The sequence below is a fragment of the Barbus barbus genome (genome assembly GCF_936440315.1).
Source record: "Barbus barbus genome assembly, chromosome: 33".
NCBI lineage: Eukaryota > Metazoa > Chordata > Actinopteri > Cypriniformes > Cyprinidae > Barbus > Barbus barbus.
In genome coordinates, this window is record NC_136761.1 from 17697884 (window position 1) to 17842062 (window position 144179).

Here is a 144179-nt window from a genome sequence, read left to right on the forward strand (position 1 = left end):
GCTCTATATTTTTACATGGCAGGCTCATAGAGTGACCTGTGTCTTGTGATACATTTGGATGAATTACTTTAAAAAATGCATCCTTATGCGTCACAATATTTGGTGGACAAACCACTTAAATTGACCTGAAAAGCCTTATAATATAGGTTATTTAATGTCAATATGTCATAGTGTGACAACGCTATAAAATTATGTAAATAATCTATAGATTTATTTTTAATAAATGTTAGGACAGAGTAAGTTGTCACAATATTTTCTGAATAAAATAGCAGTTTGATGTTGATGTTGATTGAAATGTTGATGATGATTGAAAGATCTTTTATTTTTGTTGTTTAATGAATTGTTTTACAATTGAATAGACTATATTTCAATGGCAAGCTCAATTGTGACATCTTACCCCCACACATGGTGAAAACATGCCCTGTGCTACGGTTTTAAGGATGATCTTAATAAATGTTTGAAATGTAGAATATTGGGTGGACAAATTAACAGTGTAATGGTTTTGTAAATGACACTGGTTTACAGTTCAAATTCAGTTTAAAAAAAATTATGGAATTCAATAGGCTGTTTAATGGCAGGCTCCATATAGCAATGTGACAACATGCCCCCATTACGCACTGAAAACATGACATTCCACATGCAGTGCACCTCACACTTACTGTAGGCTAAAACTACAACAGAACTGAAAACAGACACTTTCAGTCTCATAGTGTCCAAGTGTGGAGTCCATAGTATTGGTGGAGCACTGGCTAGTGCGTATGACACCCTGAGAGACGGTACAGATACTGCTAAGGTCAACAGCAGCTTGATGCGCTCTGTCCTCGAGAGTTCCCAGAGCACAAAGTGGATCCAGCCACGTCCAAACTGACCGCTGTGATCTCTGGCCAAGCGGCAGCTCCCTCTGCCTGATCAGACGCCGCACCTCTTGTTGGACAGCCAACTGGCCACTTTCCCTGCAATCCAAGGCCAGGGCTCCTCCTGCTTCCGTATGCTCTCTCTCTTTTTGCCTTTTGATGGCCGCTGACCAGCCGGCCATGTCTGTGCCCTGTCAGAGGCAGCCATGGAGACTAGGATTAAAGAGATTTTCCAAACGAGAACGGCTGAACATAATCACTTATAATCTCAAATTCTGGGCCTCTTGATAATGAAATTGGGACACTTGTTGGCTGCCACGGCCATCCCTTCAGTGTCTAATTTAGAAAGTCGAAGTGATTCTACAACTGGCAAGAAACCCCAGAGCCAGGTCGCAGAGCCAGAATGGAAGGCTGACTGCAAGCCACGTGACCGTTTAGCTGGAAAAATGCCTAATAGCAACCTTCAATTTAGCCGATAAAGGTATAATTATTGATCCGCACAGCTGTTAGGGGTGTGGATAAAATGGAAACCAGAGGAAACCGGAGAACTGCCGCTCAACGTAATGGAGTGAGGGACAAAGTGGGCATATTAAATCAGATCAGGCCAAAAAAATAAATAAAAAATTCAGTGGCGCCCCATCAGAGGCTGCGTCTCAAGCTGTCCATCTTTTACAAGCTAGAAACTGTACTCTGTTTAATGCTGTTAGTCCTCCAGCGTGCATGCTAAGTCTTCATTTACAACAACTCCCAGGGCTAAAGCGGTTACCACATATGCCAATCAATGTGAGTCACTGACTACATGCAAGCGCTCAGAGGTACATGTGACCTTCGTTCTTTCCAGTGACCTCTGTTTGACTCATCGTGAAAGGAACAGAGTCCTTTCACGATGAGTCAAACAGAGGTCACTGGAAAGAACTAAGGTCACATGTACCTCTGAGCGCTAAAGGGTGAGAGTGGGAGGACTAAACCGGGTAAAGACTTTCCAGATTGTCAAAGGTATCGATATCTGTATGACAGCCCTGGGTTGGGCCCTGGGTTGCTGCTGTACTAGGAAAGGAAAAAAAAGAGGCAAAAAATTCATGAAGAAAGGCTATGTAAGAAGTAGAGGTATGAAAATTAAATGTCATTTCTTGACAGAAGTGTTAGAGAATGGTGGTGCTGGTGAAGTGTGACACTGGATTGTTGGCTGACAAGGCAAGAGGGGGGAATTGTCAACATTACCTTCTTCCCAGCATGCACAGCAGAGTGTGTGTGTGTGTGTGTGGGGGGGGGGGGGGGACGCACCCACCACATAGTCACATGCTCCAAGAGAGAAAAGAGTCTCTCTTGCACTCCCGCTATCTCTTATTCTCTCTATATATCTCTCGCGTCTGTGTGCGTGCCGACAACTTCGGTCAGACTGCAAGATAAACAGAATCAGATGAAGAATAGTTTCCATAATGTTTATATTTAGTTGAACACACAGAAAAAAATGCAAGTTTTCCATCTACGTTATATTTGCAAGCCCACTAGTAAGAAGCCATAAAAAGCACAACGAGATAAGAGGCGTCTCAGTCTCAGCCTGGATTGCATCGGTTAGAATCAGGTTGAATAATGCGGTGGTGTCTCTCAGAGGTGTTGCTACATGCTAGATACTAAAATTCAGAGATTCCCTGTCTGTCTTGACCTGCTGTGTCTCCATGCAGAATTGATATGACTTTTACCATGTCTCCTCGCTGCACAGCAGCCGTGCGATAGCCTGACTTTCCTGTACACTGTGGTTTAATTAAGCCGTACTCCACTGCGCTCTTGAACCTTCTCCGCTTTAGACAGGATGACAGGGATGATCTAAAGCGAGTCTGTTAATTAAAGACACGCTCCCTGAGTTCGGTGTGGGAAGTAGTATGTGTGTAGGACTAATACTAGGCTGTGTTGGCTTTTGCATTCCTTTTCTTTTCTTATAATCAGCATTGTTATCAAAAGGGAAAGTCTGTGGGAGTTTTCTGCCTGCTAGGGGACAGAGTGGGATTCGAGAGATACGACAAGCATGAGCGACGCTCCTGAAACGGGACAGCTCTCTTCTTCCTTTCAAAGATATGCTAATAGTGCCCAGGCAGCACCTTGATGTCGTGCCTCGCCATCACTTCCTCTGATGCGTCGCATGCCAATCAGAGACGAGCTTGGCTTTGATCAGTGGGCCACATTAACTGCCCCGGCTCGCCAGAATGGCTCCACTCAATTACAACTAGAGAAGCAGCTACTCCATTACATCCCCTATTCATGAATCATTAATCTGCAGTTATGGTCAATATGGGTTATCATAAAGCGCCAGGGGGGAAATGCATTCAATTGCTTCAAAAAATAATCTTTGGGTCTCAAATCTGGACAGTGAATGACCCTAGAATTCAAGAGAAAAACAAAGAAAAGTGTCTTGTTTTCTGCTTTTTTTCTTTTCTTTTTACCTGAATAACCCAAATGACAAAATAAACTTTTTTTAAAACATTATTTTGGTCACTCAACTCATCTGAAATTATTATTATTATTATTGCTGTTATTGTTTAACCTAAGGTATAGGCTACCATAAGAGCATAATAATAGCAACAACAGCATAAGCAACAACAACAAAAACAACAATAATAATAATAATTATTATTATATTGTTTAACCTAAGCTAAACTTATAATACAATAAAATCATAGTAACAGTAGCAACAACAGCATTAGCAACAATAATAATTATTATTGCACTGTTTAACCTAAACCTTCTAAAAAACATAATAATAATAATAGCAACAACAGCATCAACAACAACAGCAGTTATTATTATTACAGTTATTATTTTGATTATAGCCTATTGTTTAACCTAAGCGAACATTATAAAACAATAAAAGCATAATAATGGTAGCAACAAAAGCATCAACACAATTATTATTATTACAGTTGTTGTTCTACTACTACTACTACTATTATTAGTATTATTATAACATACATTTTAGTTAGTTATTTAGTTTTAAATCCAAAACAACCATGTAAACTACTATTAATAATAAAGTATTAGAAGTAGTAATAAAGTATCTAAACCACACACACTGCACTGGCAAAAACAGTTTATTGTTGTCTATTGGTTGACCATTGTCCATTTACTTATAGATACCTGAGAAAATGTAAAAGGCTACTTAAAACCCCAAATGGTATCTCATATGATACACTGAAGAAGGTCTCCGCTGAAACAATGTGTATTACGCCCCTGTTGTTGGACACAGACATTATGAGAGGTCACATCTCTGTTCTCATTCTCTGGAAGGTTTTGTTTGGCCTATACTCCTGCTCCTGCTGGTTTTGAGTGGGGATTATTTTTATTTGAATTCTCTGAATGACACAAAAATGTCTTTCAAATTCTTAGAATCCAGCTGTGAGGACAGGAACGAGACTGTGGAGTGTTTCTTCAGGCGGCCACTATGCTGCTCATGACCTTGGGTTCCTAGAATCAAATAAAAACTATTTAAGACTGCTTAATTACTTTAAATACACTACACAGAGATAAGTGCTATAATCATTCCCAGATCAATGCTTACACTATTCGTGTGCTTTAATTTACAAAAGTCAGTCTCGCTGTGCCGATATAGGCTGTTTTTTTCTGGGCGAATGACAAAGGGCAGGCAAGAAGCTTCCTGGAAGTAAGAGAGCAGTGACAGGAGGCATGTCAATGTCGTGAAGAGTGTACTTGACAAGGAAGACGAGACGAGCAGGAGGCAGATAGACAGCGAGGCACTGGAGCAGAGACTCTCCAGTCTGAGCCCCCTTAAAAATATGCTAAAGCCCTGTTCCTCACTGGCTGCACATGTGTCTGCTTTAGCACTTTCTTCACACATAATGCACCAGAAAGACAGAAAATACACACAATGAAGAAGAGACAGAAAAGCCAAGGCAATAAAAATAGAGACGAGGGCTCATCGTCTACGGGTAATATTAGGGAAAATTAAATTGATGAGTTAATCTCTGGCTCATTATTGCAGTGATGAATCAGATTGCAGGCTTCCCTCAAAGGCAGCTTAATGACTTGGTGACACACATCAGAATGACTTGTCTTCCATCACTGCGTCTTGCTCCGCTCTGTGATGTGCTTAAACAGAATTGATAATTACTAAGTGCTTTTATCAAAGTAATGAATGATATCAATGAGAGGCCATTTATTCTGTATTTTGCATGTTCCGTCTCATGATGTCTGAGTCAATGTGCTGTCAAAGTCAATGTGAATTGCTGACTGTAATCCATTTTATGGCTGCATATTTAAAAAATAAAATTGGATATTGATTGACAAATAAATGTGATTCGGGAACTGACCGGATGGCAAAAAGTAGACGTTACATATCAGAACGCTGCAAGAGCTAATGAGTTTGCTGAAGCAAGGCTTCTCAAACTGTGGCCCAAGTGAAAAAAAAAAAAAAAATCTTTTAAATGTTTAAAAATAAACATTTAATATTATCATTAAGTGATAATATTACTAACATTATAATATAACTAAAAATATTAATGTTTCATTTCAGTTATAAAATAATGGTCAGAAATCATGTGATCATTTTAGTCTATTGACAGTTGTAATTAACAGAAAGAAATGAAAACACTGAAAAATATTGTTTATACATTGGTATAATCATATTCAGGGACGTGCACAGACATTTTGAGGGGTAGGGGCTCAAGTGGAAAAAAGGGCACTTCTCATATTCATTTACTTTATAAAAAAACGCTAAATATATTAGGGGTGTGCGATATTGACAAAAAAATATATCAATATTTTCTGGGATTTTATCAATAACGATAATTAGACAATATTTTGCTGAGTGTGTCATTGTACTGATATCTTAAGGACTACCGTGGACAGCTGATTCCTAAAGTTTTTGATATTCTGCATATTCTGTGGTGATCAGTTCACAGCAGTGGTAGAAATGAATCTTTTCCAATAAGTTTAAATGGATTTTTTACCTTTTATGGGCATTTTTACCTTTATAAAGCCCTGCATGAGTGTGCATCATATTTTCAGTCAAATTCTTAAATTGAATCAGTCAATTAGAATAAGTCATTGAAGCTGTTACCAAGCAAATGAATCTTTGCAATGCAGATAAAACGCAGAAGCTGCATTAGAAGTGGCATTTAACATGCATTTACACACAGGACATGAATGCATTTAACCTGCAGTTACAAATGCATTAATACTGTTTTGAGATTTTAAACATAAAACATTGAATACTGATAAAAAAAAAATGAAAATAGATAAAGAAGAATAGAAGATAAATAGAAGAAAAAGGGCAGGTGCTCCAGCCCCTTTTTATGTCTATGTGTGCACGTGCCTGATCATATTCAATTAACCGAGACTTGTCATAGCACTTGCATATTATTGCCCTTTTGTTGGTTTTGATTACTTATATTGTAACCAAGTTTTGGTTTAGTTTTGTCTCTATCAGCCCTCCTAGTTTTGCCAATGATTATCAGTTAATTAGTCCCGCACCTGTTTCTGTTCCCCTGTGATTACGTTGAACCTTTATAACCTGAGTTCTCCCTTGTCCCCATGTCCGCTATTGTTGTATGTTACTCATTACGTTTTCTACAAGTAAAGTTCATTGTTTGATATATCTGCCTGCCTGCCTTGTCCTGCCTTGCCTTCGGAGGAGCACACACGTAATAGTTATTTTAGTATTATTCATACAATAGTATAATAATCAGATAATAATAAAATAATCAGATTTCATATTAAATTTAGTTTGTGTTTTTAAATAAAAAATTCAGTTTTTACTCATTTTAATATTACAACTTGTGTATTTCAGTTAGTTTTATTTCATTTTAATTTAGTTTAAGTTTGAATTATTTTGTCATTTTTATATTTAGTTTTATTAGTCTATTTATTTAATTTCAGTTAGTCACCATGCAGGGCAACATTTCTTATTTTCATTATTTACACTTATTTTCACATCTTTCAGCTAACATTTACATTTTATTTTATTGCAGCTTTTTATTTTATTTATTTTGATGAGCCTATTTATTGCATTTCTGTTCAAAGGCAACATTTCTCATTTTTATTTGTTTTTCAACTAATATTTCTTATTTATTTTATTTCAGTTAACAAAAACAATTTTTAATGGTTTTAGTTTACAACAACACTGATTCGTGGTGCTTGTGTAAGTGCAGCTTTTGTCTAACTTTAAGCCCTTAAAGTAAACAACATGTATTTTACAGAAACTACAGCTTCTCCTGAGATGCACAATCATACACTTCAGAACGTTTACTAAACTATCCCTCCGGCTGCTGGATCCAACACACCATCATCATGCACTCATTCAGTCTGAAGCAAGATGGCAGCATCACTGTAATTACAGTTGATATCCTTGGACCATGTCCCACAAAACACAACCCTCCCCTCCACCCATCCGTCTTCAATCCCCTCTCGTTCTCCTCCCCTCATTTGTGTCGCTGACGTTGTTAATGCCTTGCCGCTAATGGGAATGGCGTCTATTCCGGCCAGCCTTAAAACTTCTGTCTGCCTCCTGTATCCTCTTACTTATCCAATAATGAGACCACATAAGGCGGTGTCTCTATTCATAATGGAGTCAACGGAACTGTCTTGTGCTGTGTACACATCATAGGAGACAGTGGTAATATTAAGAGATAGATCTAATTGAGAGATGATTAGGGCCTTGTATCTGACGGACTTCAGAAGCCATGAAGCTATGTCTCTCTCAATAACACGGCAGTTAAGGAGTCTACAAGGACATCTGAGGCTCCAGACAAGTTATGTATACTCCAAATGCACACCCAGATACGGTTATTTAAAGCAGCAGTTTTAGGGTGGTTAATAGTTTTGGTGTTTTTTTTTTTCTGAGTGCTTTGTCTCAGATAGTAGTTGGCTCCATCCTGCCATTAGCTTTCTTTCAGAGTCAATCACGTAGAGTCATTTGGCTGTAGACATTTGAGTGGCTTATTTGAGAATGCCTCTAATTTCAGGAACAGATACATCAGCTTGAGCTGCAGGGTAATTATTGCACTTTGAGCTTCTGAGGGTGCCGGGATAACTGAGCTCATGTGATAATTGGTACTGTACATCCTTCTTAGTCGCTATATGATGCTCAACATGCGAAAAGGTCAATGACATAGAAGTGTGTTCATGATAACAACAACAACAACACATTTGGAAAAGGAAGGAAAAATTAAACCGCATGAAGCAGTAATTATAATGTACTCACTGGAAAATGTTGTTTTTTTTATTGTTCTGAAAAATATATATTATAAACCCTTTCAATCATTTTCAAGAAAATTTCATTTAATGACTTACAGTATGTAGTGTAACCAATGAAAATATTTTTTGATCACATTTGAATATTAAAAGGGATAATAATCCAAAAATTAAACTTTTGCCATCATTTAATCACCCTCAGGTCATTCCATTCCAAACCTGTTTAAAAAAAAAGTAGTTTTGAAAAATGCTGGTGACTAAACTGTTTCGGTTCCCATTGATTTCCATTGTATTTTTTTGTCCATACAATAGAAGTCAATGGGAACTAGAAATGTTTGGTTATTCTTCACAATATCTCCTTTTTTATTCAGCAAAAGTAACAAATGCATACAGGTTTGTGAAACAAATTACAGGAGGTTGAATAAATTATGACAGAACCTAAATTTTGTGTGGACCATCCCTATCTATCTCAAAGGTAAGTTCATAGTAATAAAATAATATAAATATATAATAATATAAATTATAATAAAATAATGATAATAATTATTGATAATAATAATAACATAACTATTCAATTAAGTATATGTATGAACTGCATTTTAATGTATTTTTGAATAAATTCATAGGTAGACAAAACTGAGTGTCATATCTCTGACCCAAAAACATCAACAGCAAAAACCTTGTGCAACGCACACATACATACAGACTTTGATCTACCGTTTAGGCTCTACTGACTGAGTCAAATCACTGAATACATTTCCTGTCACCTAGAGGCCCAGATTTGCATTATACATGACAAACACTAGGCCCCAAATATCTGCTGTATCTCTGCTATTAATCAAAAGGCACAAGGGTTCCATGAAAGGTTTATTTGCATTCAACTAAAGTTCCCTCAGCATAGCCTGTGCACCAGGTCCTTCACCGAATTAGTCTGTGATATCATGTGAAGAAGGGAGGCAGGAGTTGTTAAGTGGACTGACTCATCTCTTTATAAAGGAGATGTTAAGGGTCTTTTTAAAGAGGTGGAGGAAGGCCAGCGCCTGACCGTGGGGACACAAACCATCTCTCGGCATTGGAGCATTCGAAATTGACCTGCAGCACACCTCCGCAAGAGCAGAGCGGGCATTTAGCAAACAGGCGATCAATTACAGCTTTTTAATTGGACGGCCTTTTAATGAGGCTGCCGAATGCGGGGAGCTACACCTCTGTCAACGAGTCTCACATAAGAGTGGCCACCATCCAAACTGTGGCGACTTACTGGACTTACAGAACCACCATTACGCAAAAAGACACAGTGGCTCTTAAAGGAGCCGTTGTCCTTATGGATGAATCCTCTATCAGGCTATATTCACATCCTCTTAGGGAGCTTAAATTGCTTCAGTACGTTTATGGCAAAAGCACTATGATGGAGACTACTGTGGAAAATCCAATAGGCCATAAATTTTACATTTATTGCTGCTCTGAACTTTGCTAAGTTCAAAGATTGAGCTCAAGGTCTCTCAAGATGTCAGGATTCTAACCCTTCTTCTGTGATATTTTGATCACTCACTAATGTTAACCTGAAGAAAATGCATCTCTTAAAGCCCTCCGTCTATGTCTTCAACAGTATAAGGAGGACACAAAGACATTTCTCTATGTATACTTTCTATGCATAGCATTCATCTTATCTTTATATCTTAACTACTATTTAATTACATTTAAATTAATAATTTAATAAAATGCACTTATTGCGTTTATACATGTTTTTACATTGTACTTATATTTTTTATAAATTCCTGCATGTAAATACATCTGTAATGAATTTCTGTAATTATATTCTTTAATTACACTGTTGAACCATCCCTTACTCCTTAACCCACTCTTAAACCTGCCCATACCACCAAACCTGTCCCTAACCTCACCCGTATCCCACCTCAATAGCAGCAAAAGTCTTTTGCAATACAATGTGAACACAATAAGTACATTATACTTATTTTTTGATGTAAGTACATAGTAGTTAAGGCCACCTAATATAAAGTGGGACCATATATGTATATATGTATGTATGTGTGTGTGTGTGTGTGTGTGTGTATTGCTAGGAAACACGTGCTAGGAAAAGTGTGTCCAGCTGAATTCAATAAGTATTTTGGTAGACGGGTATAAAAAGTTTAGTTTACTGCGGCAGCGGTCGTGTGAAGGCCTCCTCTTTTGAAGACCAAATTCCGACTCTACCGTGCGACTCCACCGGGCAGGGACACCAGCAAAGGATATATGTATCGCTTTTTATTTCTCCTCTTTCCTACTTCTTGTTTCACTTTTATTTCAGTTTTTATTACCATTTCTTACTATGTGTAAGTAAGTTGTTGTTTTTAGCATGTGTGTTTGGCAGTGTTATTTTTTAGGATTACTGATAAACTACTGTCGTTTGATTTTGTATTCGTTATCTGTTTTAATTTTTGTAAAATTATGTCTGAATTTATTATGTCTCTATAGGTCTTTTATTAAGTTTTAGTTTTATTTAATTTGAGTTATTTTACATACACATATCTGTAGGTTTTTTTTGGGGGGGGGTGGCTTAGTGTTATGATAGATTCATTATTATACTCTTATACCTTTTGTTCTTTAATATTTGGAATTGTTTTTACCTTTTTATTTATTTATTTTTTTCATTTAAATGTTAAGTTTTGAAATTTTGTTGTATGCATTTGTCATTTTTATTTAATTTCTTTATTTTGCAAATGTGTATATGTAGTATTTATAAAGTTTTATCTATTAGTTTTGGATCTGTTTTAGTTGTTTTACTACTACAATTGATTGCTTCTGTTGTCCTCATTTGTAAGTCGCTTTGGATAAAAGCATCTGCTAAATGACTAAATATAATGTAAATGTAAATGTAAATAATTTAAAATAATTTATTTATTTTTTACTTACAGGGTTAGTTTACCCAAAATCAAAGCTCTGTCATAATTTACTCACCCTTGTGTCATTCCAAATCTGTATGACTTTCTTTCTTCTGCAGAAAACAAAAGAAAATATTTTAGTAAAAAATGACAAATAAGAATGAGTGAATTTTCAGTAAAAAAGAAGAAGAGGAAAAAAACAACAGCAACAGCAACATCATTAAAGTATTATTATTATTATTAATAATATTATTATTAAATGTTTTATTCCTGTTGCTGTTGTTCTTCCTCTTCTTCTTCTTCAATAGCACTGAATAATAATAATAATAATAATAATAGATTAGTATTAGTTTGTGTAACAAGCCTATTTTATTGACAAATGCAGCTACTATTATTTACTACTACTACCATTATTATTACTGTTGTTGTAATTAAAATAAAATAAAATAAAACAAGCATGTATTTCACTTAAGAGAGGTATTTACCAAAAATAGCATGCTAGTTGGTGATTCAGTCAAGGTTATCATAAAACAATATCAGGAGTTAAAGATAAAAGATAAAGATAGCAACCTAACATTACAAACTGCTTTTCATTGAACATCATAACTATTACTAAATCAAACTGTTAAACGAAACAAAATTCTGAAACAACGTGACAGTTTCTTATTTTTAGTCACTACAAGTTTCTTTCCATCCATCTATGGGGCTCAGTTGTTTTAACAGAACTGCAGAGACAGGCATACCTTAGTTGGTTGGGCATAACATTTGCTGTATGATTCCTGGATTGCACTGCAGATATTTCTTTCCAGGTCAATACACAAAAAGATCTTAAAGTTAAAAAACCTCCGCATTCACGTTTTCCATTTAAGTTCAGCCTATTGGTTTTATAGCTCCTTTAAAACAGTTTTCCTGAAAAACTGCTCATTTTGTGAGGTTAATTACATCTGAGGCCATAAAAGTACGCACCGTAATTCAAAGTCACAGGACAGTGTCTGTCTCCTCACTCATTAAAAAACAAAAAAAAACAAACGCTGGTCTCCATCACACCAAATGGTAATGGATACAGACGGCCATATTTGCATAGTTTGACACAGAGACTCAAACAAAGCAGATGAACAAAGAGAAAAAATGTAAATGTGCCGCACTTAAACCAACTCTTCAGGCCGCCAAAGTTTAAGCTCTGGCCTCATCTACACTTGACCAAAAGAGCTTGAGCATTTATTTATTTAAAATCAGCATGAATAAATGGTGCTCTTGCTTCATGTCTGTTGAGCCAAAGAGTTAAAACCATGGAATTTGCTTGAAACCATCTACACACCGGATGTTTTATGGAAGGTTTAACAGTAAAATGTAAAAGGCTCATTAGGTGCTTCTTGGTGCCATTCGGCTCTTATGGGGCATATGCAATTCATCTTCAGCCATGCGCCGTTTCAAATAAGACAGAGGGAATTATGCCAGGGACTCAGTCAGCGGTGTTATTAGGCTGGTTCCAGAAAACTTTCTTTAAGTAGCAGAAGAGTCGAATACTAAAGAAGTCTCGCTAGCGCGCTCTCATGCCTCCAGCCTCAGGGCATACCGGGATGCCGAGGGTGACTGCAGGTAAACTGATAGGGCACATCATTACCATCCCCACACACACCCCTGTGGAAACCCAACCAATGCAGGAGAAAAGGAGAGCTTCAGCTCCCCATCTGCAATTCAGATGACCCTACCGCTGCCTGGTTTGTGGGCGCTGAGGGTTTGTGTTCGCGGTGGCACGTCTGTATTCCTCGCCCGCGTGCAGCGAAGGTGAGTGACAGCAGGTGGGGATGTGGACCAATTAAACGCAGGCTGTTTGGTTTGATGAATGTCCCAGTCTGGTGGGCTTGGCGAGAAGTACAGGTGAGCAGAGGCAATGTGCTGCCCACAGCTGTCGCAGTGAATAAGAGCAAACATACTGAGGAGAGATCAGCCGTGCCGCAACACTCTGGAGAGGCGGTCTGCCTCTGTCCCATCTCAAAAAATCTCCGGCACTCTCACCTGTCTCTCCCTCTCTCCGTTCCTTCAGCAGCCTTATAAACATTGACAGTTATGCTCCCGTGATAATGAGTACGGTGGAACCGACTGGTTGGGAGCTGCGCATTCTTCCTTCGACATCGTATGGCAACCAGAGGAAATGAAACCACTGCCAAGTGCAAGAAAATAAACTTCTGCTTTGATGCTTTTTCATCTAGTGTGAATTACATACTAGTCACCACCCTCTTTAGCCTGTGACTCATCCAGAAAAGGAGATGAACACACTACATATGCAGTCGTTAAGCTCAGATCATAAATGCGGGTTTGCGTTTTTCCCCTTTCGCCAGGTTCGACTGCTACGGATCTCTTCGCTGCCTAAACTAAAATTCCAGAAAACAGATTTCCTGCAAATGCAGATTTTTTGATACCATCATTCACTTACAGTTTTGTGCCATTGCTTCCTCCACAATTCACACTTGAGAAATTGCTTGTTTTTCCCCTCCTTTTTTAGTATAATTATTTTTTAGCACATGGACGCTTAGTCATGTATCTGCTGCATTAAATGTGAAATAATCTGGTTGCATAAACTGATGATATTGATTTATCCAATGCAGAATGAGGGCCTAATTATATCTACAACATCCTGAGATATTTTTTGGCAAAAACATCAATGTGATCTTTACAAGAAAACCCCTATTTTTTTAATAATAAATTATGCTTTTGAATGCTTTAATGTAATGCAGTCATTCTATGGTGCGCTATGTAGATCAATAATCATTATGAGGTGAGAAGATGAGATTTACGTGCTAATTTTGCACTTCCCACTAACAACAAATGTTGAAAATAACACCATGTGGTGCATTTGTGGTCATGCACTACCCCCCCCCCCCCCCCCCAACACACACACAAAATGATTTTTTACAAACAAACCATTATTTTTAAGCTCTGCATTTTCTGAGCAAAAAAAAAAAAAAGAAAAAAACTAGCTTTGTACATGTTTGGAATGGAATACTAACATGCTACTAAATACTGTGTAGTATTTACAGTGTATTATGGTATTATTTTTAAATAGTATGCTCAATGCACCACCCTCTATTGTAAAACAGCTTTTAATAATAATAATAATCAATATTTTATTTTACAGAACAACAGTAAAATTACAATACTAGTACTTAGGGCTATAATTTCTTTGATTTTAAACTTTAAACAATATAGCTTTCTTTTGTTTTTATTTTAGTTTTTGTTGACAACAGATTTATGAACGTGGTGCATTACAAATTTGGAAAGACGGTTGGCTCATTTTGCAATTTCAAATGCATGTTATAAGCAACAAGTGGCCGAGCCACTCCAAGACACTGAAAACACTGGATCATGAACTGCTTGAATGAAAAAGAAACAGTGCCACGCTTCACACTGAAACACACAGATAATCAGACTATATATCTATGCAATTAAATTGCAGCCTTTATGATTTGATAAACTGCACCATCTACAATTGCATATATTCGCCAATGCGATTCTTACTTACATTTGGCACTCGAGAGTATTAATTTCAGATCTTGGCTGAGATACTAATAATGTCCTGCACACAGTTGCTAGATGACGCTGAAAATGTATTAAAAAAAACAGCATTTCTGACTCACATGGGTCATACTCCTCAGGTTGAAAAATATGGAAATCTGGCAAACATAGCAAAAATCACAGAAATATAACACCTCACTATGCACAGTTTACATACTATATAGGCTACTGTAGAAATAGCAAGTACACTGTATGCTATTCCAAATACAGGCAGGTGTTGATCCCCAATGCAGCAAATCAAATTGGATTTCAAGGATGTCCCTCATTCTCCCTCACCTGCTACTCGACCCTGAGGTGAAGGTCATTGGCCAGCCATCGTCTGACAAGCCAAATCCCCTTTTCTGAGCGTTTGTGTCTACACACTAATCAGCATCCATCAGCGAATGCAGGGAGCAAAGACCGGCTGGCCTAATTTATGTGAACAGCAACAACAAAGCTTAACACAATCCCAAGGTGTCATCAAAGTGATCCATCTCTCTGGCTAAACACCTGCTGTCTGAATGAAGTCTCTCAGGTCCCATGGCACGGCTTTCGAAAGCAGGAAGCCGTGTCAGCGGGAGTGAAGGCGCTCAATTCGCATCACCTACACTGCATCTGTCAGGAGTCTCTGTACCAGTCATGACCATCCCTCACTAGGCTCTTAGTGCTCTAAACATTATTTAATAGAGGAAATATTAGTTTCATATTTCAAAGAATCGAAGTTTGTGTGTACCCGGCCAGGCGTGGGCAGGAAAGAGCATTTTAATATGAGGTCTTGTTTATCTATCTGTGCTTGCTTTCCTCCCATCTACTCTGACCCGGGTTTGCAGAATACAGTTGTGTTGGTAGGAATACGAGGCACTGATTGCTAATTACAGTATTTGCTCGGTTTGTATGGTAACATGTAGAGGGGACTTTGCTGGCCTTGATTACCCTGGGGAAGTGTTACATGTGTACTGCCCCCTGGTGGTTTAATTCAAAATCCATGGGCAATGCATTCCTATTTAACACTGCTGATTGTTGCAACAAGGGGGGCATAAACTGGTGACTTATAAAACGTAATTGTTAATTGATTTCTGAATATGACTTATAAAAAGAGAAATAATCTAAAAAGAGAAAAGATTGATTTCATCATGGCTTTTGTGAGATTACCTCTTGAACACCATGTGCATGGTGACAGTAATATAGCTTTCGAGAGGAGATGACAAAAGCTTTATTATGATATAGACAGCTAACAAAAGATGTCGGGGTTCAAAATATATTCACCAGTCATAAAAAGCCCATATTTGTTTCAGCGCACACAGCATGGTATTTGTTGCTCTGTCCTGCTGCTCAAATGCTGTTGACAGCAAGCAAGCTTTAATCCAAGAGAGTAAATCCCCTTCTATTCCCCATTCATGCTCCTTCACACATGGGTGACTGGCAGCTGCTTTTGTAAATAATTATAAAGTTCCTGGCAGAAAGCGATCATGTTTTGGAGGCATATCTGTTTGGCCATGGCCATGTATTAGACCCTCCCCTTTAGACCCTTCATCAACAGGTCTCTAAGAGCACTGCGGCTTTCAATGTGTAATAAATGCTTGTGAGACGGCTTTTGAATAATGACAAAAAAGGCTCACTGTAGAACTGCCCTCGATAAAGATAATAAATGATTTTACAACAATATTTACAACAACGATTTCTTGACATAGCATTAAACGACGTGCATGGAAAAAATGTTGACATGCACACAGACAAAATTTCCTAAAAGCAATAGCTGATATGTCATAATGCTGTGCATCAGTGGGCTAAATGGATTTAATAAATGATTGAAGAATTAATGTAGCTGCATGACCTGCTCTGCATAACATAATATTTGCGGGATGCCATTAATGTCACTTTTTTGTTTTAAAAACATGGAGAATAGAATCAGACATTATACACTGCAAGAAGAAGAAAAAAAAATTCTTGCATGGAGTCACAGATCAAAGTTGTCACACCTGTTATGGTTGTGGTATGCTAGTCACAACAACTGTCACTCTCCCGTGAGACATCCATGGGTGTCAAGATATCATGACAAGTACTTGTCAACAAAATCTAAAATCTCTCTTTCCATCGCCCTCCCTCTCCATCCAGAAAAATAATATATATTTAACGGCATAGCTCACCAAAAATTGAATACTGTGTCACCATTTACTCAGCCTCATGTTCCAAACCTGAGCGAGTTTCACAAGTTTAACACAAAAAGAGATGTTTAACAGAAAGGTCATGCTGTTCTTTTCAATACACTATGGACGTTAATGGTGATCCAGAGCCGTTGAGTTCAAAACATAACAAAATGCAGAATAAAAGCAGTCAATATCACAAAAATCAACCCATGCAAAAGTACTATGTGAGAAAATGCCCAAAATAAGTTATATTCAGTCTGACAGCTCTAACACAGCTATCAAATCTCATTCAAGTAAATTCAAATATGACATTCATTTTTCTAATGCCATGCTTGACGTCAATGATGCAAAACATCATTGGTTCTCATGTGTCTTGTAACCAATGCGATGTGCCAAATTTAAATATGCACATATACAAATCACACAAATGAGATTTGAGAGCTATAGCAATGGGGGAAGTGAATAATGACTTTGTGTCAGTCTGTTTGTCACGCAAAGCTTAGTATTTTTTGGAGCTTAACAGGTCCCCTGGTCACCATTAGCTTTCATTGTATGGCTTTTCTCAATTCCTTTCGTGTTCAGCAGAAGAAAGAAGTTTGTACAAGTCAAGTAAATAATGACAAAATTGTAATTTCTGTGTGAAGAATCGCTTGAAATCTCACTCTTTGAATGTATTTTGAAATTTAGGCCGCATATTTCTGTTTAAACATTTCACACCTCACCTTCTCTGCAAAGAACAAACTCTGCCAGCTTCCAGCAGCTACATAGGAACCCCATTCACATTCCGGCGAGACGAAGCACATGCTTCCTCTCATCGGAACCACAGCACGCACCTGTGTGTCTTGTTGTGCACAACCACGAGAGAGAGAGAGAGAGAGAGAGAGAGAGAGAGAGCAGCTATCTTCAGGCAGTCTCAATTCACCTGACGCCTCGACAGAATAAAAATTACCACTTGGCCAAGGAGCCGGAGCCGAACTGTAATGAACTGTACTCGTGCCATATGTACCAGTTATGAAGTCAAGATTAGCCGGACGAAAACAGGGGCCGCAGTGATTTGCGGCAGAATTAATAAGCAGGGCCCTAATAGCCCAGCAGTAGCAACATCTGAGCCATGACTGGCTCTGACAGGCCTCCCCGTGTCGCTTCATAGATGTGTAGCCCTGTTTCGCTGCAGAGCAGGTCTCATTTAGAGCGCATTTCAATAAGCCAGCTTTAAAAAGACGTGACATCCCGGCATTTCAATTCACATCTGTGGATGACGCTATTTGGTATTTGGGTGTGTTTCATTCTCACCCTTGGAAAATAACGGAGCTATCTCTGCAAATACAAGCAGAAGCATTTTCACATGGGAAATTAGATGTACATTACTGCAGAAATGTGTCAAATCCAAATATGGTTAAATTGGAACATTTACATGTTCTCATCCAGGATACAAGCAGATGGACGATAATTTGTGTGGGTAAAAATATACTGACCTTTAGGAATGCATAGTATGCCTTTCTGACCAACGCTAAATCTAATGATGTCTCAGTTAAAATGCTGTCTTGAGGTTTAGTGCTGATCTTGAAGTATTTGAATATTTTTGGACTATTTGATTGTGGTTTTATTCATGTTCATAAGCACTGGATGAGACATTATAATAACTGGCAGGCTGTAGCTTTTCTGCACAACACATAGATCATATCTGTCTGAGTCATGATGTGTTATTAAACTTTGCAAAGAGTAACTTTTAGTACAAACACAGAACTTGACAACTTGAACGTTTGACACCGTAGCATCCCACCGTCTACTCCATTGTGCCAAATCAACATGCTGAGGGATTTCTGCTACACTAGTGTGCTGTTCCTGTGTTACTTTAATAAATCGTTCATAAATCTGCAGGGTCTTTAGCTTTATTTAACAGAAGCTGATCAAAAAAAAAAAACATTCCGTTGACTTAAACTCTGTTTACAAACTTCTTAAAAGTGTGTCCCTACCACAAACTTAATTTAAAGTGCTTGTCTTATCTGGGTTGTAAGTCTCCTTCAAAAAGTCTTTCAAGCTATTATGTAACATTTGTCTCATTCTGCTCCTGACTTCCATATGTTGTGAATCAGCCTAATGCGAAGTAGATTTTTACTATACACACATACACTATCATTTAAAGGTTTAAGGTCAGTAAGAGTTTTTTATAACTTTTATTCAAATGATTTGCATTTCATATAAATACTGTTCTTTTGAACTTTCTGTTTTATTCTGTTCATCAAAGAATCTGAAAATCAGCTTCCACATACATATCAAGCAGCACAACCTTTTTCAACATTGATAATAATAATAAATGTTCAAAAATATTCTTCTAAATACATTAAAAAGTCTTACCGACCGTAAACAGTAACACTTTGACTTACATGAATGCATAAAATACATAAACAGTAAAAAGGGTGGCTTTGGGTGTACATTTTCAGCTTTTCATGCACATTAGGGATCAAAGAAACAAAATCTATTTTAAAGACCAAAAATAAGAATTTGTCTTCATATATTTGATACTGATGATTAGAGAGAGACTTAAGAAAACAACAACATTTAATATAATATAATATCAATATAATGAGCTGCCTTTGCTCACTGATTGCGTTTGTTGGGAGACTGTTGTGGATTTTTCCTTGTTCAAAATAAATCGTTTTAAGGAGGTTTTGAATTCAGATAGACCTTTATTAACAAGTTAACAAAAGGCCGAGTGGTGTTCGAACATCTACTCGGCCTTATGCTCTGAAGGCCCCTCAGGGCAGACAGGGAAAGGATCACAGGACGGGGACCTCCAGAGCAGAACAGACAGAACGGAGGCCATGGCGGAGCAGGGAGCTCAGGAGGCCATGGCAGGTGGTGCTTGTGGCTGTGGCCTCGTCCCTCTGCCAGGCCACTCCAAACAAACAGTACAGGACAGCCCACAGGAACAGGAAGCCCTCCTGGGCTAGCTTGGAAGCTGAGGCTTCTTCTGGGCATGACAAGGAGTCAGGGGCCCTCACAGGGTCCCTCAGAAACCACTTCAACGACAAGGAGAGGCCTGCCCCCGACTAGTCTCCACGGACAAGACAAGACATTATGATTAAAACTGTTCCTGTGAGCACAACAAGACTTAAAACGCCACTCCTGGCTGGAACTAGGGAACTGGAGTCAGCGGCAGGCCAGCGTGCTTGAGTCAGCGGCGGGCTTGGGAGAGCCGCGGACGGCAGCGTTGATCTCCTGCGAACGGCGGGCTTGGGAGAGCTGCGGACGGCGGCGTGATTGAGGGAGCGGCAACACGTGAACTTGACGAACAGAACAAACAGGAACAAAACAAAAGACAGAAAACAAAACGGTGAAAAGGGGCGCCGCTTACTGTTGTGGTCTGGTCTTCTGTCACGGTGCACACACGAGGAGGATACAGGAACACGCAGACGAGGATGTAAACTCAAATAACAGTCTTTACTTCTAACAAGGCAGGGCAAGACAAGGCAAGGCAGACACCGACAGGAACACCGGGGAGTAACGAATAGACCAGACGACACGAAACTGAACATGCAGGAACTAAAATACACAGACAAATTACACAAACACAGTTGGACAAGAATTAACTAATAATCACATTAAACAAGGACAGGAAACAAACCAAATATGGACACAAGAGGCGGAAACACATGACACACACGACAGACGACTGACAAAGGGGTTAACATATGCTGAGCTTCAGGGATTTCACACACCACAAACTCATATGTGATGTTATTATTCATACTGTATGTTAATTGACACAAAAGTGGTTTTGCTAATTAAGTCTCTCTGCTTGTGAATTATTTATGGCTTGTCTTTATCACTTCCCAAGGTGTAACTCCCTAGGTCATCCCTAGGTTATGCCTTGGTGCTTTGCAACCTCTGGCCATGTACACACCACATTTATTCGCTATTTTAACTATTTTTCATCCCTATTATTTCACTAAGAGACATCAAACTGCACTGTCAAATGAAGGAAAAAAGGTGCAAAAAACTATGGCATGACACTCCTGATTTTGCAATTCTAGACAAAACTATTGCAAACAGCCAGCTACATTTCACCTGAAAATTGTTAGTAAACTGTTGCTGCAGACTCAGCAGCTGCTCTCTCTGAACCATAACATATGGGTGGCCATTATTAGACCTCCGGAAACTGACAGTGGAAACAGACAACTAGTATCCAAATTCAGCATTAAAACTGACTCCATCTTTGATTAGCTAAAAAACTGGATTGAGGACTCAATGGAGGCGTGACAACCATAATTATTTGTATGTGGCCTTAGAGGCCACCATGACCTTCTCATCCTTTGGTAGACGAACAAGATGGGTTGCCTTCTCTTTCCAATCTTTTCTTTCCCCGTCACTATTAGTTAGACATTGTGACTCCAAATGGACCCAGTGAATTAGGAAGACCAGAATTAACTGCATATATCTACATCAATGTGTTCTTCTGATAGTGCAGCAGAGACAGTAATGAGTTGTACCATAGGTCTATTAAAGAAACTATTTATGGCTTAGTGAGCTCTGGGGACAAGACATTAGGAAACAAATGCTTTGTAAACTGTCTCTGTAAGCTGACTTCTTTTATACTAGACAGAAATATGTTGCAATGACATTTAATAGAACAACACATGAACAATGTGCATGATATTTTCATCCTTTCCAGAAAGAGGCTTCCCCAGCTGTCACAGTAGCTACACTTGTGTTTACCTTTTGTTGTACTCTTTTTATTACACCGCATTATTTGATAAGTGTTAAATTAGCTAGCTAAGAGCACAAGAGACTTAGCAAAAAATGTTCAACCAAATGTTATTCAAATTCAGTTTTTAAACATTTCAAATAACTCTCAAGCTGGCATTTAAAAAAATAAAACATGATTGAGTGTCATGTTTGTATTCAACAAATTCATCAACTAGAACTTACTATTCTATTGTCTGAAAACAAGTAAACATTTGTCTAAACACTTGTTCCGGATTATACTAATGCCTTGCAATAGAATTTGTGTCTATTTCCCCAGCATTAATGTTGAGTGTCATTGTTTGCAAAGTTGCATGACACATTGCATCATTTAGCACTGCTCAAGTGCAAGTAATTTCTGTCAAATACATAAAATTATATGTTAATAACATTGCATAACATCCATGCTCAAAAGACTAGCATAGCTCTTTTGCATGCTGGTGCTCAGGATCTGGACAAGACTTAGCTAAACCATCTTCATTAGAAGGACTGCTGGTTGAAGCTTTGCTAGCAATAACTATATGCACTCATAACAACTTTATAATAATTCATAGAACATAAATCATGGTTAGGTTAAGGGTTTGGGTAATAAATTAACATTACTTTTACATTTTTTAAATAAGTCTCTCATGCTCATCAAGGATGCATTTGTTTGATCAAAAATTAAAGACAGTAATATCGTGAAATATTACAGTTTGAAAAATCAGTTTTCTATGTAGTTTATTCCTGTGATGGCAAAGCTAAAATTTTAGCAGTCATTACTCCAGTCTTCATTGTCACATGATCCTTAATATGCTGATTTGGTGCTCAAGAAACATCTCTTATTACTATCAATGTTGAAAATGGCTGTTCAGCTTAATATTTTTTAGAAACGATGATACTTTTTTAGTTTAATAGACCAGCATGGAAATCCATGGCCTTTTCAGGAGGTACACTATGGACACATTTCAACGGATATCCGGCGGTATAAGGAAGGGACATCTTTGTTCCTCGGACGTTTCCGGTTAGCGTTCGAGAGCATTCAAAACAATGGCGGAAGGCACTTGATGCACAGTGGGATTGCGATTAATTTATTTAATTCTGTTGTTTAAAATGTCAAAATTAAAATTAGATCCTTGTTGCTCGCTGCTCCCTCTGGCCTGTAACTAACATTAATTTATAAATAATCGGAAATGAAAGGGTTTTGATGTCCGAGAAACGCGCCTGGATATATAGCGCACCTTTCCATTCAGGTAAGGACAAGTTCTTGTTTTTTTCCATTTGATTCTTTGTATTTCTTTACATTAACTTAAGTATGATGCAGCATTGTGTTTTTGTCATTGTTTACATATGCGCCTGGCATTTTGATTCTTGTTTAGTGCAAAAGGCCAAGCTTTTATTTCCGTTTTATTGCAAGCGTTATGTGGGCTATAATTAAATGAGTTCTCATTAGTCGTCTAGCTGTCTTGTCAGCAGATAAATGAAGTGAGTAACACGTTATAGAAATGTATTCTGTAAACTTGAATGTTGAATAGTGAAACAGTTAACTGCAGTAGTTTACAAAAGCTAACGGTACACATTTTTCATCACATTTTAAGCTTGTCTAATGTTAATTCCAACATGTACTGATGTATTAAACAATAATAGTATTATTTGTAAATGTTGTGCATTAAATAACATAATTGTTTTTCTACTTCTGTCTTTAGGAAAGCCATCATTTGTAATGTAAGACACCTTGATATTGATCACGTTAATAAATTTGCTGGAAACAGTCTCTGTCTTTTGTTTATATGCAGTGCTGGTCAAATGTCTGGACACATTACTATTTTTGATGTTTTTGAAAAAAGTATCTTATGCTCATGAAGCCTCCATTTATTTGATCTTAAATACAGACAGTGATATTGTGAAAAATTACAATTTAAAATAATCGTTTTCTGTTTTAATATTCTTTATATTTATGTGATGCAAAGCTGGATTTTGATCAGCCATTACTCCAGTCTTAAGTGTCACATGATCCTTCAGAAATCATTCTAATGTGCTGATTTGATATTTGGTTATTGTCAGTGTTGGAAACAATTGCGCTGCTTAATATTTTTTTCTGGATCCTGGCAGGTATTTTCAAAATATAGAAATCTTTCCTAACAGTATGTCTTTACTATCACTTAAAAAATAAAAAAATAAAGTAAAACAAAATTATTAACATCCTTGCTGAATAAATGTATCCATATTCTTAAAAAAAAAAAAAAAAAAAATACTGAAAATAAATTATATTTTAAAGCATATTAAAATAGGAAACCATTATTTTAAATTGTAATATTTCAAAATATTACTGTTTTTGTCTATATTTTTGATCAATTAAATGCAGGCTTGATAAGCATTGGACTTATTTCAAAAACATTAAAAAATAGTAATAGTGCCCACACTTTTTACCTGTATGTGTGTTTACAGTAAATGTGTATAAAAACAAACATACCCACATATATATACTCTGTAGTGTGTGTGCATTTATTAATCTGCGTGTAGGCTGATACTTTTATCTTAAAAAAACAAAAAAAAAACTAATAAAGGTTTATGCAAAACACGGTAGCCAGCATTGAATTGCATTCATCTTGTTTATTTGTAACCACATGATGGCTCAGATAGAGCATTCAAATGCTTTCTAGCACTGTTCCACAGCAACATAAAAGAACAAAATCAGTAATAATGGCATGAAGTGATTAGCTTACTAGCATTCATTTAGCGTTGTAATAAACATGCATGTTCTGTAAAGCTGCAGTGAAACGATATGTATTGTGAAAATAGCTGTACAAATAAAAATGAATGCGTAGACATACAGACTGACCCAGCAATGCAAGTGAAATGTCCACTAAAAACCTCCCCGGACATCTTAGCACAAACCATGATAAGTTTGTAAGTAACACTGTCTTGCTTCAGTTTAACCGAACATAAGACTGATGTCATCCATTGTACAAACAAATGATCCCAACATTTCCGCTGAGGAGTTAGTTGCAAGCATCCCGACTGCAATACGCGTTTACCGCCATCTCTCGTGTACACGTACGCAGCATCAATCAGAGCCGTCCGGAAGATTACTTTTAATGTTCTTTGCAAGTTTGTACCTCGGTCATATTTAAAGAGTAATTCTACTTTTTTTTTTTTTAAATACCTAACTTGTGTTTTCGCTAGACTTAAAAAGTATGCGCTGTAGGTTTTGATAGATCTGAGATTTAAAAATGGCGCTACCGGAAATGCTTCAGGACCAGACATGCGCAGTAGCGTTCCAACGCCTTTGTTATTGTTTACGTTCTTGAAATGGTCTATACAAATATCTGTCCATTTGGGTACATATATAGGCGTAGGTGTAACGCATGGTGGAATATGTTAATTATAAAATAGTGAAAGCTGATGTGCTTTCCAAAAAAGAAAAAAGTCTTTAAAAAAGGTCTATGCCCTCCTTTTGAATGGTAATCAGATGTGCAAGTGTGACAGAAATGATCAAGCCCCATGTAAAATCAGGGCAGGCTTAAATTATTCCACTTGAGCATATTTAAGAATAAAAGCTTGTATTAGCTTAGATGTGAGCTGGAATGACATGTTTGGAAACCAGCACACCACCTACAACGGGGCTCCAAGCCAACATAGCTCGTCCCCTCCGCATGAGGAATATAAAGACATCATTACAGAGCGAGAGAGATAGAGAGACAGATGCAGCCTTCATCCATTCCCTTTCGAATCAAAGCCAATTTCTATTCCTCCTTCACAGTGGCTTGTTGCAGAGTGGGCCATTACTCCAGGAAATGTGCAACACCTCCATATCATACTGTCACTCTCTCTCCCAGCATAAAAACTGTCCTGGGCCTGACAACTGCCTCTCTACTAAGTTACAGTGGCATGTTTATACACTGTTTCGGGTTGCAGCTGTCACTTGAAATGCAATATCCAATTTGATTCAATCTATCTGAGTACCTGACAACTGTCTGCCTTCACTTTAAATTAAAGCTCTATTTAGCTATTGATTTATTATCCTTTTAATGGGCCCCAGTTGGGCCCTTAGCATTGATTAATGCTGCAAACACCGCAGGTGAAAGTTTTAACTTTGTGCAGTGTAAAATAGGATATTTGATGTATGCTTTGGGACAAATTAACTCTGTCCAACGAACAAAATGTTATCTGCTGAAATGTTTTTAAGGTTACAATTTACTGCAAGATTTACTCCAAAGCGCCCCTAAAGATGAAGGAACACACCGTGAGTTTGACTGATGACCGTGTGTGATTCAGTGGAGTGGGAAAAAGTGACAGTGAGGCTTCACAGTAACTGGGCAAGAAGTAACAGGCCTTACCTGAAGAAGATAATATATTATCAGCGACATCACAGCACTGACTGGCAGAGGAAAGTCTCTCTCTCTCTCGCTCTTTCTAGGGGAAGGTTCTGGAGGGGAAGAATGCAGTGATACAGCATTACTAAGTGAGCTCTCCGAGGCAGGCAGTGATCGGATCTTTAAGTGACTCTGTGGTTGAGAGTGTGCTCGCAGTCAAACATTACCCACTATCCTATTTGAAATGCCACGGAGGATATTGCGAGAGGGTGCCGGCCTGCCAAGATTTGAGAGAGGAAGGTGATGACGCTTAATTATCGTTTTGTTCCCATGCAACTAAAATACACAAGTTTGCACATGCATTCACAGGCTTTTCAGCTAAACTGTGACAGTAATGCAATGCAACGCTTCATGCTGGCAAATATTCTTAAGTATTTCATGACTAATCATCACGGTAAATGAAATCGTACTCCTCTTTGATCATCTCCGAGCAAAATACAACTTCCTACGTGCATTACTTTCGAGCCGTGAGAATGAATCACAAGAAGGCTATATTTTGAACGAACCTCACCTTTATTTTTTTTTTTTTGTAGGAGTCAGATGGCTTTGGGCTGACATTCACAGTTTTGGATCTTGATGTGAGTGAGTGTGCTTTCAAACAGCCAGGGAGAGGAAAGGAATACTCCATTACAAATGGGTTGATTAAGTGCCCTCTGCAGAGTGGCGTAAGTGGCCTTGTGCTAATACAGATCCTAAAGCTCCATCTCTCTCTCCCTCCGCCACGCATTCTGTGAATGCTCCCAAAGACATTTGTCTCTACTCTCATTTTCTGAGGAGAAATGATTTCTTTCTCTCACTCTCTCTGTATCTCGGGCTGTTAAGTAGTGAAGCTGCTGGAATTTAGAAGCCATTTTGTATTCACTCCGATTGGCTTATGTTCAGCTGAATGCAGATCTCTGCCTTCACTTCTCAAAGTTGGATACATTCATATTCTTAATGGAAATGATTACGGATTCAGCAGGAATCGGGGCTGTTTGAATAGGCCGAGCTGTAGGCCGATTTTGCCGTCAAAGAGAACAGAGGAGATCAGGCTTTATTGTCAAGACTGACAAGATTAAGCCGTCTCAAAAAGCTGATGAAGCCCAGGCTGGCTCAGTGGGTTGCAGGCCGCATGAAGAATCAAAAGAGTAAACAAGAAGCTGACATTGATGAGGACAGACTGTTTAGGGGGGAAAGGTCAAATGCATCAAAATAATCATTATTGCATTCATAGGGAAGGGCTCTTCCAGTCTTGTCTTTACATTTACTCATCACCAAAAAGGCAAAAAATAATAACTTATACCGTTTCAGTAGCCAATATTGCATGCATGGCTACAGAACTACAAAAATAAGTGATACACATTATTGGAATAGTTTATGTAAATTCCTAAACTGGCCGCAAAATTATAAAACAGCTGAAATGATTGAAAATAGTCATTATTTTCAAAACAATGAAAAAAGTGCACTGACAAATGCACACCGTTGTTAACTGTGTTATTTATTTATTTATTCATCAGTTTTCTTTGAAATTACGAATTAACAACAGCAAAACAAACATAACACCATTCAAATGTTTGGGGCTTATCATTTTATTTTTTTGTGTGTTTTTGCTCATCAAGGCTGCATTTATTTGATCACAAGTACAGTAAAGCAGTGAAACAGTGAAAACATATTCATTCTGATTTGGTTCTCAAGTAACATTCATTTTTTTTCAGTATCCTTTAAATGAATAGAACATTTAAATTATGAATTTAATTATTAAAAACATCCCAGTCTGACTTTGATGTCATCAGGAAATAAAGGTAAAATGTATACTGTTCCTAGCATTCAGCATACACATATGTAAATAAATTATTATTTTAGTCAGACAGGGAAAATTACCTGGTCAAATACAGAAACATAATGACCGTTATATGAAGCGGTTGTAGTGTTGACAGCTCTGTTGATTATAATAGGAGAGATCTAGTTTTGTGGCTCTCGGTTGTCATCACAATCAGTGGGCCTCTTTCCTGCCTGCTGTATAAAATATGTTTGTTTCTAATTATAGTTATTTATGAGAAATGATTCACAGTCCAGATAGAACCAATCAAGGGACTGGATCTAGACTGCATTAAGCTCACTGGTGACCTTCGATGTAGCATTAATTCAGACAAATTGGGTCACTTTTATTGCTGAGATGACTAAATGGCCCAATTTACCTGAATTCACATTATTGTCATTGACGTGCTTATTAAACAGGCCCTTTTTTCATTAGGTTTCAATCATGAAATATGAGCTGAATAAACAACAACAACACAAAAACACTCCAAATGTAAATTGTCAATTAAATGTAAATTTATTTTTTTGACCATTTTGAAATACAGATCAAACTATTCATCTCCAAAATTAGTTGTCAATCGAGTTGAAGTATAAGCTTACACTGTTATGACTGAAATAGTCCATACTCTCTGCAGACAGTTACAAAGATTTTTGTGAGTATATTATATCAAGAGCACAGATATTTACAAGCTGCAGTTGTTTTAGATCCAGTGAGCACCCTCACTTAATTTCAACACACCACTGTGAGATTTCCATCAGAAAGAAAATCTCTCATTTCGGTCCTAGAGCGTAGTTGCTCTGTTAATAGCTGTCACTTCTAAATTAATGTGGATATTAGTGCAACAGCTGTGAGGCTGCAGCAGAATGGAAGTCGGAATTACAACAGAGCTAGACAATGACCTAATAAAAACATAGCTTCACCAAAAAGTCCCCAGTAAAATCCCCTCAAATCCCAAAGTGTTTATATCTCCAGGCTTCAACGGCCTCCTTCCCCCTTGTGTTTGTGCGTTCTTTTGACGAAAGCCAAGACATAGACTACGACATTAGTCGAGAATCTCTTGTGCAGTCACATATATTACGTTTTAACGATGCAGCCATGAATCTTGTTCAACATTTTCATCTCCAATGCAAATACAGCCCAGTGATCATTCATCAGGCGAGCATCTCCAAATGCTTACTGTTCCCGTCCGCAAGCATTAATATTTCATCTCGTGAACAAGTCTCGCTTATGAGGCAACACATTTTCATTCTGCTGGTTATCTCACACTGTGCTGGAATCAGGACAAACGCTCCCTCTATCAAATACACAGCTCTTTAAACGAGACTTGAATTCTGTTCTTTATTCATTTGGCGAGTCAAAGCTATTTTGCAATAAACCACACTTCACGTTTTAACGGTTGCGTTATATTAAGGCGGATTGGGCAGAAATACGTGGTTGGATGTCTTCACTCTGCAGGTCTTCATATTTCTGCGGGAATTTGCATTTCTAATGGTTCAAAACTTTTTTTTGAAACTGATAGATAGAAAGTGTAAAAGATTAAAAAATTCTAACTTCTCTTTATCACAAAATGAACCCCTCCAGTGTAAAAACATTGGAAATACAGCGGAAATAAACACATGGAAATTTTGATTTGAGTTCAAATACTTCATAATATTAACCTTAAAGTTTCCGGGTAAGAGTAAACTAGTCCACTACAATGTACAAAATGATCGGCCAAGCAAGATGGGTCCTCTGAGGTCAATGTACTGCAGTCAATAACTGAGATGTTAGATGCAGAAGTTGCGTTTGTTTAAAACAGGGGACAAGCAGTGCACATGAAAGTATATACAGCTTTTCTATGGATGATGACAAATATTAGGTAACATCTGAACGCTGAATGCCACATTTGACCAATCAGAATCAAGCATTCCAGAGAGCATATATTACTAATAATGTCGGAATCTTGCTTAATGTTATCATATAAAATCCATATCAAATCACTTATGACATTGATCATGTGATCTCATCTTGAAGATTTTTTTAAATGAAGGTCATGTCATCTTGAAAACTTTAAATACCAAATTTTAAGAAATTCCCATTTATTTTTCAATTCAAATTCAAAAAGAGTAATCTTAAACATGTTATATCTACACATTTTCATGTTCGAAATACTTAAAACTCACCAGCATTATTTAAAAAGCCAAAATAATACCTGTAGAACAAACACCAAAAGACATAATATTGCACATTTGCATTGTGGTGTCTCCATCTCAGTATAATGAATGAAATGTAATTAAATTCCTGCTCTTAATCTTGAAGTGCCAGACACTCTCTGGAGGGTTTACCATTGCTTGTAAAGAACCGTGGAGTAATTGAATGCACCTGCTTTTATTGACAGGCTACACCATTACCATCTGATCATCTTAAAGTGACGGAGCTTCAGCTACAATAACGCTTGCAACGTCTCACAGAATTTACATGAGTCCTGACCCGAGAGATGTCTTCTGTCTCTGAAGCAGGTGTTTGGATGTTGAGTTATTTAGCGTGTTACACCCAGACACGGTTTCGGGCGGGCTGTCATCACACTGATCGGCGTGGCATTACTGGCCTCGCGGTAACACAGGGTAGAAACTGCCAATAGTGCACTTTGTAGAGCCCCCCCCTAGGGCCCCATAACTCATTTAGCAAGTTGGCTGACAATTCTCTAAGAAGCCAAGCACAGTGAAGATGGGATAGCCTATGAATGAAAGTGAATTAAAATATCAGAAGGACATCTGATCAATGGAAATGACAGGGTATTTTGTATTGAATTCATGTAGGCTGGATTTTCACAGCACTTGAGTGCATACGGTTTAATATTACCACTTCTTCTTCTATTTTTTCCCCTTCAGCCAAAAGCCAACAGTAGAAGTAGAAGCACAATACATTCCTGTACATAGAGTAAAGAGAATCTGAAAATGAATGGTACTGCCTAACTCTCTTTCTAGGGAACCTAGAGTCAATGAGCTCCCTTCAGAATGCAGACACCTGGCCCAGTAATGAACCGCAGCCCAGAAGGAATGAGTTTAACTGGAGCAGAGACTTACAGTGGAGCCTAGCGAGGAACTGTGTCATTCATTGTGTTACTATAGTGAGGAAGCATTGTTATATCTGTATCTGTATATCTGAAGCCTTTTTCCCCCCCTTGATTATTCTACATCTATTCTCTGAGTGAATAATCTCTAATCAGCCGGTAAAAACGGTCAGAGCGGTATTGCATTTCAGCAATGCATGAAGTTTGACGGTCAACTAAATATTCAAATGACATGTCTTTTAATTCACCACATCTAATCTGATAATGGAACTCCAATTGTGATTTCACAGCACCGCTGCATTATATCTGTTCGCCAGAGTCTATTAATGAAGCAGAATAAGCCACGTTATTTCATACATATCATGCATACAAATCCACACAGATTTAAACTCATTAGAATTCACCGGCACTTATGTATTATCTCACGTACATATTCGGGATTGTCCAACGGCAGGTTGTTTAATGTATCAGAACCTTACGTTACACTCCCGCTAATTATGAAACAGTCCAAGGTGACACGGGGGATTTGGTAGGAAAGGACGGGGGTGTCAATTCCTCATTTGAGCTCCAATTAATTAGGATGTCACATACTACAAGTGTCCTCAGTCTCATTCCTCTTAATTGATGATTGATAAGGAATTTTGAAAGGAAGCAGATCCTCTTTAATGAAGACTGGCAGCTGTTATTTCAGGGATATAAGTGATCCCTGCGGCCTTCCCGAAGGTCACACGGCTCTAATATGTGGTAATTAGAGGAGGTGACATAAGGTCAACGCCTCAAGCCAGGATCTTTAACTTCTTAAAAACGCCCCACAGGGGTAAAAGGACTATCACCTTTATGTAATTTCTCAAGTCTCTGGCTTTATAGCCGCCGCTATAATGACGGCTATGTCTAGCAACAGGCTTTGAACTATGGGTTAAGCCAATCAGTGCTGCAGTGGCTTGTTTGAGTGCATCTGATCTCCAGTCTTGGTATCAAAAGGCTAAGGTGAAGAAAAAGATTAAGTGTGCTATGCAGTGCCAATGAGAGTTTGGAACAATCGCTATCGAGCACACACATGCGCAAATCCGCATAAATACAAAACACACACATGTTCGCTCCACTGCAAATATTCCAGCAGTCAGACGTAAAATCCTACTAAACTCTTAATGACAGTCTCCAAGCAGATTAAAGCTCACACACCCAAAATCAGCGAAGTGCTGTCAGCAGACACAGGGTGTTAATCAAGGCCAGGCAAAGGCTTGCTCTCATCGGCTTTTATTCCAGAGAGGGTGGTCAAATCGGCATCGGCCTAAACCAAGAACGGGATCAACGGGGGAGACAAAGAATAATAATTTGCTTGCACTGTATTGGCTAGCTTGCAAGGGTTAAACTTGAGTGGATTATACAGCTAGCACACATCCCGTTTCTATACTGTAATCCTCTTAGTGCCCACTCCTAATGTGTTTTTATATCATTCCTATCTCTCACCGAGGTGAAATATCAGATTAGTTACCCAGCTTTGAGTATATCACATTACATTCTTATCTAACAGCAAACGAACTTGAGGGAGACGAGCGAAAAGAAAAAGCAAGAGGAGACCATGCCACCTTTAAGAAATACCTGCAAACGAGCCCCTCCCACTCATCTCCCTCTATTTTTCAGATGGTTATGGGAGTTAATCTCTAAAATAGGTGATTTACTTATGATCCTCAGATTTACTGGCGGATTAGGCTCCCCTGCTCCTTTGTTTACCAGCGCTGGCAAAGATCACCCCTGAATTCAGAGAAGTGGCAGCGTGCAACACTCTGGGATTGTTTGTGTATCTATCTGTACATGTGCATGTGCAGACATTTCTCTGATGTTCTCCATAGGAAAAGCTGTGCGAGGCAATTCGGCCCTTCTCTCTTGTCATGGGAGCCCACCCCAAGGGCAGAGAAAATCAGCCAACCCGGAATATGCGCATGCAGCACGAAGAGATTAGTTAAAGCATTTACTGCAGCTCAAAGCCAGATTTAAAATGCTACGGTATCTCTTTTTCAGTCACATCTATCACAAGCACCACCGTTTCAGTAAACAATGGCGAACAATGTTGGCCTTTCGCACCCACAATTTATCTCTTCTGATGGGGAACAACTACTGTTCTGGCCTTTTTGATCAAAAACTGAAATCTCTTTGGTCTCAGTGAGGGAGTATGACTGAATAGAAACAGCCGCTGTTGATGTTAAAATAAAGACTCTGGCACATGCTACTCAGAACTCTAACACTTAAAATTATGTGTCCCTGAGCGCTCTTGTGTGACATTTTAGCTGTGAAAAGGAACAAGTACTGTATATAGCATGCGTGAATGCATACGACATTCGGTCGCCTTGAAATTCAAGGTTTCTAGAAACCAAATTCATCTTCTCTGCATATTTGTGCACACACCCACACTTACTTTTATACAAGAGTACAGGTCACCTGTTCAACTGCCGCTCCCCTTCCTACTCAGACTAAGCTTTGAGAGGTGATCCTGTTGACTCATAAACTTCCTAATAGGTAAATGCACAAACATGCAAAGAAAACTACTATTCACATCTAATATGCATGCTATAAATGATTATTTACAAGTGGATATAAACATCAGCCATAGCTAACAACACACCTTCTCATCATTTCAAGTTTATTTTCACAATACTGTTTCAAAGCAGCCTTACAGAAAAATCCAGTGTCAGTGTTTATCCAAAGTTGGCATCATCTGGAGTCTTCGCAAGTACTAGTGTCATCTGAAATTTTCGTAAAGGCTTGATCCAAACTGGAGATGGTAGAAACAGGAAAGCAAACGTTGAATCACATCTGTTGTTCAAAAGAACAGCCATTTTAACTTCTATTAATAATCGTTATTGATATCAGAGAAGAGGGAGACAGAGCTTAGCTTAGCTTGTTTTTAGCATCACATTATTTATGAAAAAAATCAATATGAGTACTCTGTGGTACTGTTTTATAAGGAAAAGGCTTAAAAAGAGTCATCCGTGTGTCTGTGAGTTCTTAGAAAGTATTATGTAGCAAAATATCATAGCGACACAGACATCAACCTTACAAAATGTCACTACAATAATTATATCAAATCAAGGATTCCCGGGGTGTTCTGTCTCTAGAAGGATATAAAAACAGCAGGGGAATGTCTTTGTAACCTCCATTGATGCCAAGTTTGACAAAATATCTTGTATATTTGGTGTATATGCTAGGATGAAACAGTTGATAAAAAAAGACAAAAAAACACATAAAAAATTTAGAGCTGTCTTTCTTACTGCATCTGTTCACAATGGGCTGTAAATAACGTTTTTCATTGGGTAATATGTTCTGAACTATTCTGTTGCTGTCAAAAAAGCATGCTGTTTGGAAAGACAGCCAAAATGTCTCTCCTTTTTATATTGTGTTTGTGTGCATATGTGTTCCATTAGACTCTAGCTTTGGGAAAATTACATATAAACCAAAACAAATGTTGACACTGAGGGAATTCTATTCATCTGCACAGCCCACATGTTGGGACCAAGGGTCTCGAAACCCTGTGATCCTCCCTTGTCCCTGAGGGATGAGTAAACATTGGCTGCCACTGATAGTGAAGGAATTCCCATAACCTGAGGCCATCCCATCCTCCCGTGCGAGCTAATGCCTGTTACCTGCAAAGCCAGATAATGAAGCCAGCAGCCATCTCCGCCACAATTACCTTGCGAGAGCCAATGTTTACGAATGCACTTCGCCCCGAGGATATGCCTGGGTGGGGTGGACCACCTCAGATAAAAAGCACGGGATAAAAATAGACAGATCAATCTAGTAAAAGCCAACCCACGACCACATTTTGATCCATTCTTAGTGCACATATGCACAATGGGACTTCCTACCCTCTTAAGGAGTAGCAAATATATTCATGCATGCTGTATCTGCTTGCATTATCAAGTCAAGCCATAAGCTAGACTTGCTTGTATATCGCTTCTACTGATCAAAGCTTAACAAAAATCTCATACGGAGAGTTTGCAGAGAGGAAAAGAATGAAAAAGAGAAGGGTTGAGAGAAAATGGAAAATACGTACAAAAAACGCAATCTGCTCAGAACAGACTTTTCAATACTGGATGTGCAATTAGCGCACACTAAACAGCATGCCATGCCTCTCAGAAGCTATTTCCTTAATCCGTACAGCGGGGAGGAGAATGATCCTCCCAAGAAATGAAATCTCTATATCCCTCCGTTTGCAGTACAGCATCTATCTGCACTGGAAACTGCCACCTTCTCATTGGCCCTTAAAGCACCTTAATAGCTTGAGGCATTATACGGGCTAATTTCCATATTAATTTCTTTCTTCTCCACCTTCCGCTTTAATTCTCGCCCTGTCGTGAGCTTCGTCCAATGGCAGAAGGGCAAATTGCTTTGCGGGGTACATGTGTGGAATCTAAAAAGTCAGGCGAGACAGCTCTGAGAACAACGCTCACGTAAACAACACAGAAGTCATTTATAACTCTCCTTTGGGTAGAGGGAATTGGATTGACAGTAGTCCCGGCGGACAGCTATCTTTATTGATATCACAATCCAGATAGAAAAAAAACTGCAATTCCATGTCACATTGTCTGGACGGGGGAGTCTGGCGGGGCCTGGTTGGCAAAACCTCCCCAGTTACAGCACACTACACAGAGCTCCTTTGTGGCAATGTTTGTCTGAGCTTTCTCATGGGTTTGTTGTAAGCTGTTGTAGACAGCAAACATTATGAGATGTGGAGGAAAAATATGAAAAAAGGGAAAACTAATATATGTGGTGGAGTGTGTAATACACCTATATCACCTGTCCAATATTCTGCAACATCAATATTTGCTGCTATGACAGGGGCCGGCCCTGATTGTTGCATTTAATACATTTTTAATGGCCTCTTTCCAGAAATACAGGTTTTTCTTTTTTACACTGTAGGTATGTGTTTGGGGGGAGAGGGTGGGGGAAAATCACTAAAATTGCCAAAGTTTGCTAGGTTAGTAGCAACAAATCTTTGAAATACGAGTTTTGTTTCAAGCAATAAGTAACAAATAAACTAGATACGACTTTGTTTATTTCTGTGAAATAGTTTAATGGCTGGCAGACCAACACTGCTGTGTAGATATCGGAATGATTTTTTATTGCAGTCTGTTATTGTGTTATTTAATATTTAAGATTGCTCCTTAACCTTGTAAATCCTGACATAATAGTAAGACATTTTTTTAACAGAACAGTTTACTGAAACTTTATACAAATAGCAGATTTACATAGTGCATATAAATATCAGTTGTCACTTCTAATAATGTTTTAAAAAGATTACATTTAAATACTTAGTTTTATAATCAAAGCTCTGTAGTTTTAATTTTCTAAATATACATTTTCTAAATATATATCATTTATAAAAACTAAGACTGCACAGTACAAAGTCAGTGTACCACAACCTGAAGGTGGATATTTTTAGTATTATACTAAAAGGCCTTTTACTTAAAAAAATTTAAAATAAATTAAAAAACAAGGATGTAGTTAGCTATATTGTGTGCAACAGGTTTCCAAGAAAGTTTGATCACTTTGATAATTTTTATTGTTTTTTCCCTCTTCTGTGACTATATGGATGTGTCATATCCGATTAAACTTTCACAATCAGCCTTGTCCATCCATGTTTGGTAACTAATATATATGAGGAGTGGTAGGTCCAATGAGCTTTCGGTGTGGGTGTGGCTATGCAGAATTTGAAAAAAAAAAAGTGTCATCAAAATCAGAGCTTGTGTAGCCGCTCTGGAGAAACTGCACAGAAAGTGCCAGCAAATTGCTCTCAAATTGCTCCAGCAGAACATTTATGCCATGCATCACAGTGACATGCCATTGGTGGCGTCTCAAGTTGGATGAAATTTCTAACCAGAATGCACTGCTTCAAGTCAGATTCCAATTGGATTGTCGCATGAAGTCGAAACACACCTGATATGCAGCATTGCATGGTTAGGGCAAGTAGCCTACACTGTAACATTGCACGGATGGCTTGTTACTTTATCACTGCATATCTAGTTAGAACATGACATAAACTGCTTGCAGAAACAATACAGAATGTGCTTTCAAAAAATTTCATATGATCTTGTTTAAGTGGGTGGTTTTTGGCAAGAATAAATTGCAAAGCAGACAAGACTTTATGATGATAGTAAGACTAGGTTTATATAACAGGTGCTGTTTGACCCTGGTGTTAAAAAACATATCAGCATGCATTCAAAAAGAACTTTGTGTGATTAAATAGGCTGATTATATAAAGCACTCAAAACTAACACCATCCCTGAGCAAAGTGTTTTAATTTATCTAACAATTTCTCCTGACCTGTAAGAGCACATCAACACGCTTTCATTCAGAGCGATGACTTGCACTCTACCCAATGCATCTTTTTTTTCTTCTGTGGATTAAGCTAACAATTGACTGAAGGAGATTTGCAGTAATATGAGGGATAAAGCTGGCCCAGCTACTCTAAAATATATATTTAGATATTAGATTAGACAGCCAGATTTAGAGAAGGAAAATAAACAACAGCAATATGTCATTTGCTGGTAAGCCCTTGTGAATAAATACATTTGATGTCACATATGTTCTCTACACATACTGTCAAGCTGTGCCCAAGACCAATTCAAGTCTGTGCCCTGTTTTCGATTATACTTTCACCACCCACTGGCTTTCATTTACCTGAAATGATCACAAGAACACAAAGAGAACACAAAGACACACAGGCACACAAAAAAAGTCTGAAGTGGCCTAATGGCTTACACTCCGCAAATTTGTCTTGACTAGAGAACAGCTGTAAACACACACCCAGGGGGATGAAGGCTGATAAGCTCTCCATCCTGCTGATGCTATCAGACAAAGGGCTGCCCCGCCCAGGGCTGCACATTTCCAGGTATTTTAGCCAACATGCTCTGACATCAATCAGACCCTGGGCTAAAAAGAATGAAAAATAATCATCGAATCATACTAACTGACCATAGAACAGGTGATTCCAAAGGCAACGAGAAGGAACTGTGCCGTGCTACAGTACGTTTGAGTGGTTATGATTGTGCGAGGTGGTCTTTGCACTTGTGCTGACTGCTAAACAAAGGCCACTGATTTCTGCATATAGGGCTAATCAAGGTTGGAATTTCAGCCTCTCATGGTGTATTGAACACATGATTATGCTCATTGTCTGGGTGGTGTGAGGTGAGAAAATGCTAAACATTAGAGCACAAATGAAAAATTAGTAACTGTAGAAACTGGGCCTTTCAGAGTCCTTATCATTTGATCCTGAAAGCCAGTGTCTGTTCCAGGAAGGAACAAACATTTGAAATCAAAATGTGATTTTCGTGGCTCCTATGCTGCAGTCCATTCGGTCAGTAGGATGTTGGGTATTCCAAACTGTTATTGCTAACCATTGCTTGGAATGCTCAGACGAAAATGGCTTCACAATGCTTGTTTTGCAGGTGTTTGTTTCATTCTCAGTTCTCAAAGCAACTTAATTGTGTAGGATACAGTACTATGCATGGCTTTCATTTGCATTACAGTTGTAAAATTATGACTCATTTACACCAAGATCTCTGCAAATTTAGAAGTATACAGTGCACGAACTTTGACTTATGCAAGTTATTAGCTTAAAACGCTTAAAAGGTCTGTAAAAAAAAAATCTGTTTTACATAATTCTAACCCACTAGTGTTGTAGCCTAAATTATTTTATGGGATCTTAAAGTACAGGTTACCCCAAAATAAACATTCTGTATTCGTACTAAAAAAAAAAAAAAAAAAAATCTTTTGTGTTCCACAGAAGACTGAAATGCATACAGGGTTGATGATGATATCATCCAAGGAACTATTCCTTTAAGAGCATTTTGGAAGAATTCAAATAGTCTCCATTGTTATTAAATTATTTCAGCTTTCAAAACTCATAACATCAAGAGGTAGGTATTAAAAGCCATTACAGCAATTAGAGAGACATGAGTCTTACAGGGATTCAATTTGCCATAAATATGGTACAGCTACATGTATTAATTGCTATCTAAATGCTGAAATATTCAAATTAATCTTGCATAAATAGAGCACAGTGCTCTTAAACACGTCATACTAAAAGCAAATGGGATGTTGGGTTACTAATTATTAGTCTCAATTGCAGCCGTCATAAATTCCACAATGAAGTGTGAATACAGCTCAATCTTGTTTGGGCCTAGAGTGAAGAGAAATCTAATTGGTTGCAGCTGTGCCGAGTGCCAGTTACAGTGATGAATCCTTCGACGTGACTGGCACCACTGTGTACATTTCATCCCTTGAGTATTCCCTCTCCAGTTCGTGCTGATAGCAAGTCTTGGACATTACGGGGGCCAAGCTCGCCATATTATTTAAATAATTTAAAATGACTAATTGCTAATTTAGCGTTAATCTAATAGCAGAGTACAAGTTGCCAATCTAAATACATGCAAACAGATTTATGACTTCTTTTTCAAAAGCTCTTTAATTTTGCACATGTAATTCACAATAAAAATGTGATATCTTCAAAGTACAACATCTGTAAAAACATGACACAATATACGCTGTCGGAAAATGATGACTAAAGCAAATGGTTTTCTGGTATTGTGCCAGTCTTTACTCAGGCTGTGTAAACAGTTGCCAACAACAGTTAACAGCAGTTTCATTTCACACCATAAACTATTTTTTCTTCCTAATGAAATCTTAAATACAGCCATCGCTAAAACATCTCAACGCCTTATAATAGCTTTTAGAGGTTCCAGTGGAAACATTTGTTGTGTTTAAGACTAAATGTAAATGTAAATTTAATGCAACATGTCAATATCATGTATCAATAGTTAATTAGTTCTCCATCCACTTGCACAACCTGGCTGTGACAAAATGAAAAAAGAAGGCTAAGCTGGAGAATTATTCCTGTGTACTTTTACTGTCAATAAAACATTTAAGGATGCGCTTCAAGGTCCTCATCAGCTATGCGGGGTAGTTCGGCTCAATAGACAAAATCTTTTATCATGACCTCTGCTTAGCAGTTTGTACCAGACACAGCGAGGGGCAGGAAATGCTAATAGTGCTCAGTGAGTCTCTGGAAACAAAACTCAATGTCCTAATAAATATATGCATACAAAACAAAGTAAATGATTTAGATACAAACCCAAACAATGTGCTAAAAATGAATCATCTGTAATTCAAATATCTTCCCAGAGTAAATAAAATGACTGTCCTTTGTCACTCAATGCTACCAAGAGACAAACAACGAGCATTTCAATATCGAGAACTCCATCACTGATGCAACAGTGCCCTCCCAGCTTAGCAGGGGGGCTCAGATGGAGAGAGAATGCTTTAACACAATGTATCAAGGCAGAGATAGCAGGGCAAGGCAACACTGAAGATGGGCCTGTCAGTCAACTTGCTGCCTGCTTCCAGCCATGATCATTAGAGAAAATCAAACGCCCCGAAATACACCAAGATGAAGGCCATAATGGAGTTGTCCTCTTTGTAGCCACATCCAACCAAAGAAAGAGCCTCCATCTTTTCTGAATTCAAATAAATCACACTCTCTCTCTCTCTTTTCCTATGGACACCTGTAGGTTTGAGTCTCATTGAGCGCCCATGCAATTCACTGCTTCAAACTAAGGGTAATAAGGCAGCAACATATTGTCTGAGCTCAGATATTCCTTTCAAAGTGAGCAGAAGGGACTGGCTATAGAAGAGTGCCATACTTTAGCAGCAAAATATAGCATCAAATCAGTTATTCTCTATGTACTGTGGAATGTGTTGGCTCAAGGCTAGGAGCAAAAAAAGTGTCTTAAAGAAGTTCAAAACCACTGCATGATTGAGCGTCTCCCGCTGCACAAAGTAGCTTGGGCAGCAGCCTGTGAGCACCTTTGAGCTTCTTCACTTAGCAATTCACACAAAGGGTCATAACAGTTAGAGGGCTATTTGGCTCAGAACAATACAGCAACAGCGCTAAGAAAGTATTGTTCATACGAAAAGATATCTGGACATCCAGATAGCAAGAAAGACAGATTCCCTTCCTCTTCTTGTTTTTGTTTTCTCCACCTTCTGTTTTGCTTCATTTCCAAGAACTTCAAAGCATTGGTTTGCTATGCAATGCTATTATTTATTTGAGAGCCACCGCTGCTTTTTTGATGCATGGTCCATTTTACACTGGGCTGAATCCACTTCATTTCTGTTCCATTACAGCGAATGAAAGCGAGATTAAAACCACCATCCATATGCATCATTTACTACTGCAGAATCAAACCCGCCAAATGCCGTCATCATGTCACAAAGGAAATCAGAAAGAAAAGGCGCTTAAGTGCTAGAAGAATGTTGCACAAAAATAATCAACAAATTCTTCATTTGAGCGTATTTGTAACAGCAGTGCATGCAAGAAAACTCAATTTGTAGCGTAATGCATTCTGGTTGACATTGCCAAAACAGTTTAATCTATTAACCTTGATGTCAAAGTGAAGGTGTGTGTCAAAACCTGTGCGCTCACATGATAACTAAAACTTGTCAAGCAGGAGTCCATTGCACACATACTACCTAATTTTATTGATGAAACATGCCAGAGCTAAGGCTAGAGGAAAAACAACAATCATCCTCTTTCTACACCATTAAGAATTTATTAGGAGGATAAAACTAGCTGTGAAAATACACCTTCAGTATCTTGATTTGCCTTGGAAGCTTGGCAAGTTTCAACAGTCAACAGAGCAATAGGTTGACAGCTGTCCCTAAAGCATTGCAAGCTGGAAACAAACATGAATTGGAATATTTAAAGATGATGGCATCTGTGCTTGCTCATGAATATGACTGCTTGAGAACTTGCATGGCTGTATGGCAAACAAAGAAGCAATGTCTCTGTGGTTAGTCAACCTCATATGACGTATTCATGCATTTCAAGTGAAATAACACAAGAAAGAAGTAAAATCTTATGGATTCCACCCCTCAGGAATATACAGCACTGATTACTTGTATTAGTGTGTTTTTTTCACTAACAACTAACTAACTAACTAACTAACTAACTAACTAACTAACTAACTATATAAGATATAGGACCATGCTTATATGCAATCTTGTTGTTAAAACATGTTACATAAAGAAAAAAACTTATATAAAATATTTAGGAACCAATATATGTTTGCACATTTGTATTTTTAATTTTCCAATATTATGTCTGAGCAAAAACAAATAAACAAATAAATAAACAAACAAACTAAAAAAAACTGTCTTCATATATGAGGTGAATGTGGTGTCGGCCGCTAGGTGTCAGCCTTGTGACTTTAAACACGATTTACCCTCAGCATGCTGTCATGTGTGCACACGACTCCTGACTCTTTGTGCATTTTCATAAGCCAGATACTGAGGAATTTAAAAATATAAACACTAGCAGTATAACCTATGCTATAGACTGACGAGGAATATTCAGTCACAAAAAAGCAAAATCAACAATAAAAAACAAAGTTCACTAATAATAATAATAATAATGTCATTGTTATTTATAATATTATTATTACCTAAATCTTCATATCATGTTATGCCCGAGCGCGCCTTTATGTCAACCAGAGAGAGAGAGAGAGAGAGAGAGAGAGAGAGAGAGAGAGATGTCGTGGTCGTCATCTGTGAGGGAAACGAAAGGCAGCTCCCTGAAAGATTCGCAAATAGCGCATAATCCAAACGCAAACAGTAGTGTTTATATAGTGCTCACATTCTTAGGCATGTATGTCATTAATATTTCTACTGCCATATTTAATCACTATAACTAGCGGAACACGTGAGTAACCTTTAATATCTTATTAAATCTCTTACAGACAAGTCAATAAATACGCACTTGCTGTAAGTAAACGTGTTAGGCGTATTATGATGTGGATATACAGGCTACTCAGATCTGACGGATCTAAAATTAGGCAGTAACATTCATATTTTTATTATCAATGAATAGGTTACAACTGATGTGTGCGGAAGGGTCATTTTTGTCAGCCGATTAAAGGCTAGCTGCATTATTTATTAGCTTAATTGTTTTGAATATATTGATTTTAAATCATTAAATCCATCATTATCATTACCATATTCTAAATTAGGGTCAATTTAAATCTGAACCAAATTATGTCGAGAACAAAAAAGTTTATGGAGGAAACCATGGCAACAGCAGACCATGAGAGAGTCGATTGTCGGACGAAACATTAAACAGAGCAAATAAAATAAGTAATTTTTTTAATAGCTATATCAATTATGGATTTTAATTTTTAGATCGCGAAAATTGTATAGCCTAACAAGAACTTGGTGTTTTGTTTAAAAAGACAACATCTGTGCTGTGTGAACCTCGACTAAGTGCGCTCCCAGAAATTCCTTATAAAAAGGTTACCCTACCAAAAGTCAGTAATTGTATTGACATGTAATTGTATGTCCAGACACCTCTAGAACGGATAACACACACTGTGCGTTGAGCTAGCTGGCCGAGCTCATATCTGTAGTTTGCCCCACCCACAAGCAAATCCAGCTCTCCAGTGTAACCTCTGATTGGCTGTGTGGGGATTGCGGGTCCTGAGACTGAGCGCGAGACACTGAGCTGTGCATTCGACAGTATGCGCTGAAGATGCGCGCCGTGCGTGTACCTCAGTGAGCCACATCTAAGAACTATACCAAGAACTATTTCGTTTCATCCAGAGGCTGGATATTTCAGATCGGACGCTTTTATTACGGCGAGAAGAGCCCAGCTTCACTTGCAAATGTTTGATTTTTCTACACTGATCTTTTCTCAGTGTTTTATACGGATTTAGTTTCTTTCTTTCTGGCCAGCTGAAATACCTTCATACAAGAAATTTACGCTTGTTAAGAGAAATCTTCAGTGGACAATGCACCCACCTCTTGCTCGACTGGGAATATCAGTGAATTGTGGACTGGACTAATATTTAATTAATATTGGTTTGCCATATTGTTCCAGTTTCAGAGTCTGGACTGTTCTCTTTTTTTTCTGAAATTGTAATCTCTGTTGTTTCAGTTGGATATGTGCATGGACATAAATGCGGATCAAGGAGGAGACATCCTAACTTCACATTGTTATATGGATTGATTTGGCATGAGCGATGTTTTGAACTCAATAAGTGGTCGTCACGAATCATGATAACGAGAGAAAATATTTTTGAATCGGATCCTTCCATTCATTCATTCACAAGTTGAGGACCTTCCAGCGGACATTTAGCCAACATTTTTACTGATTTTTTTTCTTCACTGGCTCAAAATGGTCGGTTTACATCTCGGTTACCCTGAATTACGCAAATGTTCATGTTGAAGCCAATGTTTTTCATTCACAATGTTTTCACATTCTCTATATGAAGAATTATTCACCAATTTTCTTCGTATTTTTTTTTCTTCTCAAAACATAATACAAGACATGGGTGGCCTGATAAGATTTCGATAAAGTAAATGGAAGTTATCAACTGCGTAATCAGTAAATCAGATGAATTTCATCGCAAATATAAACATTTTCGTTCATTTTAAAGGATGTCGAGGAGACTGTGATCTTACTCCTTTGACTTATTGGGAGTTTTCTGTACGTCCGACTGAACGTGAGTTTAAATGTTAATAAAAAATCATGCAAATGAGCGTGCGAAGGCAGACATCAACAGGTATAATGCATTCCAAGGACATGGATTTCGTCCAAATGTTTTTCTGCTTTCTCTTGTGCTGGACTGGAGTCGATGCCGTTTACAATTTGAAATACACCGTGGAAGAAGAGCTGCGTGCAGGCACAAAGATAGCCAACGTGACGGCGGACGCAAAAAATGCGGGTTTTGCACTGGGAAACCGACAGCCTTATTTGCGGGTTATCTCCAATTCCGAGCCGCGATGGGTTAATCTGAGCCCCGCCGGACTGCTCATTACAAAGCAAAAAATTGATCGGGACGCTGTTTGCCGACAGTCACAGAAGTGTTTTATTTCGTTGGAGGTGATGTCGAACTCGATGGAGATCTGCGTGATTAAAATTGAGATTATCGACGTAAACGACAACGCGCCCCGCTTCCCCACCAACCACATTGACATAGAAATCTCGGAAAACGCCGCTCCCGGTACCAGATTTCCCCTAGAGGGGGCAAGCGATCCGGACTCCGGGAGCAACGGCATTCAGACGTACACAATTACCCCTAATGATATTTTCGGTCTTGAGATTAAGACGAGGGGGGACGGGTCCAAAATCGCAGAACTTGTGGTGGAAAAAACTTTAGACAGAGAGACGCAGTCTCGTTACACGTTTGAACTCACCGCGGAGGATGGTGGAGACCCCCCAAAGTCTGGGACCGTGCAACTTAACATCAAAGTCATTGACTCGAACGATAACAACCCCGTTTTCGATGAGCCAGTATACACTGTAAACGTGCTGGAGAATTCTCCCATTAACACCTTAGTCATAGACTTGAATGCCACGGACCCAGACGAAGGAACCAATGGCGAGGTGGTTTACTCATTCATAAACTTCATGTCCAACCTGACCAAACAGATGTTTAAAATCGACCCCAAAACAGGCGTGATAACAGTGAATGGCGTTTTGGACCACGAGGAATTGCCCGTCCACGAAATTGACGTACAAGCCAAAGACTTGGGTCCAAATTCAATCCCTGCCCACTGCAAAGTGATTGTTAATGTAATCGACATCAACGACAACGCGCCAGAAATCAAACTGTTGTCAGAAAACAGCGAGATGGTAGAGGTGAGCGAAAACGCTCCTCTCGGATATGTAATAGCCCTGGTGAGAGTCTCAGACAATGATTCGGGAGCGAATGGAAAAGTGCAGTGCAGACTGCAGGGCAATGTGCCTTTTAGACTCAACGAGTTTGAGAGCTTCTCCACCTTACTTGTTGATGGCCGTCTGGATAGGGAGCAAAGAGACACGTACAATTTGACCATTCTAGCCGAGGACAGCGGGTACCCCCCGCTCAGAAGCTCGAAATCTTTTGCAGTGAAAGTAACGGATGAAAACGACAACCCCCCGTACTTCACCAAGCCACACTATCAAGCCATGGTCCTCGAAAATAACGTCCCAGGTGCGTTTCTGCTGGCGGTGTCCGCCAGGGACCCTGACCTGGGCATGAACGGCACCGTGTCCTACGAGATCATCAAATCGGAGGTGCGGGGCATGTCTGTGGAATCTTACGTTACCGTGAACTCAAACGGCGAAATATACGGCGTTAGGGCTTTTAATCACGAAGATACGCGGACCTTTGAGTTTAAAGTCTCCGCGAAGGATGGGGGAGATCCACCTTTGACCAGCAACGCCACCGTGCGCATTGTTGTACTGGATGTAAATGATAACACACCTGTGATGACAACCCCGCCCCTGGTGAACGGCACCGCGGAGGTGTCCATTCCTAAAAATGCTGGAGTTGGTTATTTGGTTACACAAATAAAAGCTGATGATTACGATGAGGGGGAAAACGGAAGGTTAACGTATTCAATTTCAGAAGGAGACATGGCATACTTTGAAATAGACCAGATAAACGGCGAGGTGCGAACCACAAAGACGTTTGGGGAGAATGCGAAACCATCCTATCAAATAACCGTGGTGGCGCACGACCACGGCCAAACCTCTCTCTCTGCCTCTGCCTATATAGTCATTTACCTCTCTCCTGATCTCAATGCACAGGAGCAAATCGGACCCGTCAACCTGTCTCTAATTTTCATCATTGCCCTGGGCTCTATTGCAGTCATCCTGTTTGTCACAATGATATTTGTGGCAGTCAAGTGCAAAAGGGATAACAAGGAAATCCGAACATACAACTGCAGGTACCCAAACAATTTTTGATACATCCGTTTAAAGTGAAACACAGCTAGTTCAGTGTGCGAATTATTCACTGACCTTCAGAGGGTTAACCACAAAAACGAACTAGAATCAACAAAAGGCCTAACCATAAAAGTCGTATTGTGCTAAAACACTTGCTCTCCAACAGAAATTGCATCCTCCTGAGGTGGTAACCATTGCAACAGTATGTTACATACATAAGTAGGCCTACTGTTTGTTGTATCACATTTAACATGAATAACTTTATCAAAGATTATTTACATATCATAAAACAACAACAACAAGGTTGTTTATTTCAGTCATTTTAAGCAACTGAAAGTTGGCTAGTTAGGGACGCCAAAGAACAATTTTTGTTGCGAGACAGACTAACCTCCAATAATTGCGCCTCAAGCTCTCGACAGTTACAGACAGAAATTCCCCAACATTGTTTTAGAGAAAATATTAAAATGTGGGCAAATGTAAAAATCTATAGGCCTAAATATATTTACTTGTGGACATTCAGGCCTTACTTATTGGGTCAGACCTCACCAACCCTCCCATAATTCGCACCCTGGTCTAGTTATCAAGCATATAATTATACTTCTACCGGAAATGAATCAATTGTCAGCATACGATGATTAAGACATAAAGAGAGAGCATGTTTGATGTGTATCTTGGCTGTGCACGCGCTGTGTCTTCAACTGTGCATGTGCTTCGGGCCTTGCTCTGCTGGTGCCATTGCTGATAACAGAAGGTAGCATAACAGGAGATCATTACACTTGTTCATTGTGATTATTATGTATACGCTATTGGAAATATTACCAAAAAATAACATATTTATCAATTACGATGATATATATGAGGAGGCCCTTACATGCGCTTAAAATAAATATATGATACTAATAAAAAAAATCAGATATACTGTAAAAGCAAAACAAAAATATTTTACACCACAAATAATGTCACAATAATTTGACATTTTTATTTGATTTAGAGTTTTCAAAGTTTCAGTTCAGCTGTCTTTATCATAAACCAAAACAAAGTGGCAGAAGAAAAATACACTGAGCTTAAATTTAATTAAACGTAAATTCGGTGAGTTGGTTTATTTATTATTATTAGTTATTTTTACTGTGATATTGCCATTAAGACATTTTTTAAAAATGACACAAGAGAAAAATAAAGCTAAATGATAGAGTCATCTAAAATAAGTAAAATGAAGCATCGCTTGATGACTGAAGGGTAAGCATAGGCCTTTCCTCATACACACTATCTGCATTGAGACCCTCTCTCCAATTTGCGCTAATCAAAATATTGACTTGTTGCTCAAATTTGGAGATTTAATTTATGATTTGGCAACATATTATGGTTGTGATCGTAGAGGTCACTAAATCAAAATACAATAGCAAGGTCATGGCAACCAAATGTTACTGTCAATGATCACACTGTCATAAAAATAATTACACTGGTAAAGGGTAAATCATGCAAATGTATAGCACGGTAATAGTCTTTGACACATGGTGTGTAGGGGAGAATATTATTTTGTTAATCTACTGTAGTATGAATACTTGTCAATCTGTAACATTGGCCACTGTGTTGATTTCCCTCTGCTACATTACCACTCAACATTTCCATATAAATTGCTTTTGCAAATTTAACCTGAAACTATTATCATATTTTTACCTCAAATTGTTGCTGACATTTCTGTCTTGTAATGCAACAGCATACAGTAAATGATCCATCTTAACAGAGACGTATGTAAGTGAACGTTTTCAAGAAGGCTAGATCGTGATCACGATGGTTAGGCACGCCGAGTATCTACCTTGCCGTGATCGGAAGATGGTTAGAGATGGCCTGTGTTTAGATTGCTATCGTTAACATTTATTTTCCTCTCCAGATAGAAACCTAATGGAGGCTTTCAGCTCTCCCAACAGGGGGTTCGTGAGAGTGCTTGATACGGTTTTCTACAGCTGTGCTCACTGAATCTCCTTTCTGGCTCATCTGAGATTCTTTGGATTGTCTTCACTGTGACGAGAGCCAAACACATATGACCAAACAGACCATAGAGACGTGTTTATTAACACAGTTAAATAAAAGACCCTGGTGCTGTTGCAGTTTACAGAAGAAAAACAAATGCTTTTAATAAAACAATACAGACGACATCCAATACAGTTCATTATGATAATTAACATCATAATATATAGATAGATCCTTGATTAAGTCTCTTCTCACATATTTTCAATCTGCTTTGTCACTAATTCTTTAATGAAAGAAACAAGCTCACTATACCTTCAATCATGTCATAATAGTAAATTTTTTTGACCAACTATTAAGCATGCCTTGGACTGCCTAACTTTTTTTTCTGTGCTTTAACTGGCACAGAGAAAAAAAAGCTTTTAGATGCCTCCTAAAAAGATAAGGTCCTGCACCGTTATCATTTTTCCGAGCCAGAAAAAAGTAAGGAGCAGGGAGACACAGCCTGAATCCAAATGAAAAGCACAGAAAGAGGAGCTTTGTGTTGTGCAGGCAGAGCGAGCGAACTATTAAGCCCAAGCCGTACGTTAGGTTGAATGTGTGCCCTTCAGAGGACATAAAAATAAATAAGTGTAAGATTGTTTCAGGCTATAAGATCTAATGATCCTCATGGGAAAAAGCGAGAGGGGTCAGTGGGGAATAGCTAAGACAAAGATTGTTTACTGCACCGACTCTCCCTATGAGCGCTCAAGTTTAAGTTTAGATTGCAACCCAAGCATCCTTTGGGGCAAGATCTCAAAGTTTCTCATTTACTGTGATTAGAATCAAAACCCTCAAATCAAGTTAGCAGTAGCCACAGAGCACAGCTCAGAGAATTGATATTCACAACCCACCTGCCAGCGGGCTTGTTTGTTACACAAGCGAAAAAAAGCCTGCCTTTGAATATTATTACTTACGCTCGCAATGACACTTGGTATCATTTGTCGCTGTGTGTGCTTCTGTGGTTTGGCATGTTTGCATTGTGTATGTGTGTTTGTGACAAATCGAGCCGCCGAGCATGGAAATGCAAACAAATGAGGGATGCTGGCTCCATTGGCGGCCGGAGGTCGCTCGAATGTGGCCGCTCGCTCTTGTGCCGCCATTGAATATGGGTCTGGCACCTCAGCCCGAGCCAGGCCAGGACCTGGCGCCGGCTGTGCATGCAGTGAGAAATGCAGAGCACTGCTTTATTGAGTCTGTTCAGTTTCTTGTACCTGCGCAGGGTGGCGGAGTACTCCTACGGCAACCAGAAGAAGTCCAGCAAGAAGAAGAAGCTGAGCAAGAACGACATCCGGCTGGTGCCGCGGGACGTGGAGGAGACGGACAAGATGAATGTGGTGAGTTGCTCGTCTCTCACCTCTTCGCTCAACTACTTCGACTACCACCAGCAGACTCTGCCGCTGGGCTGCAGGCGCTCCGAGAGCACCTTCCTCAACGTGGAGAACCAGAACTCCAGGAATGCCGCACCCAACCATGGCTACCACCATACCTTCACAGGGCAGGGCCCTCAGCAGCCTGACCTCATCATCAACGGCATGCCGCTGCCTGAGGTGAGATTTGCTCCAGTCTGCTCCATCCTTCAGCCTGCCATGGCTACCAGCGGCAAGGGAGGGTGGGGTCGAGGGAAATCCGTCGCAGGGCCGCTAACCCAACCTGATAGTTAGCTATTACTATTACTGGAATTTGGGTGATTTGTGGTTGCTGTTCTTTTAACTGCAAGATAGGAAAGTGGAAATACTGTATGGTTTCTTTTAACTAAGCCTTCAATGGTGCTTATATATGCGTGCTCACATGCGTTATTTGTCAATGTTGGAAACCTAGGGATAGGTGTATTAAAAAAGTGAGCAAGCTGCCATTGGACAGTTGCCAAAGTGGATTATTTGACCACCTCTGTTTCTGCTCTCTGTTTCATGCTGAGCAAAAGAGCTGTAGCCTGAACATCTGCCAAATGCACTGACCTGGCTAATCGGTAGCGCTGCATGTAATTTTAGGTGCAACCATTAAGAACAATCATTGCCAAAACAACGATTTGCACGTAAGTTCTCAAACTCCATAGGTGGCATGCAGCGGCTTGTGATGGATTTCTGAAATGTAAGGGCAAAGTTACATCTGTTTGCAATAGAGTTACACACAGGCTTTATCGCAATGACAACAGCCACATAATCAACCAATCAGGTTGCTTTAAGACCGCAGTGGCAATGCAATGACAAAGTAGGCACTAAGTAAACTTTTTATAATGCATCTTATTTTTTAATGATAAACATTTTTCAGATTCTTCAAGAGAATGATTTATCATTTAAAAAAATAAGATGGATCATGAAAATTTTGTATTTTGTTTATTTATTTAGTACTGCCCTGATTAAGCTCTCAAAATACAGATATTATTTACAAATATTTCACCAGACAGTTTATGAATAAATAAAACAGAATTTACACAACTCATTCTTAGTTCTTATGACAGTGCAGCTTCCTCAGTGAGGTGGTGTACACTGTTGAAAATGACGATTGGTTTCACTTTTGGAAAATAAAATAAATGTGTACTTTGAATGCAGTGCAAGTCACTTTAAATAAAAGCACCTGCCAAATGTATAAATGTAAATGTGTAAGCATCTTACACAAATTATGAAGGGCAATACTAAATAATTAAGACTTTATGTTTATATTTATATTGCAAGGAGTATGCAAACTTATGCACTCAACTGTAGTGAGTGGTATGGCTGTTTGAATTATCAGGTGGTACACAAACAGACTGAGCACACATGGAGTTTCACTGCTGGCAAAATGAGATGTTAAATTTGCACCGATGCATTGATTGGCTGATCCAGCACTCTCCATTGTTTGCAAAGCCTGTGGAAATCAATGAAACGCAGTTAATATAGCACTAATATATTAAAGCTGTCACCAGATGCTCAAAGTCATATCGGAGATATTTAAAATCCAACTAGGTAATGGAGGAATATTAAGACAGAAACCATCAACTGGTATGTAAGACTACACAGAGGTTAACACAAGACTTAAAGATGCACGCTGGCTGACCAAAGGAATTACAGTGTGTAACAGCAAATGTAGTAGCTAGGCATGGTAGCGTAATCCTTTAATAAAACTACCTAAGCAGCAGGATTAAAGAACATCTATTTTTCTCAACTGATGAAAAGACAAAGAATTAACGGAGGGGGGATGGCGTGGGCTGAATAAGCCTGTAGATTGAGTGTGATAGTACAATGAACTCTAATGCAAAGCTTTGTTGTTTTACTGCAACAAGAGGGAGAGAGAGTGAGACGGTGTATATATGCATCTTAATGTCAGATGTCTGGGCCCAGCACATTTTCCAATTTCATATAAGCCAGTGATTGGCCTGATAAAGGTGTGGGTTTATTTGTATGCTGGTTTCATCATGCACGGCGCTCCACCTGACATTGACAAACATCCCTTTGACCACATTTCTGCATATTTCTCCACCAGAGGCCAAAGACAGGCTGACTACAGTCGTCCATATTCTTTTCCCCTTTGGTGTGACATTTACAAAATACAGTGGCTTCCCATTCAACATGCAGTATATGAAAAACGTTGTCAGTATAATTACGCATCCATTTATGTGGGGCACAATCAAATATTGCAGCTGTTAAATGACCGATAATGGCTCTGTCATGCATTACGAGTCTGGGCTTGGAAGCGTTTGACTCTACAAGTCAGGGCTTCCCAGAGGTCTGCTGAGGACACACTGCTTGGTACACAGTTGTGATTAACTGTGTATCTCCTTGCCCTGAACTATCAAGGCCTGAAGGCTGTTTTCCAGCATTTTCGTGATTGAGACATGATTTTGAGATGTGGTTTGTTTGTTTACTTTACAGTCTCAGTTGGAGCTTATACTCAGAAAATGTATGTTTTGAAGAGTGCTATGCCAATTTTTCCGGCAGGAGAAGAAGTATTGCATAGTTTTAATTACAATTACACACTGCCGGCTTATTGATAATGAAACTAATCTGATAATCTAGATAGTGGAGGCACAGCTTTTCATCCTACTGATAGCATGCTTTTGAAAAGCACATAGTGTGCTTTTTCATGAACAGCACAAATGCAGTGGAAGATACACCTTTTATCTACAGCCACCAGTGAACCAGACACATAATACGGCTGATAACTATTGTCTGAGATTAATATTTTTTAATTTAGCAGACACTGATTTACAAATAATACAGATTCCTATGATATGAGAAATTATGCAGTACAAATAATTCCTAGAAAAATAAACAGGGTAAAAGATAACAGATGAGTAGTTTAGGTGAAAGTATACTTGTTGAAAATTAATTAATTATTGTAGATGTGCTAGAAAATAGTTTAGGTCAGAAATAACATGTTCAGCATAGAATATGCAACATTTACAATTCATTGACTCATCCTCCAATACTTGACTAATGGATTTAAAATGTTTCAGAGACACCTGAAACATGAATGTAAAGTCATTTATTAATGCTAATGTGCTACAAAACATGCATGATAGAGGATGAAAGATGTTTAAACAAGAACTAGTAAAATATTTATGAAAAAAAGTTAATTTACAAATGCTAATATATAAACAATAGTAAAAGATATAAAGTGATAACAGTAATTCGTATTTCAAGGCTCCAGGTAAGCTCTGTGTTTATGAAACTGACTCTCTGGAGATGGTTCTGTGGTGCCAGTCTCTGAGGAGTCAGACACATGTGGTTAACCTGTCTTTGGTTGTCTCCAAAATAAGGTTCAGGCCGTAATAGAGATGTGGCTCTCTAGCCGATTATACAAGATCAGTAGCGATTTTTGCAGCATAAGTATACATGGCAGCCTGCTTAAACTAAAATGAGGCTTCGCTCCACCTGTGACTTTGATAATAAGCTAAAATTCCACCAAGTATTGATCTGCTTTGAGAAAGTGTCCTGCTACTTTATGCACTGAATGTGTTAAGGAGAATGTGAAAAAGAAAACCTAGTTATTTTACTATTTGTATTTTCTGTCTGAGAAAACCCCTCTCCAATAATTTAAGCACTGCTCGTCCAGATGCTAGCATTCTGTTACCGAAGAAATTAGCTCATAAATCCCACTGCTAGCATATGGTACTCAGATACAGTTTAATATTGAGATCAGCCTGTCAATAAGGATCTGTGTATTTGTTTAGATTAATCTCTTATATACCACAGTGATACAGACATATATACACGAGAGTTGTCTTTTCATTATAATGAAGCATTGATGTTATGTTAGCCCTGTTCTCCAGGGTGTCAAACTAATCTGTAGCATATTCATCATGCACTTACAGCTTCACAATAAGGCTTCTCTGCACGAGACACATTTTCATGTCACTTTGTGTATACAAAGCAAAGTCATGCCACATAAACATAATACACATTCGTTTCATATGCTGCCAATCATTTCAGCTACTTAGGACTATGTCTACTGTTTAGACATTTCTGAAGAGTGACTGTTGAATACATTAGCCCACATTAATGTAATTAAACCTTTGTTGAAGAACTTCTTGTTTGCCAAACCCTCAGATTTACCAGAGCTACATTATCTGTTGTTTGCATACCACTAATTGCAATTACCATTGTTTCCCCCCAGTTTGCATGTTTACAGTAGCCCCGCAGTCCTAAAACGTCACGCAAGAATTTTAATTTCTTCTCCATCATTCGTTGTTTTGTAGCACAAAATGGCTTTTTAAAAAGAATTTGTTTCACCTTTCAGGGTTTTGAAAATGTTTTGACTTAACTGAACCGCTGGGGTTTTGTGTTTCTCTGACTTTCGTCAGACTAAGCCAATTAATCATTCTAAATCCCGTACACGATAAGGTATAGGCCACAGCATGCTGCCTCCCTGAAGGGCTTTCAGAAAGCTTCACTGAACTGGGCTTGCTCTAATGGAGAACTTGGATTTAGCCACTTTCAATTAGGTGAGGAATTAATAAACAGAAAGAAAGAAAAGAAAAAGAAGTGCAGAAAAACAACACAGACTGCCAACTACACCTAAACCTGAAATATTTTTATCAACTAGAGCTTTCCCGTTCTTTCTTTTATGTTATGTGCCAAAGAGCAAAATAGACAGTACGAGAGATAGTTCAGGAAGAAAAAGGATAAGGAAGTGAGAGATACGCCTTATCTCAAGTAGCTTGCGATGCGTTCTGATTGGATTCTGGCAGATGAAGATGGGAGTTTTCAAAGAAGGTTATATTTGTAAGCCACAGACTCTGCTGGCATTCTGCCTTCATGAGTCGCTTACTAACAGGACCATTTCCGGATCTAATAAAAGGGCCACAGTTCCATTATAGTACAAATGTTCAATCGTTTGCTGAACTCTGACGTTCAAGTGAGACATTATTAGAGCAATATCGTCGAGCAAACTCATTCTCTTTAAACTGTTTTACTGTAGGCTCCAGATGAGGCATTTGTAGCCTCACCTGGAATGAAAAAAACCCTTATGCTTTAACGTCCGTTCTCAAACATTTAGGACAAAAGCTGACAATGTATTTACCTCAGTTAGGGAGAAAGGAAGGAGAAAAGAAAAAAATAGCGCTGTAATAAGAAAGCATTTATTTAATTATTTTATTATTATTATTATTAAATAATGCCATTTTTGTATATACTGGTGCAGTACAACCTTCTAAACCAAATTTTAGGTTTGGGCATCTCTATTAAATATTTTACTGTACCTGAAAATATAAAGTTATTTATTCAAGTTTAGTTAGTTATCCTTTTTTATTAGTTATCCTTTAAAAACACATAAATGAATGAATGAAAGTGAGAGAGCGAGAGAGTGCATTCTAAAAAAAGATGTATGTGGATATCATGCATGTTACATAAGCTACACATCTTCACTTGGATTGATTATCTGGAATGGTTGTAAAAGCATATTTTATTGTTATTGTTATTTTCTCAAACAATTCTATTCAGTCTTTGTGCATGACCGAATGGTTATTATATATAAAGATCTGCGCACATTCATGTTTGGACTTTTGAAATTAGCAACAAAAAACAGTTGAGAAGAACAGATTTTTTTCACATTCTTGCAAAGTAACACATAATGTGTGATATCGCTTAGATCAGGGCGACAAGATGGAACCTGTGAAAAAGGACTTCTGATGGAAAAGTAGCTGGCCAGATACAGATACAGTTGAGACCCACAAGAGAGGAAAATAACTTTATAAATGATTTTCTCTCTCTCTTAGCCTCATCTCTCATTAACACAGATTTAGCTGCCAGCACTGAAAATGCCTGTGGTTAAATTAATAGGATGGGAAAGGTCGGCCTACATTCTCTAACACAAGGCATTGCCACAGGGAATGACGAATAGACAACTTTCTACATAGTTTATCAGAATACTAGTGTATTTGTTAAATTATATAGAGAAGATAATGGACAAGGCGCACCATTGTTTGCTTATTTTAACCACCAGACCGATGTGCAATATTCACAGTTACATGTGTAGCACAAAGAACTGTGATAAACCGTGTAGAAAGTTGTATGTGCATGAGGACAGACATGAGCAAATAAAGAAAAGAAAATACGAAAAAATTCTAGTGGGTGAAATTCAAACTGGTGGGTTGTATGTGTGTGTGCAAAACTATCAGTTTTGTGTGAGCAGATGTCCTTCCAAATATTTTTATACCTACTTGCCAATTAAACTATCAGGGGATCTGCACATGGATAGACCTTTTAGGGAAACTGAATATCTATTTAACTCTCTGTTTTTCACGTTCAGTAATTTGCAGTACAGTTTAAACTATGTTGTCTGAATCATTGTAAAGAGGGAGGCTATAAATATGCCCAAGTACAGAGGTGGTGCTATTATAGAGCATGTTCCTTAGTTAAACACAACATGTAGTTTATTCATTTGTAGTTCACCATGGCCAGTTACTCTGGATGTTAACAGGATGTTCCCTAACCCCAGTAGGAAAGCATTCAGAAGGTATAGGAAGCTTGTGTGGCATTATGACAACAAAAGAAAAGAACAGCCATTATAAATACCAAGTTTTCCAAGCTAAAATCTCAGACGAAGACAGAGTGACCCTTTGAAGTGGCTGAACTGAATTTGTTTTTCTACTTTTCTTTTCACTTTAAATTGTTCTTTCAGTGCCAGGGACTGCAAGCATTATCATAAATTGGATATATGAAAGTTAAAAATGAAAGTTTACCATAACAGTGCCTATCTCTTTTATCTCCAAAGTTATACATTACAAAATCCTGGTGCCGTTTGTTAGATTGTGTGATATTGCTTTTTCGGTTGGTTTTCGCTCCTTTATTTTCCCAGATTAATATCAGAACATGTAATTGTTTATGTATTGATCTGCGCTTGCCTCACTTTTCAGCGTCTAATACAAACTTCTGATGTATCGAGTCAATTATATATCAAGAACTCCTCCTTATTACTTGCCTCTGCTTTTCTTCTATTTATGAAAGGAAAAAAAATCTTTCTTGAGAGAAAGTGAACGAGAAATTGCATCATATATCTGCTGAGATTAATTCCTGCATTCACTGGGTTTACAAGAGCAAGAATAACCAGCCCCTTTGTGGGTCTATTGGCAACTGGGTTATTTGTCTAGGTAGGCAGGGTGTGCTGAGTGTGTGGTGAGGTGGTTTAATGAACAACGAGATTGTTGGCAGGCAGACCGCTGTATAGCTGTAGCGCTGAGAAAACAGCAGGCCAACATAATTGTGCATTGTTCAGCCATAGAACAGGAGGCAGAGCATGTAATGAGCTGTAGCACCCGCTCACGTCTTTCCTAATGGGCTATGACCAGGATCATCCTTCCAGTGGCCTTAGCCACTCCAATCATCGCTATCGTCCATTCCCCCTCGACTTTCTTTCAAAGACCCCGATATCCCCCTCTTCCTCCCTCTCACTTCTGGCAGTTCTGTTTGTCTTAAAGGCACAGTTCATCTGAAAAGGAAAATTCGGTCATCGTTTACTCGCCCTCATGTCGTTCCAAACCTGCATGACCTCTTTTCTTCAAAGAAAGAAACTCGTTCAGGTTTGGAACGACATGAGAGCGAGTAAATAAACGCATTGACACGGGCCAACAAGAATCTTGGAAACAAAGTTCAAGTTTAGTAAGAAATATATTGATGTTATTTGCAAGATGCTGTGAGAATTTTCCTTTTGGTTTGGGCAGGTTTGATCCTGTTTTGCATTTTGATTGCTCAGGCCTCCTGCATAAATGGGATTCCAGTAGGCCTACCTCACCAATTTGTTGTTTCTTGTTTTTTTTTTTTTTTTCTTTTTCGTTTTACCTGAAAGCCTGTGACACGCAGAGCCAAAAGTGCTTGAAATCCCAACAGACCAAAATAAACATCAGCTAGTGAAAAGCCCCTGAAATTGAATGTCTACACAATGCAACTCCTAATGCAACACAAAATGCAAAAAGATTTTAAGCCACCCTTTTTTCGGAGACCACTCCGCAAGACACAATAGAAGTTTGCTTTGACTCTCTCGTCACGTCCAGCGTTTGATGTCCTGCAGCCAGAGAGCCAAAGTTAATGAATGAGATCGGTGTGTTCTGATTTGCTGCTCTGTTTCTGGGCACTGTGCTCTCAGCAGGGGCTGCAGCCTCTCTAACCACATTCTGACAAGACAGCTGCTCCGAAAGAGAGAACGATGAAGAATGTGAGCGAACGAGAGACTGGAATCGTACGGGGGTTGAAGAGTCTTGCTCCATGACTGTAATGATACAGATTTAATTTGTCCTTGGGGGTGCAGGTCACTCCAAAGACGTGCGTTTGGTGGCTCAAACTTTTGAGACATCGTTAGCCTAAAGCAAACTGACAGAGCATGTTATAGTGACAAAAACCCACAAAAACACACCCCTGAACGCATGAGTTGATCTGTCACAAATATCGCCAGAGGGGGTGGTGTGCGAAGGGGTGTTATTCTCTGTTGGTCTCTTGTTTATTATGTCTTGGGTGTTTCATATAACAAATGGAGAGAGACAGTTTTCTCTCAGGGGTTCTTAGCTTCTCCCAACAGAGTGTGATTAATTGTTATTGTGGTCTATTTTTATGTCGCATCCTGAAATACGAAGGTGCAAGAGAGGTAGCTTGACAATATAGCTCGGGGCTCTCGCTGACAGTGTTTGCTTTATGGTATTTTCATATTTTATGGCCCCTGCTGATTTAGTTACTTCAAAACATCGCTCGCCATTAGATAGAACACAGGTACTAGTGAGCCCTTCCTGCCACCGATAGCTCTGCGGTCCTGCGCATGTTTTATAGACGGGCTAATGCACCGCCGACAAGCACGGCTGACAGATTAGGGGACATCAGAGAGACTCAGGACCCTCTTTCATCTGTCCGTGTCTTAATAATGATTACTTGACAGACTTAAGACCAGATTTGACCTTGTTGTGCCTGAGACAACTCACCCTGGTTCACAAGGTTTAGCTGCTATAGAACAACCAGGCTGCCAGTATGGAGAATTTGAGGCCGTGGGCATGCAACCGCTCACAGATAGTAGAGAGATGTTACCTGGGTGCTGCATACTGGGCTGGATAGTGAAAGAAAGAGACACAGGGAGTGTTTCTAATTATAACGCTCCAGTCACAGTGCTGTGGTGGGCTGTATAGCTTGCATGAGCAACCGCAGAAAGCTGACTTTTGGTTTAATTTGGAAGACTAGCAATAATCCAGACTAAATCTCTTAAAGCTGCAGCTTCCCCTCTGTCGGATTAAGGGGCAGTCTTAAAAGGATAAGAGCTGCTTATCAGTGCTTCCCTCAACACTTCCTAGTGACTTCCAAAAAAGTGTATATATGGAACTGGTTCCAGTCAGATAATGTGGCCATTTATTAGCGATTATGTGTCACCTAGAATACGCAGACTTGCAAGCAGAAACTACTGAGATCATGTAATGTTGGAGTGAATGAGTAAAACAAGCAGTAGCAAGCTATTAATTCCTAAGGCGGGAAAACAGTATGTTAGGAAGCTTAAAGCTGTTTTAGCTTTAACAACGTTCTCTAAATTTCCTCTAAATATAAATCCGTTTTTCATTGGTCACATATAATCTAGCCTCTTGCAAATCAGTAGGACATGTTTTATCTCCGTGTTGCTATTTAGACATTAATATTTGACTATTTCTAATTCTTAAAGGGATAACCTTTTTTAGTTTACTTTCATGTTGTTCCAAAGCTGTATGACTTTCTTTCTTCTCTGAAACACAAAAATCTGTCGCACTTTTAAAAACAAAAACTGTTGACCAAAATGCTGTACAATTAATCAAATAATACTTCACTAGTATAGTTTCAAAAGCTGCATCTACAACAACTAAGTGATTTTTATATGTTTTTGTCCCTGCAAACAAGTCTATTTTATGGAGACATTTTTTAACCCCCAGGGCTTAATATATCTTATAATATATCAAAATATCTTCTTTTATGTTTCAAAATAAAGAAAGCCAGGATTGAAATGGGTCCTTTTAACTAACTCCTTTCCTTAATAAAAGGAAAAAAAGAAAAGAAAGTCTGCTAATTTTACAATAGACATACATCTATCTAAATTTTTCATTAAATCCACATATTCATTTCTAAATACAAAGGCAACACAATAAAACCATGAAAGGTATGTTTTGGAATACAGAAGTTTTGTGAAATCATGCTTTTCATAATTCCAGACACAGCTGTTTTGCTATGCCTTTATTTATTTTATTCCAGGGAATGGACTGACAAGTGACTTGACAGGAATGCATATGCACACCCTCTCAATTTTCACTTTGAATACGATTGTCATTCGGAATGATGGCAAGACGGCTGGAAGTTTTATTTACTTGCTTGATGTAACACCACAAAACAAACATTTGTAAAGTGGATAACTCTTAGATCTGGAAGGAGGTTGGTGAACAAAGGCTGCGGTTGTCATTACTTGAATTATTTATCTTCTTTTTTCTTTTCTTTTTTATTATTTCACAGCAGTGAGGCACAGAGGAAAATGTGAATGCATCCAAATTGAGCCTGTTAGTTTAAAGCGCCGTTAACGAAGTGTTACTTTTTTCTGTTTTGTTTTTGCCTGTTTCACTGTCAGGGCTGCTAGAGGAACAAGCACTAATCCAGCACATCATGATACGTGTTGTTTGAAATTGCATGAAAGCGAGAGGCTGCCATGTGTCTCACGGGGGTAAAGAGCGAGAGAAATAGGACTCCGCAGGGGCAGAGGCAGAGAGAGCACAACCTTTTTGGTCTAGAAAGCGAGTATCCATTGGGGAGAGAATCACTCAGGGAGCAATGCAAAAATAGAGGTGCGTGTGTGTAGATTCTTGTTTACAAGTTGACACCTTTTTAACCTCCTATTAACTGCATGCTCCTGAGAGCATCTGTTCTCCACTGGGAGAGGGACGTCACTTCATTCTTTCCCTCTGAATTCACCTTAAAGTTACTTTCTTGGTGTTAATTAACGAATAATCCAGCTGTGCTAACCAATCTGTACAGGTTTCCATGAGAAAACCTAACAATGTTCAAGAAATCCATATGGTCAGAAATCACTACGTATTGGTTTTGAATGAACAAAAGGAGAGATAAATGTTCTCTCTCTCTCTCTTTTTAGACCCGATAGTCTCGCTGTATTGTTTAGGCTGACCTCACCTCTAGTCTAACTAATGATCTCTATTGAAGCGGGCATGTTAACCAGGACAGTAATTATGTCGCATTTATCTGAGGGGCTGTTTGCCAGACTTGGCAGGTTTTGTAAAGCCACACTCTCAGTATGGGAACTATAAAGGTAGACAGTTGATTGCGATAATTATAATGAGAACAATAGAGAGAATACAGAGGATTCTACTCATTAAAAAGTAAAAATCAGCTTCACTTAGCATATTATTGCAGTATGTTGGCATATATGAACAAAACTGGAAAGGATATGTGGAGTGTTTTCAAATAAGAAGGAATTTTAAGACAAATAGTCAAAGAAAGAAACGGCATATTTTGTGTCGATAATTACCTGAGCGTAAGCTACTAAAATCTCCATCAAATTCCCCATGTAGATGTTACAACCCCATTTTAAAGACTTATTTTCAAACAATGTCTTAAATGGCTTATTAACCTACAGCCTGGTGTCAGATCTCCTCTGTTTCTGCTAATCAGGGGAAGTGCTATTTTTCAGCGCTCGAACTGAACAAAATTGGAGCTGTTGGAGAACTCTTAGGTTGGCATTATTCTCGTGTAATGAGTGTAAGAGAGCCCAATTATTCCACTTGCCATCAAAACAGAGGAAGATTAACTCTTCTCCACTTTGACACTCTCCAGCAATGCTATCTTTTTATAGATGTTCACACTCTTGAGCTGTCTATGCTGTGCTGATATTATTTAGTTTTTTGTTTTCGATGCAACCGCTGCATGTGCGCATGTGTGTGGCTTTCCTATGCTTTTTTAGTGCATGATAGCTTCATCAACATGCCACCTGAACACAAAGACAAAGAGAACCCTGCAGCTCCTCATGCAGAATGGCTATGACTTGTCATCCTTCTCATTAAAACGCTAAATTAGAGATACAGCCATGCTGCGCATATGGAGGGGGAACCATTTTTGCCCAAGCTTAGCATGAATCCCAGTTAAGTGTTGGGTTTTGAAGCTTAAATTGTCCAACTGCAGAGGGATTTCACCACTTTGCTTTTGAAAAACATATTGTAGATTAAATGGAAAGGCCACGGTTGGAGCCTTCTGAATAAATAAAAAGAGTCCAGCTCTATAGGATATCGCATTTTTTATTAGCCTGCAAGAAATGGAATTGGCTGCTAATCAGGAGGAGCCAAATAACAAGAGATGAATAAAATGATTCACCACAAACACAAACTCGTAAAATCTGAATCTAAACAGACACAGTCAAGATATGTTGGGTTTTGAAAAATACATAGACGCACACCCACGTACACCTAGACGGCTTTGATAAGAGACAATTACCACGCATTGTTTACAGTGCAAGCCAAATGATTTCACCTCTTTATTTCGAGGAAGTCATGGTGACGATAGTTTAACTACACTGGCTCAATGCCCAAATACAAAAGTGATCTTTATCTCTTTATCAGCAGGAATGCAGATGTTTGAAGCGCATAGGGGGTGATGCACTGGGCCGTATGCTGTTGTTTTTTTTGTCCACAACCCCTTTGCCATCCTCCCCCCAAACCTGTTTGGGTCTAAAGACAGTCTAATACAAATTAAATTAAAGAAAGTCTGCACAGATAATCCTGGTGTGTTTCAGCTGCTGTGGCGGCGTGGGGTCAAGCCTGCAGCATCTGGCCCTCCTCATCACAGCAAGCCCACAAGCTGCTCCACTCTCTCTGGGAGCCGGAGCAGAGCAGCACCCCTATTGCCCCACTTAGGAGTGTGTGTTTACACACGTGGTCGGGCCCAGGATGTGGGAATGTAAAACAAGGGTGTGAGCCTGTCAACTCACATGTAAAGTGTCTTGCTGCATATGTGGGTTTATTTGTTTGTACAGTGTTAAAGGAGTGAAGGAAAGGGTGTTAAATAAGTGTCGCGATACAGTGGGGAGGAGGTTTTGAAGCAAATTGCTGATTGAAAATCTGAGGAAATGCATGCTTGAATTAGCCCCATATCTGTCGACAGTCTCTAGTGTAATGCACGGTGCAACGGTGTGAGGGGACATCATTGTTCGGTGGTGATAGCAGACTGTCAGCACCCTGATTAACATCTGCTCATCGGTCTACAGATGAGCCACTGATGTGTGGCGAGGTAAATCGTCGCTCTAGATCCGATGCTGAAAGCTGCTGAAAAAGGCCATTTCAAATATTAGAAGCAGATGTGTCCAGCATGCTAAATCTGAGAGCTAACTACTCTTACAGTATTGCATCGTGAATTGTGCTGATTGGGTCAAGCTTATTATGATTACAGTGGAGTTTTTATCTGCCCATCTGTTCGTTAGGGCATCACGGGGCCGTCCAGCCACTACTACGTCTGTCGTCCAGCAGCGCGTAGTAAGGTGGAAAAGTGCAAAAGGGCATAAAATGCAATAGGACACATTTAGAGAAAAGGCAGCGGTTGGTTTTTGCATCTTCTGTGCTTTTTTTTATTTTTTGCTAGAAAAGTAGTGAAAAATATTGTAATAAACATAGTTCGTAATAATGCTAGTAATAATACAAATACATTTAAATTTAGAGAAGTATTAATACTCCAAGTACTAAAAATAAAAAAGTAGTAGTATAATCATATGTTCGACATTCTTTTTCAGGTTTCAAATTTTGTTTAAAAAGTGAATGACCCTATTGTCAGTAGACTTACAAAAATATGAAACATCTTAATTATACAAAATACATATTTAAAAGGTTAAAACATTTACTCACCCTTCTATGCATTATTTTTTATCTGTGGAACACAAAAGAAGATGGATGAGGACTAAGGAATACAAAGCTGCACAAACTTGAAACATCCATATGAAACACAGTTTAGATTGTTATATACTGGAAAGATAGAGAAGCCTGAGTCTTTCAAAGTGTCTAGACCGTGTGCTAACTGCTAGACTGTACCTCTGTAGCTGGAATCCGAAGCCAAGAATGCGGTAAACATTGTTTGTTTAAATAAGTGGGGAAGGTTGGAAGGATTAGTAAAAGATGATGAAGTTCCGCTTGCACCCTACCGCACCGCTTCCTGTTTGCACATTGCATCATATTGCATCTCCACGCACACCTTCTCATCTGTAAAGGATGTCAATAAGGAGATGTCAATAAGGAGGCTGGCTCAATCCATCTTAGAGAGGGGGAAGAGAGAGATGAAAAGACAGAGTGAGAAAGTGCACTTGAGGCAGAGACAGACAGGGAGTATATCCGGGGAGACTAAGAGTCTGTAATGAGTTGCTGCAAATTTCCATCCACAGGAGAAAAAAAAAAAGCCTGGAAAGATGCCTTTGTGCCTTGTCATTGTGAAGAGAGGTGCCATGCTTTCAGCGGGAGAGGCAAATGGGCTGAAAGTGAAGGGGGGGATGGGACGGTCTGTTAGACATCTCAGTATGCTGACAGATATTTGGGAGAACATACCCCGAGATACTATGTCATTATTTTGGATCAAAGTGTCATGCGGGTATATGATTTACACTCATAACAAAAGCAGCATCCAGAATGGATGAGTCGGCACTCCCTGCTGGAGCCCAGTGCTGGATATTACACTGATGTAAAGGTGTTCACATCGCTTATCTCCACTCGCGCCTGCCGAATGAGTCTCTGTGTGTATTAGTGAGTGTGTCTGTGTGGAAGAGAGAAACAGAAAGATGCATGACTATGGTGTAAAATGGCTCAATGGTGCTCATCCTGAGCTGTGAATATAACAGGTGAAGCACTCACTCACACTCACTTCATGTTCAACAGTGCAGCTACAGTCCTTTAGCATCTATCTATCTATCTATCTATCTATCTATCTATCTATCTATCTATCTATCTATCTATCTATCTATCTATCTATCTATCTATCTATCTATCTATCTGAAATTAGCAAACCACTAATTTTAAGAATAAGCAAATTCAGCATTATTAAAAATTCTAGATGCTACAAATAATGCTGTTTAAGGAATTAAATTAAAAGCAAAAGCTATTTTAAAAAATTACTTTATATTATGAATTTATGATATATTTAAAATGATGAATTATTTACACAACCATTCAAATGTTTGGGGTCAGAAATCAACGCTTATCCTTGAGCATTCAGCAGGGATAATTCACATAAAATGTGGCAGTAAAGATTTTCTATTCATAAAAGACTTTAAAAAAATATTAAGCAGCTGTTTTGCAGGAAGAAAACAAAGACTCTACCTGAATAACCTGTGCATGTCACATCCATTTATCTGAAAGCTAGCAAACCAGCACAGGTTTGTACATACTGCTATTATCTTGCGTCAAGATGACTCTCCTTTTCCATCGCAAGTGAGGCCAGGTGGATATAAGGATCCGTTTGAATGAAAGGAGTGAATGTCTTTTAGCCGAGGCATTTGAATTAGAATAACATCCCACAGGACTAACTTCTGCTAGCTGTGGCCATTTGAGTGTCATTAGTTTCTATGGCTAAATTGTCCTTTGAAAATGCAATGTGGTAGTCAATGCCCCCCACCCACGCATTACCACAATCACACATACACCTTCTATTATGACCAGTCTGCTTCCTGTAAAACATCCAAGCAGATTGTGAATCTATGAAACAAGCATACGCAGGCACACACTGCGGGTTGAGAAGGATACTGTAACGTCGAAAGAGCTATTTATAGTGGACAGAGTATCTGATCAATTCCCAAACACCACAGGCCAACAACAAACAACCCAAGTCTTCTTGTAAAAGAGAACTATCAAAGTACACACATACACAATACAGTAGATCAGAAAGGAGTGTCACAGTAGGAATGCGGCCTTACATTAGCAAACAACACAAGAGTGCCCTGCCCTCTTTGCAGGCATGCAGATATGCATGAAAGGACAGGTTATTTAAATCTTATCATCATGCTAAAAGGCAGCGAGTTCTGACATATGATGACCGTATGAATTATTAACATAGTTTCTATTAATGTATGCATAATTAATCACACACAAAGTGAATGAAGCTTATAGTCCTTAGTATATGTAGATTGAGTCTTTTACAGGATCAAACAGAAGGGCATTTTCTTTCTCGGTTAACGGTGCAGCTGTTGATCTGGGAAATACCCGTTCCTGCTTTTGTTGTTATGAGAGCTTTGTGGTTGTTTTCTTAAAGGAAATATATCTGCTGCAGTTCGCAGGAAAAGCAACTCTGAATGAATGAGGTAGGGAAGCGTATTGTGTTTACTCATTTGTAACACACTGTTTCGTCCCCATGGAACACAGCTTTAGTTAGTGGAATAATGCAAAGCTGGGTATACAGATATTTTTTCTGCAATTGTTTTTCGAAAAACAAATCACTTTGGATCAACTAAGTAAAAAAAATATAGCCAGTTTTTAAAGCTCAATAAGCATTTACCCTTGGAAATGGTTCCCTTTCATAATAAGATGGATTTGAAACATGCCAAATTGAGTTGTGTGTGAATTGACAGGTGATGAAGTGGAATGATCTCGAGGATATGGCAGCTTATTTGTCACATGGGCTCCCGTAGCGATTGATTCGTTATAATTTGTGTTTGTAGGTAGCCGGCCGCTTTTAAACGTCAACAAGTCCTCATATTCATCACGGCTCCTGCCGGAGAGGCAGAAATAGAACACATAATCTCATCCCGATGCCAGGGTGAGCCTGAGGCGCTCCTTCACCTCCCTTTATACCGTCGAGCCTCCCCGAGGGCTCACATGGTCTGGAAGAGAAGGGGGGGGGGGGATCTATAATCTAGCAGATGGCAGAGGATCTATGGGAAATACTATAATCAGGGGTTGGCAACCTAACACTGGGATGAGGAGTGCCGTGTTTCTCTGAGCTGGGGAAGGAAGGATAAATCCACTCATACCAGGTGGGGAGATGAAGCTGCGGTGGTCCGTTCCTGTCGTCAGGGGTGCCATGTGGCTTAGCGATCCACACCACCAAAGAGGTGGTGTGGTGAAAAGAGAAGGCTTTGAGAAAGTAGGAGGCAGGAAAACATTGAAAATAAAAGTAAAGGAAGGCCTGCATGTCGCAGAAAGAAGAAAGGGAAAGTGCGTGATGTCTGCGAAGAGCAACTCCATGTTGAGATTGGCTTTCAGTGTGCCGGAGGGTATGAGACTCCCCTGCTCCATTCACGCAGTCAAACGGCACAAACATAATTTCTCCGCAGCCTCACTGCAGCACTACATTTGTAGACATATAGACATCTCCTAAGCCTCCGTGGAAAATGCCACCCTTGCTACAGGCTCATTTCTGCTCCTATCACTAAGCCCCACTCAACAAAGCCTGTCTCCATTTTTTTTTTAAATAGCTATGCGCTACCTGCCTTTGCCTCATGATAACCTCTCCTCAGTAAGCTCCTTGTGGATGGAGGTAAATAAACAACAGAACTCATTATGAGTACCGATTTCCTCCCAGCACTCTGGGGACTGTGGAAATAAGCCTTAAGATAACTCAGAGCACCGAACTGCTATTAAAATTAGTAAATGGAATGGTTTTATTTTAATTGAGGTCCTTCATATTGCTTTTCTTTTAGTTCATGTAATACATTTTGCTTTTTAAAAATAATTTGTATTTAGCCACAGCATTTGTATTCAGTGGAAGCGCAGTGAGAATATGCTTTTCCGCCTCTGACTGTGACATATTAGGAGCATTTGTACTTGTATTAGGAGCAAGAAAAAGAAGAGTCGCTTGATCTTCAAAACACGTTTTTCGTCCCCAACCACTCCCTAAAATGAAAAAAGAAGATGCTTCAAGCCTTAATTTAACTAGTTTTGTGTGCTGAAATCAGATTTAATAGGCATTTTATCTACGGTTGTGAAAACAAGGGTACAGACTGATAATTATGAATTGCTGTTATAGTGTGCAGTTTTAATTACTGAGAAGAGATAATACATAAATTGCAGCAGAGGTGTGACAAGCATGTTTTTTTTTCCCATTCCCTTGCCACCTGAAGAACTCCTGCTCCACTCACTCGGTGCATCTGGCCCCCGTACAATGAATGCTCTCACATCCGGACTACGGAACCAATTGTCACGCTGAGAAGAAGGCAAATCAAATCTCACAGCGGCAACTAAGCGAGGAGATTGTTTTTCCTCTCTGCTGGCTGAAGTTGGAGGAGTTAGATGGGGAGGGTTGTTGGGGTTAGAGGCTGCGGGTTAGAGAGAAAGAGAGAGAGAGAAAAAATGAGGTTAGGGTCTCGTTTACTGCCCCCTTTCCATTACTTTCCTCTCTGGACCTTCCGCCTCCGTTCACAGAGCTCTTACGGTGTGATTTGGCCCACCAGACCCTCAAGTATGTGGGAAGAAGCACAACAATAATTAAGGGGATAGGGTGACACCGGCCGCCAAACTAGGGCCGCCCAGATCATAACAACACATTGTAGAACCTGATTAAGTAGCCATTTGTGGCAGCTTGTCTGTAGTTTAAGCAGCCCTCATCTCCGAGCCTGAAACCCGACCCCTGTGTAAGAAATATTGATAGCCCTTATGATTTGATGGCGGTCAGCGGTGTAGGCATACAGTACATTACTTTACAGGAAGATTGCCGCTAATGCATGGAAGCTCTCTGGCATAAAGACCTCTAAGGGCTAAGGGCGCCTCTTAAATGCCCTCAGGCCATCAACCTGAATTAATGAAAAACACAAAGCAGCGTTGCGCAATACAATTGATTTCCCTTTTTGGGTGAAGCTTACTAATTATGGCGATCCATTAGCGAATCATCACCACACATCAATAGATGCTTTTGTTGTGGAATAATGGCACTTATCTATCACGTTCTTCAAAGAACATGTTGATATCTGCTGGAATACGGTACTGAAGCTTGTTTCGTAATCTCCAGCAGTGAGATGTCTCTGTGGAACAGCAGCCGCATTTGCATAACTGAAGCTATTACTCCAATTAGCCCACTCTGATATAAGCAGAGAGATCAAAATGTCAACAGAAGGAAATCTGCTGAGATGACTGAGCCTGCATCATCGATAGCGACTCTTCTCGTAAAAGGGTCAGCGATCTGCACAGCATAACTGCATTTGAACAGGGCTCTCATTTGTTTTAAGTGTCATGGCTGAGGAGAGCGAGAGCAAAGCTTCATATGTGCAGATACACAAGAAGGACAACCTTGGAATCTCGCTCTCCCAGCAGAGCTCCGAATAGCGCTGCTCAGAACCAATTATGGGCCGGCCACACGAAGGCAGATCATTTGGAAATTTGTATACTGTCTTTTTTAATGACGCTTTCCCCTTGTTACTCAGTCCATTGCTGTTCATTAGTCTTTTTGTGGACGACCGTGGAGATGGAAAGGCTTTGTAATGAGTTCTCACAGGGACTAAAGTAGAGCACAGGTGGCATAAAAAACAAAAAACAAAATTCTCTACTTACATATATATATATATATATATATATACACCTGCCCTGTTAGAGTACTGAAATACTTGCTCATGCCCATTACTTTGATATTAATGGAGTCAAGCTGGATAGGAACAAAGAGGCAAATAACTACCTTGTGAGCTGCAACGAGAACAAACAAGAGTATGTTCCAAATTGAGGTCTACTAATATAATGTTAATTAAAATGGCTTTTTACAAATTATCTCCTTGATTACAATGACTTAAGGTTTAATTAGAGCCATAGCAAACACCCACGCAGGCAAGAACATACACACCCCACACGCACACATACACACAAAAGAGAGCGTTAACCTCCAGTGGGTCCAGATTTCACCAGCCCCAAAATCTCAATTAGATGCCTGGTCAGCCGTCACTTGTAATTAAAATATTATCATTCGTGGTAGTAATTAGAGAGTGTGGAGGTGAGACGGTACGCAGCAGCTCATTGACTGGTGATGGAAGAAGGTCTAAGGTGGGCAGTGATGAGCATTACTACGCTGTAAACCAAGAAAGAATTTGTGAAAACTGTAAAAGTGGGATTCAATAAATCTTTTTTGAAATTAATTCCACTAAGTCGTGGAATTAATGGTTAGAGAGTCGGACTCGTAATCGAAAGGTTGCGGGTTCGAGTCCCCGGCCGGCAGGAATTGTAGGTGGGGGGAGTGAATGTCCAGCGCTCTCTCCACCCTCAATACCACGACTGAGGTGCCCTTGAGCAAGGCACCGAACCCCCAACTGCTCCCCGGGCGCTGCAGCATGGCTGCCCACTGCTCCGGGTTTGTGTTCACGGTGTGTGTGTGTGTGTGTGCATTTGTTCACTACTCACTGCTGTGTGTGTGTGTGCACTTGGATGGGTTAAACGCAGAGCACCAATTTCGAGTATGGGTCACCATACTTGACAATACGTCACGACTTTACTTTTTACTTTACTTAACATGTCACTTTTAAGTGTTTACGGTTGTTGACGTGCACATCTTGCACTGTAGGGATCTCCTAGCCACTGTTGATATACACAGATGGGGGAAAAGCACATGTGTTTGAGATCATAGATCTTTATGCAGAGTTATTCCATCTGCGATTATGATAGCTTGTATCTGTCTCCCAGCAGTTAGTCTGAATGTCCCTGGATGACGGCATAATCATTGGTCGTGTTGCACTGTCTGCATTAACCTTCTTATCGTCTGAGTGACTGCTGTTGTCAGGGGGGGCTGATGGCAAGACATACCCCTGGAAGGAAGCCATTGACTTCTTTTTCTATCTCGGTTTAGAATCAGCTAAAATTGAAGCTGAGAGAGGAGGCAGATTTCTCCCCATGAAAAATACCTGAATTTTGAATCTAACTTGCCAGTTAGATTACAGATTACAATTACAAAATTTAATGAACGTAGGGAATAATATTTAATCATCATTATATGCACCAATAGAGCAATAGTCATTACCAGCAATAATTATTTACATATATTTGTTCACCAAATAACACTAAATATGAAACTTGCCATTTGGAGACCTTTTGACCATGCAGAAGAATCACTGAGTTATAGAGTTCTAATTCAATTGAAAATTTGAACTGGCTGATGGAAATGAATAGAACTTACCGAGGTTTAGACCATTGACTTAAGAACATGTAATTGTAAGTAATTGTAATCTGTCTTAACGCTCAAGTCAAAAGACATTTCGCAAAAGAGGATTGTGAAATTAGTCATGCTGTTTGCAAAATTCAATGGCCAAATATAAAGTGCATTAAAGTCTCTGCATAATTCATTATTTTGCTTAATTTCACAACACTAGTAATACAACCACAAATATACATAAATGATACATATCACCCAGTTCTACTGTGTAATTCTAGTCATTTATTCAAAAAGCGCTGCTTTCCAGAAGACTCTGAAGTCTCTTTTTCAATGTGGGTCAAAGAGTCATCGTATGCAGATCATTGAGGCCTTTTCATCTGCATTTGTGAAGTTGAAAAATCCCCCAGTATGCTCTTAATTTCCTTCCTCCGTTTATTTCTTTCTTTGATATGTTTATATTGGCATCCTCAAAAGCGGTGTGAGGAAAAGCAGCACTGGAAGAGAGGAAACTTTCTTCTCTAACCATCAACCCCTCCCCTATTCCCCTATCTGGCTTAATGACATTTTGAAGAGCGTGGTCTGACTAAGGATGGTTTTGTGGGTGGGGGGAGGCTGGAGGAGTGACGACAGGAGCAGACTCACTGCAGCAGAACAGGCCACATGTGCTTAGAAAGAGAATGGGAGAGTTTGCCTTTGAAAGCCCAGGCAGCTAACTAGAGTCTTTGTGTAAAATAACATTTCTATTGAAAGGCAATTACTGGTGACATTATTTTGGTTGCTGAATAATTCAATTCATTTTTGTTCTCTCTCTCTTTCTTTTTCTTTCTCTCTCTCTTTAATTCTGTCTCTTTCCCCCAGACGGAGAATTATTCCATTGACTCCAGTTATGTAAACAGCAGAGCACACCTAATTAAAAGGTATGTCTTTATAAAGCAATCAGATTGGCTTATCTCACTCATTTTGATGCGTTCTTAAAGCGGTCAGATCATACCTTTTTTTTACTTTTACATGTTCTGTTTGATGCAGCTCACCATTTAATAAACACCCTGTTTCCATGTCTAATTAGCAATACAATTTATGTACTATATATTCCGCTTTCTCTTGGACAGACAAGTTTTTAATGTTTCAGGTTTCTGATCTTAGATATTTCAGAATGAGACATTTTTGCATATTAGTGTCAATGGATAGACGTACAGATATAGTACAGTGCATTAGTACAACAATCTCTTTAACTTACAAAAAAAAAATGCATGACACTTTTAAGACAGCATTTGTCATTAAAAAATAAATACAGTTTTTGGCTCATAAACCATCTTAGGGTTTGGCCACATACTGAATGCAAGATATTAATACTCAACATGTTTATAAATGGCCAGTGTTAAGCTTTAATAATTCTGTATCATAAGTGATTAAGCACATCCTCATTGAGTAGTTTTCCTTTCTTCCCCAATATGAATAATTCCATCAAATCCCTGCAAAAACGTGTATACATATTACATGTTAGAGAATATTAAAGCTGTAGCCCAGAGCGAAGGCTTGGGCGGTTAATCTACATCCATGTGGATGTTAATCAGATAGCTAAATCTACAAGAATTTAAATCCCGGAATTCCAGAGGATTCTTGCTCAGTACACACAAGGAGGGCTTTGTAAGGCCACAGAGATAAGGAAAAGGTAACCTTAGTTTGCATTGTGGAAGAAAAAACAAGGACAATGGATCCTTTGTACTGGCAGGACTTGGCCAGCATTCTTCAGTCCACCTAAAAGGAAGCTATTGACTGACACGGAGCATTGGCATGCAGACATCCCTAATGAAGGTCCTCGGCCACCTGGGGGCCCGGCTACTACAGATGTGCACCGGGACCGCAATGTCTCTCTTACCTGGAGCAAAAAAAAACCCATTCCAGTTTACCTCAGTACTGCATTTTTCAAACCAATTACAGCAATTTTATCTTCTGAAAAAAATCATTGCCTATGTTTACATAAACAAAGAGTATTCAAGTGTCGGCTGTTTGGCTCTGCGACACTACAAAGAAATCCCCTCCGGAGCCTGTGGGCGAACAGACTGGGACAGGTGCAATTAGACTGATAAAATCAGAGGCTGCACTACCACCATTGCAATGACATTGCTAGAATCCTTCGCTCTCTCTCCCTCCCTCCTCTCTTTCTCCTTAGATGAGGCTACAGAGATGCTTTTGTCTATGTATGTCAGTGTGTGTATGTGTACGCATGCGTTTCTGATCCTCACTGTTGCTTCAGAGGCAGAATGTGTTCCACTGGGCTAACTATCAAATTAAGGGAAATCAGGCTTGTGCACTGCAGCTGTCAATTGGCAGCTTTTTCCCTCCTCTCGATCTTTTATGTCAGTAAATGAGGGTAAAGAGGGAAAGAACAGTTTGCTCAAATTGTTACACCTATACTTAAAAACTTCCAGAAATGTATGTGACCAAAATAAGTTCTCCTTAATAAGACAACGTGACCTGATTTTTTTATACCGAAAACCCCACAAAATCAAATGATTGTAACTTTTTGGAAAAATGTAAGTCTTTCTTTTCCAGGAAAATTCACTATAAATATTGATAGCTCATCTTGTATGCAGTGGTGTAAAACAAGATGTCTGTTTTTTTTTGTTGTTTTTTTCTTAAGATGTCACATTTGACATGAAGATATTTTTTAAAGAGATTCTTTTTTGTTCACCCACAAAACAAAGTTTTGCCATCATTTACTCACCCTCATGTCATTCCAGAAGGTGAATGTTATAGAATTTTTGAATATATTTTAAAAGTAATACAGGTCAGTCATTTACTGTAAGTATTCTGAAGCCATTAGATGTCACGGAGTCAGGAAGAAAAAATATTCACCTCTGCTGTTGCTCTCAAATAAAACATGTCAGCACTGTTATTAATTACTTACATTATCATCACATGATGTTCCTCACACAAAGCCACAAAGTCTAATGGACCACTTTTAAATCCTGTTTTTATTTTTGATCATTTTGGTCCTTAACAGCCTTAATCAATTCATTTTTGTTACAGAGCAGCCAGGATATTTTTCAATAGTCACATTTTGTGTTAGATATATAAGACAGTGTTATTAAAGAGTCTTGAATTTCTGAGCACAAAATGAGAGTGCTTAAATTAAGATAGAGTTTTCATTTTTGGGTGAACTATCCCTTTAATGCTTCTACAACTTACAGATATTCAAGACGGTTTGCTGACATAGTCTATATAAAATGTAGGAACTTTGACCACAGCAACACATAAGAGCTCTGAACAGCCATAGATCATTCACCCCTGATCCTTTACCCCACCATTTCAGAATGTGAGAAAAGCCACATCTTTTCAGCTTTACCATCTGTGCAGCTAAGAGCTAAATAAAGGTAGCACTGGGCGAAGAGACTAAAAGAATGATTAAACCAAAGTTGACAGTTAAATAACACTTCCCTTCTTACTCTCTCGTTTTTTCTACTTCACCTGGCTATAGCACGTCAACATTTAAGGACATGGAAGGAAACAGTCTGAAGGACAGTGGCCACGAGGAGAGCGACCAAACCGACAGTGAACATGACGTTCAGAGAGGGCACTACGCCGACACAGCTGTCAATGACGTACTGAATATGACCGTACCCCCCAACAACTCACAGCTACCTGACCAAGGTAAGTCAGAAAGGTCTCGACTAGCTGAAAGCATCCAGAAAAAAAGTATCAAGCAGGCAGAGTCGGCCTTGAGGCGCCTTGCTAATGCACAGGCAGCACTTCTCTTCCTGGCGTGTCTTTGATACAAGCCCGGGAACATTATTGACGAATGTGAGCCACGTCTACAGTCGACTGCAACACTTCAGATCCAGACCTAAATGGCAGCAATTAGGCTGACAAAGGTTGAAGGTGGAAATCTACATGTCACGCAGTCTCCTCATGCATAATTCACGCGGATCATTTAGCAGGGAATTAATGTTGATGTTTCTTTTTTTTCGACTGCCATTAAAGACATCCTGTTGGCAGGAGTCAGTAGGAGGTCATGTTCACTCTCAGCTACTGCCACTCAATGCTACAAAGTTATAGAGCGACGAGTGGCAGCGCTACAGAGAATCAAAGCGCAGAGAAGACCAAAAGAGGGCTCCAAATAGTTTTATTGCACCGATTGTTTTGTGTTGTCATGCTCAATCAGCCTTTGATCTGTATAATTTAGAACAATGGAACACCTCCAGCGGCCGCTAATAGTCAATAGCGAGAACTCTATTCTTGTCGGACGGAAATTAGTCAACCAATTTTCTGAATTACAATGAGAGCTTGACATTTGCTGAATAGAAAGAGAGCAGAATAAAGAGCATTTCTGAGGGAGACGAGGTCATTAAAATCAGCAGAACGGTCTCTCAGATTGGAGTTTAAAGAACATGAGGCATTGTGGCTTGCCTGCGATGTGCAAAATCAAGCCTTGCTGCGTCTGACTCATAGTACTGCTTACAAATCTCAGTGTCCTGCTTGGGGAAGAAGAGCCTAATAAGAAAGCTAAGGAAGAGAAAAGACTGAGTTAATGGCTATAAAATAATTTAGCTTTTTCCTCCTCATTGTGTTTTTTTCCCCTCTGTAAAGCAGGAGCCTGAATTATGTAGAATTGGCAGGTGAACCAATTAAGATCTCATTTGGTCCAGATCGTGTACTCTATGGCTAATTCCAGCAGGCTAATTAGCCGGTTTGTTCTCCAGATGAATCGCAAGATATATGGCTACCTGGCAACCGGAGAGGAGGGAACTTCCTCCCATTTACATTTTATATGTAAATGCGTCAGATGCATCAACAGATTTGTTTGAGCGTCGTTAGGCTTGCCGCGGCGTCTGTGTGTTGTCTGAGCTATGGAAACCGCTGAGAGGAATTACAAGCCTCTGGGTTTCCATGATGGAGATCTCTCTGCATTTCTTCCACTGCCAACTTCCTGTCAACGTATAATGAACAATGATTAGCGAGTCTCGTGACTACAGTTTAAGCTGTTGTAGATATCTCTCTGTAAGAGAAATGCATATATAGGACTCATAAAATGCACTCTGACAAACCCTCAGCTCGGCACTCACATAATTGGACACAATTAGAAAAATGTACACAGAGAATGTTACAAGTAGATGAAGCCTTTCTAGGTCAGCCATTTTATCATTAGCAAAGCTCTTATCTGCTCATGAGCAAGCAAACATTGAAAATAAAGGATAGCAGATAAGCAAAATGAACAAGCACTTCAACGCCGCTGTCATCAGTTTTAACCAAAGCCATTAGACGGTGACAAGTATCAGATACTAATGTCATTTTGAGGCATGTCTTCTATCATATTATTCTGCAGCAGCTACAGGCCCTTTGTCCCCAATGAAATGCAGTGCAGTGAACGTACGGCTCTCATTTTAATGCTTTAAATGTCTTTAGCTACATACAGTATGTGCCAAAGCCTGTTGAAAATATGAAATGAACTGACCATTGTCCTTACATATCCAGTAATGTGACCCTGGACCACAAAACTTACCCTGGACCACTTAAGTCGCTGGGGTATATTTGTAGCAATAGCCAAAAATACATTACATAGGTCAAAATGATTGATTGTTCTGTTATGTCAAAAATCATTAGGACATTAAGTAAAGATCATGTTCCGTGAAGATATTTTGTAAATTTCCTACTGTAAATATATAAAAACTTAATTTTCAAATTTCAGATTTTCAAATAGTTGTATCTAGGCCAAATATTGTCCTATCATAACAAACCATACATCAATGGAAAGCTAATTTATTCTTTCAAGAAATGTGAATTAAATGTAATTTGTTGTCCATGGTCACAAATGGATTCATTCTTCATTTAAATCTATGCGGTCTTATATAGTGCAACTGTCCCCGAAAAAAGTAACAATTTAACAATAACTTCTAAACCTTCAAAGACAGACCTATCAATAGCTATGAGGTTTTTAATCAATGGTATATGCTTTTGTCGAAGTCATCAGCGTACATTATTGTATTATCTTCTACATTATCTCAAAGTTTACAGTGTTGTGATTCATCTTGTAGCTGCTCGGTTTGGTTCGTGGCTTATAATGCCGCTGAAAAAGTACGTGGGTGGTGTTGCACTTTAAAAAGTTGCTTGCTGACTCATGGACTGAATTGGCCCAAAACACAATACCCAGGATGAGAATTTCAATCCCAGGACAAGACTGAGAAACCTCAGCTAGACCGTTTGCTGAACATTCTGATAGAACCTCCAGGCAACGCTTTTACCATATTTTTGGGGTATAAAGTGCTACACTAGTGTCTAGTGTTAGTGTAATAAATTTAGACAATCACAGAATCACTGACAACCAATACGAGGCAGAATTCCCAGCTAGAAAATAGACACATTCATTCACCAGGACACTGAGGAATATATCGGTTGTAGTGGGAATACCTCTGATCTACCGTTTTACTGTTCTAGTACAGTGAAACAAGTTTAAACTGCAATTGCCAAAGGACATAAACAGAGACTCTGGATATAAAGACTCTTCTTTGTTGCCCCGTTTTGCTTTTGTTTTTAACAAACAGAGGCAGGAAGTTGAGGGATGGCAAGCTCCCTCCCGTCTCGTTCCCCAGGCTCCCGAGCAGTGTAAATGTTTATGATTCACGCAGCTCTTTGAAAAGGTAATGTTTGCACCAGGGACACAGTGGTACCTCTGATTTAAAATGGCTCCTCCCCGATTTCTCTTTCCATTGTGAGATGGAGTGTTAGAACGGGGGGAAAAAGCCCTCTTAGGACTGTAGTCTCTTAATACACAATACACAAACACTTCCTCAGGGGTGCTTCCTTCATAGCCTTTTTATTCTATTACCAGGATCTATGTCTCTTTCCTGCAGTTTGTGCTCCTTTTTTTCAAGAATACGGCAATTTATGGTGGCTTCTATGGCACGAAACATTGCACTTATCGGGAGATGGCATATCCTTGACAGGAAATCGTGGGAGATGGTGCTAACGCTACTGTAGCAGGCCCGTGGTGGTCAAGAGCCAAGACTAATGATTGCATTAGGGCAGAATTACCTACAGTGCTCAGTGAAACGGTGATGAATATGTTACGGTGTGGACGTCACTGACTGAATCCTTCCCTCTGTGCTTAAAGCCTCCCTGCGTTGAATTATACATCAGTTTACAAGCAAAAGACTCTTGAGAATGATGGTACCTTATATAAATAGCATATAAACAGGAAAAATACTTGTGCGTTTACTTTCCGCATCACTTCAAGTGCATTTACAGGCCCAAACGAATCTCTGAATCTCAAGAACCGTCTGCTGATTTTGTTTGTTTTAGGCCAGAGGTCTGGTTGAAGGCTATTTGTAGAGTTTCCAGTCCCACCAGACAAAATGACAGTCACCATTAAGCTCTTCTTCTGCTCTCTCTTTTTTCCCACCCCCCGAGGAGATTGAGGAGCTTTGGCAGCTCAATTTGCAGCTGCTGAGTTCCAGCATGTTCCACTCAGAGTGTCCCCGACCCCGGGAGTCTTTTATTCATCAATTCCTCTGTCCCGTGGGCTTGTATCTCCTCCCATGCCCTGGGATTTCACACTCCCTCCACCACCCAGTACCCCATCAGCCGACTCCGGCTTCTAATTGATTTTGATGAAATTGATAAAAGAGTTTCCCTTTTTGTCTCATCACCCCCCATGGACCCCCCACCTATTCCAAACCCCTCCCCCTCAGTCACCCTCTCGTTTTCTGGAATCCGCTATTGGCAAGCTCTGTATACGTGCCTGTACTGCTCAACTTCCCAGCCAGTTTTTCTCATATTAAAGGAATTGACAAGTATAAATAACAGTTTTTGGTCTGCAGTCTCACCCTAAACTTTTAGGTGAACATTTCTTTTTTTGCGTGGGGTCCTCTGATTGCCTAATGCAAATGCTGACAGATGTCAAAATGAAGTCAGGAACAGAGAAAGACAGAGAGAGGACTCAGAGTCAGGTATGCAGGGTGCAGAGAGCAGGTGAAATGATGTCTTTGACAGTTTGGTGCGGTTTTCTCTCGACTCTGAACTGAACTGCAGCCTCAAGGGTGCATCATGACAGCTGACTTCTCCTAAAAAACTAATATTAACATTTGACTGAATCAGACATTAAAGGCTCACTGAATTCCTGTCTATTATGAGACACGTACACATATTTTTAAAAAAAGCTATGTTATTGAGATTGAGGCTATTGGTGGAATTAAGAGTGTTTGAGAAGAAAGGGTTTTGAAGGGATGAGATGAAAAATGTGAATCACGATGATTAAACAATTTCAATGAAAACATACTGTTGTCAAAAACATTACAACAAATAACACTGGATTAAAAATTCTCTGGCAAAGAATTTGAATAATAAAAAATCTAGAAGGAATATTATGGTTTAAAATAATCCAATTTTACATTTAAATGTAAATAAACATAAAATGTTTCAATATTTGGTTTATTTTTCCATTTGTTATTTTCAGTTACTACAATTAAAGGACCAAGACTAAAAAAAAAGAGAAAGAAAGAAAGAAAAAAAAAAAAGAAAGAAGGAAGAACACTGGCTGTATGTGATATATTCTTGTGTTAAAAAAAAGCAAGCTAGGCAGAGCACAATGGATTTGAACAGAGCATGTATATTGGCCAGGTCCATATGTGTAAAAGACTAGCGATTAAATAAAATAGCACAGACAGAGTGCCTGTGTGAACGTCCCCTTAAATGTGCTGTTTATTTTCCTGCATTCAAGCATTTTTCTCTCTATAAGGTGTCAGAGTATTACTGCAAGGTGTTGGAGCTTAGCTCTTAGCGGTTACCTTCACAACAGTGTGTAAAAATGAGGAAATTAATCGTGTTTTTATTCAGAGCTTTCACGCCGTACTGTGGCAGGTAGGCCTTGAGGTCGTTCTCTTTGAATGTGTGCCTTTCTCTCAAAAACATCTCATACAATCACATAACTCTGAATAGCACTGCTCTGCCTTGAACCCCCAGTCTCCAAAACCCTTCTTCTGAAGACTCAGAATGGGGTTTAATCAGCTCAAGAGGGGGCTTCTTATCTTTCTGCACTTGTTATGGGTAGCTTATTGAACATATCAGATGGGGGAAAAAAGGAGCGGTTCATTATTTCTAGGGTTGGCAATGAGGCTGATGTATCTCATTGCGAACCCTCGGTTGACAGCTCATTTTCTAGACAATCCTGGCTTTGATTCACAGAAAGTGAGAAAGAGAGCGGGACGGTGAGGAAAAGAGGGCTCAGGATTCCATTGCTTATTCAGGACCAACGCTTGTGGCTGTGTTTTAATAATCTCCTCAGAAAACAGGCTGAGTCCCAATTGTTTGTTGAACACATATGTAACTGGGTGCAATTTGGTGCAGATAGGAATGCTGGGAGATTGGCCTCGTGCTCAACATAGAGGAGAAGATTAAGGCAAGGTAATGTGCTGTTTGATAGTCACGGTGAGAAAGAACCGCAGCTCTTCAATCTCAAGTCAATTTGGGAGACAGAAGGGAAGGAGAAATGAAAAAGCGTGCGTCTAAGGGTTAATGAGAGAGAGATTGTAAAAAAGGAAAAGCATTGAGTGAGGGTTTTAGCTGGAGAGACAGATAGGTCAGCTGAAACGCGGCGCCACGCCGTCTGCAGTGTGCCAAATTGTGCTATCCTGATTGATCTGTGTTTTTGGAGAGTTGTCTTTAACTACCCTGGATTTCTTGCCCACCCACCTTTCATCCTCATGTCCATCTGCTCCGTACCCTCCTGGCCCTTCCTGACTCGTGGCCCTCATCCAAACCCACATTACTTTCTCTCTCTCGCACTCATGAAAATCCACAGGTAACAAAGCCCTGGGGCAAAGAATCCTCTAGGGTGCCGAAGGTAAAATGAAGCTAACCACACCGCATCCCCAGCTGTGCTCTAACTGGAACATTACTAATAGTGAGGTGAGACAAAGTCCATCCCAGTGGAGGGCTCTTGCACCCTCTCCATGCGTAATGGGCTCATTGTAACAACTGCTACTGGGGACCCCAGGTCTCCAAGTAAGCATTTCTTGTATCCCGCCCCAGATTCTTCTACCCAGGTGGAGCAGTGCATTGCTCAACAATTAGGATGGTCTGCTGATCAGTGCGAGACATTTCTGGGCCAGTTGACAAAAGTGCTGCCCTGCCGCTGAGAAGTTTACATTCACTGATCGTTTAAATCTATCTTCATGCCATGGAAATGTAAACATTTGGTTTTCATATTTTGTAAAACATTTATTCTGCACTGTACACATTTATTCTGCATTGTTGTTGGACATTATGCTATGGAAGCCCTTTTCCACAACATAAGAATAAAATGCTTTGGTAAGTCAAAAATATAATTTTGAAGTCAAAATTCTGACATACTATGTCGATTCTGAATTAAAATGTCAAAATTATGAGATACAAGTCAATAATGATAAATCATAATTATGACAAGTCAGAAATATGAATCAAAATTTGTCATAGTTTACACGTATAATTTAGCTTTTCATCTCATAATTTACTTATATTTAGTTTTGATTTATCAAACCATGATTGTAATTTATTCCATATTCAAGTGGTGGAAATGTGCTTCAATATTCCACTGATATGTCGTCAAGATAATGTCATCTATAGATTGCTAACACAGATTTTGGTTTTGTCAAATTTCCTTCTTAATATTTTTTAATTTCATCCCATCATTTCCAGCAAAAGTGTGTTTATGAATTTATGCAGTTATATTACACTGTAGACATATCCAGGTTGTTGCAAATAAAAAAAAAATCAATCTTTTGTTTTGGAGTCAATGGAAGTATTTGCAGGGCCAGCACAAGAAAAAAATAAAATAAAATAAATATATATATTTTTGAGCCCTGTAGGGGTCATGTAAATTGCAGATTACACACAGAGAACTAGGAAATTTATCCAATCAGCGAAATCTCATCAGTGCCGATGCTGAGCTGAACCCGACCCTCATCCTCACAGCCGCTCTCTGTTTAACATGTATTGGATTGGACTGTGTGGCGAGTGCTGCCAAAAAAGTGAGCCGCGATCGGTGGGCAGGCGGTTTAATAGACGGTAGGATGAGAGATCCCTGCTGGCATGAAGCCCACAGCACCCACAGCAAGCCCCACTCAACTCCATTAACTCCCATTAGAATAGCTCAGCTCGCTTCACTAAAACTTGACATTCCTGATCCACGCATACGAACAAAACTACATGCGTGTCCACCAAAATGCACGCTGATTAAAAGAGTGGACTGCAGTCACAAAACACACCCACACTTATACAAACATGATAATCTGCTGCACACCTTATTTACTTTAGCAGATGTCAATTGTGTATTGCATTTTGTTTCTTGGATCGCTGGGGTCCGCTTACTCAAACAAAGAATAAACTGCAGTGGTCTTCTGACAAGTACATTGTACCCGACAGTTTTCTGTCCAGAAAACAAAGAGACATTTATCACTGCAGCTGGGTAGAAAAGAGAGAGGAGGGTGTGAGTGAACGAGAGAGAGAGGGAAAAAAAAGAGAGGAGAAAAAGATAGAAGGAAAATACAAGGGAGAACCGGCTGCTCTGTCACTGCGGCAGTGCGAGAATTTCTCTTTTAACCCCCTTTATAATAACGCAGCATGCATCTGAGTGCAGAGAAGCTCTACAGCATTCCCTTTCCCAGCTATATTTCCAGTTTTGTCTTCATACAGTCCATTATGGCATTCCATTTCTCCCGCATTACGACTCTTCCTGAATCGTAACAGTAAAATGATGCCTACTGCTCGTCTGAATTACAGCCATTACAAAAAGGTTAAAACCCTGGGCAGCTGGCCTTTCTGTATCCTGCCTCTCTGATGTATATTCATTTGCCCTGGTGTAAACATGAAATGATAGGCTGAAATGCATACGCACACGTACCATCAAACAGCCAACGACTGACAGAGTTCACAGGCATGCCTTCATCTCCTCACCCCTTCATCCTTCTGTCCTCACTGCATCCTCCCTCAGCCCATTGCATATGATCTCCGTGGGTTAAAATTCAGTTTAGTTTCCTCCTGCATAGAAATGACTTCAGATGGGCAGATAATCAGCTATTGATGAAAGATTAAAGACAGGAACTGGTGAGTGAGATCAGTTATGGCCACAAACCCTAGTAGCTTCCCCACCTTGCCCAAAGGCTTCATCTCTGTATAAAGTCAGCTTCACAACGCGGAAGACCTCAGCAAACCTTTTACGTGCAGATACCCTCCTTTTTCCTTTCAAAGCGGTCAGCTCTCCCCAGAGCTTAAGCAGCCGTTTTCCTCAGAGGAAAAAAATGTGGTGTGCATTCTGAGTGTGCCACTGCAACAGACTTTGTTTTCCTCCATGCTGCCTCTGTGGTCTGATTTCAAGGCTTCCAAAAAGTGGAGATTGAACTCAATCACTCTATCCTCTGGGTAGCCAATTAACCTTCATGGTTTTAGGGCTCTTGCCCCCAACCCCTTAAAAAGGAGGATAAAAACTAATGGGGGAGGCTGGCTGTTAAGTTTAATGGGAGACAAGGAGGCCTCAAAATGGGTTTTTTAATGATGCTCTCCTGCTCTCGTGCACTATCCATTAAAGAGTAGGCTGGAATGGGCTGCTGCACTGCAAGACTGGAGATCAACACAATCAATTGGGCTAAACATCGCAGCAGGGTCTCAGACCTTTTTTGTCTTCCCATGTTAAAGGATATTATGCAGTCTTACCCATTATTTCTGTCACATTAACATCACAACGTTCTAATATGTCTCCATCCTAATCTGAGCTGTCACTTACAGGATCCTCATTGGTGATAGATGTCTCATTCAATCTCAGGATCATTAGCTCCCATGTCGAGCTCCTCTCGTAGGCTTTGCTCCTGATCCTGAAGAATGCTACCCTGTTCTGAAATACAGAAATTAACAAAAAAATAATAATGGGAGCTAACTTCATTCTCTAAGTTTGGGGTGGGTAAGATGATGGTTTTGAAAAAAATATGCTATGCTCACCAATGCTGCATTTATTTGAACATTATCACTGTACGAACAGTAATAGTGAGAAATATTATTACTGTTTAGTTTTCTAGTTTTGTGATGGCAAAGCTGAATTTTCAGCAGCCATTCCAGTGTTTAGTGTCAGATGACTCTTAAGAAATCATTTCAATATGCTGATTTAATGCTCATGAAACGTTTATTATTATCAAGTTTTGTAAACATTAATATTTTTGTGGAAACCTTGATAAATTGTTACAGAATTCTTTAATAAATACACAGTTTTCAAAGCCCCAATCTCACTGAGCCTAAACGTTTTGAGAAAAACTGAAAAAAGTGGTTCAGAAAAGTAATCCTGCTAGCATCATTTGTTTGCACACAAATATTCTAATATTCTTGAAAACAATTCATATCTTTTTAAGTGTGATTCAAGTGCCCTAATACTTTCTGCAGACACTTTTTATAGCATAAATCCAAGCTGCTCACCCCTGCAGTCCAGCACCGCCCCAGTTGAGCTGGAATTGTGAAAGAGCACGAGAGGTGACTGGGGACCATCAGTAGGTCTTCTTAAGACGAGTGCTTTCTCTGTACTCTGTCTTATTCTTCTGTCATGGATAAGGGCATTTAATGTCACGGCCCTGCATGTGGCCAGGAGTGGGTACCAGGGAAATCCAATTAACTTCAACCACAGCAACACTGCCCACATTGTGCCTTTCGCAATCCCACCCACCCCTCTGGCACAACCGGGTGCCTTCCATCGCCAATGACCCACTAACTTCCTTTGACTCAACTCGAGTCTGACATTCGTCTATGCTGTTTTTCTTCTTGTTTGTGATCTCAGGGTTTTCACTGAGGAATACGCCCCACTGCTGAGTCTCTTCTCACTGCATGACTCATGCTTTCTTTAAGGTAAGCTTTCGCAGCATATAGCTGAGCAATCACATATGTCCCCTCCCCACCGCCTGGCTGCGATTCAAGGCAAGGTCTGCTGCCATTTCAGCTGCAATGCCGCTCCGCCTGTCAATTTTGCTCAGTACTACACCGCGTTTTGCGATGGCTGGCCGAGAGCTGCTGTTTTTGGCCATGTGGAGACTATTGAAATACTAATATAAAGGGAGACTGTAGGGATGTGAAAACAAATCGGGGTGTGGCGTCCCTGGTGAGAGGCCAGACGGTTAGCGACTTGCATGGCTATAGTGCACCTATAAGCATCAGGTGAGCCAGCAGGGCTCCTCCTATTGACTGCCAGCTCCTGTCATGCCGGGCAATGATGATATGATGGGAGGTGGTTCTTCCATTACAGGTAGCACTTTTCCAACCGTCTTTATATGCGAAGGTAAATCAACCCTGAAAAATAAAGATGAATGGGACGCTAACAAGCACTCAGACTGCATACAGTCTCCATGAAAAGATAGAATGTGAAAGAAGGAGAGAGGCAGAAGGGGCACGTGGGAAATAATGAGGGAGTCGGTTAAAAGAAAGTAGGAGAAAGACGCAGACGTGGGCATGAAGAAGACAGTAAGAGACAGAAGAGAAAGACAAAAGAATGAAAGAAAGTGAATGAGATAGGCCAACTTGAAAAACAAGATAAAACGGAATATAAAACGCATAGCCAAGACTGACACAGTGAACATGTCTGAATGAGAAGGCACACTGCATTAATTATGTAACAGAGTCTATGCAAGCAGGCCGCTCGCACGCGTCTCACAGGGAATGACAGTCTGGAGATATTAGTATTCAGCTGACGCATTTGGGCCCAGCTGTTGAAGAGAACACACATTGATTTTAGGCACTCAGGTTGCATTGTGTCCAGGTGCGTTTGTGTCAGTCTTAGCTTGACAGGAACAGGGCATCGGCTTTATTCCCACTGAATAAAACAAGATGCTTAAAAACAACCTAAAATCATTTCAATAGCACAATGGGAGGAAGATGAAGCAACAGCAGTCCGTGGGAGAGGAAGTTAACTCTTCTTTTGGGCTTTAAATAGCCACTTCTGCTTTGGTCAGTCCGTGAATCATTTGTTTTTTGATGATGTATATATGTTATATACATTAATACATAACACGTCTAATTGTATACACTACCGTTCAAAAGTTTGGGTTTAGAAAGATACGTTGACACTTTTATTCAGCAAGGATGCATTAAATTAAACAGGGGAAGTTGTGGCCTAATGGTTAGAGAATTGGACTCGTAATCGAAAGGTTGCGGGTTCGAGTCCCCGGCCGGCAGGGATTGTAGGTGGGGGGAGTGAATGTCCAGCGCTCTCTCCACCCTCAATACCACGACTGAGGTGCCCTTGAGCAAGGCACCGAACCCCCAACTGCTCCCCGGGCGCTGCAGCACTGGCTGCCCACTGCTCCGGGTGTGTGTTCACGGTGTGTGTGTGTGTGCATTTGTTCACTACTCACTGCTGTGTGTGTGCACTTGGATGGGTTAAACGCAGAGCACCAATAAAAAAAAATAAAAATTTTTTTATAAAAAGTGACAGTGGAGACATTTAAGTTACTTTTTTTTCTTGTTTTTTTTTGTTACAATTTGAAAATATATTGAAATAGAAATCAGTTATTTTAAATTGTAATATTTTTTTTTTTACATTTTTCTGAATGAAAATGGACAAATTAATTTTTCTTTTATCTTTTTCTAAACTCAAATTGTATGCAAGCATTAATTGAATAAAAGAACTTAAAAGAAGGAAGGTGAAGAGACACAAAGTAAACAGAAGAAAAACTGTACATTCATCCACCCCCAAATCTATTTTTGCCACCCCTGCCCTGAAGCCAGTTACATTCTCTTGGCTGGATGCTTTATGAATAGCAAATAAAGCCCTAATAGAAGAATATTTCATAGGCTTGCTTCAAGTAAAGAAACCGGCCTGCAGATTTCAGAGGGGTTCACTGACTTTGGCAATGTGCTTCTCGCAGATGATTCTCCGTTCCACTCCCCCCTCCCCACCCATCCAAACCCTCAACCCCCAAAGCCCAGCCCGTCCCCTTACAGATGTAATTTACTGTCTGCTTTGTCCCTCTCGCTCTTATCATACTCAAGGGTTTCTGAGTAAATTAGCTACATAGCTCGGTCAAGCTTAAACACAGAATGCAGCATTTGTAAGAGTATTTAAAGATGTCCTCTACAAACCAATCCTTTTGGAAAAGAAGAGCTGGCTATTGCGACTGGCTGCCTTGGTGTGCGTGCCTCAGTGGGTGCCAGATCTATGAGTCTGGTTAATTTTGGGGTCGCCATTATCAAGAACTCGGTGGCTGAGTACCACTACAATGGCCTTCTCTGTGCTTGTCCAGAACTAATGAGCTAATCTGTAATTTCCAAGCCCACAGACATAAAATCCTGTTTTCTGTCAAATATTTCCCCATGTTTTATATCAGTGGCCTCTAAGAGGTCGCCTGACCCTGTGTTAGCATGCTATCTACTTCTCAGGCCATGACACTATTCAGTGGAGAGCTGTAAGGGTGCAGTGGCACGGCAACAGGGAGATGAAGTTGGTCTCTGGCCTTCCTCGAGGGACTAACCCTTTAGCTCAGTTCAGCTCCACATAGTGGCTCTGAAGCTTTGACTTTCTATATAATAAAGAGCAGAAAGATTGTGGAAGTTACCATGGAAAGCATTCATCCTTCATAATCAACCTTTTAATTTCAATGGTTAAATTAAATCACCGCAGACAGTTATGGCTAAACTTTGCTTAATATGGCTCCATGTCATCACATGCTAATACTTTCAGCTTTAAAATTTTCTCATGCAATTTGGTTGTTTGAAGAAAAAAAAGAATAATACTTATTAGCATAACAGTTATGTAATTCAGTAGCTGTTAAAGTGCTGATAAGCAGAAAGGCCCTGGAAATATATGAAGTTTATTTGCAAAAACAGAAAAACAGAAAAACAAACTCCTTTTTTTTTTAATTTTCAAAAATTATGTTTTTTATTATGTTAGTTAGCTGTATTTTTATTTTTATTTTATTTAATCAAAGTAATCCAACTGCTGTTTTATTTAGATTAATTGGAATGCACAATGAAAAAACATGATTTCTGAAAATTGTTAAAAACTGATCTGTTTTTGCAAATGAACTCTTCATATATTTATTATAAAAATATATAATAATTATTATTATTATAATTATCATTATTACATTAATTAATAAATAAACTACATAATTTAACAGTATTAGGATTTCTGCTTTCTGATCGAACTGGTCTGAAACCATGAATTAATTAAAAATAATAATAATTATATTCATAAATTATTCTTCTGAAAATATATAGCTACCTTTATTATATTATATTATAAGGAATTTAATAATATATTTAAAGTAATATTTTATATTATTTTAATTTTAGGAAGGGGGTCTCTTGAAAGCAGATCATAATATTTGGCAGTCTATGGTATCAAAAAGCTTGAAATCCCCTGACTGAGTTCATAGTAAATGTTGGCAAGCAATGGATCACAACATATAGCTGTATATAAAATGCATTTGTAACAATTACGCCGTAATGCTGTTGTAAACAAATGATGCTACTAAAGCGTCTCTCACCATAAAGTAAAGAAATAGATTCTACCTGTGTGAATCACATGCTCAGCTCATTACCACAACATCAAGCAGTCCATTTGCTAGCCTCCACCCTCCTCTTCCCCAACATAAGCAGCAAATTTTTGCTTCAAAGTGATTCATAATACAGCATCACGATGTCTTTTTCCCTCATACAGTTACACAACTGTTAAGCAGATACTGTTTGTACCAATCTACGGCTACCGCATTGTTTGTCAACACCAGTTTAGAAATTCATTCTTTAACTAGGACCAGCCACAGAGGGTCTGATGGGGCGGGAGGAGAGGCGGGGAGACATATTTTGGAGATGTGGCACTAATTCACACAAAGGCAGCATTCGAAAAAGAAGGGTGCGGTGGTAAACCACAGATATAAGTTGAGCTGTCAGTGTGCGTTTGAGACTAAAGGACTGCAGATGGCTTCACTGAGGAGACTGGCTGTCAGACACACTTACCAGAGCAGGACAGACCAGACCCTGATTTACTTCCTGATAAATTGACTGGTACTAATGTTAAGACACAGAAGCAGGCACAGGGAACCCTTGATTTGCCATCCGTGTGACAGTCCTTAACAAGGCTAAGCAGTGAGTATAATATCCTCAATAATTAATATCCGAGCCAAAGGAAGACGGAGGACGTCAAGGTCACTTTCCTGAAAGAGTCACAGAATTGAGGGGAGAAGACAGAGAGAAGCAGATGTAGGGGTAAGACAGAAACAGACTAATTTTCCAAATGGTGTGAAAGAGGGAGGGAGGAAAAAAAAGAGGAAGACGGGGAGCGAGCAGATGGAATGAGAATGCTGAAGAGCTGCTCTAGATGGCAAGGTCTCTGCACCGAGTGCCGTCTTCGTGGCTCAGTGACGCATCCTCCTCCACTGTTTGTAAAAACAAGACCATCACACTCCATCTTGTGGTCCCGCAGGGCTGAGGGCTCGCGGCTGATTTATGGTGCACAGACTGAATTGCCTGGCTGGGATGACAGCAGCACTTGGACTCTCCCTCGTGGGAAGCCCCCAGCGTCTGCCTGGCTTGTCGGAGCCTGTGCATGGCAGCTTGTGATAGTGTTAGAGTGGAGACAAGGTTCCCAACATGACCCCCATCCTGGACCGATGCACGGCAAAGCCACCAAGGACCTCCCGGCCACTTCCTCTGGCTGCAATGAATGACGTGACTGAGATGAACGATGCTTGTAAAACATTTATTCAAATCTTATATATCCAAATAAACCTGGCCTACGGTTTAATGGTTCATCTATTACAAAGGATAGGCAAGCAGCAAGGTCCAGAGATAATAACTAAATAATAAGATAGATAGATAATAACAATAAATAATCAAATAAATAAAGTACAGAATTTTACATTGTTTCTGTTTTATTATGCTTTCTAAAGACTGATTGGAAATCAGTTTTCTTATTAATATAGCCTAATATAATAAACAAAAATAATAGGATTAATAAAGAAATATATATGTATATATATTAGGGCTGTCAGCGTTAACGCATGCAATTAATCAAAAAATTTTAACGCTTTAATATTTTTTTAATGCAAATTAATCGTTTGATAAGGTTTGACCCCAACTTCTTGCCGTCATCGCAGTGCGGAAGGTAATCATTTCCTGCGTCCCAATGTGCACACTATCCATCCTAAATTCTATGTGATCGTTGTATTTTTCAATACTATTTAGGGCAGATAGGGTGAATAGTATGCACATTGGGACGCAGGGATTGTGTGATTATGAGGCGCCGAGCTAAACAAAAGAGAAGCGAACGCAGAGAGAGAGAGAGAGAGAGAGAGCGACAGTGCGTGAGAGATATGTATACTCGTATGTGATAAGGGTACAGTGAACCAGTGTTGCCAGGGTCGCGGTTTTCCCGCACAATTGGGCTATTTTGAAAATACAGTCGCAGGAAAAATTACAGAGCCGTGGGTTGCGTCTTTTGGGCTCCTTTTATAATGTACCGTGGCCGCCCAGTGTATGTGCACACATGTGATCGCAAAAGGATGTTATTACAAAGTTATTAAAGTGAGTTCTGAGTAAAAGTGTACTATTCATCTCATAAATTGTCTTATGTAGCATGATGCTAATATTAGCTCTAATGCACCTGCAGAACAGGTCCAATTCTTCTTCATAATGCATTTTATCATAATACTTCATGTAAGGTCGCAAGAAAATGTTTTGTTGTATTTATTTAGAAATACTTTTCTAGAAATAATAGTTGGTTAAATGTGTACGGGGATTGAAGCGATGTGGCTTGGTAAATGCTTTATTGCCAGAATAAAGGCTGATAATGGCTGAAAAAAAAAGCAAAAGAATAATAAGGATTATGTCTCATACCTAGCGGAGATTTGAAAGGTTCTGTTTCGTTAAACTAGTTTGTCATGCATTTCTTTATTTCAACACATTTACAGGTAAATCCTAGTATTTTAAATTTGCGATTAATCATGATTAATCACAGTCCAGGACTTTTTTTAATCGATTGACAGCACTAATATACAGGGGCGTAGCCATCATTTCAAAAGTGGGGGGGATGGAATGTCTAGTGTTATACCTGTTTTTTTGTTGTTGTTTTTTTTCAGTTAACCCTTGTCTAATTGACATGTTTTATTTTTAATCATACCTTTTTGCTTAATATGCTTTATGATTATATTATTATGTATGATTATAAAATAGAAGGAAAGAAAAATAGAAAAAAGAAAAAGAAAGAAAGAAATACAACAGCTTGTCACTGGGACAGTACCCTTAAAAGCACATCTTTGTACCTTATTTACCCCAAAAAGTTACTCTAATGTACTAATATGCACCTTTTTGAGTATAAGTTACAAAGATGTCCTTATAAGGGTACTATTGTTTACATATTTCTAATTGTATTTTGTGTGTGTTGTATGTACAGTACATGGCACACAGTAATGATACTTGCACATTCACATACTTCTTTATTCTGTTCTGTTCTATTATACATTAGTCTGATTAGTCTATGTTAAAAGGTATAAGAAATATCTTATCATAGACAATGCTGTAAATAATCTTTACCTCTGAAGCCTCACTGAAACTTTCTGCCTCATTCACTCTCAACTCTGAATTCACGTCTGCCTCTGTCTATAGCAAATATGGTAGTGTTTGAAACGTACATACAGGGAATAGTGACATACAGAAGAAAATAACTAATTAAGTACACTGCTGGACAATAACCAATAATTTGTATCCTAAATTAATTTTTAACACTTTAGAATGATAAACACATATTCACTATTAACTATGACTTTTGCCTCAATAAACTCTTAATTTACTGCTTATTAACAGCTTGTAAGGTAGTCGTTGTAGTTGTTAAGTTTAGGATTATGGGATGCAGAATATCGTCATGAAGAATACAGAATTAATATGTGCTTAAGTACTAATAAACAACCAATATGCAAGCTAATAATTACCTACTGTAGTTAAAAATGATAGCTGAGTAGTTGTTCATCATACTAATGTTATTTTTTATTTTTCTATATTTGACTAATTATGTGTTTTGTATGATTGGTCCATATATAATCCTACAAACGCTTGTGTATTATAGACGTTATACAATGTAAAAACAGCCAGGTGTTAAAAGCCACTCTTCTCACCTGTCACTGTGTGGCGTCCTGATTCTGTCCTAACAAACCTAGGCTGACTGTTTCTTGTTCATTCTTGACAACACATAAAAACGTAAAATTAGTGCAATAATGATAGAGCACCCCTAAATGATGATCGGTCCTGTATCAGATCAGTGCTTGCATACTTGATTGAAATATATCATGTAGAATTGGCAGAGTGTCACAATGCTGCAAACGCTGTAAAATCTCAGTTCAACATTATCTTTATTCTTATTTGAAGGGTTCTGATAACATACATAAGTGTTAAAATAAAAGACGTTACAAAAGAGTTACGGAAAAATACACTGAAAATAAATAAGTGCATGTTTGTCCAGGCAGCTTTTTATTCTCCATATAATGAACATCAAAACTTGCTAATTATTCAACAAGAGCAATAGGCAGAGTCACTCAACATTGTGCAACACTATTCGGATCCCACATGCCAACTTACGCTGCTTGACTTTTTCGTAAAAAAGGAGTGAAGAGTGTCTTGCCGCTTTGAACTCATCTCGACCTCTAATGAATGATGGAGTGCAGGGTGCGGGACCGCGGGCACGAGCCTGGGCATGTCGTGACGTCACAAACTGAGTGACTGATTGCCATGGAAACGTAAACGTCATGTATAAATTATCCTGTCTCTTTGAATTTTAAATCATTCTGCATTTATATACATTGCTCCATTAAAACCTCAACATGTCGAGAACACAACTGTCCAATGAAAAAGTGCGGGGGACGAATTTACTTTTTATAAAAAGTGGGGGGACACGTCCCCCGCGTAATCTACGCCCCTGCTAATATTATATATATATATATATATATATTATATATATATATATATATATATAGTGCTGTCAAACGATTAATCGTGATTAATCGCATCCAACATATTTTTTTTTGTCTCATAATGTGTGTGTACTGTGTATATTTACTATGTATAAATAAATACACACACAAAGTATATATTTTGAAAACATTTACATGTATTTACATTTATATATATTACAGATAAATATGTTTAATATATAAACATAACATATTTTTCTTAAATATTAACAGGTATGTGTATGTATTTACATAGACATAATAAATATTCATAGTACACACAAGTATATTATGTGAACAAAAACTTTTATTTTCGATGCGATTAATCGTTTGACAGCACTAATATATATATATATATATATATATATATATATATTTTATACATATACACTTTCTAAAGACTGCTTGGAAATCAGATTTATTATTACACCTATATTCTCTCATGCTATGCCAGTGTCTACCCCACCTGCAGTGAGAAGAAAGAAAGAAAGAGAGCACCAAACTGATGTCTGGCCTCTCACTCCAGCATATTATTTCTCACAGGAGTCGGCTGCAGCTGTATTGCTTCATCAGTCTACACGGAACAACAACAGAGAGAGACAAACAAGAAGAAAAATATGCTTTTTGAGGCAGAATGTGTCTAAATATGATTTATACAATCTTTACGCTCAAAACCGCATCAAAACGTTCACATTTAATATAGTTAATCTTTAAACCGATGCATGGTGTTGCTCAGAAAGGTTTGATTTATTAGGAACATCTTGCTTGTTTCTTTGGCTGTTTAACCTTGTTCCTCAAAGAAATGAAGTTCTTTCCCTGAGCCCGTAAATCCAAAGTGACTGAATAGTGTCACTGTGAAAACTGCAGGGCCCCGTGGTTGCAATTACATCCCCAGCGCAGTGTGTTTGAGAGGATGTGAGTATGCCCACTCTCCCTCATATACTCTCTGAGCCTGAGCCTATTTAAACAGGTGCATTAGCGGCATTTTCTCTGGCCCTCTCCCGCATTACATCAACACTGCAGACCTCCAGCATTCGTGCCTGTATTTTTGGAGAGAAAAGAAAGTGCGTTTTCTAAGAAGGAGCATAATAGCTTCCAAACAAGATGAAAGTCTGGCAGTGACACAAAAGATGTTCAGAATTTATTTTCCAAATTAAAAGCCATTCCTTTTGTTTGGGGTATGCAACACTCAGCCCACCCACAAATTGAGCTCATTTAGCCATATTTATGATAACAGACATTTTTTATGCATTAAAACCCCACTTTATGGAGCAGTGTTGTACAGAATTTAGAGTTCAGGAAGCTGACAGGAAGAGAAACATACTGAGTTTCTGCTTTTCAAAGAAATGTAACAATGGCAATGAATTCTTGGAAATCGACGTGTTCCGTCTTTCCACTCTATCCAAAAAAAAAAAATCTAGTTAGAAATTTAGAGTTATATTTTTTAATGAATTTCAGTTTTCATTTAAATTCCATTAAGATGACAATTCTGTATCCTGTTTGCTACATCAGTTGAAATTTAGGAAGTGAATTGGAATTCTAAATTCAGTTCTGAATGGAGCACAACCCTGTTATGGCTAGAGAGCAAAGTGCAATCTTTTACCTGCCATGTCTACCTTCAAACTTTCTGTGACCCCTGACCTGCGGTCACTGGAGCTAAATAAACAACCTAAGGTTCATTCTCCGCCTCATTAGGGGGCAGATCTGATTGGGCTTCTCTCTCATGAAGTAAACTGATGCTGTTCTGCAGCAATCTGACAGCAGTGGTGGGTTTTTACGAAGAGAGCCTTTGCATCACAAGTGGCACTATTCATTATTCTTCAGCCTTGCAGAGTGCAGATTCCGGTACACATATTTAAAACACCTCGTGCATTCTTTCATCCTCTCGGTGCAAAAATTGAACCTTAATATTTCCGATATGTCAGCACTGCTGTGGGACTTTCATCTCTGTGACATTTTTCCTAAACTCTGCGCTTTACTTACAAATGTGGAAGAGTGAGAAAACATTAAAGCTTCCACCTCCAGCCAAAGCCAAGACCATAATTAGTAGGCTTTAAATCCTTGACAGAAAATGTTCCCTCATAGTGCTCTGGACTGTATTTTAAGTCTTTTCCCGGAACTGATTGGCAAGCGTATTTTCCTGATGACTTTCAATAGACATTCTCCGTAGGAGGGCCGTCTGCCTTTCACTGCTCTCTTCTGCACAACTCAAAGATCAGCTGCATTGAAGCTTTAATTGCTTCATTTGTTGGCATTATATTTCTATCTCTCGTAGGGCAAAAAAGATAGGAAAAGATCCTTGTTTTGTCAGGGGTCGACAGGCTGTCATGTCTTACTGCAATTTGTTATGTGGTTAGCACAGACCTTTGAGAGAAACATCTGTGAGTTTTGTGGATAAACCACTGACAGGATGCAAGAGAGCTGTTAATGGCGTTCTGCTTTCACGCCGATATAATTTACAAGAGAATCGCTCCACGGGAGATCCCCTAAAGGACCGAGACTGAAAAAGACGACAACATTCAATGTATGTACTTGTCCCTCTCATCGTAAGGAACGGGAATTGGAAAATGCACTCTTTTTTTTTTTGAGCGTTGCCCATTCAAGAGGTGAACACGATTTGAATCTTGTTAAAGTGCCTCCTATTGATCCGCAGGATGCAGATAAATCCATGCTTCTGTAGAAAAGCGGATTCTTATGAAATGAAAGGAGGAATTCTGGGTAGGCAGACTGCGCCTTGGCAGGTGTGGTGTCCTCGGCAGTCGCTCGCTGTATATGTGGATAATGGTGAGACTCACCCTTGTTGCTATGGTGATAACATTGACTTTTGGTGATGAAAAGCCCTTTCGAGATGTGGACTTGTGTGTGTGTTCACAGGGCTTGGTAATTATGGGCTAAATTTGAGCCACTTGAGATACCGTAGTCGATCCAGAGCTTTACTTTCCAATTTATTTTTTACTTTTTCAATTTAATTTCTTGATTCTCCCTGCTGCTCGCCTGAGTTTTAGCATGAGGAAGCATGCGTGTATGTGGGTGCGGATGCTGCCGTCTATATATGTGGGTCAAACCTCTCTCATAATGCACCAAGACACGGATACACAAACACACAGGAGCGCTCATCTTCTCACTTGTGCCGCAGGAGATCCGAAGTGTCCCCAGACTTCAGTCAGTAATCTGTCAATCTCATCAGATCACATTTTAAAATAGTGACAGATTGGGCAGCAGAGATCCTGGAAAGCAACGCTCCAATCTTTAAATATTGATTCAGGGCCCAAAGCTGTGTTGTCCCTCGGAGTCCTGAAAGAGCAGGAAAAGCAGATAATTAGTGATTTTAATTGGATGATCCGTCAAGCTCGGAGTTCCAGATGTAAATGTGTGAATCCTTTCCACAATCTCTTGCTGTCACTGAGGGCTACGAGTGTGTAGCAAGGTCTCAACCCTTGGGCTGATTTACCAATAGGGGAGCTGACAATATGTGTCAACAAACATCTGTCTGGTAGATTCTCTGACTAGTTTTATTGACGGGGTGAGAACCTGTCATGCAATGAATCATTTGGCAATAATTAATCAACAATAACAGGTGTCCACTGGCTTTACAAATACTGCACGTTCTATATCAACATTCATCAATGTGTCTTTTGAATGTCATGCTTAAGGAATACACATATATACTGTAGTACCATAACAGTTATTGACTATCACACAATATTGCATTTACTGTATATAAGAAACATTCTATTCTTTTTAGAAATGTTGAAAACGTTTTTTCTGCTTATTGTTTTCAAAAGTTTGGGGCAAGTAATGTTTAAAAAAAGAAAATAAATTAACATTATTCAGCAAACAGATCAAACGTGACACTAATGACATTAACAATTTTATAAAAAATATTCATATTTCAAATAAACAGTGTTCTTTTGAACTTTCTGTTAATCAAAGAAATCCTGAAAAATAAAAGGCTTCAAAAATAAAAGGCTTTTGCTACTAAGCAAAAAAAAAAACGTTTTTAACATTTATTATAAGATTTTTTTAAATATATGATGTCTTGCCTACATTCAAATAAGAATTCAGACGCCTAAATAAACTACGCATATCAGTATTTTATTGTTTATCAGCAATAACATTAAAAATAATTAGTATTGTCGCTCTTGATCTGAATTTTAATAACAGTGAATCCATAATTATTCTTATAATTGCTGTTATTTTTTATATGTGAGTGGTGCATGTGGAAACAGCCATCTGAAGAAGCGATTTTGTTATGCAAATGCCATTTGTGTATATTAACAAACATTTAAGCAGAGAGAGTGCCCTTGTCGTGCTTGTCTATCCAGATGGCCAATAATGAAATATGTATGGAGTCAAAAGGACTCACACAGAAAGCTGTTTTGGGCTGACTGCTAATAAAAAGAGAGCTGCCTTGATTATTACAGATGCATCTCTTTTAAATAAAAGGGAAGAAAAAGAGGCAGACAGCTCCTCAACTTGAGCAAGTGAAAGCTCTGCTTTTTTATTGTTATAATGATACAAAAAGCAGCTTGAAAGCCCTTCCCTCCAACACAACAAAGGACAGATCTGTATTAATACTGGCTCAGACATATCTTTCTTTTCTTTCTTTTTTTTTTTTTACGCCACAACAGCTTTAAAACATCATTACATATTTAGAACTGCCAGCTAGATGAGAGAGATGTAGCACAATGTTCAGCATTTAACAATGAGGATACTTTGCCAGTGTCCCTTACTGTGAAATCTCTGATTGCACTTCTAAACCCTCCTTTTATCAAGCCTGGCAACAGAGTGTAACAATTACTCACAAGATGGGGATCCACTTTTGATTTAGCAATGTACACTTTAAATGCTTTTATTAAAAGGCCCTCGAAAGGTCTAGCATTAAAACTTGTTGAAGCAGTAGAGCCAGCTTACGTAAACACGGCGTGGAGCTCCTCACCATACCACAGTCTTGTTTCCCCCATTTCCAGCTCTGACATGTACTGAAAAGATGAAAACTCCAAAACAAACTGTGCCTGAAATCCGTGAAGGAAACCGCAAATAAGCAGAAGCTGTGCAAAAGGCAGTTAGACAACAAAACTAACTCTTAGTTTTTTTTTCTCTCTCTCTCTCTCTCTCTCTCTCTCTCTATTTCTCTCTCTCTCTCCCTGTGCAGATCAGTCCGAGGGTTTCCACTGCCAAGATGAATGTCGTATCCTGGGCCACTCGGACCGCTGCTGGATGCCTCGGGTGTCGATGCCAGCGAGAGCGAAGTCTCCCGAACACGGCCGCAATGTCATTGCTCTGTCCATTGAGGCCACCACCGTGGACGTACCTCACTACGAGGACTGTGGCACCATCAAAAGGACTTTTGCCACCTTTGGCAAAGACGGGGCGGATGAGGAGCGGGCCGAACAGAGGGGTAGGCGGCAAACGGCGGAGCCGGCCGTCTGCAGCCCCAAGACCAATGGCACCGTGCGTGAGGCCGGAAACGGCCGTGAAGCCGTCAGTCCCATCACCTCCCCAGTGCACCTGAAGAGCCCCCAGTACAAACCACCCTCCACCTACAACACTCTGAAATGCCGGGACGCAGAGCGCATAGCCAACCATAGCCTGCTGCGGCAGCCGGAGGGGAAGGACAGTGAGCCGGCCATGCGGGAGATCAACACGCTCCTGCAGGACGGTCGTGAGAAGGAGTCCCCCGGCAGCAAGCGGCTGAAGGACATTGTGCTTTAACCGGCTCCCGCGTGTACACAGAGCGCATACACTACTACGAGTGTGTGTGTCTACGTGTGCGTGTGTGTGTATTTGTGTGCTTTTGCAAGCGTCGAGCCGAACAGGCCTGGGGAAGGGAGACACATGTGCAGCACAACGTATTCTCCAGAGACCGAACAAACGAAGCTGAAAATGTGTCTGCGAGCTCAGACTGTCATCGTGGCTTGGTAGTAACAGCAACGCTTGTACGTTCGTCGCAATCGTCTGTCCGCAGTGGACAGGCTGATTACTGTGTGCTGCGCAACACGCTCCACCCTGCCCTCACGTCTTACCCTTAGAGGAGAAAGACCTTCCAGTGCACCGCTGGTGACTCCCAATTACAGTCATGCCTTGTAGACTCTAAAGAGACTTCTAACTTTATTCTAATGCCTTCTTTGGTATGCAGTTTTTGCTTCAGCTGCCAAACCGCTCACTGTTCCTGAAGAGGACGTGGGTCTCTCTGACACTACGGATGGCGAGACTCTTTCCATCTAACACAAGCAGTCTGACCAATCGTACACAGGAACACTCCTGTAGATCTCATTTCATTTCTGCGGCTTTTCACTGGTCTGATAAGACAACCCTTCTCTGTTTCCCTCAAGACATTCCAATGTCAGCAAACCATGAGGTCGTTACAGTGCTTATTTTTTATCACAGATGGAGCTAAATGAAGTTGCGCTATCAGCTCAAGCTCACCGAAAAACTGGAATAGGGAGAGACTGATCCCCCAGACTTGCAGCCAGATATAAATATATATATATAAATATATATATACAGATAAAAAGAAGAAAAAAAAACATCAGACTTGTTGCTTTTGAAATCTCCTGTGTCCTTTCCTGATTGTAGCCAGTGGAGCGCAGTTTACTAGAACTTCGTGCTCTGGTCTTGTACTTTTTTGGATTTTGACTATGGGACTAGGATAGAAGGGGTCGTCACTTACGTCTTGCTATGTGGAACTCTGTTTAGGGTTTACTACTATCATTTTTAATAATCTGTTGTTATGTGACAATCCCTTTAATGTTTTGTTGCGAAAGTAAAAACTGAAAAAAATAAACATTGGTGTTCAACTAAAGCTACAGTAGCGTTTGTACACAAACACAAAAAGGAAAAAAAAAACATATATGCCAAAATATATTTTATAAATAATTTAAAATGTATAATGAGAATATTTAATGCTGTGTAGTTATTTTATCAGTAAGTTATACTTGAAAATAACTGGCTTTTTTTTTCTTTATTTGTCCCCTTTTTATTGACTGTTATTAATTTTTTAAATTTTCAATTGATCTTGAATTTTTGTTCACTGTGTTACCCCTGGCAACTGTTTATTGCAGTCTACCTTGTTGTAAAAGAGTTTCTTATTGGTCAGTTCTTGTGCCATCAGGTTTCTGTGTGGGCAAAAAAGAGAAAAAGACAAAAAAAATTACAAAAAAGAAAAAAAAAAATCAACACCAACAGTAGTGTGTCAGTACAATGAGCTTAGAGTGAGATAGCAAAAGAAACCAAAAAAACTGCGACAAACATTAAAGTTTCAAGATAACAGGTTGTTGTTTAATCTTAATACTCAAGTAAGGGTAAGAGTAACACTACCATGTCAAGTCACTCAAGGCAGTTCCACTCATTTCTGAAGTGTTTGAGAGGCGCTAAATGGATATGTTACATGTAAAGCAAACCCAGATGCTCTGAGACAGACTTGCTTTGCTATCTATCATCAAGTACAGCCCTCCAGTTTTCCAAATCATTTAAGAACATTTTACCAAGCCCAACCAAACAAGTTTGTTTTTTTTTTCTGTAAGAGAGAAAAAAAAACTGATTTGGTGGAATTGCCATAGCGGGGGACGGAGAGAAATTGCAAAATCAGTTTCCTTGCAATACTTGTTTTATAATGTGGGAAGTACAAACAAGTAGCTGAATGTTTTTGCTGGTCTCACCAAACAGCTTCTGGCAACATGAAAAACGGAATTATCACTGAATGTATACTGCAGCTTATTATTAAACTATTAAATGTTCTCCACTTTGTCTCCTTGTCTAACTTCATCAGTTCTGCATGTTTCCATCACACTCTTTTTAATTTGCCATCAAATGGCTCATAATGGAATAGATCCGCCTCAACTGGAGAGGAAGAGAGCGAGACGGCATTGTTGAAATGTAATGAGCGCAACCCGAGTTCAGCATCTTTTGTCTTGCCATAATTCATTAAAATCTATAATGTGATATGAATATCTACTGTTAATTTTCCTTGAAAGTAATATGCTTATGTGCGTGGCAATGGCGGCTGCAGCGATGAGAATCAAATGAAAATTTGTTTTCTTGCAGTCCAATCTGAAGAACATCAACATCGTTTTTATATATCCTGATTCTGGATAATTGCAAAAATTAAAAACGACTGCAGAAAATACACCTAGTGCTGCCAAATAAAGCAGCCGTTTGGGAATCATCCAACTGAGGAGTGTCAATTTCAAATGGCTGATCGTTCTAATTTGCTGAAGTGGATGATGCACGCAACTGCCCAAGTACATTATTGCTTGGATTCATACCCAGTGCAATTCAATGCTACTTATCTGTCAAAACAACAACTGACCAACGATCCCAAATAACACTGAGAGGGGTACCCCATTACAACCAGGTCCCTTCACAAAACTCAAATGCAACTGACTGTCTATAGTGAATGCACTACACTATATTATGATGTTTTAATGGCGCTCAAAATCAGGGTCACTCATAGGACATTACACTTAACCCGAAGGCTTAAAAGTCAAGCATCTAATTCCAAAATGCTTGTAGGCCTCATCATTAGTTCTGCAAACAAACCCAGCATAATGACCAACAAATGCGTTCTTCCTCCGACTGCTAAATCAGTTCCAATGGCAACGCACACTGCTCTGAGCTACAAATGAATTATAAGGCAAGCCCAAATGAGCCTCGTCACCTCATGTTTAATTACTCTGGATTCCTGTTGGTCAGGGTGAATTCTTCCCATTATACAGAGATTAATCTCAAAGGTTACCGGGACACACAACCTATTAACGTCCTATTAATATTTCAATTATCATTTTGCCAAATGGTGGAAGGGGGAATCAGAGAACAATTTAAATGATTTATTCCCGACACCGACATGCAAAGAAATAATAGAGGGAGGCGGGGAGGGAAAAAGGGGGGGAGGGTGCTACTCTTTTCCACCGATAAAAAACAGTTTGTACCTTATTCCTTGGAGTAGGCCCCTCAATCAGTTCCAGCCATCTCCATTCCTGAAACCTCATTCTATCAAAAGGACCTCAGCTGCTCCAGCAGCGGGGAAAGGGCTCATTGTGACCCACTGTTTATTCAGGCCAACCTCTGGGACCAGTTCTTTATCCCATACCCACCAAGCAATGGCTGGAGGGCAAACTGAAATTTCTGGTGAAGAAAAAAAAAAACTTTTTTTCTTCACCAAAAAAAAAAAAAATTATCTTTAAGATTCAAATGTAAAAGATTAAAAGCTTATTATTATTATTATTACTAATTAAAAATTTATATCAAAACCAACCACTGTGTTTAATAATATAGACATACGTTTTACTGCAGCCAAAAAGCACTTGGACTGTCAGTACTGGGCTATAACCCAGTCACCCTGCTGTGCCTTTTGTGAGAGTGCATTTTGGGACAGGGCAATAAATCTCTGGGCCAATGTTCTTTCTTTATACTCTTAATTTGGATGCTAATTGTGGAACACATCGTGGCATAGAGTTGCAAATAAGGACTGGGCCACAGCGGGTACACTAGCAGCACAGTAAAGGATATCTTAAAGAGACATTAACCAAATGTGAAAATTCTGACATAATTTTTTCACCCTCATGTCGTTACAAAACTACTGAACAAGAAAATAAATTAAGAAACTATGTTAAACTTTTGCATGCACTGGAGATCAATAAATACATTTTTGCATCACTGAACCAATCTAAATAAATTAGGTTACACCAGAACTACCTCCTTAAGGTAACAATTGCAGATTATCACTAACACAATGTTCAATAAAAATGAATTAAGATGAAGCCTGTCAAGCACCAAAATGTATAAAAAGCATCTTAAAACGACCCAAATGACATACTCACTGTTACAAGTAATACGATAGCTTTGTGTGAGAAATAAACTGAGGTGTAATTCATTAATACATCAAACTATTAACTGAGAGGTAAACTTTTATACGTTTTATGGTCTATTTCTTTATATTTATCCACTGTACCACTTCAGAATACTTAAGAGCAAAGCAAACAAGTTATATGAACAACTTTTATTGTGTTTTTCTGTTATCTTTGGAAGTCAACCCACACAGTCCCAAATTAGTTTTATTGTAAAGATAAGAACAGTCTTGTGTTTTCCACCTATGAAACAATCAAAAGGGTTTAGAATAACACGAGAGCGAGTACACAAAGACAAAACTTTTATTTTTGGGTGAACTAGCCCTTTAAGACTGGCAAGAGGAGGACACACTATATTAAACTCAATGGCTGGCTCTGTCTCTGCTACACTCTATCCTCAATAAAAAACAATGTCACATTATTTACCATTAGCAGTGTAGGATATGGTCATTTTAAGTGCATGTGATATACTGAGGTGCTGCTACCTTTCTGGCCTAGACACTTTGGCCTTGTACAGAAGACCAAGGAGGACTTGTCAGGCAGATAATGCCCTCTCCTAAAGATCCACACCTTCAGGCAAGGCCATTATCCTCACCACAGGAGAGTAATCGGATCGACCTGAAGCCAGCGCAGAGCCTACCTGCATGCAGCCATACAGCCCATCTGCATGAGGTGCAGGGGTGCACAGTAGGCTAGAGGAGGAGTGCCTCTGTGCTGGAAGGTCAAACTCATTTGAAAGTGAAGAACACTGGGAATTGTGGTATTAACAAAGGACTGAGAAGCCCATGTGTGATGTGAATGAGGATGCAAATCAAAGGATTAAAGAAACAGAGGTGACTCTTTGTTTGATCTATTGTCTGACTCACAGAGCTATGTATTGGCCTGGTCTTGCAAAGCATCTCGACAAGGAAAGACCCCGCACCTGCACAAAACTCAAATTTAGCCACAAATTGAGATCTGATTTCCCTGTGCTGAAGACTATTCGTGTTAAGTGCCTCCTATGCTCTTCTCTGTACTCATTTAATAACTCTGAGATTCTTCAGGAGAAGGATCCGGGAGTGGGAATAGCAGGAAGTCAGAGTTCATTACAATAGAGAATAGGGTTATAGATTTACAAGTTGCAAAACAATGGGTCCAAAGAGTATGGAAGGAAGGAAAAGATTGTCTGCCAGGAAATGTACCCATATAATGTGGCCAATACTAATTCAATCAGTTGCTACACTGTAGCCAGGTTTGAAATCCAGTGCCAAAAAAGAACTGCACACTGTTATGAGATAACTTGTCTCGCAGGCAACTTTACATATGCCAGAATCTTGCGAACTGATGTTTGTGGACCCTTAGAGGTCCATCTCAAATGGCTCAGGGAAAACTCCTGAATTGTGAGTAAATAAAGTATATACATACAGTATATCAAAAATAAAATAACTAAATAAATGAACACAGCAAGAGAATTAGAGCCAAATCGGCATTTTCAAAAGATGCAAAATTCAGAACTAAAAAATTGGCTTGTTTTCATTTCAGAATTGAATTGGCCACACCCAACTGAAATGACAGGAGGAGAAATTCAACACAGGTAATGCATCAAGCCATCAAACTTTACAACGTCAGACTTTTTTTCCCCTCCAAAACGTTCAAACGAGGCTTTCTCATGATTCAGCATTTGTCTTGAAACCTTGTTTTTTTGTCTACTTTTCTAATTCAAAATAGTTGTATGTACTTTGAATTTCAGTTCATTTTAATTTTACTCTATAACATTAAAAATCAAATTACAATTCTGCGTCCTGTTTTCTACCTCAATTCCTTGTACCTCAATTTCATAGTGAATGGTGCACAATGCTGAAAATATTCAGATATATAGGAAACCCCCCACAAAACTGCAAAGGTCAGAGTGTGGGAAGATCAACTGGAGTCTTCACTAATCCCATTTCCAAAGTAACAGCAACTTTTCTGATTGGATAAACCTTCTTTAGGATGATGTGTAGGTGTAGTATTTCACTAGGAATCTGACAATTAAAATGGATTTACTGTAGGGCCCACAAACAGCAATTTTTTTTTTTAAGCTGTCTCACAAATCTTAAATAAAACCAACCAAACGTGACTTAATGTTTCAATTAAGGCCAGATTCATCTACTACAATGAAGACATTCTTGAATGTACCAGACAAACCAGTTACACAGATATGTACTTATTTGTAGCAACGTAAAGAGGTGAGAAATTATTCTAGCGAGGCTAAATGCTCAGGCACACCATTAAGAGAAGCATCACAGGGGAATTTGCGCTTTGTTTACACACCAACAGGACTTGAGGTCGATCATTACCGTCAGTCACAAGGTTGATTAGCCCTTCCATTTTCACCTACCATTACAAATCTGACAAACGCTGCCTCATCTGTATGTAGTCCCCACAATATAACCCTAATCAGCCCTGCAAATGAGAAATGACACACTGTTTTGTGTTTACCGCCGGCTGCCCAGATTCATTGTGGCTCCAGGAGGAAGCCACCACGCAGTAATTGGGCTAAAGGCAGACAGATGATATCATAACCACGCCTGATTCCCTGATAGCTGTGACTCCCTCAGGCTCGGCTGTCTGAGGAAAGTGGCCTTTAGAGAGACCAGTCTTGAGCTGGCGTACTCAACGCCTGACCCAGGCCACTCCTCTCAGTCCAGGGCATGTAGGAAATGGGCCAAAGCTCCTAGAAAACAGCTGCCAATGCCCCCTCTCGAGAGGACAAAAGAGCCGATAGAAGAGCTGGAAATTAAAGACTGGCCTTTCACAGCCTGCATTATCCTCCATGCCAATCGGGGTGAAGCATCTCTCTTGCTAGTCCGGCGGGCGTACAGTACAGAGGGGTTGATTAGTTGACCTAAACTTTCTGCATGTCAGTGGAATACTCCGGCAACATATGTCACATGCTTGGTATAATCTGAAAGGAAGAGAGAAGAAAAAGAGGTGACTACATTCTCACAGCAGCAAAAGAATAGATGGCAGACATGCCAGTCCGCCTTGTACAGAGAAGAAGAATCACACACTAAAAGAACAAGAGCACCTGAGGCTTTTGTATTGACAGGGATCGAATGATCCTGTGAGATCTTTTTCTGCCTTCTCCATTTGAATCAAAGCTATTATGTTCATTTCTTCCTCGGCCAACAGCCTTTTATACAAACCCAAAAGTGACAATGGAGAGGGCTGAAAAATTATTGGGACTATTCTTTCAACATTACAGTAATTCGACATGATGGATTGCACTCTCAAGCAAGATCAGAAATGTGCAAAGGTTGGCTAAAATCACAGCAGCTTCTCATTTAACATTCTCTCTACATATAAGGCTGCTGTTTGCATACAGAGAGGATATAGATTCAATAAGAATATAATTTCATTTGATTTCATATATTTATTTTGAATTATTGCCAGAATATAATTTTTTCCCCAGAAGAGCTTAATTCTCAAAAAATAAATAAAATAAAATAAAAATAAATTCGATTCATTATGAATTGTCATTGACTGTTCACCTCCAAAAAAAAATTCAGAAAAGGATCAGAAATCCTAACTAAATAATGCAATAAGTGCACACTTGCCTGGACCAAGTTCATTGTCAGTTTCTAATTCTGCGTAAATGTGTTCAGATTACCATTGTTTCCTCCTCCTTTGTGCAAATGAGTCATTACAGTCATGATGACTTGTATTAATAGCTTTTCGCTCTATGTTTGAGCAAGAGGTCTTATTTTGGACAAGGCTTATTACACATCTGTGTGCCATAGTACTGGTAACAAAGCCAACCACAATTCACACTGCTTGGTTATACTTCTCATTAATTACCCTGTTCATTACAAGGGGACTGGGGTCTTGAGTTAGCCCAAGGATAGGACGAGCCCAGGGTGTACGTGATACAATATGAAGGTGAACAGCACTGGGTTGGGGAGATTTGGATGGCACGCCAGGTTTTTTTGGCAGGGTGTTGAAGCATGTGTTAATGGCTGAACACCAGGGATAGCTTATGTAAGGAATGATTAGTATTCACTCATCCTGAGACTAGATCAAATGATTACCTGACCTAAAAAAAATTCTAAACTTATTTTGCATTGCAACATTGCATTATATTTTTGTTTGAATGGACAAAATGCATAACAAATTATTCATACAAAATTGGACCTTGATAGAGCTCAAAGAAGCACTCATCTGATCATTTTGATAAAGATTACAATGGTTATGCATGATATAATAAAATAATGATTTTCTCCCAGGGCATTCATTTTGTGGAGGGCAAAGTGAAAAGACACAGCATACTGAGCAAATATTTCAGCATTTTATTATAACCTTCCAGAGGAAGGAAATATCTCCCTATGGCGACCCTGTTGCCCTGAGAAGAGTAAACTCTCGGTGTTCTTCCTCAACATCTTGAAGTCTCGCACCAGTGGGAAAAGCATTCTGCTCTCTGCAGCCAAAGTTTCTATCGCAATGTTGAACTGTTGCCGATAAACCAGGAAGCTCAAAGAGAGAAATCCATCTGTAGGAGAGCAGAATGAAGCAACAAGGATACAGAATATTTCGACAATGCCAAACAAACAGCTTCTCTGTTTTAAACAGTAAACAGATGAAACACTGGCTTGCCTACTAAGATTCATATGTTCTGTCCAGTTTGTTTTCTAATTAATTTCCTGGTTCCAGCCTCAAATGCAGCATTTTTTGCTTTTAGCTGTCTTTTAGCTTTGTTTCGCATGCAAAGAAAACGTTCCCTATCAATAGGAAGCGGTTTGCTTTGATGCTCAGCTCACGTTGGTTTTGGACAAACTAACAAAATGCAGATTATGTGATGTAACATAGCCTGCACTGACCATGGCACAGATAAAAAGCAAGTAAATCTACACAGTCAGAAACTTTTGGCCAATTTGTAAAGACGAGAAACATTTCATTATTTGGGAAGACGGCGTTTGACGTCTAATCTTTACCTACAAGACAGATCGCCAAACTCATTCATGTTACTGAGCAAAACAACTGAAAACTAGAACGAAAGAAAATCTGTCATCTCAATTTAGATGCATGTTTTTCCCCCTCCTTCACAATTGCAATGCCTCACTGTCATAGAATTGCCTGAACAATATCATACATGAGTGAAAATCTATAGCAACTGAAGTCGCTGACCCCTACAGTTCACGCATTTCAATGAAATGGTCCCTGAATCACAAGCTTTTCATCACAAACTGAAACTTTCCACACTCTGTGGCAAATAAACGCCATTCATGGGGATATGGAGAACACATTCACTAATCAGCTCCCAATCAGACATTAGCAATGCATGTTTCTCAAGTGCAAAAACTAAGTGTACAATTAAAGGACAAGAATTGTGGATGCCAGAGTGCACAAGACGATAACATGCACCTGTTAACAGGCACATAATGGTTCCCATTGTGGTTCTAACCATTTGTAACACTTAATTTCTTCTTTTTCCATTTATAAATAAGTATTCTTATTAAGATTGTTACAAAATACTTATACATCTATTCCAACACATTTAAAAATGTATGAATAAATTTATAAACCAATATTAACCAGCACTGTTTGTTCTTGATACCGGATGCATTAAATAATGTTAACAATTAAAACATTGTAAAATCTTATCCCTTATTTAATATCAACCAGCACGACACGAGTAAGACTAAAGAAATATAATCTAAACTGTGCGTGTATATAATACATTTGTTTGTGCATAGTTTGAATTACATTAATAACATAATAAATTCCACTACTAAAGTAATATGTTATGCCTTTTGCTGGCACAAAATCTGAGATGCCTTTTTAGATCCAAATGCATTTACAGCAACTGTAAACACAAAATCACTGACAATTAACAAAAGGAATATATTTCCATGGTAACCCACATGAATAAATGAATAATATAACATAGCGCATTAGTGTACTTTGCAAGCGAGTGTGCCAGAATGGGATTAATTCCATTTGAGAGTAATATTGTGGTCTATGGAATTCTCTGCTGAACTGTGTGACATCGCACTATTTAGTGGTGCATGTTATCTTTGTTTTCTCAGTTGTTAATTAAAGGTGGAAACAAAAAGCTGAAAATGAGCCCAGAGCTCAGAGGACAGGTGTACAGAGTACAGCGGGAGGACTAAATTGGATTTTGTGTCTCTTGAGCCTGACTTGGGAAGATCGTCAGAGGTAGAGCTGTGTTGAAATGAGAGAAGATTGTTGCAAATTATACAGTAGATTACATTTATAGCTGTATTGTTGTCGACTAGTACACAGAAAATGTAGTCTCCCATTAGACTGATGTTTATTTGTGTTTCATCTAATGTTTCAGCAGTGGCTGTCTGGCAGAAGAACCGCAAAGGTCTATAATCCATAAACAACTTTACCACCGGGACATTTCCATAATCTTGTATGGTATGGAGTCCGCCATCATTTCACAATGACTGAGAGCCCACTCTGCCATGTTTATTTAATCACGGTGGCCAAATCATATGCTAAATTCAAAACATCTCAACCGCCAACACAAAGGTCGTAGGTTCAATCTACAGTTTGTGGGAAGCGGGAACTGAAGAGCTACTGAAATCACAATAATGCTCTGCTGCTTTATTCATTTCACTTAACTTGGCGTTATATAAGGTCCCTACAATTGCTTTCATGACGATGGTAAATAACTGCAGTGGAGAGGCTTGAGAAGCGTACGCCTGCTCAATCTCCTTCCAAACCTTATCCAACTTGTTTCAAATGAACAGGAAGACATACCTATATTCAGATGATGCAAAGAGGGATTGAGTGAGTTTCAGTGGAACGCTGCAGTGCCATTACAGTGGACCCTGAGGGGATTATGTGATCTACGGCCACTGGGTTTCAGTTTGTGCAGACAGAGGAGCATCAGGGAAATACATTTCACTGGGCTACTACAGCAACCGATTGAGAGGAGCAATTTCCTTGCTTGGTTGAAAGAGAAAAGATAAGTGGAGGGAAAGGAAAAGCAAAAAGGCATGAAGTCACAGGGATCTAAATGCAAAAGCATTGGATTCAGCTCAGCCAAAGGCAACAGTTTATTTCATCTTCCTGCACTCTGAAATCTAGATTTCATCTAGATGCAGTCGTGTCAAAGAAAACGGATCACTGGCCTGAGAAGCAAAAACCTTGCAAGTCAACACGCACGCTAACATAATTACAATTTAACAGACAGAAAGTGAGCTAAATCATACTTCATGTTGTAAAATCACCACCAAGTGTCTTGCACAATAAACAAACCAAACATAATCATAATGTGGCCCCATTAACAGGAAAAGACATCATAAGCAAAGACAGCCAAATGCAGCCATTCTTTTTGGAAAAGGCTAAATTGATGTCTCTGAAATGCTTTCTTGCAACAAGGTCAAATGTTTTCATTTATGCCAGTCCTGGTTATATTTAAACTGCTGTTCAAAAGAGTCAGTAATAAATTAATACTGTTATTCAGCAAGGACACATTAAATAGATCAAAATTGACAGTAAAGACTTTTACATGGATATAAGTTTTCAACATGGATAATACTGTACAGTATATATATATATATATATATATATATATATATATATATATATAAACATTTCTTGAGCTCCAAATCATCATATTAGAACGGAAAGACCTAAAGGGCCGTAAAGAGCTGGGAGAAAACCGGATGCGTGTCAGATCCAAGTCACGTGCATCAGGTTTTAAAGTGCTGCTTTTAAAGTGAAACTTGCTGTAGTCTGCCACTGATGTGAATCAAAGAACAAAAGAAAAAGACAAATCACTCACTTTTCTGCTTGCTGATTGTAGATTAATCTTAATTCAATGTATAGTTTATGCATTTACAATTTATGATGGCTAAAAGCGAGGGGAAAATGCATTTAATAGAGACATCATTATAATTATTGGTAGGCTATCAATGATAGGTCTACTGATAGGTCTTCATTAATAATAGGATACTAAAAAAAAGAAAAGATGCCATTAAACACATATTTAAAATATACCATCTACATGTTGCGCCTACATTCATTTGGAGATTCCATGTGAAATTAGGACAATATAAATATGGTAATATGCAATTAATTAGTTCATTTTTAATCGATCAACAGCACTAATATATTCAAACCATAGTAATGAATAGTAATTGTACCTGGGCCACAATAAATTATTCGCACCTCCTTGGATTAAGGACAAAAGCCTAACACTAGCATAGAGACTTCACCAATCCGAGCGCATGCTCTCTGAAGCCAAACCCATTCCATCTGTTTTTATGTACCACCAACCACAGGCCAGCAACAGGGAATGAGGTGTCCTGCTGACGTTGCCATGGCAATCCAATCTTTCCACCGTTCTCAGACCAGAGTTAGAACATACTGTACTTGGGCACTGGCTCCAGCGTTATAATCTCCTCTGACACACATTCAGGTATAATGTGGTAGGCTACGGCATCTCAGAGCAAGTCTGAATGCCTCCGCTGCCGTGTTTTCAGCAGCGATGGCATTCAAACATAATTGCGTTCGCCCCGAAAGAAGCAGAGCAAAATTTGTCATGAGGATAATACCTACAATAATAATGATTATTATGGAGACATCAATCTACAAAATTATACCACAGTCTTTCCTTGGAGCAGCACACTTTGTTTTGGAAACAAAGGGTGCTGTGCGAGGCTGATGGAGGCCTTCATTGTAATTGGTATTTGGAATGATTAATGTATACCTCAATTAGGAAAGTATATGGGTCCCACTATAGAGAGCCGTAAATGCAAGCTTCTGGAAGGAATGGGTGGTCTCGGCTCTCTCTACAAAACTCATTCTGTCACATCCCATTGTGCTGCGAGAGAACGGCTTGCCTCCTGCTCCCCCTGATTAGTTATTTTGTTTGCACGAGATTGCATTTATTTATTTATTTTAGTCGGATCATTATTTTCCCATTCTGCAACCATTTCATCAAAAAGATAATTTATCTCTGCCCGCTTTAATGAAGTGATAATTTGGCGATAATTAACATAATCTTGCACCAAAGCAAATTTGCCTAATGACTGTTGTTTTGATAGTCAGAGAAGGAGGGTCCGAAGCAGTGAGGCAGCGTGCCAAATTTTGAGGAGAAGTGCCAGGAGAATCAGAGTGAGACGAAGACGGGAGCTTCAGGGACATGTAACTTTGTGACCTTAACTCTCTGGAGTGGCTAGGAGACATCAGGCAATTGATTGGACTTGTGTGAGCGATGAAGGATTTATAGGTCACCCCAATGCCCATTTCCCCTGCACAGAATTTTAGATAGTTGCAGTAAAAACTTGAAAGTGCATGAGGATAAGAGAAAGTGGGGGAAAAAAAGGTGAGTGATGGTTTGATTGATCATCAGTTGAGGACGTCTGAATGAAGTACTGTCAGTGACATTTCATTTGTGAGAGATATAATCTCGGTCTTTCTATCGGGTGATATTTAGCTGTTTCATTTCCCTTTCAGTTCTATCAGGTCAGATTAATTTTCTTCAACTCTGCATCTAAAGCGCTCTCATTACGTGTGCCTATCATAGAGCTTATATCATCCACTGCAGGAGCTTTATTGACCTGATCAAGGTTGAGGGGACACGTAAACGCATGCTCCTTTTTCTGATTGCCTTCAAATTTACAAGCAAGGCTGAACCACCAATTGCAATGTCCATTTTCCACAAAATGGACATGGTGAGGGACATTAATGATGCCATTCAGAGCTGTGGTTTCATCAAAGAGGCATGGAACAGAGGCCAGAGTAGATCACAGCCTCAAATAACTGCAGCATTATCTAGCCAATCAAAACCTATGCAGGTAGCTTTTCAGTTTTTCAGTCTTTGTGCTAAACTGCTATGCAATAAATTGATGCTCTCAGCATTTCTGGTGGAGATAAGGCTGTTGCCTTGGACTTTTACTGACGCAAGTGCCATGGATGCAGAATAAAACTGTTTATTCATATTTGTTAAAAGTACTTTTTCATGTGATAGAAAGTTTAGAATAAAGTATCACTGTGAGATATGAAAGTTGCACCTGTGAGAAAAAAATACAATTGCAAAATTTTAAACAACACTGGAGATATAAAAGGATTTATCTGCCATTTTTGACATTTTAAATCACACAATTCCACAATTAGGAGAAAAAATTGCAATTTTGCGATTTAAAGTCAAATTGATAGATATAGTTATACTGTACATTGTAATTAAAATAAACATTTTTTTTTAAGATTTTGTAAGATTTACAGCTGCAAGACAGAAAATTTAAAGATATAAAATCGCAATTGGGAAATAAAAAGTTGCAACTGTGTGATTTAAAGTCAAATTTCTAGATAAAGTTACATTGTAAATTCCAATAAAAAGAAACCATCACAACTTGTGAGATTTGAAGTCACAGCCTGAAATATATAGTAAAAATCAGAGACATAAAGTTGCAACCTCTTTATTCTGAGGTGGAAATGGTCTAATCTTCTTTTAAATTTGATTTCATAATTTTTTTTATCTAAAAAAAATTAATAAATAATAATAATAATAAAAACACTGAGTACACTTATAGCATTCTGAACCTTGTAAAAACCTTGTTCACCCACACCATTCATTCTTCATTTCAGTCATGCCAGTTTGGTCAGTGCGGTTAAACAGCACTTTGAAGCAATGGCAAAATGTTGAGCTCATCTGACCTCCCTATGGAACATTTGTCAAAGATGATTTTTCAAACATTTTGCCTGTGTCTCTTTCCCACAAATCTCACCACCCTCCCCATCTTCTCTGACTCCCTCCATCCTAATTTGCTCTCATTCCTTTTCACAATGCAGGTGCATACAGCTGGCTGAGCAGGAGAATGTGTTTACTGTCCTTGCAACGCTACCCACTCACATTTCATTATCAACAGCCCTTCCATCATCTACTCATATTGTCCCTCCTAGTGAGAAAAATACATTCTATGGCAGCAATAAACTTCAAGAAACTTGACAGCACCAACTAACTACAATGAAACAAAGTAAGCAATAACTGAGAAGAAAGAAGACAGGAAAGTGAGCTTTATAGAAAGTAAATAAGAGGGTTTAGACTAAGGGTTAGGGACAAAGAAAAAATAACTGGGAGAAAGAAAGAGGGTGGTGGCCCTGGGGTGAAGGACACAAAGCGCCAAAAAATAAACAACAACAAAAAAGTGTGAATGGGAAAACCTGGATCCAAAGGCAATAAAACAGACAAAGCAAATAAAACCTTATGTTTGAGAACACTGTTGACCAAGGGGCTTTAAACGCATTATGGCCTGTTTCCTTGAACCATCTTTAGGGTTGCGCAATCCAGCATGTTGCTGATTGTCCTAGAGACAATGTTTTAAAACATGGTGGTCCCCATTAAAGATCACCAATTTGTAAAGAGGACAATGGCATTCCAGCCCATCTCACCTTGCAGTGCCAGGCAGCCATAGTGCTTTCAAAAAGTCTAAGTATCAATTAAGAAGCTTGCAAAGTTTCCGCTGTAAAACAGACAGCATATTTAAACAGCTGGGGATCAGCTCCTATTAAACAGGCTGCCATCACCGCAGTCCCATTGTGCTGGTGTTTAGAAGATTTCCAGCCGGTTGGATGAGCAGAGAGGAGGGGATTTAGTGGAGGAAAGTATCCGTGCTCTAAAAGAGCACACACACAGTAAACTGGTGGAGAATTTCACTGCATCTCATTCAGGTCAATCCTAAAAAACACCAAAATATAAAACAATTAACAGTCGAGTCCAAATGAAAAAATGACTCAATCAAGCATCAAACATGCAGTAGAATGGAAGCCTTGGCTTTGTTATTAAAGCGTATTGTAAAATAATATGCTTTATTAACAAGGAGAAAGAACCTCAGAGGATTTCAAACTACCTTGAAAACTAAAAGGAAATGGGATGAGGCACAACTTGAAACCTTACAGTTAATTGAAGCTTTATGAACTTTGTTCAAAGATAGTGGAGGGATGTTTTTCCACAGGGAATATAAAGGTCCCTTACAATTTTATGAATCTATTCTTCTCTGTCTTTAAATAGTCTATGAGGAAACCATTTTAATTTGACCTCCAATTTCCTCTATGAATCAGCTCCTGTGAGAGTGGTAAGTGTTTTATTTTTTTTTAATAACTGATGGTGAATTGATAGGAGGTCTGAGGTAATCTTGAGTCAGATTGACACACTAAATGTATCAGCTGTTAGAGTAATAGAGCAAAAAACAAACTAATTAATTTGATTTGAATGAACATTTGATTTGAATTCTTCAGGTAATAGCTTATACACACACACACATACACTCACACTTAATGTGCAGTAGGAAAAGACAAAGCCAAGCCACCCTTTGATCAATTTGATTTTCCTATTTTACAATAACACAATCATACATTTTCCTTCTAATAATTATACTCATCAATTCTTGATCATCACTAATTTCAACATTGCCTTTCAACATTAAAACATTGATTATAATTTCAACCACCCCCCCTGTAACTCCTACAGCAAGACAAACAGCTCATTCATATTTAAAGGCTTTTCAAAAGTGATTACTTAGCCAAGGGGATTTCCAAGTTAAACTGGTTAGATAATGGGATCAGAGACTCATCTATATTCACACAGTACAGCTCTAACACCTGCACACTGTTGCCAGATTCAGCGTCAAGCGTTTCCACAGATCTACGCCTCTTCAATGGATCAGTTAATACACAAGTTGCCTCTTCAGAATCACCATCTCGATCATATAATGGCAATCAGGTTCATCTCAGGCCTGCATTGAGGCTAACAGACTCTGTAAGGCTGTAAAGATGAGGAAATTTAAAATTTACGGTAAACAACCGGCAGTTGTGGTTGCCAGAATTTTACCATAAAAAATATGGTAGCAGCGTTTTAGGTTTTACGGTTTTAACTTAAATTTACAGTTAAATACCGTAATTTCATTAAGTCAAGTCAAGTCAAGTTGAGCTTTATTGTCATTCCGCTACATGTGGGGACATGCAGTGTCCAGAACGAAATGTCGTGCCTCGCAGGACCACGGTGCTACATAAATACAGACATACAACAATGAAGTAGAAAACACTATAAACCTATACACAACTAGCCTACTGACAGATTTAACTGTAAGTATAAAATATATAAGTATTTACCCTATACAAACTAAAAGAATAAAGGATAAAAAATACAACTATACAAATGCTTTACATAAATATTTACCCTATACAAACTAAAAAGTAGAAGATAAAAAACACAGACTATACGAATGCTTCACAAATACTGTACATGTGCAAAGAGAGACATTTTGAGTCAAGCAGCTGGTTGGGGAACAGTGCAGGATGATTTGTAGTGCATGAGCATGTAAACATACATATATTTCTGAGTCTTTTGTGGGATTGTGTACACGCAGCAGTGTGTGTAAAGTGTCTAGTGCACATAGAGGAGAGTGTACTACAGGTGGTTTGTACAGGCCCACTCACCTGTGTGTAGCACACTTCGAATTGCACAAAAAAAGTTCCATACAGTTTTTTCCTTTGGTGTGGTAAGGTTGGGGTGGGGGGTGGTCCATGTTTCAGGAGGTAGGGGTTTGCATGGGGTTTCAGAGGGGGGCGGGGTGATTTGAGTTCAGGGCTCTCACAGCCTGGGGGAAAAAGCTGTTGAGCAGTCTGGCGGAGCGGGCTCTGATGCTCCGGTACCGTCTTCCTGATGGTAGGGGCTGGAAGAGACTGTGTGAGGGATGGGTGGAGTCCTTCACGATGCTGTTGGTTTTGCTGGAGCATCGTGTAAGGAAAATGTCCAGGATGGAGGGGAGAGGGGCACCAATGATCTTTGCAGCTGTGTTCACTGTCTGCTGGAGGGTCTTGCGGTCAGCAGCACTGCAGTTCCCGTACCAGACAGTGATGCAGCTGGTCAGCACACTCTCAATGGCGCCTCTGTAGAATGTGGTGAGGATGGGTGGAGGGAGACTTGCTCTTTTTAGCCGGCGGAGAAAGTGTAGGCGCTGTTGTGCCTTTTTGGAGAGTGACATGGTGTTGGTGGTCCAGGTGAGATCCTCTGTGATGTGCACCCCCAGGAATTTAGTGCTGCTGACTCTCTCCACAGTCGAGCTGTCGATGGTCAGTGGGGGGTGGTCAACGGAGTTTCTTCTGAAGTCCATCACAACCTCCTTTGTCTTCTCCACATTGAGGGACAGATTGTTAGTGCCACACCATTCAGCCAGCTGTGCCACTTCCTCTCTGTAGTACGTTTCATCTTTGTTGCTGATGAGACCTACCACTGTTGTGTCATCAGCAAACTTGATGATGTGGTTGGAGCTGAACTTGGCAGTGCAGTCGTGGGTCAGCAGTGTGAAGAGCAGCGGGACACTTGTGCTCAGTGTGGTAGAGCTCGAGGTGTTGTGGCCGACACGGACTGATTGAGGTCTTCTGGTTAGAAAGTCCAGGATCCAATTACACAGGGAATTGTTAAGGCCCAGCAGGTTTAGTTTATTTATGAGCTGTTGTGGGATTATTGTGTTGAATGCAGAGCTGAAGTCAATGAACAGCATTCTAACATAGGAGTCTTTATTTTCTAGGTGGGTAAGAGCCAGGTGGAGGGTGGAGGAAATTGCATCGTCTGTAGAGAGGTTTGGACGGTATGCAAACTGGAGCGGGTTGAGTGTGTTGGGGAGGCAGGTTTTGATGTTGTGCATGACTAGCCTCTCAAACCACTTCATCATGATTGGAGTCAGTGCTATGGGACGGTAGTCATTTAGACATGACACAGGTGATTTCTTTGGTACCAATATGATTGTTGTGGATTTGAGACATGTGGGGACGACTGCCTGGCTCAGAGAGGTGTTGAAGATATCTGTTAGAACATCTGTCAGCTGTGCAGCGCAGTCTCTCAGAACACGGCCAGGTATGTTGTCAGGACCCGCAGCCTTGCGTGAGTTAATCCTAGATAGGGTCTTCCTTACGTCGGCTGGAGACAGACAGAGCGCCCAGTCGTTGGGAGGTGTGGGCAGTTTTTGTGCAGGTGTGTCATTCTGCATTTCAAACCGTGAATAAAAGTGGTTGAGTGCATCGGGGAGGGATGTGTCCTTATCACAGGCCTGTGGCGGGGGCTTGTAGTCAGTGATGGTCTGAATGGCTTGCCACAGGCTCCGTGTGTCTCTGCTGTCTGTGAAGTGGTTGTTGATTTTTTGAGCATATGACCATTTTGCATTTTTGATGCCACAGGACAGACTGGCTCTTGTTGTTTTGAGGGCTGCTTTATCTCCTGATCTGAATGCTTCATCTCTGGTCTTTAGCAGCCCACAAACCTCTGCTGTCATCCATGGCTTCTGGTTGGCACGTGTGGTGATGGTCTTGGTGACTGTCACATCATCAGTGCACTTTTTGATGTAAGCAGTCACAGTTTCAGTGTACTCATGCAGGTCTGTGTGGTTGTTGTAGGTGGCTGCCTCTTTGAATATGTTCCAGTCTGTGTCCTGGAAGCAGTCCTGCAGTGCTGAGGTGGCATTGTCTGGCCATACAGTGATCTGCTTTTGAACCGCAGTTTGGCGAGTTTGAGAAATGGTCTATATGCTGGGATTAGCATAACAGTGATGTGATCTGAGTACCCGAGGTGGAGGCGGGGTACAGCCTTGTAAGCGTTCTTAACTGTTGTGTAAACAAAGTCCAGTGTGTTGTTTCCCCTTGTTGCAAAGTTCATGATGAACAGTGTTTTGATAATACCGCAGCATTGTTACACCAGTCTTTGTTTATATACACACACAAGCCACCTCCGCGGGTCTAACCAGATAGTGATGCATCTCTATCTGCTCGGAAGTTGGTTAGCCCGTGCAGCTGAATGGCGGAGTTGTCGTTTAGCCATGTTTCGGTGAAAACAAACACACAGCAATCCCTTGCCTCATGCTGTGTAGACCGACTGAGTTGAATTAAGTCCAGTTTGTTTTCCAGAGAGCGAACGTTTGAGAGCATGAGTGTTGGAAGAGCCGGTCTTGTGGGGTTAGCTCTTAGCCTAGCTCGTATACCTCCGCGATTCCGTCCTCTCTCACACCGCTTGCGACGCTGCATTTTGCGGGTAACATCAGTAGACGAGGCCGCGGTCTCGAGGTCAGGCTCCAGCAGTAAACCAAGGCCTCGTAGCTTCTCAGTAGCCGCCGGCGAGAGTTGTTGTTTGTATGCGTTGCCGATATCCAAAAGACTTTTGCGATCATAGATGAGTTTTGGGGTGATTTCCTTATGAGTTAGCGGTAAACTGACACTATTTGGAGACGAACAGATGACATTAAAAGACATAAAAGCACCGTCTTTGGGTCCCGGAGCAGCCGCTGCGTCTGATCGCACCACCATCTTGGATCAACTTGGATAATGTTAATATACCAACCTATTGAAGTACTGAAATTTACTGTTTTGTACCTTTGTAATACACTGATAATCACCAAAAGCAGGTGGATGAGAAAGTCACATGATGAACCAAAGCCTATTAAAAGCAGCTTTTAAATATTTACATAGATAGAAGGTGCACAATGTCATTCACACAAATACTAGACACCATCATGGTAACACACATGAAACTGAAATAATGCAATAAAAATTAATTTAACAACTTTAGGTGCAGCATACAACCCCGTATTGTGCAAAACTAAGAAGAAAAAACTAAGAAGAAACATAGTTATTTCAACAAAAAACCAAAACCAAAAAAAAAACCCCATCAAATTTGATATGTCACGCAGGGAATTCTGGGAATGTCAATTCACGGTTATTCACTGTAAACTGTACGTTCTTTTTCACTTCCAAAAACGGTATACTACTGTAAAATTACATGTAATGTCCAATACAGTTTTTCACCGTATATAGTAGGGGAACTTACCGTAAATAATTTAAAAGGTTGTTACTGTAGCATTTCTACAGTCTTTTACTGTTCAATTCACAGTCATTTTTTACAATGCACTGCTAGATCTAAAAAAAACTGCAAAAATGTTCCTTGTATAATCATGTACAGTTCATACATGTATATGAACTTTTAAGATTTTTATTTTCCTAAATAGTTTTATTCAGCATATGAAACATTTTCCTGCATAGTTTTATGGATACCTTTAATAAAAAATATGAATGCCGTGCTGCAAAATGAGACATTGGAATGGGGTGCATCATTCTTTTTTTTCTTTCTTTTTTTTGTATAAAAACACGTTCATACGTGTATTTGAATTTCAACGTAACATTTAACCCTTGACATATCTTACCACTAATAATGTGGTGCATTACAGCTTTCAGCATTTTTCTTGGCTCCCCCCTCTGTTAGGACAGAATACATTCCCTGTGACATTAATATTTATTTTTGTTATTTTAACAAAAGAGGCAACAGGCATGGAGTGCCCTATGTGAGCTGCATTTAGCATCAATGAAGACTAAGTCAAACAGTCAAACACTGGGGAAGAAGTTGGCTGTTTTCTTCTCATGGGCTCCATATTAATGAGACGACGGCACACCAATGGCAATTACAATGAGGCTCAGACAGATGCTTTTCACCCCAATAGGACTCAACACATCAGTGATGTGTCATTGTCATTGCCTTGGAAGTGGCTCTGCATAAAGCAAAAATAAATAAATAAATAAAAATAAATAAACAATACATATATTACAAAGCCCCTCAAATGACATGCAAAAAATATATACAGCGAAAATTACATTCCTGTGAATTAAGAATTCATTCCTTTATGTTGGTAAATGTTGCATGTTGTACTAATTCATCACCTCATTTTGATTTAATTAAAATTAGGGCACACATTAGTACAATGTGGCCATGATTTACTATGGCAAGGGAACAAATTAAAGGTGAGAAAACATGAATCTAGCAATGCATTAAATGATCAAAAGGGTCATTAAATACAGGGTGGGCCATTTATATGGTAATAACATGGGAATGGTTCGTGATATTAAAGTGCTGTTTGTGGCACATTAGTATATGTGAGGGGGCAAACTCCTCAAGATGGGTGGTGACCATGGTGGCCATTTAGAAGTCGGCCATCTTGGATACAACTTTTGTTTTTTCAATAGGAAGAGGGCCATGTGACACATCAAACTTATTGGTAATGTCACAAGAAAAACAATGGTGTGCTTGGTTTCAACGTAACTTTATTCGTTCATGAGTTATTTACAAGTTTCTGACCACTAATAAAATGTGTTCAATGTGCTGCCCATTGTGTTGGATTGTCAATGCAACCCTCTTCTCCCACTCTTCTAAGGGGGTCAGATCGGGAGACCTTGGGGGCCATTCAACTGGCCCACGACGACCAATCCACTTTCCAGGAAACTGTTCATCTAGGAATGCTCGGACCTGGCACCCATAATGTGGTGGTGCACCATCAATGGAAACCTCAAGGCCACTGGATATTTGAAATTGCTACATGATGATGTGTTTCCCTCTTTATGCACTGAAGCTGGCACGTTCCCTGAGTTTTTCCAGCAAGATGGTGCACCACCACATTATGGGTGCCAGGTCCGAGCATTCCTAGATGAACAGTTTCCTGGAAAGTGGATTGGTCGTCGTGGGCCAGTTGAATGGCCCCCAAGGTCTCCCGATCTGACACCCTTAGACTTTTATCTTTGGGGTCATCTGAAGGCAATTGTCTATGTTGTGAAGATACGAGATGTGCAGCACCTGAAACTACGGATACTGGATGCCTGTGCTGGCATTTCTCCTGCGGTGTTGCTATCAGTGTGTGAAGAGTGGGAGAAGACAATCCAACACAATGTTTTGACAATCCAACACAATGGGCAGCACATTGAACACATTTTATAAGTGGTCAGAAACTTGTAAATAACTCATGAACGAATAAAGTTACGTTGAAACCAAGCACACCATTGTTTTTCTTGTGACATTACCAATACGTTTGATGTGTCACATGGCCCTCTTCCTATTGAAAAAACAAAAGTTGTATCCAAGATGGCCGACTTCTAAATGGCCACCATGGTCACCACCCATCTTGAGGAGTTTTCCCCCTCACATATACTAATGTGCCACAAACAGGACTTTAATATCACCAACCATTCCCATGTTATTACGGTGTATCCATATAAATGGCCCACCCTGTACATTCATAATGTTACAAAATGCTGTTCTTTTGAACTTCCTATTCAGCAAGGAAAAAAAAAAAAAAAAAAAAAAAAAGATAAAATCATGGTTTCCAGAAAAATATTAAGCAGCATAACTGTTTTCCACATCAACAATATTAAGAAATGTATATTGAGCATCAAATCAGCATATTAGAATGATTTCTGAAGGATCATTTGACACTGAAGACTGGAGTAATGACTGCCAAAAACATAGGGATACTTACTGTAGAAGATAGATAGATTCAAATTGCAATAATATTTCACAACATTATTGTATTACTATCTTTTGTATGAAATAAATGCAGTCCTTGTGCACACATACAGCAAATTAAGAAATCAGCCTTGTGGCAGGAATGTTTCTTACTCATCCTAACACTGATAAAAATTTTACACTAGCCTTTCACATGAGCTCTTTTGATTTGTAACAATAGAAACTCATTTATTGTGTTGGACCGAGCTGAAAAGCCAGCAGCACATAGCAAACAGGGGTCACAACTGCTTTTAAAGGGAACTGTGAGTGTGTCCTGTTCTAAACACTGCATGATGAAGTCAAAGCGAGAGCACTAATGCATCAGCAATCAGGCTAGAGGGGCTTGGCACATCATGACTAAAGGTTACAAAACACGCCCGGTCCGTGCTATAAACCCTATAACCTTTGAAAATAAAACAACAGAGAGCGGCGACAGGCGAGCGGCTTCAAATAGGCTCTAATTCACAAATTTGTATTGCATTATAATACGCTCTACTCTCAACTCTCGCTCGCCAACAAATGATGGTCTTCAGGGTGAATGGGCTCCGGTACATTAACAGTTAGAGTGAAAGCAATCATGCTGCTCTGGACAAACTATTCAGTTGCCGTCTAAAGCTATATGTATATTTGAAAAGAATTCATCAACCACCAATATGGACTCTATGTAGAGCTAAAAAATGTAAGACTTTTGGCAGACTGGCATGTAAACTGTTGGACAATTACAGTTTATGAAGGACTGAGGGGTGCTAAGCCACTCTATAAATGGCGTATTATGCAACATATATGGAGCTTTTTGTCCAAAATCTTTTTCTATCTCTCCAAAGCATCAAGTAATGCACTGTGAAAATGTGTAAAAACACCAACAACACTGCACAGCTAAAACTTGAATGGCTTGATGTAGCCTTGAAAATCATTCAAATAATCAGCCATTTTCATGTTTGATCTCACAGCATCTCAAGCCGCATACATCTCAATATGGAGACATGCAGGCCTTTTAATCCTAAGATCAGACATGTATTCAAAATGCCTGGCCACCATGTGATGGCTCATTAGTTGTCCATTAGGCCTACCTACCTGACATCAAAGCTGCCACTTTATTGGAGGAGCTGAAATCAAGGCCCTGAATAAGCCGAGCGTCCCTTAGTGCATCTGCTATATTCATCTTATTCTGAGCAGACCAGCTTTGTTGTCCTGTAGAGACCTGAATAGATAATGAGGTTCTCAGACTAAGGCCCACGAGCTATGCAAAGGATGTGGGCCTAATTTGAAATCTGCAAGTCGCTCACAGAAGCACAAGCCTCCCCTTTTTCATGCAAACACATATAAACACACATGCTGACGTCTTCTTACACCCTATCGCCATGAGGCGCGAATAGAAACGAACGGCTTTACAGACGGCTTACGAAAGATTGACTTGTGAATAAAAAGCTTTTTTCCTAGGACAGAGACACACCGGGTAAATTAAAATGGAAGTTGAAAGGTCCCTGGTCTGACAGCTGATATTGGGTTCAGACCAAGGACTTGCCCAGTTTGGAAATGGTGTCGGACAGGCACCAATAGGAGCCAGGGTATCAGATAATCATTTCTTCCTGGCTGGTATTCAGGCTGCATCAGCGCTGGGTACTCTGCTGCATGGACCAATAAGATGAAACTGTGACCTGAATTAATTGGCCCTATGAGCCGATCGCCAAGGTTACTGCAGGAAATCAAATAGAGTAATGCCACAGGAAGTGCTTTGTTCAGAACACATTCCCACAGGTCACTCTTGATGCCATAGTGATATTAATGAAGGCGTTTTGAAGCAGCATGTGAAATATTTATCGTTCTTTCACATCAAAAAGCACAGCCAATGCCATTATGGGGGCAATTATTCAAAAATCTGCTCTAGGTGGTCTCAACAGTATCCACCACTACTGAATAATGCATTTCAAATAGTTCATCTTGTCTTTCTGCTTTGATATTTGCATTACTTTTTTATATTGACAGTGCTAAATGATAATAACAAAGGCTTAAAGTAATGGTTCACCCAAAAGTTTGTCACCATTTACTTACCCCGAGTGTTTTTTCCCCATTTCTTCTGTGAAACTAAAAAAAGGTACAACTTTTTGAGTTTTACTGCCACAAAATTTAGGATAAAATCACAAGAATAATTTCATAATAGCCATTTTACAAGAATAAAGACGCAATGTTTTGACAATAAAACTGTAACATTAAAATGGTGATTTAAAGTAGTAATATTAAAGTAATATTAAGAATAAAGTAAACAATGGCAACATTAAAACCAGTAAAGTAAAATTAAAACATTAATTAATGAAAATAATAATGTGGAGGATGACTTCAAAATTATGAGCATCAAGTTGTAACTAAGTTGTTTTAATGTTTTGAGGCTAATCTCATTATGATTCTTATGAGAATAAAGTAAAAGGTTATAAAGTAAAAGGTTACAATATAATTATAACATTACATGATTAAAGTAGTAATATTTAGAATAAAAAAAAGAATAAAGTCATAACCATAACATTGAGAATAAAGTAAAAGTGATTATATAATGTCAAAATGTGTAACATTACAAGAATATGTGAATGAGAATATGCCTTTCATGAGAATAAATTAATTCCTAGCATTATGAGATTAAAATCATCACATCACATCAACAGCAGTTCTTTCTTACTGCTTTCAATGGGGGACAATACGATTGAAATGCAAAAGTGTTGCCGTTCACTTTGTATTACAATATCATTGTTTTGAAAATAGCCATGTTCTTCATATAAAGCATCTTAAAAGAATGCCCCTTTCAAGGGGCCCTTTGTTGTTACTTGCTTACAATACTATTCTCATAATACCTCAACACATAACTTTATTCATGTAAAAGCAATTTTACATTATGAGCAATAAAATAACTTTAGCAATATGACTTTATTCTTGAAATCTTACTTTTTTATTGTACAGGACACTAATTTTATCTCGGCTCTCAATAGAAATGTCAGAGGTTCTGTTCTCCCTACAACAAAAGAGGATGGTTATTTATATTGAAATAAAGACAAAGAAAAAAACTTTTGAGGAATCATAAAATAGTCTCTAAAACTCAAACTATTCCTTTAAAACAAAGCAGTCAATTTCAGACCACTTATATGGCATCAAGTTTGTAGATGGTTGAGAAACCTATCGACTGTCTAGAATAGTTTAGCACAAACTGAATGCGTATGATATGCATATACTATGGTTTTCATCCAACCGAAGCTTTCCATCAGGTTGAAAAGACTGTGATCTGCAGTGCAGGAAAGGGATGGTAGAAACACTGATGGCTTCTTTAAAGCAAAAACCATCAAAAGCTGAACGATCAGGTCTTATTTGTTTTGTTGTGTAAATGGGAGTACAGCAAGTTAGATATCTGGAGGTACCTTTCAGATGCTCACAGACAGGATACAGACTGTTTGTCAAGGACTTTAGCTTTTGGTCAATTGACTCACTGCTATAAATCCTTCCCTCAAACGAAAGAGTTCTAATATATGCCCAGAAAAAACAACTGCCATTCAGTGACATGTAACACATGGCAGTTGCTAGCTCTGTAGATGGCATATTCATATATGTTCAAATATCATGCACAACCTATCGTTACAATGTTTTTGCCAGCCTCATTTTACTATTTTGACAATAATGAGATTGATATGGATATTCATCACTGCATACCTCTACACACAACTGCACGTCTACCATCTGCATCTCATCCTGTGGTTGTCATCAGATATAGAGCTGTGACTTCAAACGTTCGATTTCAACACCGAGGCTGTTGAAGGCACATTTCTACTGCCTTTTAGAAGACTACCGTCTTGCAGTTCTGCGAGGAAAAACACAAGCAGCGCCGGCAGGTTAATGAGACATGTGGAGTATCTGAACATGGGATCAGACAGAGTTTTTTAGCTGACAATGGCAGCAGACGCTGAGACACTCCTATCAACAGAGGTAGATCTGTAATTAAACCGGTGCTCTCTTCAAAATGAAAGCCGCATGCCACACGCCATAATTATACATTAAGCACTGCCACCTGGGAGTTCCTCGATAAGCAACCACTTTTCCCCTCATTTTATTCCATATTTAGGGCACATTCAGTTTGTTTGATGAGAGATAAATGGTGTGTGAGGTTGTGAGTGTGATTGGGATGTTATGTGGCTCTGATCTACCTATATATTAGTCCCACACTTTACATTTGCACCGTGTGAAATGATGAATAGTGGGGCTGGATTAGCTAATGGCTGGGGTAAGATTTTGCACTTCACAGATGTGTGTGATATAATTTAAGCTCAATGGCAGAGATGGCACCAATCCTAAGCCTTTTGAAAGACTGATTGATACTTTTACACACCAAGGATGCATTAAATAGATCAATATTGACAGTAAAGACTTTTACATTGTTAAATAAATCAAATATTAATCTATTAGAAAATGGATCACGGTTTCCACAATAACTGTAATGTTTCTTAAGAAATCACAGGAAGAAATTACATTTTTAAATATATTAAGATAGAAAATATTTATTTTAAATTGCAATATTATTTCACAATATTACTGTTTACTGTACGTTACATCAAATAAATACATCATTGGTTGAGACACAATGTTTTTTTACATATTTTATAACATTACCAATAATATACTAGAACTGTGGAGGAAAGGGTAAATGCTTATTTGTTACCTCCATCTCATTTAGCTGGTGTAGTAATGGAAAAACATCCAGCCTGCAAGAAATTGCAGAAAATACTTTTATTTTTTTTAAATCACATTACATAAGGAAATAAACATCAACTGTTCTTTAATTGCAACACACAGCCAAGTTATTAATTATTTGGAAAGCTCATTGAGTGTATTAGACATCTAGCATTTTAATCACTTTATGTTAGTGTAGATTTGACAGCTTATTTAAGAAAACTGCACTAATTGTTCTCATTTAATAACAACAATTAAAAAAAAAAAAACGTAGGGTCTGGATTCATGTCGCCAGCTGATTGAAGACTTCTTAAATGAAATAGCACACATTTATAGCTGTTCCTCAGTTTGGTGTGATAGGTCAAACTCTGCTGTCTCAGACTGTCTGCTGGTGGATGTGATTTGCTCAAAAGCTTCAATTTTGCCACAAGGCTTGACTGCCTGAGTCCTGGGCACTATAACCTCTGGCTGTATCCTTCAAGGCACAGTGACACTCCAGAGCTGGCCAGGTCAAGCACTTTTCAAGAATAGAGCGCATCAGCTGACAAGACTATCGTCACCTTGTGTCCCACTAGGTCCCTAAAAGGTAGGTTTTCAAACTATACCAATTACTGCAAAGTATTCTGCTTTTGTAAGACCTCAAGTGCAACTCAAGTGTATAAAATGTTGCAGGATGTAGGGACACATGGTATTGATCATACCAACCAATTATTCATGTCAGTGGTCAGCAATTGGATGTCAAGAGATTGTACACAGTTCAACTGGCTACTAGCTGCCAGTCTAAAACCCAGCCAAGTCTTGGTTAACATCCACTGAGAAAAGAAACAAATTTATATTATTTCCTTTTGACGTGTTTCTCAAAAAGTCAAAAAAAGTTTTTTGTATTTCTATTGTTTCCTAGTACCTGATTCCAAATGTAACTAAATTAAAGTTAATAAAAATGTAACAAGCTTGTAACTCAGATGCCTTTCTTGTGTGTTTTTTCTTAAGAAAAAATGTCATATCTTCAAGGTGCTCAACACTGTAGTACTATGGCAACTTCAACTGTGGTACTGTAGTTTAAGAGTAATATGGTCATTACCATAGTAACACAATGCTACAACTTCAATGGAAGTTAAGTAGATTTATACAATAATAAATTAAATTGTCCAGCAAGTGAAAATAAACACTAATTTAGACTAATAAGATAGATATCAACATTTATTGCTTTATATAGAATGAAGAATGTTTTTGTCATCACGGTCAAAGTTCATTGTTACTGACTGGTTAACAGCATCAATACATTCCAAATCAAGACAGATGTATGCTAGAATGAGTATTTAATATCTATTGTATATTTATAATATACTATTATAAAGAAGTATAACCCTTCTTTAGGGTTTTGCTCAAACACTTGCACACGCAGTCTGACCACCATCATGGTAAATTAGGTACATTTGATTTGTATTTGCGTCTTTGTCATTTAAATCATTCATCTGTTTGCGGTCTCTGAACTACCTGCTGACTATTTGTTGAGATGTTCACACTGCTGTTGTTTGTATAGTCATGGTGCAGCTGCTCCTTGCAATCCCTCTTTGCAGACATTACATCCTTGTTCAATTTAGTTTCCTTGTCCTCCATTCTGCTTCCTGATTTGTAGACCACTTCCTTGCTTTTCTGAGTCCTGTCAAATCTCCGGAGAGAGGACTTATTATTGTTGATGACTGCTTTCTTAGGCAGACAGATTTCCTCACAGAATGAGGCATACGAGGTGACAGTATCAGTACATCCATCCATACTGCAGCACATACCATGCTAACAATTTCCCAGTTAGTAAGTGAAGGAAGTCCAGCATACCTTGTATTGCCTCCAACTGTCTCCAATGCCAGGCTTCAGTTCTAGTAGACTTGGAAAGCTTCAGACTCTTCCTTCAGGTTGTGATCAGCACAGTCTAAATTACCTGTATAGCCCCCAGAATGGCCCTTTAATGAGGGTCTAACAGTGCTTGAACAAGTTCACCTCTCTGGATGACCCATGGATCTGATGTCCGTACCTGGGTAGATCAATCTTCATGCTGTCATGGTTGAAATCATTAAGGAGAAAAGTCTGACATTGCAAAGTTTCCATTTGATTAAAGGTGAACTGCAGTTTCTGTGGAACTAAACAGAACTACAACAATACTGAAACAAAGCAATATCTGAAAGCACCACACAGACACTTTTTTATTGTACTTGGAAATCAACCTATGAATGGCTTATTTAGTTGCCAATATTAATCAATATTAACATGGGATAGGAGTATTTTAACATAAAAGCACACCAGCCTTACTTCAGTATAAACAAAAGAGTGAAGCAGGCGAATGAAGTAAAAGGGCCTGCAGTAGATAATTACATATTCTAGGTCTGAGGTGACTGAAATCATTGGCTATATCTCTGCACCAGCTGTTCTTCATATAAAAACACATGCTGACTTTTGTTTTCTCCCTGAACACTGGGTTGTGATTCATATTAAATAAAGCAAAAACCCTGCTGGCCAGGCTGTCCTCTTCAAAAATTTTTAGCCATGATATGGTGAAATAAAATGAATTTATGTGCTTAACCTGGACTATTCATTTCTATTATTAGCCATAGTAATAGTAATGGTTATAGTATGTAGATATGGCACAGAAGTACAATATCATGTATCAATATAAAAAAAGCTGACACTGGTAAGCAGATAATTATGATATGGTATGGCTGATAAATAAATCATATCTATCTATCTATCTATCTATCTATCTATCTATCTATCTATCTATCTATCTATCTATCTATCTATCTATCTATCTATCTATCTATCTATCTATCTATCTATCTATCTATCTATCTATCTATCTACACTACATTGCCAAAAGTATTGGGTCACCCCCTTCTAATGAACGTGTTTGACTACTTTAGTAATTTCTGAGTACAAATCTTAATGTTTAAGCATATAATGATATTCTACGGAATTGTGTTGATACCTATGCAACATATTAGTGTCTTAAGAATCTTTAGAAGTTTGTGCATTAACCCAGCTGAATTACCTACACAAATTACCATGTCCAGAGACAAAGAATCGTAAAACTTTCCCTCCAAAAATTCAGGACTCCATTGGCTCTTTGACACCCCAGAGGTGTGACCTCTATAGCAGATAGAAAAGATGGCACCGCTGATGGCAGCTATTGTGCATTGTTCTCCAGTGTTTGTACTGTTTTTGTTTGTTTTTCCTGTTTTTTGTTTTTCAAATAAGATCAGTTTTACCAGGGATGACCTGCTGAACATTCGGCAGAACACACCACAAAATCTTTTACTGGATTTTGATTTTGCGGATGTTTTGCTGGACATTGTAGTTGGCTGAGCCATAGCTCTGGTCAAACGCTACAGGAGGCGCAGGTGGGGGAAGCGAGCCGGCGCGCTCGTGAAGCTTCGTCAGCGCGGATTTCGAGCAGCGTTGCCTAGCATCCATCTGGCGAATCTCCGCTCTCTACCCAACAAAATGGACGAACTTCTTCTGCTCTCCCGGACAAACAATGATTTCTCTAACTCTGCAGAGCAGATCGTGACGCAGAATCAACGGGGAAATCGCGTGGCGGCAGGACGTGCTTTTACATCAATGAAATGTGGTGTACAGATGTAACTGTGTTAAAGAAGATGTGCTGTTCAGATCTAGAAACGCTCTTCATTAACTGCAAGCATTCTACTCGCCACGGGAGTTCTGCTCGTTCATTCTCGTGAGTGTCTACATTCCACCGCAAGCGCACATGAGCACAGCTCTACAGAAACTCGCTGATCTGATCACAGAGAGTGAGCAACAACACCCGGACTCTGTTTTAATCATTCTCGGGGACTTTAATAAAGCAAATCTCTCCCGCGAACTGCCAAAATACAGACAGCACATCACATGTTCCACCAGGGACAGTAATATATTGGATCACTGTTGCACACTGTTAACACTGTTACAATAAAGGACACATATCACTCTGTCCCACGAGCAGCTTTAGGACTCTCTGATCACTGTTTGGTTCATCTTATTCCGTCCTACAGGCAGAAACTTAAGTCTGCAAAGCCTGTGTTAAGATCTGTTAAAAGATGGACTAATGAAACAGAACAGGACTTACAAGCCTGTTTCTCTCTCACTGATTGGAGTGTTTTTGAAGCCGCTGCCATTGATCTGGACGAGCTCACAGAGACTGTAACATCTTATATCAGTTTCTGTGAGGATATGTGCATTCCTAACAGGACTCATCTAATCTACAACAATGACAAACCATGGTTCACTACAAAACTCAGACAGCTCCGTCAGGCCAAAGAAGATGCTTACAGAAAGGGGGATAAAGTCTTGTACAAACAGGCCAAATACACACTGGAAAAGGAGATCAGAGTGGCAAAGAGGAATTATTCTGACAAGCTAAGGAAAAAATTATCTTCCAGTGATCCTGCTTCAGTGTGGAAAGGCATAAAGGACATCACCAGTTACAAGTCACCATCCCCCAGCACTGCGGAGAATCAACACCTGGCAAACGACTTGAACAAGTTTTATTGTCGTTTTGAGAAAACACCTGTAAGATATCAGAGACTGAATCAGACAAAGTTAAGATTCCATCAGAACATCGAAACATGAGAAGCTAAGATTCCACAAAGAGGGGCCTCAAAGCTGTAACAGGACAACGTCATAAATCTGTCCAAATCCTAGCTCCAACTAGTCTGAAGCAAACTAACCAGCAAGCCTCTTTCACAGAATAGCTTACAATCTTGAGACAAAAGAACACTTATTGATAATTCCAATTCAGGAAGGAGACTGTCAAATTTGTTGCAAGTAATCAAGACTGATGGTCACATGTAAACCTGTGATAGAAAATCACGAGTTACAGACTCTCTTGGGCATGTCTTCCCCCATACAAGACAAAGACAGACTTGAATTCTTTTGTCTAAAGAACATGCCTTCCTTCTCCATAGAACTACACAACGCATTTCTTTTTCATATGCACATAAAATCATCCTAAAAGGACATTTCTATGCAGAACCCCATGTTGTAACCCACATATTAGACTATCCATGTTTTAATCACTCATTGTGTATGTCTTGCTTTTAATAAGTATTGAATAGCTTAAGCCTTAAAGGGTAATATTCATGTTTGGTATGTATGAGTTTGAAAATTCATGCTTTAAATGTTTCTTCCAATCAATAATTTGTCAAATACATCATAGTCTTGTTATAAATCATGTTCAAAATTATACTTTGCAAGAGCCTGTAAAGTTCGGACCTCTGACTGAACAGATAACATTGTTGATTTATTGATCTGGTGGAGGAACAGAGCAACAACCCAAGCAAGGACAGTATCTAATTGGTCAAGACGTCCAGATGGGACGGTCTGAAAGCCGAGTTTAAAAACTCAGGACACCATCAAACTTTCTCTTAGTCACTCTCTTACTCTTCTTCTCTTTTGCCACCGCGTTTTGACGCTGCTCTTTGAGCGTGCTCTGGCCCACGTGCCAGTTGCTTCAGTTATTACTGTCAGCCAATATAAATAATTGTAATTATTTATATGCAATTCCCTTTTGAGCTTATAAATTGTTACACTCCACCCTCAATACCATGACTGATGTGAGACCCTTGAGCAAGGGATCGAACCCCTAACTGCTCCCTGGGCGCCGCAGCAATGGCTGCCCACTGCTCCAGGTGTATGTTCACTACTGTGTAATAGAATAAATGAAACGGGACAAAGTTAATCTTGACAAACTATATATCATTCTGAAGGTCTAAGCCTCACGCATCGACGACAGATCGCTGTTTTTCGAAGGAAAGCTTATAAGGAATGTATTTGCTACATTTGTGTAAGCAGTACACATCAAAACATGCAGAATAAAAAAGCAGTACGTACCATTATCATTGTAATAACGAGCCACAAACGCGTCCACTGCTGAAATCCCAGTTTAGTTAGAGAGGTAAGGGTCCACAGAACAACATCCCAGCGAGCACTTTGTCCAGCGAAACAATAACGTTGTAATAAGGATGAATATTCCTTTGTTTACATTTCATTTCTTCTGGAGAGTTACTGTTCGCGTCCGTTATGGAATAAATTACGCTCAAAAACAGCGTCTTGGTGGTAAAAAAAACAACACCTTGCTGTAGCATACAGTTTTACAAACAGAATGAGACCGTCCACGGAAAAAAAAGTCTCAGAAAAGCGGAATATAGTTTATTTGAATTTGGCGCTCTCTCCTGAGTGACGCACGCTGTGACGCATCTGTCATCTGAACGGGGCGTAACTTAGCGATCTGCCTTTTCCATAAAAAAACGTTCTTTTTCTTTCTTCAACATTTTTTATATATGTGTGTGTGTGTGTGTATTGTGTGGGGAATGTGGCCGGGCCGTATCTGCATGATTATCATCTGTATGGACACACATCAGCGTGTTTATTACTGACTCAATGACGGCTATCATTGTGATTCAATGATCAGCTATTATTGATTATATGGCCCATCTGTATGATTATCATCTGTATGGAAGCACATCAGCGTGTGATTAATGACTGTATGACCATGTCTGCCAATATCACTTCATGTCTGGCAATCAGAATATATACATACATACTATATACAAAGCATTTTTTTTTCTATTTTCTTTTCCTTTTTTATTACTCAAATAATATTTTTTTTATTTTTTAGTGCTCAAATAAATCACTTATATGATGTCTAAAATTCTGTCTATTATTTTATAATTGAAAAACTATGCAGGAATACGTATAATGACTAAAATAGTTTGTATAATTCTGCAATACATTTTGTGGTTATTTTTCCTCAAACAGGGGGGTGGGAGGACTATAAATAGTTTCAGAAAAAATATTGCAGGAATCTCAATTTTCATGGTATCTTCTTCAAATTTGAAATATAAACTCATGAGACATGTGGCTTTCAATACATTATTTTTCTGGATTGCTCCAAGACTTATTTCATGTATTTCTTTATGAAATAAAATGTAAAACATTCAGTGTGGAAAAATATTTTTCAAGGCACGTCAGTGTCAACTTTTTATATTTTTGAGCATTATCAACAATTATTAACTAAAGCCTAGAGTGTCTTCTTTCCAAAGATACCTAGTGTGTTTGTGTAGCACACTTTGTCAGGAACTGTTACTGTTTTAATTTAGGTAGGTTATTTTCAGAGGGGGGCGAAAATGAGGCCCAAAATGGGGGGCGAAGGTTAACAGGTTAAAGAATAGTGTGTGAAACAGTATACAATAAGCAACAAATGTTTAAGAGTAGTATGCTGAATTGTCACATGACAAACACAAACATTAATTCAGTACAGCAGTCAAGATTGTTACCTTACAAACAAATGTGCTAACTATTCTTTTTACAAAGGCTTGTTATTAAGGCTTCATACAAGTAAACAATATTGCCCAATTGAACTCATTTCATAATTTAAGAACTTTACAGAGGCTATTGGACTGAACTGAATGAGCTGTCTTTAACACTTTAACCTTCAACCCCATTTAGGGCCTCGCAGGTGAAAATAACCTACCTGAATTAAAATGGTAACAGTTTGTGACAAAGTGTGCTTACACAAACAAATTAGGTATCTTTGGAAAGAAGAGACTCTGGGCTTTACTATCTATCATCCAGAGTTGATAATGCTCAAAAAGATAAAAAGTTATAGACACTGACGTGCCTTGAAAAATATTTTTCCACACTGAATGTTTTTTTATTTCATATACAAATACATGAAATAAGTCCTGGAGCAATCCAGAAAAGTAATGGATCGAAAGCCATGTGTCTCATCAGTTCATATTTCAAATTTGAAGAAGATACCATGAAAAATGAGATTCCTGCAATATTTTTTCTGAAACTATTTATAGTCCCCCCACCCCCCTGTTTGAGGAAAAATAACCACCAAATGGATTGCAGAATTATACAAGCTATTTTAGTCATTATACATGTTCCTGCATAGTTTTTCAATTATAAAATAATAGACAGATTTATTTGAGCACTAAAAAATACAAAAATAATTATTTGAGTAATAAAAAAGGAAAAAAAATAGAAAAAAATGCTTTGTATATAGTATGTATACTGAAGTATTCTTCGTTATTCGTTATTACAATGATAAATATCACTGCCAGACGTGAAGTGATATTGCCAGACATGGTCATAGAGTCAGTAAACACACGCTGATGTGCTTCCATTCAGATTATAATCAAACAGATGGGCCATATAATCAATAATAGCTGATCAATGAATCACAATGATAGCCGTCATAGAGTCGCTAATAAACACGCTGATGTGCGTCCATACAGATTATAATCATGCAGACACGGCCACATTCCCCACACAATACACACACACACATATAAAAAATGTAGAAGAAAAAAAAAACAGTTTTTTATGGATAAAGCAGATCGCTAAGTTATGCCCCGCTCAGATGACAGCGTGCGTCACAGAAGCGTCACTGCCGGCAGGAGGGAGCGCCAAATTCAAATAATCTATATTCCGCTTTTCTGAGACTTTTTTTTCTGTAGACGGTCTCATTATGTTTGTAAGACCGTATTCTACAAAATCGTTTTGTTTTTTTACCACCAAGACGCTGTTTTTGAGCGTAATTTATTCCATAACGGACGCGAACAATAACTCTCTGAAGAAATGAAACGTAAACAAAGGAATATTCATCCTTATTACAACGTTATTGTTTCGCTGGACTAAAAGTGCTCGCTGGGATGTTTTTCTGTGGACCCTTACCTCTCTAACTAAACTGGGATTTCAGCAGTGGACGCGTTTGTGGCTCGTTATTACAATGATAAAGGTACGTACGGCTTTTTTACTCTGCGTGTTTGGATGTGTACTGCTTACACAAATGTAGCAAATTTGTGCCACTCATTCCTTATAAGCTTTCCATCGAAAAACAGCGATCTGTCGTCGATGCTTGAGGCTTAGACCCTCAGAATGATATAGAGTTTGACAAGATTAACTTTGTCCCGTTTCATTTATTCTATTAGAAAACAATGACACATGCAAACAAAGAGCGTTCAGTGCGAGGTCGCTCTGGTGCAGGCTAACAGGTTAACTGAACAATATTTTTATAAGTGGAAAAAAGTGATATTTTTTTTACACTAAAATAGCAGCATTTTCTTTAGCAACAGGTGTGTAAATAGTAGTTAGGTGGCAGATATTTATACTTCAGTACTGTAGTACATTATAAAACAGTATGCAACAACATATTGAGTGTAAATTATCATACATTTTATTTGATGAACACCACTTTATTGTGACAAAAACCTACCTACAGCTAAGCACACTGTATTATCAATGAGGCATTTAATCTCCACTTTTCAAATATTTACTTAATTTTTTATTGAAAATATATGTCTTTCTGATCTGGTATGTGATGGAAAAAGGAGTTGCACGAGTCTGACAAAAGCCAGAATCAAACTAGAATCGCTCGCATCAACAGCACACATCTCGCATATTTTACTCACTGCACCACTGATGTTACAGAAATACGCATGTCTTTTGCAGCGCTTTTTATCGCAGCCAGGCATTGGTGGCTGGAGTTAATCTAAATAGCCTCTGCTAGCAAATTGGTCAATTTGTCCTTAGAGTAAATCCACTCTGTTTCTTTTTAGAGCTGCTTGACAGCGGAATTTAATTCTGTTTGCTTAACATTTACAAATCTCTGTGCGTAAAGGACAAGGCCGAAGACCTTTGTTGGCTGCCCGTGGTCTTCCGCCCTCAGATGACACTGCATCACTCATCGGCTTGATTATGTCATTGCCATTACTAAATGGGCCCAGGAATACTTCCAGAAACCACTGTCGGTAAACACAATCCACCATGCCATCTGCAGATGCCAACTAAAGCTCTACTATGCAAAAAGGAAGCCATATGTGAACATGGTCCAGAAGCGCCGTCGTGTCCTGTGGGCTAAGGCTAATTTAAAATGGACTGTTTCAAAGTGGAACTGCCTGCATTCCAGATCTTTCCCCTATAGAGAACATTTGGTGCATCATACGTCATATGTCCAAGACAACCATAAACTCTTAAGACGCTGTAAACCTATATCAGGCAAGAATGGGACTAAATTCCAACACCAAATCTCCAGAAACTCATAACCTCGATGCCCAGACATCTTCAAACTCTTTTGAATAGAAGAGGAGATGCTACACCATGGTAAACCGTCCCAACTTTTTTGAGACCTGTAACAGGCATCAAATTTGAAATGAGCTAATTTTGTGCATAAAATTGTAACATTTCCCAGTTTAAACATTTGTTATGTTATCTATTGTGAATAAAATATTGGCTCATGTGATTTGAAAGTCTTTTAGTTTTCATTTTATTCAAATTTAAAAAATGTCCCAACATTTCCAGAAATCGGGTAGGACACACACACACACACACACACACACTTGTTTCGCTATCCTTGTGGGGACTTCCATAGGCATAATGGTTTTTCTACTGTACAGACCGTATATTCTATTGCCCTACACCAACCCTAAACTTAAACTTAGCCCTCACAGGAGACTTTTTGCATTTTTAGATTTTCCAAAAACTTAATTCTGTGTGATTTATTTCTCGTTTGGCTCTGTTCGAAGGCGGTCGCATTTTTCTTCCCTCCCTCCCTCCTGAACTTCCCTGCTTGCTCTCTTGTATTGTCCTGTCCTCTTAAGAGACTCTCGCTGCACTATTTGCAAAACCGAAATTATGGATCTGATCAACTGGTCTCTAAATGCAATTGACACCATCTTCTCGACTAGGAAAGCGGGATCTGGAGAACCGGAATGTCCCGCTGGGACGTTTGCTGCTGGCTACACGATGGACGCATGGGAGAGATGGCGGATCGTGTGTCTGGCGGCTCTCTCCGTGGAGGACATTGAAGACATCTTATTCGGAACAATGATAACTGGGTTTCTGCTATTTGGATTAGGCGTTGCCCTAAATTATCAGAAAATTAAGGAGACGGGACTGGCTGTCCAAAACCTCTCACGGCTGCCCGTCATGATTGAGGCTGTAGGCAGAGCGGTCGCCTCGGAGACTGAGGCGATTAACCGCAATATGGATTCAATCACGGCTAAGCTCTCGGCTTTGGATAGAAAAATCGACAAACATGGAGATCAGAATGGACAATGAGAATTAGCTGTGAAACTGGAAGACAGCTGTTCGCACTAAGACAAAACAATCTTATCTCTTTCCGGCTTCCCACAACAGAACGGCTTGGCAAGGCCGCTCTGGTATCAACTCTCCGGTGAATACTGCAGGGAGACGCTCTTTCTTCCATTCCCTCCTCCCAAAAACACCTTGTTATTGTCGGGCGCTTGTGCTCTGTCCAAGGACGTTTCCATGGCAATTGCTATGTCGCATCACAACCTGCGAACTGAGTCGACTGGTTTGGAGTGCTGGCGAAACGGATTTCAAGGCATACGAACTCACACGAACTTACACATACACACACTCATACACCTCCCTAACCCCATCCCACGCCTTCGTCGCTTCATCCTATCAGGCGTTAACGGGTCCGTGGGTTTGCGCTGTAATGGCGGCTGGCCGGATGGCTGTTTCGTCTGAACTAGGATTACTATGCAAGTTATGTTCCTGTGTTGACTGTGCTTTATGCTGAGGTTTTTTGTCTGTTCTCGCGCTGCGTTCTCTTCCAAGAACGCAGTGCGAGGACACTTTTTTTTCTCCTCTCTTTCCTCATGTTATGCTGTATTTCTTCTTCTCTATTGCATTTCGTTGCCTTGTACCTACATGTGCAATGACAATAAATTGAATCCAATCCAATCCAATCCAATAAGCTTGTTTACCCGTGGGGACCTCAATTTAGGTCCCCACCGTGAGTCCCCATGAGTCTGTGTGCATTCAGGTTTAAGTCCCCACCGGTATATAAAACACACACACACACACACACACACACACAACTTGAACTAACAATGCATAAATACTATAACAAATGTATTGCTCATTGTTAGTTAAAATGGAACTTTATTGTAAAGTGTTACCAAAATCTCTAATATACATTTACATTTATTCATTTAGCTGACGCTTTTATCCAAAGCGACTTACAATTGCTATATATGTCAGGGGTCGCACGCCTCTGGAGCAACTAGGGGTTAAGTGTCTTGCTCAGGGACACATTGGTGTCTCACAGTGGATTCGAACCCGGGTCTCTCACACCATGTAACAGTGGTGGCGACTGCCCTTAACTTAAATTATTATTTTATTTTTTTTATTAACGAAAAATTCGGGCGCCAGACAGTTTTTTAAAACTGACAAAAATCAACCAACCCAGGATAGCAAAGAAAACCACTGATTACACACAAAAACAAAATATTTCAAAACAAGTTTCAATTTAACTGGAATTTATTACATAATGTCCATAAGCATTATATAAAACAAATTACTTATTTCCAAGAAACAAAAAAAACATCCAAACAAACAGTAAATGAAGAAATAGATATAGTTCTCAATGTAACAGTTAAAGTTTACAGTTCAAATCCGTGTTCACATCATCACATAAACGCTATAAACGAAATCCCAGGTCATACTGGTCACACTCTAGCTGGGCGTCCACACTGGCAAATTCGTGTGTCCATAATCACGCCAAACTTTCCATATAACAAAAGAGGAAGAAAAAAGAAAACATTTTGAATTCACATTTCGCGGTTGAAAACTCAGACAAAATGCAAGACTTTACAGATCAACGATAAGGCATTCAACTTAATCAAAAAGCACGAATAAGCATTAAACAAATGTGCGGATCTGAATGGAATGCGTGTGTGTCTGCTAGCGTGTGAATGAGTGTAGTGTGAGTAGTGTGAGATTGCGCGTCGGCGCACTGACCAATTTTGGCGGTCGGAATCGCAAACGGGAGAGGGTAGTTGGACTTCGCCTGGCTCCAGGAAGGAAGTTTTAACAGCCTTGGACTCGTTTGAGAGTGACCCGCTCACCAACAACAGCCGAACTTTAAGGTGCATCGCTATGGAATCGCCAGACTCCACGTCGCATCAAACAGCGTGCGCGGGAAGCCTCAGTTCACACAAACGCCGTCTTCCCCTCCACATGGTAACCATTTACTTTACTCTCCTTCTCACGAATCGTAACATACCCCGATGACGTGTCCTCCTTCCACCTGACTAAATAGGCCTCACCTCCATTTCCTTTTCCGCCATTAATTACTCACTCCACCCTTTCCGTTAAAAGTGAAAGTGAAAGTACACATGGTCGTATAGTTTACTGCACTGTCACACTCTCAACCCATCGAGTGAAGTAGTCGATGAAGACTAAGAGATATACATTTCGGCTGGAACTACATGGCAAAGGCCCCATTATGTCCACACCCAACATTTCATTGGGGTGAGTGACAGTGGTGTGTTGCATTTTGCCAGCAGGTTTTTGATTGTCACTCTTAAGTTGTTGACATTTTACACATCTCTTTACCCATTTCTTGACATCATTCCACATTCCTGGCCAGAAAGCCACTTCTTGAATTCTCTTATAGGTCTTGAATATTCCTCCATGGCCACTCAAAGGGCTAGCATGATAATGCTGAAGTACCTGTTGAATGAGGCTACTAGGAACACAAACACGATAATGCAGCTGGTTGTCAGCCAGGTAAGCTTTACGGTAAAGCTTGTCTTCCAGTACTTCATATTGTTCTTTCCGATTGTCATCACCTTCTGCCATGGTCTGCAATATTTTCATGATTATGGTGTCTTTATGTTGTTCTTCCCAGATCTTATCCAGAGAGATTGGGAGGTCCTCTAACTCCTTGTGGCTAGCATACAAGTTGCAACTCGCACTGATGGGGATTCTAGAGAGAGCGTCAGGTGCCACATTTAGCTTTCCCTTCCGGTATTCAACAATGAAATCGAATCTTTGCAGTCGTAGGGCCCATCTGATTAAACGACTTGAGGTCTTGGTGGACCCCATCACCCATTGCAGTGCAGAGTGGTCCGTAACAACAGTAAACAACTTGTGTTCCAGATAATGCTGCCACTTCTCCAGAGCCCAAACTACTGCCAAGCATTCTTTTTCCGTCGCAGAATAATTCACTTCAGCTTTGTTCAAAGCTCTGCTAGCATAAGCTATGACTTCCTCTTTCCCATGGTCCCTTTGTGTCAACACAGCGCCCAGACCGGTCTCACTAGCATCTGTGTATACCATGAAGGGGTGCTGTAAATTTGGGTGTCCCAAAATGGGAGGTGTCATCAAGCTTATTTTCAACTGCTCAAAAGCCTGCTGACATTGCGGCGTCCACTGGAAAACTCTGTCCTTCTTCTTCAGGGCATTGAGGGGTTCAGCGATCTGGGAAAAGAATGGGACAAACCGGTGGTACCATCCGGCTAAACCAAGGAAACGCTGGACCTCCTTGAGGTTTCTTGGAATTGGGTAAGAACGAATAACCTCCACTTTGCTGGAATCAGCGGAGATGCCTTGAATACTCACGACATGGCCTAGGAACGCTAGTTCCCGCAGACAGAATTAGCTTTTTTTAAGGTTGATAGTCAGGCCTGCTTTTTTCAGCTTGTATAAGACACTCTGGATGTCAAGGAAGTGCTGTTCAATGGTTGGGGAATAGATGATAATGTCATCCATGTACACAAAGCAATTGTGACCACGTAGTTCACCCAAAACAGTTTCCATTAATCTTTGGAAGGTAGCTGGGGCATTTTTCAATCCAAATGGCATAACATTAAACTGGAATAAGCCAAATGGTGTAATAAATGCTGTCTTCGCTGTACTTTCAGGGTCCATGGTCACCTGCCAGTAACCACTATTCAGATCAATGGTTGAAAAAATAGCAGCTCCAGAATGAGATTCCAATATCTCTGCAATGTTTGGCAGTGGGTATGCGTCACTTTCCGTAACAGCATTTACCTTACGGTAATCTACACAAAACCGGAGACTCCCATCTTTTTTTGGGACAAGGACGACAGGTGAGGCCCAACCTGAATGAGAAGGTTTCACAATGCCTGCACTCAACATTTCTTCCAGTTGTTTCTCCACAACAGCTTGTTTGGCAGGGGACATGCGATAGGGTCGTTGTTTTATTGGTACTTGTTGGGTGAGGTAAATACGATGTTGGAGAACATCAGTGCGACCTGGTCTGAGCGCACATACCTCTGGATTGGCCTCCAGGACTTGACGTAGCTGGCATTTTCCATCAGCCGGTAAGTGGGCTCCATTCACCGCACTGTCAATAAAGTTTTTTATGTCCAGGTCATCTGTGCTAAATGTAAATTTGGGTTGAGGAGGAGGAATTGAACTCAAGAGAGAGATACTCTGGTTGGTATTACCTTGTTGCTTTCCTTTTCTGGGTCTGTTCTCAGCTACACTTGCACAGCCTGGTTGGAATGGGTGTTCCACGTCAGGAGTAGATTTGAAGGTATACTTTTTGTCGATTACACTTATTTGTAACCCACTAAAGAAAATGAAATCCAGGCCCAGGACTACTGAATATGCCAGAGCTTTGGGTGCTAGAACTGCAGCTGGTATGGTGAATACTTGGTCATGAATATTAATTGAGACATTCAGCCATCCAAGAGGAACCTCTGCTTCACCATTAGCAAGATACAAAGGTCCAAGTGTCCAGGGTTGGAGATCATGGAGTGATTGAGCAATGTTCTTCCAGAGAAACTCATGGATAAGGGTATAGCTAGCACCTGTGTCCACAATGGCTTTTCCCTTCCATGAACCAACACTAACAGGCACAATTAACTGTTGAGGCACGCTGACAGGATTGATAGAAGTAGATGATGTACTTCTAGCTGTAATGGTGGAAATGGGTTTCCCTGGGGGTGTTTGAGAATTCTTCATAGTTGTTGAAGACACTGAATTGTTGGAAGGTGGGCCAGGTGGCTTGGGTGACTGGAAATTCCGTTTGTTACTAGGTGGCTGATAACCTGAAGGCGGGGTTGATCGAACTGAAGAAGTAAAGTGAGGGCATGTACCTGGTGCGTGAAATCCTCTACATCGCCAACATTGTACAGCAGGTTGGATAGGAGTCATCCCTCTGGGTGATGCTACAGTTTTGGAACCAGCTTTGCTGTCACACTGTTTCTGTTGTTCATGGTCTTTCTCCAGTTGGTGACCCAGTCGAACCAACTCTTCCACAGTGGTTACATGGCTACGAAGATGACTAGCGAGGTAAGGTTTTATGTTTTTAAGGATCATCTTGACTATGTCTGCTTCAGTTAAACTTGGTTTCCATCTTCTACAGAGAGCTCTGTAGGTGAAAGCAAAATCCCTAATGGACTCCTTTTCGCCTTGAATCCGACGGCGGACACGTTCAGCCAACTCATCTTCATAGTCCTCAGCTAGAAAAGCAGCAAGAAAAACAGACTGAAACTCACTCCATGTTGTGACGGATGATCTTGCAACTTCCCACCAGTCACGCGCAGTGCCATATAAAACTGTCCTGAAGGTGGCCAAGATGTCAGCGTCCATCAGAGGATGTACAGCAAGAAAGTCTTGACATCGTGTTATGTACAACAAAGGATCTGGGTCATCAGCTGACCTTCCAAATGCGGGAAATGTTAGCTTGATGTGGTCAGTTTTAACAACAGTAGAAGGGGCGGCTGGATGAGTCACTTGTGATAGTGATTGAGATAAGGGGTTATGGAGAGAAATACTTTTCTCACTCAGGTCAGTGATTATTTTCCTTGACTCTCAAGCTTTGCTTCCATTTTAGTTTGCAGTTCTTTAATGTTTGTGGACAATTTGTCAGTGAGTAATGTCAATTGACTACTTTTTCCCAGCAGTTGATCAGAATCCTTCTGAAAGTGCTGTTGAACTGATTGAATGTCCTGTTGAATCTCAGACTGCAACTGTTGCACTATGAAGCGCATTTCCGTCACTAAGGTATTCTCTACCTTTTGGAGTTCCTGAGCCAACATCATTTTCATAGCTTTAATTGTCTGATCAGACTCAGTTTCAGTTTGCTGCTTGTTTGCAGATAATGTAGTGGAGAGTTGTTGCTTGATTTCGTCCATCTTTCCAGCGATTGTAGTGATCTGGCTCTCATGGCTGGACGAGTTGAACTTGAGTTCATTAGTGAGTTCAGTTACAGCTTTCTCTTGTTTGGTCATGAAATCATGCAACTGGTCCCAGTTACCTTGTGCTCGTGCAGTGAGTTGACCAATCTCTCTTCCAGGTGTTGGGAGAGTTCCAGGCAGGTCATACTGTACCCCTGAAGATGAAGAAGGTGGTGGTGAAGCAGCGGCTGGAGATGATGTCCCAGGTGATGGAGTGCATAATTGCATGGGTTCTGGAGGTCTTGGTCCCCGTGGGACAGGTTGATTTAGAGTGCTGCCACCTAAAGGTGTGGACACAAACTGCACATGTGGTCCTGGCTGCACCATGCGACTGAACTGGGTGGGCGTGTGGCAGAAAGTTGGAGCATCGGATTCCTGAGGAGCTGGACGGTACACAGGTGGCCAATTAGGGGTGGCCACATCCGGAGCCTCCATTTCGACAAAGGTTGAGTGTGGGGAAGGGTGCTCTGCCATGATTATGTAAAGGAAGTATGATATCAATAAATG

General features: G+C 39.4%; 1 protein-coding gene across 3 annotated transcripts; it reads left to right on the forward strand.

The window, feature by feature from the left end:
* Window positions 1-44204: 44204 nt before the first annotated feature.
* On the forward strand, window positions 44205-98511 carry LOC306853401 (protocadherin-19; the record flags this gene model as incomplete). 3 transcript variants are annotated; one of them, XM_079390771.1, is made up of 6 exons in its annotated part: window positions 44205-46351; window positions 48245-48280; window positions 49579-49906; window positions 71714-71772; window positions 74337-74509; window positions 97952-98511. In XM_079390771.1, 6 exons carry the CDS (start codon window positions 44205-44207, stop codon window positions 98509-98511), a joined length of 3303 nt encoding a protein of 1100 aa, XP_079246897.1. The 3 variants fall into 3 exon arrangements, with proteins under 3 accessions (XP_079246897.1, XP_079246898.1, XP_079246899.1); XM_079390772.1 differs by lacking the exon at window positions 48245-48280 and having other exon boundaries at window positions 49561-49906; XM_079390773.1 differs by lacking the exon at window positions 48245-48280.
* Window positions 98512-144179: the final 45668 nt, after the last annotated feature.